Below are 144,179 nucleotides of genomic sequence, written 5' to 3'. Positions count from 1 at the left end.
TGATGAAAGATTACGATGAACCTCCTATCCCCAGCTCCAAAATAAAGAACTTGGTCTGGTCGAATACCATCTGGAACAAACGTTCTGTTGTTGTATAAGTGATGTCATCGATGACGTAATCTTTGTCGAATGCCGGGTGCAGACGACGTATGCGATCTTTCATCCAGTCAAAGAATTCTCCGGTAGTAAATTTTGTAAGAGAAGTTTGGCTTGCGTAACCTGAAACGAAATGAAATATTTCGTTCGGTTAAGTCTGTGACTTTGATGGTCACTAAGCCGGATTTAATAGAAGAATATAGTTTCTTCACATACGTTGTAAAATAAAGGTAAAACAATACTTAAATACTTTTCTAAAATGTGTTAAGAGAAAGGTTTGGGGTGGGAAACGCCCCACCCTAATCCCCACACCTTTCTACGCAGTAGGCAATGTTTTTTTTCTAAGAATCTTCTGAACTAAGGAGTGTGGTGAGCGGTACGCAGAACATCAAAAAATGGCATCATCTTGCAATATGCTCCCTATACCGTGTACTATATGATTTTCAAGATTCGGGTAAAATACAGTCTTACTTAGTATGATGGTATCGACGATGGTTGAGGGGCAGTTAAACCGCTGTGGAAAGTAGACCTCGAGCAAGCGTCTGGTGCCCCAGAACGCCGGGACGCTTGGGTCACGTGCGATTTCCATCATGTCATGCAGACGCTTGGGAAATTTATCCAGGTCAAGGTCACAATCCTCGAACTTGTACGAAACTGCAAAGGAGGTTTTACCATTTTTGTAAGTTCGAAGAACTAAAATCAAAGCATGAATACCAGAAACCGGAATGAAAGATATGAGAATAGCTTGCCGAAACGTTCAAAAAATTATTGCTTCCACAAGGTTTTTATCATGGCTTTATAACGACTCGAATTCGGATTTATACGAAATCGGCTAGGTTTATTAAATGTTTTTTTATTAATATCCTCGATATGACCGACATACCTGTGGGGTCCATACCACTCCACTCCCCCATTTCGGCCCGACCCATCAGGTTGTACATGAAGTCGTAGCCGGGAAATAGAAAAGACTCCTGTAGGCTCTCAAATGTATAGTCCATCCACCTGAAAAAGGTAGAAGCGGGCTTTCATAAGATAGATGTATAACATGGGTCTGTGACTTTATTATGGAATCTATTTTGTTACTGGTTGAAGTGGCAAGAAATATACTTAAATCATTAGGTAACGAAAATCGAGATCATTTTAGTTTTTCGAGGTCTACGTTATTTGTATCCATAAAATACCGAGTGAATACGAAATTTCAAAACGGTTTTATAAAACTAATATATACGACGTTCTAGAAAGACAGCGAATAGAAGTTTCATGTTCATACCTTCATGAGCTAAAATTGAGTTAAGTTTGCTCCAGTACAAGGCATTAACAGGAGCGCAGCGGAGTAAATGTTTACGCTAGTCGCTAAGTACTTGGCATTAATCAAGCCGGAATTATGGGACTTGGACATGCACGTAGTGGAATAAATTGAAACGGTTATTGACTTATGGTTTAGGATAAAGATTTTGTACATCTTTGACAATGACAATATGACAATACCTAGAAATCGTTTAGAAAATACTAACTAAACGGGACCAAGTACAATACCGGTTGGATTTCCAGAATTCGCTAGGACCCGTCTCCTGGCCACTTCCGGTTTTCGGCCAGTAGTTTCCTGGGTATCCCGTGGCAGAGGGATAGCTTTCGGTGGACAGCGGTTGAGTGTAGGGTTCCACAGGCGTGTTTGGCATCGGAAACGGGGTATTTGCTGGTCGTGTACCGGGTATGTCCTGCCCACTTCCTTGTCGTTTAACCGCTTTTTTCCTCTCAGTGAGCACATTTAAAAGTTTCCGTAGGTCATTTTCAGCTACGGATTTCGAAAACACTGTTACAAAAGACAACAATCTTGTTAATATATAGCAGATTGCCAAACAAAATCCAGATAAACAGGTTCAACGCACGTCATGCGTGTGCTGAAGACCGTCCATTTCCCAGTTAATGAGCACATTAATAGGCATATTTCATTCGAGTGATGGAATGTGCTGGACATAGCACGTGGTCAGTTTTTATATAATTGTAGTAAATGTCTTTAATTTAAGTATGGTTTAAAAGTAATACTACATTGTATGCTCAACGACATGGAAAAAAATGATAAGAAATATCAAGGCTATGACCATATGGAGACTTATAAAATAAAATGGAGAACGAATATTTTAAACTTCTATTTAGTGATATCCCCTGACAATAGATCAAATCAAATGATCTTTTCTTCTCATTGTTTTGATATTTGTATCAAATTCTAATTACTTTAACCATTATATATTTTACAACGATTGTGGAGGAAGCTATGATAGCTTATACTATGTCACTCTCATTGGAACGATGTTGCGCGAGAGTGTGTTCTTGTGTTGTGGGGTAAACCGGAGTGCCCGGAGAAAACCCACTTGTCCGGCTTGGTGAACACCAGCCAAACTCACATGCGCCCAGGCCGGGGATCGAACCCGGGTGGCTTTGGTGGGAAGCGAGTGCGGTAATCACTGCGCTAACCGGACAACCGATTCTAATTATACAATTATGCAATGTGTATTTAGGTTGAAGTACAATAGTAAGTTTAAAAATAAAGATAATTTACGTAGTATCTATGCACTTGATTTGCATGGTGGCCATTATTAGTGTACTGAAAGGGAAGTATAAACACTGCGTTGTGTTTGGAGATGCACATATCGACTGTAGGTACTGTAGTTGGGGATAAAGCTGGGGGATTCTTTTATTTCGAGGCATCAAACTTATAAATGCTTTAACAAAAACTAGTAGAACTATTTCTTGACCATTTGATTCCAATTAATCAGCCTTGTAACATATATATTTACTGCTGTTGGCGAATGAGTTTAGTATTGTGAAGATTTGATGCATTTAACTAGTAGCAGTGGTTAGCCCATCCTTATTTATGATAGTCTGCGTATCACGTGACTAAATGGCTAATTTTGAACTGCCGAATCATTTACTAAAAAAAGTCGTAGATATTTGGGCGTACAGTATTGACAACACAGAACGGGCACAATTACAATGGTCAGCGCGGCGCGGTGCCATTCAACGCGAACTCAAACCAGGTTGTAAAATGTAGTTCTACTAGTTTATTTCAAAAGTATTACCGTCTTTCAAGAATGTCGATGCAGTTCAAGTATGTCAAATTTCAAGAGTGTCCGTGTATTTCAAGAGAGTCTGTGCTTTTCTAATGTTGTCTTCAAACTCGAAACTCAAGAGTGTCCGTGTATTGAATAATAAGTCGAACTGTGAAAAATATAAGGTGGAAGAATAATAATAAAGTTTCACATACCTGCAACGACAACTCCACAAAACAACGCCGCTAGTAACACTCTCATGATGTGCCTCCCGTCTGTGAACTGAACAAATTGTGACAAAAGGCGGAGGATTTTATACTGCCGAGGTTGTTATGCATCTATAGGGAGAATGGATTTTAGGCCCGGCAGATCAAAAAAAAGTGATGGTATGATTTTATACGGAAAAATGCATTATCAGAAAAAATAGTGGCATTTAAAATTATTTAAGACCTTATAATGAGTATTGCAAAATTGATTTCGACTTTCGGACGTCAGGATTCTTTAAACACCATTTACTAGTTTAAAAGCCGAATGTTCCCAGGGTAAATCATCAATATGTGATACTTTATTTATAAAACACCAGCATGGCCTCACATTGTCATGTTCTCGAGTAGCACGTAAATCTCGGGTTAATGGTGACCGTCTGGTAGAATACTTTTTATGTAAGATATTTCTTAACCGTCGGGGTTTAGCTCACTTGGTGTCGTCAAGTATACTCATAAATGCAATTTAAATACAGTGAATCGTGTTTGTTTTCTCAAACGAGAAACATATTCTTTACACTAAATATAGGTTTTAAAGCTGCACTCTCACTGATATACCGTTTTTACATCTTTTTTATTTTAGTCCTTGAAAGAGCAAAATTTTGCGTAAATATCTGCAAACCAATGATAAAAGATTGCTGACAAAAGATCAGAGCGCATTCATATTTCATTTCGAAAATTAATATTTTCTGGCTTAAACCGTTAAAGAAAAAATCATGAAACATTTATTTTTGAACTTAAATATAAAAATCTGCAATCCAATTTTTTTGTCAGCAGTCTTATATGACTGGTTTCCTGCATTTTCGCAAAATTTGGCTCGTTCCAAGATAACAAATAAAAAAGTTGTTAAAACGTTCAATCTGTGAGAGAGCAGCTTTAATTCCAAATGTGTTTTATATATGGCTCAGTATACACCGTTCGATGTTATTTATTGTCGAAAGAAAACCCCGCCTCGACATGCCGTTGTTTAAGGTGTATAAATGTAATGTAAATTTGCACGTGTGTAGAATTAAAATCGAATGGTTTTGTCGTATGTTAGGTAATGTATATACGCTGTAAATTTGAAAAATATTTATTATATTTTATTTATTTTCATCGTCATCATCATCATCATCATCATCAACATCATCATCATCATCATCATCATCATCGCGACCGTTTCAAGGCGGTCCCACTTTTCAAGAAGACAGACAAGCTCCTTTGAGACCTGTACCGCTACTATAAATATTCTTCGGTACGAACGGCCAGTCTCAGGGATGTCCACAAGTCTTTTCATGAGGCGCCATTGAACTTCAAAGAGGCCAAACACCACCGATGGCTTAGCCATTCCAAGTCAGTCACGTCAATTGTTCGGACATGTCGTAGTCTGGATGTCGGACTTGGAGGCCCAAGCAATTGCTGCCAAAGCCTGGCTGGGGCACTGATCATCATCATCATCATCATCATCATCGTCATCGTCGTCGTCGTTATCAAAATCATCATAATCATCATAATCATCATCATCATCATCATCATCATCATCATCATCATCATCATCATCATCATCATCATCGTCATCATTATCGTCAGTCATCATAATCATCATCATCATCATCATCATCATCGTCATCGTCATCGTCGTCGTCGTTATCAAAATCATCATAATCATCATAATCATCATCATCATCATCATCATCAGCATCATCATCATCATCATCATCATCATCATCATCATCATCGTCATCATTATCGTCAGTCATCATCATCATCATCATCATCATCATCATCATCATCATCATCATCATCGTCATCGTCGTCGTCGTCGTCGTCATCATTATCATCATCATCATCATCATCATCATCATAAATAAATATGAAACTTTTAGATATAACTTATTGAAGAAATATCAGCCATAATGGTCAATTAAATGGTTGAATGATACCCTCCGCCAGTTTAAATCTATTCTTTTTCTTTCGGAGCTCCTCGGCCATCTTTATCGAAACAACCTCGAATGTATGCCGGTACGTCAGAAGAAGTAGTTCGGAAATTTCGAATTATATCACTAATTAATTGTCATGTTTAAGCTTTGTGATTTCAGTTTAAATTAATTGCCAGTGAAGTGTATTCTTGCAAACATAATTAAGATTCTCAAGAGTTAAGTCATTAAGTTTAACTGCTAAATTACATTACTACGCGATCTACTTGCAGCGGACTTAAACACAGACTATTTCTGAGTATCTAAACAGTCCATATACATCCCAGGTTGTTTTTGATAAAAATGGCCGAACAGTTCCGAATGTGGATTTGACTTTTGTCAAAAGACCTATCCTTCTTTTTCTATTGAAACCTTATTACCCAAATCATTAAAACTATAACGGACAACTCATCAAATGAACCTTTATCGGATAAATAAATATGACTAACACGTGGATTGTTTAATATACTAAATTATCGCAGTGCTAAAAGAATTACTGCGATCTACTATCGTCTCATAAGGTAGAAAAATATCGTATTTTCTGCACCATTCTTTCAAATTAAACTCGATATTCTTCATAAAAATCATTGATTTCGACATTTATTCATCCTTTCGGGTGTATTAAAACAATGGTATTAATTGCGGTAATTCTTATCTGGGAGTAAGGGTGCATCTTTAATGAGACAAATGGTCTTCCAGTAGTACTCTCAGTACTTTGATCAATTTTGTTAACGTTAAAATCTTTATTAATGTTTATATATGCTACACATTTGTCGGTTTCTGTGATTTTCTATGTAACAATGAGCAAACATTAATTTGAAATGATTAAAACACATTGTTAATTGAAGTTTGTTTTTACAATAGGCAAATTAAGATAGATAGTGTCCGAGGTGCATTCACAGATTGCAAGTTTTGACTTTTATTTTATTTTTAGTCTTAGAATCAGCTGATTTTGGCATCAATGTCTTCATATAAGACAACTCACTAAAGAACAGATCTCAATTGTTTTGAAAACTGCCGAAAAACTTATTTTTCGTAAAGCATTAGTAACGCTTTTAGCCATAAAACGTCAATTTTCGAACGAACATATGAAACTCTGCCATCTGATCTTTTGTCAGAAGTCTTGTATCACAGGGTTCGAGACATTTACGCCAAAATTGGCTCATTCCCAGAAAAAAGAAAAAAGAATGTCAAAACAGTCTCTGTAAATGTTCAACTTTTTTATTTGTGTGAATAATAACTCAATCATTCACTTTTGTCGTCCTCTTTCTCCTAAATGCACTCTTTAGACTTAGTCGAAGACCCCGCTGGCGATTTGGGCTCTTAGACCCGCGTACCAATTTTTAATTGTAAGTGTGCGGTAGAAGATGGTCAGACCAATCGCACAGTCTTGTGTTCCGTGAGAGATGATTCCGACCTGGACTCTGGTCCCATCTTGTCGTTCGCACACGACTGGCCCGCCCCGATCCATCTAAAACAAATATGTTTTATAAATAATAACAACAAGAATATATATAAAGAGCCGCAGCATGATACACGTGCACCGGAATTTCAAACTCATTTATTTTTAAAAAAATAAAATTAAAAAAAAACCTCTTATAGTTCCAAGCTAAAAATTATAAATACCAAAAATATTGTTTTCTATAAACATGCATTTTGTACTGTATGTATACAAAATGCATATAAATAAAAAAAATTTTTTTTTTATAGTTTTGGTATTGTAATTTTAAGCTTGGAATATATATATATTATGAGATATTTTTTTAAATGATTGAGTTTGAAAATCCGGTGCACGTGGTATGAAATGGTCTAAAAAATCATTGGTCAATTTACTGTCTGCAATATGACCGGTCTACAGTAGCTAGTCAATGAGTCCAGAACTTTGTTGTTGGTTATTACGGACAATAGATCGCAACTTTATTTTGGTTAAATTCCGCTCAAGAGCCAGGAACACTATTGCGGGTTGAAGCTTCTCATAATTTTGTTTATTTTTTTATGAAATACGCCCGATTCCGTTAACTGGATACTTGATGCTTTGAAAACTATTAAATTTCTGATAGAATCACACTCTTTGGAGTGTTCTACACGCTTTAATTCTAATAAAATCATGATCGATTCCGTTTTTCTCAGTCTTGAGGCATTCTAAATCACGATCGAATCCAACAAATACTGATGCCTATTTCTAGAGTCCTGTGTAGTGAGAATTTATTCCGAAACCTTTTCGGAAAGATATGGAAACGCTTACCACAGTTGCAATACAATTTTCAACAAATGAAATACTAGGAAAAAACAACAATATAATCAGCATGATAAATTGTACCACCTAGGCAAGCCCATTAAACAAACATCCGCAAGTTTCATGTCATACTTTGTTTGCGTACAGTCGAACCCCGTTCGCTCGAAGTCCCAGAGACCGGCGAAAATACCTCGAGCCTCAAAAATTCGAGTCAAGCGAGAATGTTCCCCTTCATCTAGTTCGAGTCAACGAGGAATTCGAGCCAAGCGAGTTCGAGTCAACTAGTTTCGACTTAATATGGCTGTATGTGATAAGGCATATGGGGTTGAAGTGCTGTTGCCATCGAATTTATAAGCATAAGTGTAAATACAACGGCATCTACCTTACAGATTCCGGATCCAGGTCTGAAAGAACAATAAAACTCATTTGACCAATCCGGAGTAAACATGTAGCGTGAACATGCTGCTGTGCCCTTCAGTTTGACAGGCAACTGTTGTAGCCGCATTGCTTTTTTGTCTGGATCTAAGAAATAAATCATTTCGTTAAGTCAAACAGTGAAAACAAATTGTATGCCATTGAAATATGAAATGGTTAAAGATTGTTGGTATGGACTAACAAAAAATAAAAGTTTGATGAACTACACACTATCTGGACCAGCAACTGTTTATATCTACAGCATCACCTGATTAAAGTTATAACAATGGCTGACTGATGATTTACTGTAATAAATGTATTGAAAAAACAAAAAATTCCTTTTCATTGGACAAAATATAATGTTGACCATTAAACAATGTAACGTACAGGGATAATCTCAGTGCAAGCAATTAACGATGGCCCTGTGTTAAGGCTAAGGCCTAATGCATCAGTCAATTGAAATCAAGCCCCCTCCCCCAAGGTCCTGGGGTATACTAGGGTAAGCAGGGGAAATGGGCCGAGTTTTCACTTTCAAGGTGGCCCCGAATTGTCGGGTGAATGCGGTGGTTTTGTTTCCGCGCCGAAAATGGCGAAAAATAGGCCTTACCTTAAATATGCGGGGGCATGTGGCGGCGATTTTACCCGCAGTTTGTCTCCGCAGGACGGGAATTTCACCCGGGATTGGCTTTGGGATTGACAGAAAGTCAAAGACCCCGATATTCCCCGGACTATACTATACTAGCAACACAGACATATCACACAGGCATCGACACATGTTTGTTAACACATGCTGGTGTAACCTCCTTGGAACAAAAAGCTCAAATTAGCTATTCTGAAATGGTCCCATTACCCTACTGCTAGGAAACGGTGCCAAAAATGGATATCTTATCTTTAAACTATTTTCAAATGCTCCATAACAGAAACACGTTTTAACAATGACTATTGACGAATTATACCGCTTTTATTAAATTATATAAATACTAAAGCTAGATTTTTGTTAAATATAGTCCACCAAACACTGACTATCGTGGCGCAAAGTATCCCAGTAAGAATACTGCTGCCAACATTTCATTTTCTAATTTTCTGTGCTTTTTTTCATATTTTTATCATTGATCTCATAATTAAATATTTTAACAAAAAACGCGCGCGATGTAGTTAACCGACGTCCTCACGCGTGAGCATTATATACTACTGTGGACGACAAAAAGCTCCTCGTGAAATTGCGTTTTATCATAATTGTTTGTTTTCAGTTTTGATTAAAACTCTTTGCATAATGGTATACATCGGTATAAGTATATGGTCGATACGATAACAAAAACAAAATGGCAGTGGACGTGGAGTGACACACTTTGACAGTCATGGGTATTTTCTCAGATAATTAAAGTTGTTTGTAGCTCTAAAACGTATTTCACATGATGCGCAAAGTCCCCCATTTCAAAATCATAGTATAATTCCTATCTATTCTAAATACATAAACAATCCATACAGGAGGGCCATAGTTTACGCGACTCGCACTTACTTTGAGAAACAAGACCAAATCCAACAGCGTAACATTTGCCATCGTCCTTCAGCTTCCTCTCATCCTCAAAATCTGCAAACAAAGTATTTATGCTAACTTAAAAGCAAATGTTTCTTTTTATATCCGCATTTAAGAAAATGGACTCAGTATAGTGATTACCACAATATTAATTAAAGTGACACTCTTATTCAAAATCAATGCCAACACATATATAACAATCAACAAACATACATTTAGAGTTATAAACCTTTGACTTCTTTCTAAATAATGCATTTATGGAACGTATCAATACTGATAACAAGATTGTTACCGTGTATTTAAAAACTGAAACGCACAAATATTATTGGTGAGTGCTAAAAGATTAATGCGATCTTCTATCGTCTCATAAGGTAGAAATACCGTGTTTTCTGCATCTGTCTTTCAAATTAAACTCGTATCCTTCATAAGAACCATTATATTCGATATTTATTCATCCATTTTAGTATATTAGAACAATTGTATTAATTGTTGTAAATCTTAAGTGGGAGTAAGAATGCATCTTTAAGGATTAACCCGTATCTATTTGTCTATATGTTATGTAATATAATATTAACAAAGAAAACTCCCGCTTATCCATGCACAGGATAGTTTATAGAATAGTTTATGTATCAAGTTGTTATTGCCAGGGACCGCTATACTTAATCACACTCTTAACGGGACTAGACACCACATGATATATAGCGTCGGTTTATTTATCGCCACTTATCAAGTGGCTCCCTTATGCTGAATATACACACGTTATGGCTTTCCAAAAGGACGAACAGTGAAAGGAAGCAGACAACTGTTGCAAAACAACGTAGACACTGAGCCAAATACATTAACATCAGTAATGAAATTGATCGACAAATACTTTTGAAAGAGATTAACACTGCTGAAAATGACAGCGGGTTTTAAGAAACTTTTTTAATCTGAAAACGCTTGTTGATGGGTTTTTGTCGGACACGAACACGTGACTAGCAAGTTGTTCTGGTAAACCATTCCGCGCTATTTTTAAACGGGGAAATCATTCCGCGCTATTTTTAAACGGGGAAATCATTCCGCGCTTTTTTAAACGGGGAAACTCAGCTGATACAGCATTTATGGCAACACGATTGCTACGTTTATTTTCTAATCATTTAAATTGATATACTTTAGCCCAAATAATAGCTCATTGTGACAATTCTAGGCTTGCTTTGTAATACTGTATTTGTCGATTTTGGGACCATTTGGTGTCTAGTCCCTTTAAAATCATGTATATCTTTCACAAACTTGATAATAGCCGTATTCATTATTTCTAGGGTGCATGGACATACTTTTCGATAATTATTTTAGAAAAACAAAACTATATACCTATAGGTAATTCCACTGGTTGAACATTCCTACCAAACTTGAAGTCAGAGGCTACAACCCAGGCTAAGCCGTCTGGAGACATAGGGTAAAATGGAATGGACAAATCGCTCTGAAACAAGTTAATACTTTATATCAGAAAGCTTGCGAACGGGAACGAATACGTGTGCTCTACCTTTTCTGCACTTCTTGTAGGGATACGTGTACGTGTGGGCTACATTTTGCGCTCTACGTAATTCAGATATGTGTATTTTGTACAACATATGAATGACATACACACTTAGACAAGAGAGGTAAATTATACGAATATCAGAGAGCCTACAAGTACATGCTTAACTGTTACATGGGGCGTAGTTACACGTACATGTACACGCTAAAGTGTAACATGCACGCGAAGTGTCACGTACAAGAAAACGCTAAACTGTTACATGCGCGCTTAGTTACACGTACAAGTACACGCTAAAGTGTATCTTGTGCGTATAGTTACACGTACAAGTGAACGCTAAAGAGTTACTTGTGCGCGTAGTTACACGTACAAGTGAACGCTAAACTCTTACATGCGCGCTTAGTTACACGTACAAGTACACGCTAAAGTGTATCATGTGAGCATAGTTACACGTACAAGTGAACGCTAAAGAGTATCATGTGAGCATAGTTACACGTACAAGTACACGCTAAAGTGTATCATGTGAGCATAGTTACACGTACAAGTGAACTCTAAAGTGTATCATGTGAGCATAGTTACACGTACAAGTACACGCTAAAGTGTTTCATCTGAGCATGGTTACACGTATAAGTACACGCTAAAATGTATCTTGTGCGTATAGTTACACGTACAAGTGAACGCTAAAGAGTTACTTGTGCGCGTAGTAACACGTACAAGTGAACGCTAAACTCTTACATGCGCGCGTAGGTACACGTAGAAGTACACGCTAAAGTGTATCATGTGAGCATAGTTACACGTACAAGTACACGCTAAAGTGTATCATGTGAGCATAGTTACACGTACAAGTGAACGCTAAAGTGTATCATGTGAGCATAGTTACACGTACAAGTGAACGCTAAAGTGTATCATGTGAGCATAGTTACACGTACAAGAACACGCTAAAGTGTATCATGTGAGCATAGTTACACGTACAAGTACACGCTAAAGTGTATCATGTGAGCATAATTACACGTACAAGTATACGCTAAAGTGTATCATGTGAGCATAGTTACACGTACAAGTATACGCTAAAGTGTATCATGTGAGCATAGTTACACGTACAAGTGAACGCTAAAGTGTATCATGTGAGCATAGTTACACGTACAAGTACACGCTAAAGTGTATCATGTGAGCATAGTTACACGTACAAGTGAACTCTAAAGTGTATCATGTGAGCATAGTTACACGTACAAGTACACGCTAAAGTGTTTCATCTGAGCATGGTTACACGTATAAGTACACGCTAAAGTGTATCTTGTGCGTATAGTTACACGTACAAGTGAACGCTAAAGAGTTACTTGTGCGCGTAGTAACACGTACAAGTGAACGCTAAACTCTTACATGCGCGCGTAGGTACACGTAGAAGTACACGCTAAAGTGTATCATGTGAGCATAGTTACACGTACAAGTACACGCTAAAGTGTATCATGTGAGCATAGTTACACGTACAAGTACACGCTAAAGTGTATCATGTGAGCATAGTTACACGTACAAGTACACATTAAAGTGTATCATGTGAGCATAGTTACACGTACAAGTGAACGCTAAAGTGTATCATGTGAGCATAGTTACACGTACAAGTGAACGCTGAAGTGTATCATGTGAGCATAGTTATACGTACAAGTACACGCTAAAGTGTATCATGTGAGCATAGTTACACGTACAAGAACACGCTAAAGTGTATCATGTGAGCATAGTTACACGTATAAGTACACGCTAAAGTGTATCATATGAGCATAGTTACACGTACAAGTACACGCTAAAGTGTATCATGTGAGCATAGTTACACGTACAAGTGAACGCTAAAGAGTTACTTGTGCGCGTAGTTACACGTACAAACACACTCTAAACTCTTACATGCGCGCGTAGTTACACGTACAAGTGAACGCTTAACAGTTACATGCGCGCGTAGTTACACGTACAAGTTAACTCTAAACTGTTACATGCGCGCGTAGTTACACGTACAAGTTAACGCTAAACCGTTAAAGAGTGGTCATTATCAAAATATAACTTCGAAAACAGGTTTGGCGAAGTGTTTGATGAAACTAATCAACTTATCAAACTCCGGTACAAAACGAAGGCGGTGCTCTTTAAGCGGCATAATCTGCCCTTTGTTTCATTCAAAATGGTGTAGTAAAAATAAAAGTTATTTTTGTTTAAAGTCTTCGTTTTAAGCAATATATTTCCTTCCGAAGTAACTTATATGACGTAATTTATCACGTGGTATACACACACATAGATAAGGCTGCATAGGGTTACCTTTAAACAAGGGGGGAGGGGACGTAATTTCGTTTCATGAAAACATTAAGACATGCAAGCACAGTTTCAACATGCATAGGTTTGCCATATTTGCCGAGAAAATACGAAATATTGTGGATAAAATCAACACGTTTATTTGTAAACATTGCCGCCTAAGCCAAGATCTGTTCAATAACTTTTATCTTTAAAGTTATGATACCACATTAACATGTCGATCGAAGAATATGTCTTTCGCCACATACTGTACGCATACATTTTTCAAAATTTAAAGAAAAAGTCCACTAACCAGGCAAAAGTTGGTACCTAAATCGTTACTTTTCATTCTAAATCCGCCATTTTGTTTGCCATAAAACACTTTTCTCACTTAATGCTTTCATGAAACGACGAAATTACGTCCTCCCCCTTGAATAAATAAATCTTGGTTATACAAGACTTACTGCATAGGTAGCGATAACGGAAATTCTCTGCTCTTGTTGCTCGACGACATCTGGATTGAAATCACCAACAACGACCTCCCACACACCAGCCTCTCCTTTCCTGTGCATAGAAGAACCCTTTCAGTATATGCAGAAATCACGTACACTCGTTAACTTACCACTAGTGTTGGGAATCGGACAGAAACATTACTATCGATAATTGGTTTAAGAAACCGATCAATGATCGATTATTAATCGATTTAGTCATTACTTAATTATCTTCAGTCATCATATTAAGGCATACAGAAACAGTACATGCACCAGTTTAATGCACCAACGTTCCCTTACAATATTGTTTGTACATTTGTTTCTATAAATTACATTATTTATTCAGAATGCGACTATATTTAAGTGTTTACAGGTTACTATTTCAGAACATGAATCCATAGGCTCTATTTTTTGTCTTGCATTTAGTATTGTATACATGTGTCAAATAAACACAAAGAAAGATATCAATTTCTTTTTTAATAATCAGTCATTAACAAGTACAACAAGCAGTTGAATTTCTACATGTTATACAAGAACATTTTCTTTCAGAAAAATGAGAAAACTAAATTCTTACATGGTAATAAGTAAACGGTAACATGTATTAAAAACCACTTTTAACCACAATCATGAACAGTTGAGAACGAATTCTTTAGCAATTAAAACACAAAGAAAAATTGTAATAAGGTACTGTAGTGATCACTTACTGACATGATAAGAATATGACTAGATAACTTAACATAGTATCACCTTAACATTTCAACATTTACTAGCATTTACAAGAAAAAGAAAATAAGTCTGTAGCGGTTACGTCCCTTTTTTCTTGTATTTTTTATGGCCAAAGGCAAGATGCCGATTTGCCAATAAAAACTTGTAACTCTATAATCGATTGTTCAAATATCACTATCGATTGTCGCCGACGTAGGCCTTTTCGATCAATTGTCGATTATAATCCATCATCGGCACAACACTACTTACCACCCGTGAACTCCCAACTCGGAACTCTTCGGCCATTTCCGTCGAAAACAATCTCGGGTGTATATAGACGGTTTACAATGTCAGAATTATTTAAGTTTAACTACGCTGCAAGTAAATCGTGTAGTAAATTCAATTTAGCAGTTAAACTTAATGACTTAACTCCTGGGTATTTTGATTATATATACAATAATAAACTTCATTTGCAATTAATTTAAACGTAGATATACACAATGCACGTTAAAACACTAACAACTTATACTTTTATTTAAAATTTAACGAACTACTTCTACTGATGTATGGGCATACACCCAAGGTTTTTTGGCGATGGCAAATGGCCCAGGTGTTCTGAATGGTGAACTCTCGGGGTGAATACACACTCCGTGTAGCGCAGCGTAGCCTTTATTGTCAATTAAAATAGCGATATCAGGTTTAAAATAACTAAATCGTTAATCAAGGTTGTAATCACTAAAGAAAATCACTGAAATGTAGTGTTTCAAGTTCCAAGCCAACTTTGCAACGTACTCCTGTTTTCGCTTAACTTTCCGAAGCGATAAACCCAACGGTATGCTAAGTTTCTGCTCCCTGAGTCTTAAAGTCAAGGCTTTACCGAATATGGGTGCAGAGCTACAGACAATACAAGAGTAATTTTCTTCGAGCACCAGTCAATTGTATCTAACCCCCCCCCCCGCCCGGTCCGGAGAAAACTTTTTATCTTTCGGTCCAGCCAATCCCGGGTAAAATTCCTGGGGGGGGGGGGGGCAAACTGCTGGTAAAATCCCCGCCAAATGCTCCCGCACCCCGGGATACCATTACCCACTATTTTCGGAGGAAAAACAAAACCACCGCATTCACTCGGTACCGCGGGGCCACATGAAAGGTAAAAACACGTCCCATTTCCCCACGACTCCCAGTATTACCCGGGACCTGGGGGGGGGGGGGGGGGGGAGGGCGTGGTTACAATTAAATGGTGCATAAATCGCATTTCTGATGATATAAATGTAACGAAGAGTATGATCTTTTATGATCGTTGGTAAAAAACGTCAACAGCAATAAACATCGTTGAAATAATAGATATCTTCTGTTATCGTTAAGTAGATGCAAAACAGCTCAATAACAATTGATACAATAGGGTTACATATCCCCATAAAAATATGTATCATTCGGAACTCCTCGGCCACTTTTCGCGTTAAACTTAATGTCTTAACCTATGCCATCTTAATTACGTTTGCAATAATACACTTCATTGGCAATCAATTTAAACTTAGATCGATAAATACAAGCTAAATCACTCCATTTAATTAATGATATTATTAAAAATTTACGAACTACTTCTTTTGATGTACCGGCATGAATACATTTTTTTCGATAAAGATGACCGAGGAACTCCGAATTTCACAATTTATACAATTGGGTTACATATGTATGGCAGCCAAACTTACGCGTACGGTCCATTGGCGAGTGCATACATTGCGCATGAGTAGGACGACAGGAAAACTTCGGGAGCAATGATAGTTCCCCCGCAGACAAATGTACCGTTGAGTAGCAACTTTCCATAGTATGGGTGTGTTCCACGTGGTGCACCTTCCCCGCCCACGATGTTCTCCGAGATATCTCGTTTGATGTGTCGGATTTTGACATCGTCGTCGGCTTTTGAATCAGCACGTTTCGTTCGCATGGATTCAAGACCCCATCCATGAATTGCAGAATACTTTACGAAATTGTCGACACTGTACGGGTGGTTCCAGTCAATTCTAAGCAGACCATCTTCTTGTAGTTCACTTGAGTGCACGACAGCTAAGGAAACTGAAATAATTTACGAAATTTTGCACATCATTATCTATGAATGGTATTAAATGTTGTTAGTATATATGGAGAACAGGGGGAGGGACATATCATGGGGGCCTCCAAGTGGCGTTAATGCACCTAGGAGAGGTGTTCGGTAGTGTAAAATTACAGGAGTGCGCTTCATCAAGGATTCTATGAGCGATTATTCACCTAGGAACAGTGTTCGGTAGTGTAGTAGGACAGGAGGGCGCTTCATCAAGGATTCTATGAGCGATTATGTACCTAGGATAGGTGTTCTGTAGTGTATTATTAAAGTGGGGTGTTTCATCGAGGATTCTATGAGACATTTTCACTCCAAGGGTAGATGTCAACAGTAGTACTGGACTGGTTATATACGCCTAGGTACTTATTCGATCAAATGATTCTTTATTAATGATCTCTGATGTTTGAAATAAATGTGTTACAGACATTTGAATTTAATGATCTAGACTTTAATAACTTTCTTTATCTCGTCGCCATAACTTTCAAATTTAATTACTCCATAATTATTCTATTGTTTTGTGGTCAGAGCATTATGCTATCATCCCTCTGGGCAAATACATTTATAGGAATCTAATAAAGTAATTATTGTTATGGCAAATTTAAATTGTTTTAGGAATGCAAATATTGAATTTTCGTTTCATTGTACCACGGACCTAAAAACCATTCGTGATTGTACTCTACAAATACACATATATATATATAGAGAGAGAGATTGGTGATTTTTTTTACAAAATAATGAAATATAATTTTTCTACGTTTTATCACCCTGATGAATCAAAAGTAATGTTCACATCTTACAAGTACAACTTCAATTAATATAATTTGTATTTAATTTGCCTAAGGGCCGCAGTCGATCCTCTACTAACGTCTTTTCGAGAGGAATGTAGCCTTCAGTCGGCGTATGAATGGTCTTTTCGAGTGGAATGTAGCCTTCAGTAGTCATATGAACGGTCTTTTCCAGTGGAATGTAGCCTTCAGTCGTCATATGAATGGTCTTTCGGGTGGAATGTAGCCTTCAGTCGTCATATAAATAGTCTTTTCGAGTGGAATGTAGCCTTCAGTTGGCGAATGAATGGTCTTTTTGAGTGGAAATTAGCCACCAGTCGAACCCTTCTCACGTCTTTTCGAGTGGAATTTAGCCTTCAGTCGGCGTATGAATGGTCTTTTCGAGTGGAATGTAGCCTTCAGTCGGCGTATGAATGGTCTTTTCGAGTGGAATGTAGCCTTCAGTCGGCGTATGAATGGTCCTTTCGAGAGGAATGTAGCATTCAGTCGGCGAATGAATGGTCTTTTCGAGAGGAATGTAGCCTTCAGGCGGCGTATGAATGGACTTTTCAAGTGGAATTTAGCCTTCAGTCGTCGTATGAATGGTCTTTCCGAGTGGAATGTAGCCTGTCCTTTCGATTGGAATGTAGCCTTCAGTCGGCGTATGAATGATCTTTTCGAATGGAATGTAGCCTTCAGTCGTGGTATAAATGTTTTTTTTGAGTGGTATTTAGCCTTCAGTCGGCGTATGAATGGACTTTTCGAGTGGAATTTAGCCTTCAGTCGTCGTATAAATGGTCTTTTCGAGTGGAATGTAGCCGTCAGTCGTCATATGAATGGTCTTTTCGAGTGGAATGTAGCCTTCAGTCGTTGTATGAATGGTCTTTTCGAGTGGAATTTAGCCTTCAGTCGTCGTATGAACGGTCTTTTCGAGTGGAATGTAGCCTGTCCTTTCGAGTGGAATGTAGCCTTCAGTCGTCGTATGAATGGTCTTTTCGAGTGGAATGTAGCCTGTCCTTTCGAGTGGAATGTAGCCTTCAGTCGTCGTATGAATGGTCTTTTCGAGTGGAATGTAGCCTGTCCTTTCGAGTGGAATGTAGCCTTCAGTCGTCGTATGAACGGTCTTTTCGAGTGGAATGTAGCCTGTCCTTTCGAGTGGAATGTAGTCTTCAGTCGTCGTATGAATGGTCTTTTCGAGAGGAATGTGGCATTCAGTCGGCGTATGGACGGTCTTTTCGAGTGGATTGTAGCATTCAGTCGGCGTATGAATGGTCTTTTCTAGAGGAAAGGAATGTAGCATTCGGTCGGCGTATGAATGGTCTTTTCGAGAGGAATATAGCATTCAGTTGGCGTATGAATGGTCTTTTCGAGTGAAATATAGCATTCAGTTGGCGTATGAATGGTATTTTCGAGAGGAATGTAGCATTCAGTTGGTGTATGAATGGTCTTTTCGAGTGGAATGTAGCCTTCAGTCGGCGTATGAATGGTCTTTTCGAGTGGAATGTAGCTTTCAGTCGGCGTATGAATGGTCTTTTCGAGAGGAATGTAGCCTTCAGTCGGCGTATGAATGGTCTTTTGGAGTGGAATGTAGCCTTCAGTCGGCGTATGAATGGTCCTTTCGAGTGGAATGTAGCCTTCAGTCGGCGTATGCATGGTCTTTTCGAGTTTAGCCTTTATTCGTTTTATGAATGTTTTTTTCGAGTGGAATGTAGCCATCAGTCGTCGTATGAATGGTCTTTTCGCGAGGAATGTATACTTCAGTCGTCATATGAATGGTCTTTTCGCGAGGAATGTATACTTCAGTCGTTTTATGAATGTTTTTTTCGAGTGGAATGTAGCCTTCAGTCGGCGTATGAATGGTCTTTTCTAGAGGAATGTAGCCTTCAGTCGGCGTATGAATGCTCTTTTCGAGAGGAATGTAGCCTTCAGTCGTCGTATGAATGATCTTTTCGAGAGGAATGTAGCCTTCAGTCGCGTATGAATGGTCTTTTCGAGTGGAATGTAGCCTTCAGTCGGCGTATGAATGCCGTTAAATTAAATATATCAACGCATCAATGACACGATATGTTTGTTAATTCTTATCATACACACAACTTATTACATCGTTGTACCAGTTGTTTAAATCCCTTTTAATGTAGAGAATGTGTTTTACTTCATGGAATATCATTTCTAAAGACATTGAATTTTATTGACAGTTTTTTCTACAATCGGCTGCTCTTCAGATGACACCATGGCATCACGGTCATACCATGACTTTAGTCGTAGAATTGTATATACAGAATGTTACCCTGGTTAAAGCAACTCTGGTTCTTGAACGTGCGCCAGCGTATAGCACTGAAATACGGGACTCCCTTTTAACGACCGTCCGGAAGACAGTTAGTATTTTAGTAGCGGGGATCGAGGCTGCGACCCATAGGATGAAAGTCACGTGTTTTACCTATAGACAACGGATCGGCCAAATGTCACTTCATGACTATAAATGAGTGGTTGCCATTTATAGTCATGACGTTATCACCCATCAAACATAAAAACCTTCACACGTGACAGTCAAAATGGCTGCCAGAACGAAGTGGACTGTGTTGAAACTGGTGTTTAATTTGCATCAGCAAAATAATTGCACTGCATGCCTTGATGATCACTTTATCTTGACAAGTAAACTTTTGTTCTATTTTTTTTATTTTATGAACAGAGTTATACTTAATAACCAGAGAGTTCCGAACTGGGCTACGGATGTGTTGAGTTTTAAAGAGCACCAGTCTTCAACTCGACCGGAGCCAATATCAGAGGCGGCTCCGGGAATTGACGTTAGAGGGGGCGCAACTTAGGGGCGCAACCTTTTGACATGCGCCCCTCTCTCATAATCGAAAGAAAATGGCATAAACTATTTGAACATGGGGATTTGGGGTTACTCCCTCATGAAAAATTTAACACTTTGTAGTCGGAAATTATGCATTTTGAGTGTTTTTATTATGTTTTTATCTCCAATATTGACATAAAAAGTAAACTTGGACGATCTTAGAGGGGGCGGGCGCCGTCTGCCCCAACCCCTCTAAAACGCGAGTGAATATGAGCGAATAATAAGCAAATTTTATGCTGTTTTTGTTGGCTTGCCGAAATTTATAAGTTCGTACCTTTTTTCTCAAAGAATGGGGTTTCCATTAAGTACATATTTTTCAAAAACGGATAAATTGAAAACAATGAAGAAATGATGCATTTTCGGCTTGGATTTGATACATTTTGTATATTGTTTTATAATTTTGAAATATTGTTAGTAAAATTATTTTATATATTTTCTTTACTCTGGTACAAATCATTGATCTAGTCATATCCTGCAAACTTTAATTTGTCATATTCTGCGCCCAGTTGGTTTTGATTGGGCAAAATCTGCCATCTCATGAAGAGTATGGAATTATATAATTATGATAATAAAACATACAAAATTAAAGGAGCATTATATAGGTTTACACTTGATATTTGTAATTTTAATGCACTTTTATGTTGAACTCATGTGACTTAAATGATCGAAACAAATCAAGCATATAGTTGAAGCCTATGTACAGATTAAACAATATACTTATATAAAGCGATATTTTCAGTGATTTCGTAACAGGTTAATTCATGGCCACGTAGCTATAAAACACCATTAATAAAGGTTAATACGTATGCAGCTTAAATACCAATGCACAATAATGTGATAACAAATTTGCAAGACTTGCGAAACAGAGTTAATTTATTTGAGTTTATGATGCGGTGCAGGTTTAAGTGTTGGAAGGTTTGTAGTTGTCCTACGCTTCAGTATCATTCGTGCGCTTCATATTCGGTTTTAATACCGTAAATAAATAGTGGTTTTGACTACAATATAATTTTTAAAGTAGGTCAATAAACCGGGAAAAGTTACTGCTGTGCATCTCTAAATGTAAACGATTCCGAAATGTTATACCCGTTTTACTATTAACACATTCAAATCATCCTCGGCACCAAAGCGTATTCATTATACTATTATATTATATAATGTTCTTACATGATACCCTGGGAAAATCGCTGTAAAAATATCGTTCTCGTTTTATACGCATACAATAATCTGCAAGCAAAACAGATAGCAAAATACTCATGCTCATATTGCAATTTGGCTGCAATAGACTTAGAAAACAAAATAGTGTGTCTATGAAATGGAACTCATTATGTTATACGCGTCTAAATATCAATTAAACTATAATATATCTAGAAATATATAGTATAATAATCGGAATCTGCAAAAATCCAATCGAGTCGAATACTAATTATGCATTTCGTTAATGTATTGCGAGACTTTTGACCTAACATTGAAAAACAGTGATTGGCCAGAACTATCATGAACTTAGATACATTATGCCATGATATATATAACGCATTCTTAAACAGAACGAAGCACGCAGATATATTTTATGACATAAATCCATTGCAGCTTTTACACTTTTAAAGATACAAATAAAAGTTGTTTGGATAATGAATGAAAAACATGGAGAAAAACAGGAAATGCATTAATTTGGCAGAGTATGTTTTTTTCTCGTTTAATGCCCATATACCGGAACTTCGAACGACCTCACATGGAGGACTTCTCAACCGGAAATGACGAATACCTAGAAGAGTACATTAAGAACATTTTCAAGGTGGAATTTTATTGTCCTGACCTAACCATGGTCAAGATGGTTCACGCCCGTGCAATGGAGAGGTTCAGATACCGGTAGGTGCTTCATTTTGCCATTTCTCAATATTCTGAATTTTAACCATTGTCCCGCGAAATTAAGGGCGACGGATATTGTCCATTCTAAACTATTTTATATCCTTAAATTATTTTCATTCTGCCAGACATCTCATACTTCATAAATGTGTATGCTAGCATAAGATGTTTTTAACCTATTGTTGCGGTTTTTTACCTCTTGTAGATCGATATTGTTTTACATTGCTAACATTTGTATACACTGAAGAGAACTGATCACATTGTGTTCACTTGACAGTCCTGTTTGTCTTGCATTCACAATAAAAATAATTTTCTATGCGGAATTTATTTGGTACATCACGCTTACATTTATATCCATCTGGCAACAAGACAACAGTGTTTTCAATATTACCATTAATATAGTACAACATTTCACCCTTTATTCATTAAGGTTGCAAGCATAATTTTCCTGAAAATTGCCACTTCAGCACTACCAGTGCTTAAATTATACCTAAGAATTTAATTGTATTATTTTTCAATGAAACAGTTTAAAAGAATTAGAAAGTGTTACTATCCTCAATTTATTTCATAAGCAGACCGCATAACTGGTCATGTGACCAACTGACCAGTGATAAAAATCACATAACCTAGCTGAAGCAAAAACCACGTGACTAACTGACTTGACATAAAACTCAAATAAACTACTTACCTGACGTAAAAAATCACGTGACTAACTGACTTGACATAAACAAACACATAAACTACTGACCTGACGTAAAAATCACGTGACTAACTGACTTGACATAAAAAACAACACAAAAACTGCTGACCTGACGTAAAATTCACGTGACAAACTGACTTGACATAAAAAAACCCCACAAAAACTACGGACCTGACGTGAAAATCACGTGACTTACTGACTTGACATCAAAAACACAAAAGCTACTGACCTGACGTAAAAAATCACGCGTTTAACTTGACATAAAACCACGAACTACTGACCTGTCGTAAACATTACATGACCATAAGACCTGAGATAATCAAAGCACTGTAAGTGCTGAATGGCTTGAGCGATGATTCCTTCAATGTGATATTCAAAATAAGATCATATGAATGATAGCATGACACTCGCTCACTCGCTCTCAAGCCTTCCCATCCGCTCATTCAACCTTCCGACACACCGACACACGTGCCCGCCACACACTCACTCGCCTCACTTAGTATACAAAATACTCCTCAAATTCCGATCATTGCTTAAACAGAGAGAGAATAACAAATTATTTACAAATGTCCATACGAAGACCAATTATCCGTTACAATAGTTTATTGAAATTAGGATCAAAATAATGTTCATGAGCATATGACTTACATACGCAGTGATGGGTTATTTTTTTACCATGTGCGAAATACATAGCAATATGCAGGAACATAACCCAGCTTACCAAGAAGTTGGTGTATGAACGCCAAAAAAAGTTTGCAAAATCTGAGGTATATATTAATTGATAATGTTAAAGGATGTATGTCGTGCTATCTGACATACAATGCTTCTGTGTTTATTTCGACTATTTAATTAATTTCACTGCTAGAGCAGTGCAAGCATAAGGGAGAAAACCGCACCGTATTTTTTATGTATTGTATTTCTAAATTCACTCCCATGTAGTGTATTACTTAAAGAAGTATTATGCCATATTGCGATAATGAGTGCAAAGCCCGAACTGTAAGGAATTTTCCAGCTTATAGGAGTTCTCCCTTTCATATCCGTGTTTTACTGCTAGTATACGCAAAATATTACATACTCTTACATGAACTTATTAGGTATTATATATTTTTGTTTTGATCTATTACAAAAGTCTTGAGCTACAGCTCAAGCCTAAAAATCACATGACTTACTGGCATTATAAAGCAGGGTGTATGAGGCACCCATTCATCAGGTCGATTTTTATGCAAGAAATTTGTTTTTACAAATAACAAAAACTACTAGTTGTGTGTCTTATTTTAATACTAATACACATATATTTACATATTGGCAACCCATTTAATGATTACTACATCCAACGTTCATGATTGAAAGTAATCGCGTTCTTCTTGCTCGTTGTACTGTAATTCGGCAATAATGATTTTTTATTGTTCATAAATGTGACACAGGTCACATCCAAACAGTACACACTATGAGCAATTATTTTAAAGTATTTTAAAGTACTGAGTAAATAAACACAAATGAAACATATCTGTATTTTTAGTTTTAATAGCACTACATGTAATACCTAACATGATGTCATCTTTGACATAAAAAGATGCACTTAGTCAAACTTTTGAGGGATGAACTGGTACAGTACACTTTTTTAACTATCTCGGCCTATATAAAAGCAGGTTAAATACATATAACAGTATAATGCAAGTCCGGATTCTCTGTCACAGAGTAAAGAGAGCATAGGATATATACCAAACAGCTCGTAGATAAAATTCCGACCACTTTCTCCATTGAACAAAATGTCACAAGTTGGTACAACTTTTCGAAGCTCATAATTGAACATTATATTTAGTATTATGCATTTTAAGTACACACAATATTCAAATGCAATTCAAAAACATTTTAAAACGAAAAAAGCTATATAAACGAATAAATTTATAAAATGAAGAAAATAATACAAAATCAACAAGCATGTATGGTTTCCCAATCCTAATACAAGCACCTGGTAAAATAGTCTACCACAGTGTGATGGTCACCCTATGTTTTGGCATAATTAATGCCCAAACAGATGAACTTTGTGAGAGCTTTTTAAAGTAAACATTTTATTGTTAACTTTCCCGACCTCAGAAATGGCTGATTGAATACAACTTGACATGACCGCTGGTATTTTTAACCCGATGGCTCCCTCTCCCTCTATTAAAAAAATGTCACAAAGTTTATAAAAATTTGGAATGCGCGTAATCGCGTAAAAAGTACATATTATGCATTTTAAGTACACTCAAAATTCAAATACAACACAGAACACATTTTAAATCAAACAAAGATATATAAACAAACAAACTCATATAAAAAAAAAAAAAAAAAGTTATAAAACGAACAATGTAATATAAAACCAGCTTGTTCAAATTAAAACACTCTTCTGTTCCCTGGTTAAAACTTAGCAACACTATTTAAGATTGCCTAAAATTTAAGAAAAAAAGGTTTTAAAGAGGTTTCGAATTTGCATATTCAAATTGTAGCGTCATTAACTGTCCATATAATAAAGGATTTTCTACATAAAACTGAAATGATTGTGAAACAATCCTTAAACAGAAGTTGACACAGTAACCAAAGATGTTTCATATGGAGGTTTAGCTATCTACGTCACTATCTCACACAATATCATTGTAAACAGAGCATTCAAGAGGATTTGAATTGGAGCACTTAATTAGTATATCAAGCAAACTAGTGTTTTTATCCGGTCTCAAACTAGACAAACGGGTGATTCCGAGGGTGCCGAAGGCGTCACTTGATCTCGAGGAATGTCAGCAACTATTGCGTTTGAAAGTTGCATCAATTTGTCTTTCGGTTTGGTCTCTACCTCACCAGTCTCCTGAATTGGCCTGCTACAGACATCAGCTGGTCTATATGACGAACTGTCTTCTAGTTCCTTTGACAAAGTATCGTCGGGTTCGTTTGACGAAGTATCGTTGGGTTCGTTTGATGAAGTATCGTCCGCTTCCGTTTTGTCTTCCGTTTTGTCTTCCTTTTCTCCTTTTCCCTCGATGTTGAAGGTGAAGTGAGTAACAACGTTAACTGACCCTGAAAACAAGTTTTTAAATTATCATTAACATCAGTAGTAGCAGTAGAAGTAGCAGTAGTAGAAGCAGTAGCAGTAGCAGAATAGTAGTAGTAGTAGTAGTAGTAGTAGTTGTAGTAGTAGTAGTAGTAGTAGTAGTAATAGTGGTAGTGGTAGTGGTGTTGGTGGTGGTGGTGGTGGTTGTGATAGTAGTAGTAGTAGTAGTAGTAGTAGTAGTAGTAGTAGTAGTAATTGTAGAAGTAGTAGTAGTACTAGTAGTGGTAGTGGTAGTGGTAGTGGTGGTGGTGTTGGTAGTAGTCGTCGTAGTAGTAGTAGTAGTATGAGCAGCAGCAGCAGTATCAGTAGTAGTAGCAGTAGCAGTAGCAGTAGCAGTAGTAGTACTGCTACTACTACTACTACTGCTACTACTAGTAGTTGTAGTAGTACCAGTAGTAGTAGTAGTAGTAGTAGTAGTAGTAGTAGTAGTAGTAGTAGTAGTAGTAGTAGTAGTAGTAAGAGGAGTAGTAGTAGTAGTAGTAGTAGTAGTAGTAGTAGTAGTAGTAGTAGAAGTAGAAGTAGTAGTAGTAGTACCAGTAGTAGAAAAACAAAGAAAACAACAAATGAAATTTCAAAAGCCTCTAATCTATTATATTAAAGTAGTTTTTGCTATCAATCAATCGTTTTCATTTTAGTACACAAAGCTAGACGTACTTTGGGAAGCCGGGCTGTCATTTCTTTTCGGTATATGTTCTGTGTTCTCAACGTTTTCGTCGTTGTTTTCATTCCGAGAAGTACTATCTGGAAAGCATAAACATAGTTATGGTTACCATCACTATCCAGTAGGTACAACAAAACTTGCTTTCAATTAAAATGTAATTTAAACGAAATGTGCATGGGCGAGTGACACTATAGTAGCTTAATTCCCACCAATACCTTAAAGAACACTGTGGTATTATTTCGTTCCGTAGGCTCTATTATACCTAGAAAATGTTCATTGTTAAATATTGCTTTGACGGGTAATTAATGAAATAAGAATAATTCAGGTATAAGACCAGTTTCTCATATTCAGATAATATCATATTTAAAGGAACACGAATCATGGCAAAAGAAACCCTAAACGAGAAACATATTACGTTACATAAGAATAAAAATATATTTGGTAAACTTTTATCACACGACGTTAACAAATACATTAAAATCATTACCAAGTTTAAGAACAATCCTCCGATTTGATTTGCTCTTTAAACTACGGTAAAAAAAACCCATATTTTATAAATAAAACTATATCATATGTAATCCAGGTGTTACAACATTTTTTACAGCTATTTTCAACTAACGGTACAACCATCCGCACGTCCTTCTAACCCTCTGGCTTTGCTGATCCTCTCTTCCCAATTTGTTTGTGGGATATAACTAACTTGTACCTTTTGGTTGATCGGCTGCATCCTGTGAAACAGAGTGTCTTGTTTCACTCTCCTCTACTTCTTGTATTTCATGAACTTGTTCTTTTTCCCTTTCAAGAAGTGGTTCTTTGATCTGGGATTCAACATCTGGACATTCTTTTGAAGTTTGTTTTGCGCGCACATAGTCCACAATTTGTTTAATAATTAAACACACGCAAATGACAGACAAAATAACCACTGCATCTAAAACATAAACATAGAGGTTATTACAATAGAACGCTTTTATGACGTCTTTAAACACATTTATATAGGTGCAGCGGTCGAGGCGGATTAATGTTTAAATACAACAAATAGTATGTTCGTATTAAACCAGCCTGTTTTATTAAACAAAACATATCGACCATTTTTGTATACGTACACACACTACTTCAAGTAATTGATTAAGTAAAACGTCCATTGGTAGTGAAATACATATTTAAATACAATTGAAATATTATTTTCAAATTACTAATACATTATTGTGTGTGAAGTTTGCATATGCGTCATCAGTATACATTTATTGCTTTACTCAAAGAGCTGAACAGATCCGACCAAATGCTTATCTTATAACGAGGAAAACGACTTACATGTGAGCGGAAAAGAAGACGCTGTTTCTAAACAGAAAGGAAACGTGTGGTCACTACCGGTTTTATCCGAAATCCAAGTTCCATTAAAAGAACATCTCCATGATGAACCCCCAACCGTCTGAAATCCAGCGTTGCAGACAAACTCCGCATGCGTGGTTGCATAAACACCTTCCATAAGGCATCCATTTTCTTGTTCGATTTGCCATTGTCCATTCATTAAATTGGGAGGACATGGGCATGACGCCGCTGAAAGAAGCGTTACCAGTATCACCGCCATGCATATGTATTAAGATGTAAGAAGTATATCTGTGTTATTTTGTATATTGTATGTCTGGTTATCTCTTATATGGTATGTTTGTTTTATCTCGTATATGGTATGTCTGTTTTATCTTGTATAAGGTATGTCTGTTTTATCTTGTAGATGGTATGTCTGTGTTGTCTTGTAGATGGTATGTCTGTGTTGTCTTGTAGATGGTATGTCTGTTTTATCTTGTAGATGGTATGTCTGTGTTATCTTGTATATGGTATGTCTGTGGTGTCTTGTATATGGTATGTCTGTGCTGTCTTGAAAGCGTTGTATATGTGCTGTCTTGTATATGGTATGTCTGTGTTGTTTTGTGTGCTGTCTTGTATAAGGTATGTCTGTGTTGTCTTGTAGATGGTATGTCTGTGTTATCTTGTATATGGTATGTCTGTGGTGTCTTGTATAAGGTATGTTTGTGTTGTCTTGTATATGGTATGTTTGTGTTGTCTTGTATATGGTATGTTTGTGTTTTCTTGTATATGGTATGTCTGTGCTGTCTTGTATATGGTATGTCTGTGTTGTCTTTTATATGGTATGTTTGTGTTGTCTTGTATATGGTATGTCTGTGGTGTCTTGTATATGGTATGTTTGTGTTGTCTTGTATATGGTATGTTTGTGTTGTCTTGTATATGGTATGTCTGTGGTGTCTTGTATATGGTATGTTTGTGTTGTCTTGTATATGGTATGTCTGTGCTGTCTTGTATATGGTATGTCTGTGTTGTCTTTTATATGGTATGTTTGTGTTGTCTTGTATATGGTATGTTTGTGTTGTCTTGTATATGGTATGTTTGTGTTGTCTTTAATATGGTATGTCTGTGTTATCTTGTATATGGTATGTCTGTGGTGTCTTGTATAAGGTATGTTTGTGTTGTCTTGTATATGGTATGTCTGTGTTGTCTTGTATATGGTATGTTTGTGTTGTCTTGTATATGGTATGTCTGTGCTGTCTTGTATATGGTATGTCTGTGTTGTCTTTTATATGGTATGTTTGTGTTGTCTTGTATATGGTTTGTCTGTGTTGTCTTGTATATGGTATGTCTGTGCTGTCTTGTATAAGGTATGTTTGTGTTGTCTTGTATATGGTATGTTTGTGTTGTCTTGTATATGGTATGTTTGTTTTGTCTTGTATATGGTATGTCTGTTTTATCTTGTATAAATTATGTCTGTGTTATCTTGTATATGGTATGTCTGTGTTGTCTTGTATATGGTATGTCTGTGGTGTCTTGTAGATGGTATGTCTGTGTTGTCTTGTAGATGGTATGTCTGTTTTATCTTGTAGATGGTATGTCTGTGTTATCTTGTATATGGTATGTCTGTGGTGTCTTGTATATGGTATATCTGTGCTGTCTTGTATAAGGTATGTCTGTGTTGTCTTGTAGATGGTATGTCTGTGTTATCTTGTATATAGTATGTCTGTGCTGTCTTGTATAAGGTATGTTTGTGTTGTCTTGTATATGGTATGTTTGTGTTGTCTTGTATATGGTATGTTTGTGTTGTCTTGTATATGGTATGTCTGTGCTGTCTTGTATATGGTATGTCTGTGTTGTCTTTTATATGGTATGTTTGTGTTGTCTTGTATATGGTATGTCTGTGTTGTCTTGTATATTGTATGTCTGTGCTGTCTTGTATAAGGTATGTTTGTGTTGTCTTGTATATGGTATGTTTGTGTTGTCTTGTATATGGTATGTCTGTGTTGTCTTGTATATGGTATGTCTGTGCTGTCTTGTATATGGTATGTCTGTGTTGTCTTTTATATGGTATGTTTGTGTTGTCTTGTAGATGGTATGTCTGTGTTGTCTTTTATATGGTATGTTTGTGTTGTCTTGTATATGGTATGTCTGTGCTGTCTTGTATATGGTATGTCTGTGTTGTCTTTTATATGGTATGTTTGTGTTGTCTTGTAGATGGTATGTCTGTGTTGTCTTTTATATGGTATGTTTGTGTTGTCTTGTATATGGTATGTCTGTGTTGTCTTATATAAGGTATGTCTGTGTTGTCTTGTATATGGTATGTCTGTGGTGTCTTGTATATGGTATGTCTGTGGTGTCTTGTATATGGTATGTTTGTGTTGTCTTGTATATGGTATGTCTGTGCTGTCTTGTATAAGGTATGTCTGTGTTGTCTTGTATATGGTATGTCTGTGTTGTCTTGTATATTGTATGTCTGTGCTGTCTTGTATAAGGTATGTTTGTGTTGTCTTGTATATGGTATGTTTGTGTTGTCTTGTATATGGTATGTCTGTGTAGTCTTGTATATGGTATGTCTGTGCTGTCTTGTATATGGTATGTCTGTGTTGTCTTTTATATGGTATGTTTGTGTTGTCTTGTAGATGGTATGTCTGTGTTGTCTTTTATATGGTATGTCTGTGGTGTCTTGTATATGGTATGTCTGTGCTGTCTTGTATAAGGTATGTCTGTGTTGTCTTGTAGATGGTATGTCTGTGTTATCTTGTATATGGTATGTCTGTGCTGTCTTGTATAAGGTATGTTTGTGTTGTCTTGTTTATGGTATGTTTGTGTTGTCTTGTATATGGTATGTCTGTGCTGTCTTGTATATGGTATGTTTGTGTTGTCTTGTATATGGTATGTTTGTGTTGTCTTGTATATGGTATGTTTGTGTTATCTTGTATATGGTATGTCTGTGGCGTCTTGTTTATTTTCTTGTCTGTGTTTTTCTGTTTTGGGGTGTATATTTTGTCTTGTATAAGGTGTGTTTGTGTTATTATAAAAACAACAGTGAAAAAAAACAGGATTTTTTACCGAAAACCATAAAAAGATATAATTTATTGATCCATTTATGTAAAGAGCTGAACAATGAATCAAACATAGTAGTATATGCAAAGTATTAACAATTTAATAAATCAAATATACGAGTCATTTAGCAATACACCACATAATGCAAAGATGGAAACAGAAGCTAAAAATAAATTAAATGTACTAAAACTTTTATTTTTTACTTACTTATAAGGTTAAAGTTATGATCTTGAAATGAACATGTTATAGCATTGGACATTAGAAGGCACACTAACTCAAATCATGAACACTAAATACATATATATATATATATATATATATCAAACCTTTGCAAGTAGGAGGAGTATTGTCCCATTGACCGTGTTTTCCACAAGTCAAAGTGTTGTGCCCGAGGAGAGTAAAGCCAGGGTCACATGTCGCAACAACCACATCTCCATGTTTATGTGGTCCGCGAGTGTCGAATGTTCCATTCTGAAGCACGGGTATCTCAAGGCAGTCTTTCTCTGGTAAATGTAAGTGTTTTATCATAATTGTTTTGGTGTGTTCCTGATATAATTTTATTTTTAATCCATATAGGATAGCAAACGACACACAGCGGTTATTTCCCTTTGCTGCACAGTAATCACTGCCTTCACGCATGTCATGTGATTACGATATAAATCACGCGACGTCATTCGAAATGATTAAAAGTCCTTTTATATGAAATAATGTCTTAATTTAAACATTGAAAATAAGATTAAGTAATGAAACTAAAAATTAAGTATTGCAAACATACGTCATAGTGTAGTACCGTTATTTAATATAATGCAAGATTTACAATGCACTATACGTGCTGCATGTGGGCAATTAAGACTTGACAAATGAATGAAAGAAATAAGGACACGTGGGCTTAGGCTAAAAATAGTATAGTGCGAGAGATTTCTGCCCTTCATGTTACTGTATAGTGCGAGAGATATCTGCCTTTCATGTTACTGTTAATTGACCATTAGGTATCAACATTGCACGTTAAAAGAAATTAAAGATGTATTTGAAGAAATATCAAAATATTAAATTGGTGGCGAAAAGGTTGGGCAATGATATATGGACAAGTTATATTATTGAAAGGAAGATTGACCAACACATTACTACGCTATATAACATGAAAATAAGCATTATTATGATAGTGTAAGTTTTGAAACTCTAAGATGTTCATGTATGGTTAGGATTCCATAATGTACAGCTGGTATTCATTAATAATTCGTCTTTGTACTTACTTGAATCTTTCTCCAAAGCCTGCTTAACGAGGTAGTCTGTGAATTAAAAGAGAATTGATTGTCTTGTTTCATTGCAATACCCTGCTCTTTATGGTAGTATAAACCATTTGATTAATAAAAAATTGTCCTTTACATACGATATTGCGCAAATCAGTTAGTACACTAAATCTCGTTATTGAAATTATAGACAACTCGCGCTTTTGCTATTTCTACTATGTTATAAATGCAATATTCTTGCAATTGGAATGTTTTAACGATTAAATAAGGCTTAAGCAATATTTTGATTTGTGGCGGGGAGAAGCACTAACCATCACAAAATCTGCTGCAATTCCGGTGAGACCGCGTCGTTTGGCAGTCGTCAAGCACATCTGCGCATGCCCGGCAATATGGGAAATAACTCTGGCAGAATTCTAACTCCTCTCCTCTATAAAAGATATTTATTATATATATAAATAATACATTCTTTACAATCGAAGCACGTTTTAGGCACAAACTTTTTGTGTTATTTTCCTCAAAATCGAGTCTAGAATGTTTTGTTTTTCCTTAACTAAATAATTAAGAATCATTGCAATTTTTTAATGTTTAAAAATGGTGATTTATTATTTTTTAGCCCTAAAACTGAAAAGTGAAATTCCTTAAACTTTATAAAATCTCACCTATTACAAACAGTTCCATAACACTGATATGGTTCTAATGATATGACCCCATCCGATACCGATATACACTCCATCAAAGCGAGGTAGGTAAATACACCAACACCTAAAAGTGACCACATAGCGTTTTCTATATATTTAAGCAAACATTATTTTAAGTTAAGGCCATCGCGACCTTGACCATGGCATCTGACCTGAAAAGAAATAAGAGGTCCTGACTAATATATAGTGGGTATAATGACATTCTGTTCTGGTGACCAGTATCACGTGGAGTTCGGCAAGACGGATACATGTTTACTCACCGAACGAGACGTGATGCAAGACACAAGAAAATCGGTTTATCGTAATATTCCATTTATTATATAACTGCCCATCTAATTATTCCTTTTTATTTTTCGGTTTCATTCTGATTTAAATTTATCGCCATCTGTCAAATGTCACAATATGGAATGGCTCGCGCGTATGAATGTGTTACCTATTTTTGTGTATTGAAGTCGAGGGAGGCTACTACAGCGAAACGAAGTCAGAAGTTTCATAATTCAATTTGTTGAGCAAATTAATAAGAAAATAATTTATATCAGATAGCAAAATTAACAAATTGCCTATCAGAAACAATTATCAAATGTCACAGCACAAAAAACAACAACAACAAAAAACGGTACTTATTTCACGAGCATACACTAAATTGAATCGTCATTTCCTGTAGACATTACGCGGCCATTTTTAACAAAGTGAATATTCGTGGGAATTTTTGATATCATATTATTGTATGCAGAAATGGAAGAAGTTCTTGAGTAAATCGCTTTGGCGAGCTTCTCATGTTTATGATAATGCTACAATTTATGAATTTCGGAATGGCAAACAGCGAGTTGTTAAGATGGATTGGAAGTGTTATCTGCTTCATGCTTATCCTCATGTTTCTTTCAAGAACCATGAAACTGAATTTTTGCATGCTTCTGAGGCGTGAGTAAAGGTAAATAATTTCATGTATCTAAAAGTTGACAGGTTTTACCAGTTGTTCTTTTTGTCTCTCTATTTTAGCAACGCGAAAGTAGTTCCGAGACTACACACGGTACTCGCATGATACGGATTCAGAAAACGACAGTATGGTGATACGGATTTTTAAATATGGCGTGCTGTATTTTTACTGTTTGATATGGAAAGGGAAATTGATAGGTATACAATAAGTCTTTATACTCCGATTGCACAAACACTCCGACGAAACCAACAGATACAGGCAGTACATTACCTATTGGGGATATGAAGGTCTTTTCCTTAAGGCGAAAATGCTTTGTATGCGTCTAAAAATGTGTGTTAGGGTATATTCTATGCGATTTATTTTCACCATTATTGTCAGATATCCAAGTTATATTGAAAGTATAATTTTGCTAATAATTGAGCTTTCAATTCAATGATATTTTCACAAAGACTTGATGCACTAACTGAAACGACGACGGGGTGAGGGGCTTGCACACCCGGCGACCTCGCCCCAAAAAGAAAACAAAGGAAATAGACAAACAGGATTATTATTGAATTCAGTGAAAAATCGGTGTTGTTTTTTATTTTTTATTTGTTTTTATTTCACTCGTGTCAGATCTTAGAAGACCCTTATGAAATAAATACCAATATCGTTGAATTTTCTGCCCAAACATTTGCAAATATTACAGTTAAAAATATAGATTTGCAATCGGGAGAACGTAATTTAGTTTCATGCAAACATTAAGTGAGAAAAATGTTTCATGGCAAAAAAATGGCGGATTTAGAATGAAAAGTACCGATTCTGTTACCAACTTTTGCCTGGTAAGTGGACTTTTTCTTTAAATTTTGAAAAATGTATGTGTCCAGTATGTGGCGAAAAATATATTCTTCGATCGACATCTTAGTTTGGTATCATAACTTTATACCTAAAATAAAACAGTTATTGAACAGATTGTGGCTTAGGAGGCAATGCTTACAAATACACGTGTTGATTCTATCCACAATTGTTCGTATTTTCTTGACAAATATGGCATATCAGTGCAGGTTGTAACTGGCTTGCATGTATAAATTCCTATTTTCCAAACTACATGGTTATTATGCACCAGTCAATTGTAACCACGCCCCCCCCCCCAGGTCCGGGGGTATACCGGGATAGCCGGGAAAATGGAACGTGTGTTTACATTATAATAATGTTAAAAATTCAATGAATTTTATATCTTTTTTTTTCGAGAGGGGGTGCGCGGGCGGGTGTGGCCCCACCCACCCCGGATCCGCTAGTACATACATATCTAAATATACATATGTTTGCCCAACCTTCGCATTACAATTTGCAAAACGTCTCATAAATATATCAAACTCTTTTTCGACAGTTTAATTTTTCACTATTTAATCTGTACTTAAACCTGTTAAAATACAATGTGTACAGTAATTAATACAAAACACTTGAGCTATTGACTTTATAATCAACTTTTGGGATCCCACATGGGGAAATACCTAAGTATGAGGTGACATTGTAATTAGTCAGCATAATGGATTTTCTAATGGAACCCCAATATATTTATTTTAAGTTACACCTCATTATTATGAAAAGATAATGACCACCGATAAAGTTTATGTTACAAAGTAAACGTGATGCTTAACCTGAAAGATATGATTGCGGTTCGTTTAATTTTGAATTAATATCCCGGCCCCAATTTCTCGAAACTTCCTAAGTTCCCTGGAACAGGATTTTACTAATCTCACTATTTTTGCTCCCCTTTAATTCATGTTATATATATTATTTTTTTTAGAGATTTAAGACTTTAGATAGGAATGTATATGATAATCACAATAAAGAATGTTTTATATATTGATATCAAACTTAAGTGTGTATTTTGGCTAGGTGAAATAAGATACTTAACATGTAAAGCTTAAGCTGTTTCGAGAAATTGAGGCTGATCGTGAACTATTTGAAATTTTATTTTTTCATTTAACATTTTGAAAAAAAACATATAGATTTTCTAATAGGTATAAAACTATAAGTTGAAAAAGCAAATTGTTGAATGATCAAATGAGTAATAGATAGTTAAAGGTTGTAAGTAGGTACTTACAGAAATAAATGGTTTAATACGATAACCATTTTAGTTTGTGTAAGTAAATACTAACAGTCTTAATATTTTAGTAGCCTACAGGCAAGTATGTAATCTACCTGATAACATTGTTTATATCTGCCGCTTCATTTGATAACAGTCTAAAAACGGCTGGCTGCTTATTTAATGAAAAAAAATGTACTGGCAAATTTGAAGTAAACTGCCTTCTCATTGGACAAAATGTGATGTTGACCACTAAACCATGTTAAAAGATAAATGATAAAATTACATACGCCTATTGACTACTTATCTGTATCAGCTTTAACTTATCGTTCTTCAAAGATATCAACATCGACTAAAATAAAGGATTTATATATAGTATACTATTGCATTGATATTAAAAAAATTAAACGTATCTAAAATTGTATGATTAACATGAACTTACTTGAGAGAACCATGGTAAAATTGCAATGTCTAAGAAATATAGCAGAGCATATAAGTTAACACTAACATAGACACATACACTCCGGTTAGTATCTTAATGGTTATCAGAGATATAACACTTTTTGTAACATTTTAATTACTTTCTTTTTTACTGACACTCATTGTACTAAGATCACTATTGTTTTTATCAATTCACTCGGAAATATCATCAATATTTTAGTCAATGCGTAGACTAGGACAGCGGTTTCCCACTATTGAGCCGTTTCTATTAATAATTGTGACAATCTCTTTGTCTACAATACTGTAACAATGTGCACGTTCATTAAAATGCAATCAATGTTTAGTTGTAGTTATAGGATTGCGTCATGTTACTTTAAGAAATCTGACGGATCTAAGATTTGAAACTAAAGGGCACAACTTTAGACCCGCGACCCGGTAACACAATGTTTAATGTGTTCATATGTTTAAGGTATTTGACGGTCGTCCCCAAAGAACATTGTGCATATTCTGGAGTATTTTAGTACTATTATCTTTTTAGTTTAACATTGAAAGTTGTTATTATTTATTATCATACGTTTTAGGACTTTTTAGCTGGAATCCGCATTACCGCTTAATTCTAAACTGCAGTCTGAGTTATCATGTGCAAATATTAAAACTGCCTGCTCTCTATTCATTGTGTTAAATTAAAATCTTGGCTGCTCTTGGAGATGTTTACAACAGTTGGTTAAAAGACACCATAGTGAATGTTCCCTATTCCACGGTATAATAATATTTCAGAACAAGGCCTTAAACCCGCTTTTTGTTTTATTACTTATCTTAATAATTTATGAAAGGATCAAATATTATTCTTACAAATGACAAAAACTAGTTGTGTGTCTTATCTCAGGACTAACATACATAAATGTTTATATTGGCAATACATTACAAAACAATTACTACATTAAACCCTAATGATTAAAAGTACTGAAATACGGCAGTGATGACTTTATCATACATGTAGCACGGGTCATAGCCAAACATTACACACCGTGAGCAATTAGTTAAAACTACTGAGTTTATAAACACATATAAAATATAACTGTATTAAAAATGTCGTGAATAACACTACATGTAATACACAACACGATGTCACTGTCAACATGTTAAAGTAAGATCCTCTTTAATAAATGTTAGAACTTAATATGGTAAATATTGTTCATCTTCTGATTTAGATAGATTATAACATTACAATATTTAACCAATTCATGTAACTCTTTGTTATTTTTTTTTGTATATATACTCGTGTGTACTATATTGTTTGTTACTATGCGTACACGTTGACATTGATTATAATAAACATATGTGTTGTTGACGATGTACATTGTACAAGTCGAAATAAACTGTCTGTCTGTCTGTCTGTCTGTCTGTCATGTTTTCGGCATTAAAAGATGTCCACTTAGTCGAACTTTTGGTGAAAGGACTTGTACAGTATGCTTTTTAACTATCTCGGCCTCACAAAAAATAGGTTTAATACAACAGAATTATGAAAGTCAAGATTCTTTGATTCCAGAGACATACATTTCTGCATCAATACCGTTTCAATACAAAAGGATATTAGCCAATTTTAGATGCTCAAGTCATGCTCTAAATATTGAAATAGGGAGACATCAAACTATTGAAAGAGATTTCCGATTCTGTTCATATTGTCTCAATCGAAATGTGTATGTTGTAGAAAATGAAATACATTTCCTTATTGATTGCCCTTTGTATGATGAATTAAGAGCAACATATTTATTGAATATAGAAAATATTGTTAGCAGTGAACGCCGTTTTGTTAAATTGATGGCTAACGACAGTATCACTTCTATTTTTGCATTATCTAAGTTCTTAAAATCATCATTTGAATTACGAGAGGTCTACATAAATAGTATTAATTAGATATATGTGTTATAAAATATTTTGTTTAAAACTCACATATTATATATATATATATATATATATATATATATATATATATATCATTTCCATTGATTTGTTTAATTTATACAACTGTAAATTGTGCATACCATTTATATTATATGAAATCATATACATCACTTTTTGAACACTGTATATTTGTATTTTGGGCCGGTGGCCTTATGCATTACAAATAAATCACTATTGTATTGTATTGTATTGTTTCCTAGTAAAGTTTATAAAATAATATCCGATTGGTTTTCTTATGGTACAAAATGTCACAATACGAACACACTGTTTGTTCAACCTTGTGAAGATCAGGATTGAGCAGGATTGAGCATTATTCTTCATATATTATGCATTCCAAGTAAACACAAAAATCAAAATATTCAAATACAATTTACAAATGCATTTGGAAACAATCAAAGTTATATAAACGAATAAAGTTATAAATCAAAGAAATTCATATAAATCAACAAGCACAAAATATTCAAATACAATTTACAAATGCATTTGGAAACAATCAAAGTTATATAAACGAATAAAGTTATAAATCAAAGAAATTCATATAAATCAACAAGCACAAATGGTTCCTAATTAAATTACAAAACAAACAAAAAACATGCAAAATCGATTGGCACATATGGTATCCCAATCACCGTACAAAACACTGATAACATATAATACCACCAACACTGTCCTGACGTTAGTATAACTAAAGTTATTATTGGAGAAATGCTGTTTTTCTTGATAACCGAAGTATTTGGAACATTTGTATTTAATCTGAGCAAATCGCTGACTTATCTTATATGTAAAAGATACCGTGATCGATTATGCGCCTATCTAGATATATTGTTCGAAACCGCCTACCAGTCAACATGTATCACGTTAGGGGATGACGTTACAGGGCGCATGCAAATCTTAATCACGCTTTGCATTTGCGAATCGTTTGTTTTGAAAAACAGCGTTTAACTTTAGAAAAACAAAATGCAACTCGTCGGCTTAGTGATAAATTAAGAGAGGTTTCATGTCCATACATGTGTATTTCCAAGGGGTAGATTTTTGGAAGGTCATTACCAATTTTTTGACGTTAGCTGTTTCATTTTAGTTCAAAATAATAATCTGTTTCTACATCCGTTGTCAAAATTTTGCCCTAGATTATTTTAAACGGCGTATTGTTCTAAAATAAAAAGTGTTCGGGATTTGTGTATTCCATAGTGATTATTAAAGGGTGGTTAACTGTCCATTAATTGAATCGTCTTAAACACTTTGCCAGAGTGAGACAAATTACCAAAATATGTTTCATACGAACATTAAACTATCTACGACACAAACTCCTTTAAATTGTAGGTGTTCGTATTTGAGCCCTCTACCGGTAATAAGTAATACACTTGTATTTTATCCGGGCTTTAACCAAATACTTCGGATTTCGAGGGTGCAGAAGGTATCACCTGAAGTGTAGGAGCTTCAGGAATTATTTCGTCTGAAAGTTGCATTAATTTTCCTTTAGATGACGTATCAACAGTCTCCTGAATGGGCTCGCTACAGACATCAGCTACTTTCTTTGATGAAGTATCGTCCGGGACCATTTTGTCCTTCTTTTCTTCTCTTGTTTCGATTTTCACCGTGAGATAATTAACGACGCTTACCGCTCCTGAAAATTGGTATTGAACATCATCGTCATCATCATCATCATCATCATCATCATCATCATCATCATCATCATCATCATCATCATCATCATTACAACCATCTTCACAACCATCACCAACATCATCATAAGCATTATTATCGTCATCACAACCATCACTATCACCATAAACATCACCATCACCATCACCGCAATCATCATCATCATCATCATCATCATCATCATCATCATCATCATCATCATCATCACCAACATCATCATAAGCATTATTATCGGCATCACAACCATCACTATCACCATAAACATCACCATCACCATCACCATCACCGCAATCATCATCATCATCATCATCATCATCATCATCATCATCATCATCATCATCATCTTCTTCTTATTATTATTATTATTATTATTTTTCTTGTACTGCATCAATTTCATAATCATCATCATTATCACCTTCATAATACAGAGTTGAACTTTTTTGGAAATTTGAAATGTTAATACACAGATCCAGATAACTTTTGTATATATCCTAATAGTTTCCCATACTGTTAACTACTTATTTCATTAAGCTAGACATACCTTGAGATGCCGAACTGTCCGTTAAGTCATTTGTGTTCGGTTCTGAAGTGCCTTGACCGTCTTGGTTGTTGTTTTCAGTCCATGTACCTGGACAGTGTAAACATAAAAATGGTAACCATCACCATCACGTCTGTACAAGATCTACCATTAATTAACATATACATCTTTACGTTTAAAGGCAAATGACACTTGATATGTTTAAGAACAATCCCTTTGAGAAGTACACATTCGAATTAGCTTTTTAACTCCCTTATTGCTGGAACATAATTATTGTAAAACATTTGATTTACGGGCAGTTAATAACGCAATGAAAACTGCAGTGGTAAGCTCAGTAGTCTAAGCGTTAACCAAGAACGTTTTAAAGACACAAAGATCAAGGCCAAACACGTGCAAAACGATGAATACATAATACCACTTAACTCTAGAAAACAAACACATGCGTGGACATTATAATTATGGTGGTTATGTGCACCAAGTATCAGACGAGTTTCTCAACATGCTTTGTCCAACAAAATCCCTATGAATATGTAACACAATCAAATCGGTTGCAAGAATTACCTTCGACAAACATGATTATAAGCAAGTGCTTTTGGTATAAGAACAATCAGTTTTAAACAGTGGTGTAGCCCAGTAAAGTTTTCAGTCATTAGTAATAGTTGTTTCCTACCATGGATCATTCAATTTCCCTTTGTAATCAATTGTTATAGAATATGGGACGTTGAATAAGTGCCATTGATACAAACATTGATTGTCCATTAAAAGTAAGTGAACATTCGACACCTTGCGACTGTCCCCCTTATAGCCAGCATTAACTATAAGTGCAGTTTGCAATGAAAGGTTATAGTAGATGTAGCTTAATTGATATACAATGTACTAATTAACAAAAAAAAATCTTTCTTTTTTTATTAAACTTGTGATGTTGTAAACTAATTTTCAGACCAATACGCCCTCAAGGTAAGTTACGACCGGTATAACCAATCGAACGCCTTATCAACCGTTTGATGTCTTTAAAATTTGTTATCGGGATATAACTAATATGTACCTTCGGTTTGCACGGCTGTATCCTGCTGTGAAACGGGGTGTTTTGTTACCATTTCCTTTAGTTCCATCTCGACAGGAGCTTGTTCAGTTTTGATTCCCAGCAGTGGTATTTCAATCTGAGATTCAACATCAGGAGACGCGATTGTTGTCTTTTGCTTAAGACACTTTTGGCGAGCAAACTCCACAATATGTTTTATGATGATACCCCCGAGGATGAGAGACAAAACAATCACTGCCACTTAAACAAATATAGAGTCGATATAAGTATTATGATATAACGTTTTTGTGTCATCCTGTTTAACGTTAAAAACTGTGTGTAAACACCTATCCGTCGAGACCTCGAAGCGGTTAAAACGGATGCGTATTTTCACACAGAACGAGATATGTTTCGACTAGAATAATAAGACAACAGTGTTTTACGTACCTCTTTTATTCAGAACTAGATAAAGTCTCGTTTATGCAAATGAAACAAAGGCGAAATGCGATTGAAACAGTATATTTACACCTACACTAATTAGAATTGATATATGTAAAACAACAGTCAGTATTAAAAATGATCAATATAATGGAAATAGTGTGCAATTTCTCTAAATTGAATTTATAGTAATCTGTGAGGTTTGTATATTTATCATCAGTATACCTTTGATGCTTGACTGAAATTGTTGAATAAATGTGACCAAATGTTTGTGTTATAACGAGATAAACGACTTACATATGAACAAAAGAGTAGACGACGTTTCTGTACAAGAAGGAAACGGGTGGTTTATACCAGTTTTAACTTCGCGCCACGTTCCATTTGAAGAACATATCCATGATGAATTTCCAGCCATGTGATACCCAGTGGGGCATACAAACTCGGCATGAGTGTTTACATGGAAATATTCCATACGGCTTCCATCTACTTGATCAAATTCCCATTGTCCGTTCATTAGCTGGGGAGGGCTTGGGCACGACAAGGCTGAAAAAAACGTTTCCATTATCACCTTCTTGTATTTTCATCAATTTATAAGTGGTGTGTCTGTGTTGTCTTGTATATGGTATGTCTCTGCTGTCTCATTTATGGTGTGTCTGTGTTGTCTTGTTTGTTGTATGTCTGTGCTGTCTTGAATATGATGTGTCTGTATTGTCTTGTATTCGGTGTATCTGTATTGTCTTGTATAGTGTGTATCTGTGCTGTCCTGTATATGATGCGTCTGTGTTGTCTTGTATATGGTATGAATGTGCTGTCTAGTATATGGTGTGTTTGTGCTGTCTTGTATATGTTGTGTCTGTGTTGTCTTGTATGTGGTATGTCTGTGTTGGTTTGTATATGGTGTGTCTGTGTTGTCTTGTATACGGTGTATCTGTGTTGCCTTGTATATGGTATGTATGTGTTGTCTAGTATATGGTATGTCTGTGTTGTATTGTATAAGGTATGTCTGTGTTGTCTTGTATATGGTATGACTGAGCTGTCTAGTATATGGTGTGTTTCTGCTGTCTTGTATATGTTGTGTCTGTGTTGTCTTGTATGTGGTATGTCTGTGTTGGTTTGTATATGGTGTGTCTGTGTTGTCTTGTATATGGTATGCTTGTGTTGTCTTGTATATGGTATGTCTGTGTTGTCTTGTATAAGGTATGTCTGTGTTGTCTTGTATATGGTATGTCTGTGTTGTCTTGCATACGGTGTACCTGTGTTGCCTTGTATATGGTATGTATGTGTTGTCTTGTATATGGTATGTTTGTGTTGTCTTGTATATGGTATGACTGTGCTGTCTAGTATATGGTGTGTTTGTGTTGTCTTGTATATGGTATGTCTGTGTTGTCTTGTATATGGTATGACTGTGCTGTCTAGTATATGGTGTGTTTGTGCTGTCTTGTATATGTTGTGTCTGTGTTGTCTTGTATGTGGTATGTCTGTGTTGGTTTGTATATGGTGTGTCTGTGTTGTCTTGTATACGGTGTATCTGTGTTGCCTTGTATATGGTATGTATGTGTTGTCTTGTATATGGTATGTCTGTGTTGTCTTGTATAAGGTATGACTGTGCTGTCTAGTATATCGTGTGTTTGTGTTGTCTTGTATATGGTATGTCTGTGTTGTCTTGTATAAGGTATGACTGTGATGTCTTGTATATGGTATGTCTGTGTTGTCTTGTATATGGTATGTATGTGTTGTCTTGTATATGGTATGCTTGTGTTGTCTTGTATATGGTATGACTGTGCTGTCTAGTATATGGTGTGTTTGTGTTGTCTTGTAAATGGTATGTCTGTTTTGTTTTGTATAAGGCATGTCTGTGTTGTCTTGTATATGGTATGTCTGTGTTGTCTTGTATACGGCGTATCTGTGTTGCCTTGTATATGGTACGTATGTGTTGTCTTGTATATGGTATGTCTGTGTTGTTTTGTATATGGTATGACTGTGCTGTCTAGTATATGGTGTGTTTGTTTTGTCTTGTATATGGTATGTCTGTGTTGTCTTGTATATGGTATGTCTGTGTTGTCTTGTATATGGTATGTCTGTGTTGTCTTGTATATGGTATGTCTGTGTTGTCTTGTATATGGTATGTCTGTGTTGTCTTGCATACGGTATTTCTGTGTTGCCTTGTATATGGTATGTATGTGTTGTCTTGTATATGGTATGACTGTGCTGTCTAGTATATAGTGTGTTTGTGTTGTCTTGTATATGGTATGTCTGTGTTGTCTTGTATAAGGTATGTCTGTGTTGTCTTGTATATGGTATGTCTGTGTTGTCTTGTATATGGTATGTTTGTGTTGTCTTGTATATGGTATGTTTGTGTTGTCTTGTATATGGTATGTATGTGTTGTCTTGTATATGGTATGTATGTGTTGTCTTGTATATGGTATGTCTGTGTTGTCTTGTATATGGTATGTCTGTGTTGTCTTGTATATGGTGTGTTTGTGTTGTCTTGTTAATGGTATGTCTGTGTTGTCTTGTATAAGGTATGTCTGTGTTGTCTTGTATATGGTATGTCTGTGTTGTCTTGCATACGGTGTATCTGTGTTGCCTTGTATATGGTATGTATGTGTTGTCTTGTATATGGTATGTTTGTGTTGTCTTTTATATGGTAGAACTGTGCTGTCTAGTATATGGTGTGTTTGTGTTGTCTAGTATATGGTGTGTTTGTGTTGTCTTGTATATGGTATGTCTGTGTTGTCTTGTATATGGTATGTCTGTGTTGTCTTGTATATGGTATGTCTGTGCTGTCTTGTATATGGTATGTCTGTGTTGTCTTGTATATGGTATGTCTGCGTTGTCTTGTATATGGTATGTCTGTGTTGTCTTGTATATGGTATGTATGTGTTGTCTTGTATATGGTATGTCTGTGTTGTCTTGTATATGGTATGACTGTGTTGTCTTGTATAAGGTATGTCTGTGTTGTCTTGTATATGGTATGTCTGTGTTGTCTTGTATATGGTATGTCTGTGTTGTCTTGTATATGGTATGTCTGTGCTGTCTTGTATATGGTATGTCTGTGTTGTCTTGTATATGGTATGTCTGTGTTGTCTTGTATATGGTATTTATGTGTTGTCTTGTATATGGTATGTTTGTGTTGCCTTGTATATGGTATGACTGTGCTGTCTAGTATATGGTGTGTTTGTGTTTTCTTGTAAATGGTATGTCTGTGTTGTCTTGTATAAGGTATGTCTGTGTTGTCTTGTATAAGGTATGTCTGTGTTGTCTTGTATATGGTATGTCTGTGTTGTCTTGTATATGGTGTGTTTGTGTTGTCTTGTATATGGTATGTATGTGTTGTCTTGTATATGGTATGTATGTGTTGTCTTGTATATGGTATGTCTGTGTTGTCTTGTATATGGTATGTTTATGTTGTCTTGTATATGGTATGTATGTGTTGTCTTGTATATGGTATGTCTGTGTTGTCTTGTATATGGTATGTATGTGTTGTCTTGTATATGGTATGTTTGTGTTGTCTTGTATATGGTATGTATGTGTTGTCTTGTATATGGTATGTCTTTGTTGTCTGCTCTAAGTTGTTTCTGTGTAATCTTGTATATAAAGTATATGTGATGTTTTCTGCATTGTGTGTCTCTCGATGTTAGGCTGTTTGACATTGACATGATACCTTAAAATATTATCAATCAATTAAACGTGTGATGTAGCAATACACAATATCAAGCGGTGATAGGGGGAAAGTAGCTTAAAACATCCATATATTGTTTTCCTTCTTATTAATCTGTCATAAACGGATATGGTTCAAGTAAAGATCTTTGAAACGAAAATTTTATAGCCACGAAGACTTGAAGACTTATACAGGAAGGCACACATACTAAAATCATAAACAGTACATGTATATCTAACCTTTGCAAGTCGGAGGAGTATTGTCCCATTGACCGTATTTTCCACAAGTCAAAGTGCTGTGCCCGATGAGGGTAAAGCCAGGGTCACATGTCGCAACAACCATATCTCCATGTTTATGTGGTCCGCGAGTGTCGAATGTTCCATTCTCAACTGCTGGTATTTCGGGGCAGTCTTTTTCTAGTAAATTTAGGTAGTTTTATCATAAGTGCTTTGTGTTGTCCATTATTTGATGTTTTAGGCATTGTCTGGGCCTCGATGATTGGAAGTTAGACATTGACATTGTGTCTTTAAACAAATTCGTAGTATTTGTGTTTGGCTTTTTATCTGTTCCTGTCGTTGCTGTTGCATACTTATGCAGCACAGGGTCATGTTAAGTTTTTTAGGCCTTTAATGCACTCAACATTCACATGGTAATAATTGATATATTGTATTCTTCCGTCTATATAAAGAGCTGAACGTTGTTTCAAAAAGTGTAATAAGTCCATTAAACAATTCACAATATAAAGCCAAGGTGGAGGAAAGCAGCTTAAAAGCAAATGTAACAGCCAATTTTTGTTTCCTTACTTATTAATCAATCAATAACGTTTAAGGTTAAAATTCAGATCTTTGAAGAACATTTAATAGCATTTAAAACTTGAAGACTTACAAAGGAAAGCACACATACCAAACATCATGAACTACTAAAATGCATGTAGATCTTACCTTTGCAAGTTGGAGGAATATTGTCCCATCGACCGTATTTTCCACAGATCAATTTGCTGTGCCCAAGGAGTTTATAACCAGGGTGACATGTCGCAACAACCACATCTCCATGTGTATGTGGTCCGCGAATATCGTATGTTCCATTTTCAAGCGACGGTATTTCAGGGCAGTCTTTCTCTAGAATTTTAAGGTAGATTCTTCATAATTGTTTTGATTGTTAGTTATAGTATTGCATTTCAAGCCATATTGTCTAGCAAACACCACGCTGCGGTTACTTCCCTTGCCATGTACTAATCACTGCCACCACGCATGTCATTTGATATTGAGCAAAATCATGTGACGCCATTCAAAAAGTGAAAATGTCCTTTCATTCAAAATATTATTTTACAATAACTTTGAAAATAAAATTAGTTAAAGTCTGTTTAAAGCACATAAAACAGTCAAACTTTGTTGTCATACTTATTATTCGATCAATTAACGGTTAAGATTAAAGTTAAGATCTTTGAAACAAAAATTGTATAGACTTGAATACTTCTACTACTAACACACATGTATATCTAACCTTTGCAAGTTGGTGGAGTATTGTCCCATTGACCATGTTTTGCGCAAGTCAATGTGCTGTGCCCGATGAGGGTAAAGCCAGGGTCACATGTCGCAATAACCACATCTCCAGGTTTATGTGGTCCGCGAGTGTCGTATGATCCATTCTCAAGCGCCTGGATTTCAGGGCAGGTTTTTTCTAGTAAATGTAGGAAGTTTTATCATTAGTGTTTCGATTTGTTCCTTATGTGATGTTTTGGGAATTGTGTGTCTCTCGGTGTTTTGATGTTGGACATTGACATTTTGCCTTTAAATAGATTTACCTGATTTTTTTTTGGCTTTTTATCTGTTCCTGTCGTTGTAATTATATTATTCAGAAGCACGGGGTCATGCAATTAAGGTTTGTAGGCCTATGATTAATTATCATTCACATCATAATAAATGATATATTTTTATCCTCCGTTTATATGAAGAGCTTGACATTGTTTCAAACACAGTATTATTTACAAGTTTTGAACAATTCTATACATGTATATCAATTAAACGTGTGATGTAGCAATACACAACATCAAGCAGGGATGGAGGAAAGCAGCTTAAGAGCACATTAATCAGTCAAATATTGTTTTCTCACCTTTAAATCATTCATTAACGTTAAGTTTAAAGTTACGATCTTTGAAAATATCATTTTATAGCCTTGAACACTAAAATACTTACATAGGAAGGCACACATACTAAAATCATATACACTATTTAAGAAATATAACACACCACTGAGGGTCATATGACATTATAAGGACCGGCCAGTCAGCCACCGAAAGTGTATATGGACCGAGGCGTCAGCAGAGGTCCATTCACCTTCGGGGGTTGACTGACCGGTCCTTATAATGTCATATGGCCCGAAGTGGTGTGTTATATTTTTTATAATATACCGAACATTCTTGATTACCATTCAATATTTTTAAAGCGATCAAAATGTGTTTTATTGAACAAAGCTAATAATGTTCACTTGCGACAAGTTTTCGCCGTTGTTAAAATAGCAAAGCGCACTTACCAATTGTATGACGTCAGCGGTCTGTATTACATTTTGGCGAGGTCCGGACCGGCTAAAAATATAATATGGACCGCTGACGCCATTAAACTGGATTTTCATTAAAATACAGTGATATACGGACCGATCGAGTTTATATATACAAAGAAGGGACACATTTATGTGAGGTAAAATATATACATATATATCTAACCTTTGCAAATTGGAAGAGTATTGTCCCATTGACCGTGTTTTACACAAGTCAAAGTGTTGTGCCCGATGAGGGTAAAGCCAGGGTCACATGTCGCAACAACCACATCTCCATGTTTATGCGCTCCGCGAGTGTCGTATGTTCCATTCTGAAGCGCCGGTATTTCAGGGCAGTTTTTTCCTAGTAAATGTAGGTAGTTTTATCATAGTTTTATCATATTTGTTTCTGTTTGTTCCTTACATAATTGTATACCAAGACATATAGTCTACTTCTCTTGCCATACAGTAATCACTGCCATCACACATGTCATTTGATGTTGATCAAAACCACGTGACGTCAATTAATATGGTAAAACTTTATTTAATTTAAAATAATATTTTACTTTTAACTTTGACAAAAACATAATTTAATAGAACTGAATAAAATGTTGCATGCATACGCCAAGGGAGATCACTCCGTAGGCGATTGATAGGACAGTAACGTTATCTGATATAACGCCAAATTTAAAGTACACTAGAAGCGTTTGATGTGGGGCAATTTTGACATTCTTTACGCTTGGAAAAAGGATGAAAGAGTTGGAAAGTAAGAACAAGTGGGCTTAGGCAAAACATGTAAAATTGCAAGAGGTTTCTGCCTTAGAGTCACTATTACTCGATTGAATAAAGGTAACAGCAAGAATAGAAGGTAGATTGCAACTAATGCAATATACCGGAAATGCGATTATGTTAGGTGAGTTGTGCAATGATGTGAGGACAAGTTATATTATGATGGGGAACCTTGGCCAACACAGTACTACACCATTAAACGGGATAACTCGTTTCATTATGATTGTGTACTTTTGAAACTTTAAGATGTTCATGTATAATAAGGAGTTCTTGTAGTCGGTATTTATTAATTTAATTTGTCTTTGTACTTACCTGCATCCTTATCCAAAGCCTGCTTAACGAGGTGGTCTGTAAATTGAAAGGCGTTTAAGAACTTTTGAATAATCCTCACGTCAAAGAAGTATTGATTTTTTTTTATTGATTTTTTTACACAGTAACATATCATACTACTATTAAAGGTGGTTACTGTGGTTGGCTTGACAGACAAGAAAAAAAGCAATATTATATATTAAAAGCATATATATATATATTAATTGTTCAGAATGTTAAAACGTTGGATTATGTCATTATTGTTACCATTCAAATCATTGCTTCTCAGGAATTTGATTGAATACATTTGACATATGCGGTATTTCTAACACAGTATAAGAAAACAGTTTCAACTGTTCTTGCCTATATTCAGTATGTGAGCACATCATCAAATATTTCACGTTTAAAAGTCAACAACGTTTTCATTTATCACGTCGTTGTTAACTTACACAAAATAATAAATAATCGGCCCAATATGGTATTAATTAGTTACTACATGTACACTCAACCTTCTTAATTGAGATTATACACAACTCGCGCTTCGCGTAGTTGGTGTAGTAACTTTTTATGCTTTGACGTATAAACTGTTATTTTAGTATGATATAAATGCAAGTTTCAAGCAATTAGAATCTTTTTAAAAGAATGACTAAAATTCGAGTCATATTTTCAATTGTTTCATTTCAAGAGCACTGACCAACACAATATCTGGTGCAATTTTGAGGGAAATGCGACGTCTCGCAGTCATCTTTTATACCAGCGCATGGGCGGCAAAGGGGGAAATCACTTTGGCAGAACTCTTCCGTCTTATTCCTGTAAAAGGAATTGGTTTGATGGAAATAAATCCTTCACAAACGTAGTCTAGAGTTTAGGTAGTCATGTAAATATATTGCTTGTCATTCTTTCGTGAAAATCCAGACAAAAGTAAATAAAACTTTCATTTACTTAAGCTTTGAGGTGGCATTTCTGTCATTTTTACATACTGTACAATTGGTGTTTAAAGTCAAAGTTTCATTCTTAAGTAGCCAACAATAATGAAAAGTGAAATTTTTCAAACTTCATAAAGTCTTACCTATTACAAACAGTGCCATAACACTGATATGGTTCTATTGCTATGACCAACTCGTTCAATACGGAAAGAGACGTCAAATAAACGAGGACGGACAATACAACAACACCTGGAAATGAGACCATAGGATGCAGTTAAGTGTTGTTTATATATTAAATTGATAACGTTATTGTTAGTAAGATATGCATGCACTAGCGGATCCGGTTGAGGAGGGGCGGTGGAACGTCTTGGCATGCACAGCCTGTGCCCCCCTCGAAAAAATGGTATATGAATAAACAATAATAATAAACTGTACCAGTTCGAGCAGAGTAATTGGTCTTGTGTCCAGGTAAGTCGAAATTTTCTGCTATGTTTCTTTTTCATCTTACCCCTTAAAGTGTTTTCCCCAAGTTGTTGTTTCTTAAACCATAGTTATTCATTGCTTTTTTCTGTTGTGTTTGACCTCCAAATAGAAGGGAGATTCAGGATTGTACAAATATTTTGGGCTCCTTATATGCCACAATCTGACAGAGTTCTGGATTTGCGTGGGCATACTAGTTTGGCAAGAATGCGCGTTGGTCAGAATTGCTATTCTCTCCTGTTCTGCTTTTCGAATTTCGCTCCAAGTACTTTTGGTACTCTTTCCCCTTCGAATCAGCCTTCAGCTCAACATCTACCAAGTGGTTTTCTGAGCCCCCTTATAGACCAATCATCTTTATATTGTTAAACGAAATTCTGTTAAAATTAGTTGTTGAGGGCTTTCATTCCCAAGACATTTTTTGTCTGGAAGAGTATTCTCCCCAACAAGAGAGATGGTATGGGAAGCATTCGGCCGATTTCCCTTGTCATTCATGTACAGCTTCTTTCGATTTTAGGCAAGAATCGTTCTTGATGTGCTGAATTCCTTGTTATATTCCCTTAGAAAACAGTCATCCCCCCACCCCGCGCCAATTTGTCAGGGTGTCTGGTAAATATTCGGAACTAACTGCTTTCCGAATAGTTGGAAAGAGTGAATCGATATGATTATTGAATTCAGGCACCGGTACTTTTTTTGATTTAAGTCTTCATTTTATAGCTGCACTCTCACAGATTGAACGTTTTGACAACTTTTTAATTTTTTGTCTTGGTACGAGCCATTTTTGGCGAAAATCCATGAACACCAGTTTTATAAGACTGCTGACAAAAAATTAGATCGCAGATTTTTATATTTAAGTTCAAAAAATAATGTTTTATGCATTTTTCTTAGACCGTTAGTAACGGTTTAAGCCATAAAACATTAATTTTCGAACGGAAATATGAAAATCCACGATTTGATTTTTTGTCAGCAATCTTATATCATTGGTTTGCAGATATTTAGGCAAAAAAAATGCTCTTTCCAAGACAAAAAATTAGTTGTAAAAATGGTTTATCTGTGAGAGTGCAGCAGCTTTAAGCAAAATGTTGCCTTCCGACGTAGCATATATGACGCAAATTATCAAGTGGTATATACACACACTGAGTCAGTCGTTTGCACTGTATATCTCAAAACATGTCAAGGTTCAAGAATACAACTTACATATAAATCAGTTGAAATGTTTCTATTAAAAAAAATACATAAATATTCTTTTGTAATCATCAGACTAATAATAAGAAAACGATCACCACATGTATTATAACGCAAGAAAAAACATTCACCTATCATCACACTTGCACATATGGAAGGGTATTTAAGTAAAAAATCAATTCATGTACATGCATTATTCTTGTATGTAAATTACATTAATATTATGGTAAATTTATGTTCTATCATGACTGCTAACATGTGTATTCATACTAGTGACATGTGTATTCATACTAGTGACAACTGCATAGTCTCAAATGGTAAATCGACATTCTATTATTATTACTAAGATGTTTATGCATTCTATTGCGTGTAAATAATAACCGTCTTATTCGTGCATGTAATTGAGCGAGTTCATTGTGTTGCTTCATTACTTCTGCATGCAGCATACTCAAACTTTCCTTCAACATGTAGATTCTAATGTTAAAATTGCACTTCTACCTTATATCAATTAGAAATACACAAATTCAATGTTCTGATTTTTGCAATATAAGCACTCATAACGCACAAAGCATTGTGCATTGTGTTATTCGAGATATGGAAGGGAACCAGTAATAAAAAAACAAAATTCTAGCGCAAATTGCTATAAACGGGAGGTCACTCTGTCAAGCATCTTCATAACTTCGGGATTTTCCGTGACGAGACGGTGCATGGATAAACATTACCCGATTCCTACAGCCCCAGATAATACGATGAACAACGACGATAACAAAACAACACATATTACATACACGTCGTATGAGGTAAATATCAATAAACATACATTGTACATTGAAAAATTACATTAAACAAGCCGCAACATTCCTACGTCTTAATCAGGAGTATATATTTGTCCAAATAGAAGTTTATATTTGTCGACCGCAAGCATGCATTTCGGATACGTCAATCCGGATACATTGGACTTGCAACTTGTGAGAAAGTTTTAATGTTTTACTTGCAACTTGTGCGAAAGTTTTAATGTTTTACAAATTGGGTTGTACACGTTAAATGACTCATCGCAAACTGGAACAATGACTATTTATCTCACAGTTTCTATATAAATTTAAAAATCTGAAGAAGCAAAATCGTTCTACAGTGTTCAAGGGAAATCGACATTGTCTGGTCAGTGCAAATCTTATAATCAATTTTAGTTTTGCACTAACCGATCGGTATAAAGTTCTGTTTAGACGTAAATTGTACTTTTATGGAGATATACCTAGTGTAGGACAATGATTTGAACCCACGTCTAACTTGCAAGACTGGCCCCCCTTACCTAATCTGAGCCTACTCTGCCCCTAAACCAGCTCTTTTTACGATTTTTGATATTTTATGTGGCTGGTGTAGGGTCAGAGGAATTTCTATAGTGAAAATGTGGGACTTTGCTCCCCCTCGCAGGAGAGGAACTTAAATCAATATATCTCTGTAACCATGCATTGGATTAATATTTCAATGTTACAAATATATTATCAATATATTTATTAACCTATCTGAACTTTAACTTTTGTTTTTTAAACCATTAGGTCTTAGTTAGAGGCAATCCAATTCAGAGTTATCTGACAAATCAAATGCCTCATGTATAAATCTACTTATGCCATACATATTTGCTGTAACCTTTACCACAACATATCTGAGGTGTACAAAACATTTTTTTCTGTTCAGATAGGTTCAATAATATCTAGATAACAGATGCATAGTGTTAAAATGTTTATTAAATGATGTTTTACAAAGATATAGTGGTTTAAAGTTCCTCTGCTGCGAGGGGGAGGAGAGTCCCACATTTTCACTATAGAAATTCCTCTGACCCTACACCAGCAACATGAAATATCAAAAATCGTAAAAAGGGCTGGTTTAGGGGCAGAGAAGTCTTTGAAATTATGTAAATTCATGCCGTTACTAACTGAGCCACTGTTTACTCTGAGGTCCCCAGCTAGCTCAGTTAGCGGTAGAGAGCAGGATTTCTAGTGTCACGGGTTCAATCATCACCAGGTATATATGCATTACTGGAAAAATAATTAAATATCTAACCAAGAAATCACAAATGGAGGGGGCAAAATTTAGCTCAACTATTATTGGTAAATACCGCCAAGACACACAAGCTAGGACACAAAGACACTAACAGTAGTGGGTAATCTATTTCAAAGCTTTAAAATATGTACTGAAAGACATCAATTATAATGTTTTAGTCCGTCAAAATCTAAATAACGTGTTTTAATAGTGTTAAATAGTCCATGCATATTATGAGTGCCATGAGAGGTACTGTTTCATAAGAAACACTAACAGTTAATTGGTTGACGACAAACCTAAATAACCACTAGGATTTAGGGCCAGGGTAGGGTTAATAAGGGTTAATAAGATCAATTTCTACTTGATCCGGCAAGGTTAATAACATAGAAATAGACATTCTAAACCAGTAAAGACAAAGGGGAACATTTGGTTGAGACTTTGAGCCCTTTCTACATTTTTGTAATTATTACAAACAAAAACGATTTTAACCGGTAAAAATGATTTTATGTGATATTTTTTTTTAGTTCTTAACTGCTTAATACCTAGTACAGTGCTTTAAAGTAGCTTTCCCTTAAAGTTGAGGTGTCTTTGCATGTCCTTGTGTGTCTTAGCGGTCCTGAGGTGGCTATTTCACAAAGATTATTTGCAATGGTTCTTTTGTAACCCTTTAATAAGTTGAGCGATGTAGGACCACTATGTCTCATGTCTAAATTAAAGATGGGAAGAGCCTAACTTGAGCTAAAATGAGTTGGAATATTGAAAATCAGTAAAACATTAAGCATTTTACTGTTTTAATCTTTTGAAGTTTTATCTTATTGACTTGAGCATGAACAAATTTTCATATTTACAGGCCTTATCTGTTTATCCAGATTTTTTCTTATTATCTATCGTAAAATATGTTGTTGTTTTTTAAATTTATGATAGACAATAAGAATTATTTATATTTTTCTTATTTGTCCTATAATTACATGAAAACACAAGTAGTAAGTTTCTTACAGTCAATCATGGTTTTTGCTTTACTGTAATTATGTATAATTTGTTTTCGTATTGTCTATCATAAAATATATTTATTAAAATTTATGATAGACAGTAAGAAAAATATTTCATGATAGATAATAATGAAAATAATTCCTGATAGACAGTAAGAAAAAAATTCATGATAGACTATAAGAAATATTTAATTTAAACATATGTATTAAAATTTATGATAGACAGAAAAATATTTCATGATAGACAATAATAAAAATAATTCATGATAGACCATAAGAAATATTTTTTATGATAGACAATAACAAATATTAAAAAAAAAATTCTTATTGTCTATCATAAAATATGATAATATTTATGATAGACAGTTAGAAAGATATTTCATGATAGGCAATAATAAAAACAATTCTTGATAGACAGTAAGAAATATTTTTCATGATAGACAATAAGAAATATATATTTCATGATAGACAATAAGAATATTTTTTCTTATTTATCATTTACATAAAAAAATATTGTCTATCATAAAACATGGTTTTCTTAATTGTCTTTCCTAAACATATATATTTTATTTATTTTCTAATATAAAATGAATCTTTCATACTGGGATTAATCTTATCAATAAAAAAAATAGAAATGAACATTACTGTTCATTTAACTTTGACCATTGTTTATCTGCCATCATATGGCTTCAAGATAAGTTTAATGAATTTTATTATAATAATAAGGTAATAAGTGATACTGGTTATGAAAGTTTATCTTAAAAGCAGGGGAGAGTTCAGGAATAGACGTTAGAGAGGGCATACCTAAGGGGCGTACTCCGCTCCCCAAGAAAGGGCATACCTAAGGAGCGTACTCCGCTCCCCAAGAAAGGGCATAACTAAGGGGCGTACTCCGCTCCCCAAGAGAGGACATACCTAAGGGGCGTACCCCTCCCCCCAAGGGTCCGCTAGACGTAAGCAATTTGTGAAGACATCAGAAAGACATACAAGTGAACATAACACATCGGTGGCCTTCAAGTAGTGGTGATATTGACTTCATGGCATATCTTGCACATGTTCAAGGATTGCGTTCTGCTACAAGACTGGAGAAAATAACTTTTTTCTCAGTTTTATGGCATGTATGCTTTTCTTGTTTTCAACAAATATCACACAGATGATGGATACATTTTCACCAGTATTGGAAATTGTTGGAAGACGTGGAAACTGTTGTTTATATACGGATGAAGAAACATCAAGAGGACATAATTAAAGGAGGTTGCGCTGTTTGAATTTGTTTTTATGAGTTCACATCGCCTGCACATGATGGCATTTGAAAGGTGTAGTTTATTAATTTCCACTCCTTTGAGATAGAATGCAAACTTTGAAGACTTTAGTGATGGGGCATGTGCCGGGTGTGCCATCCCCCCTCCCACGGAAGCGTTTGTGTTAACTGTTGGTCATTGCAATTGCTCATTGATCTGTGATAGACTGCAGACTGTGAGCAGAAATTATTGATTGGCAATTGAAGCCAATTCTATTTCTTTCTCACTTACACTTGTTTGATCAATGTACTTTTCTTTATATTATCAAAGAACATATTTGATGCAAAAAATAAAATATATCAATTGATTTTGTTAATATGTACCTTCAAATGTCCATAAAAGAAATGGTATATGATAGGGTTATTTTTGTATGACATACATAAATATCAATTAAAATATTTCTTTGATAGACACTAACAACTTCGTATTAAAAGGTACATATTATTGAGATGCGGACAACAGTTTCATAAACGTGATACTTTTAAGCCTAAAATCTGTTTGCTCAATAGCCTATTTCGTCAAGCTAAATAATCTGTGATAGACAACAGTTTCAACGTATTTATAAACGTTGCATTAAAATAGTTCATGATAGACTCCTAAAAAAGTATGGAATATACTATAATATAGTAATATTGCCTTTCCTTTTATAACATAAAAGTAAAAAAAAAAATATCACGACAAAGATGAACGACATTAATAATTCTGATGGCCTCAGGCAGGTCCGATCATAATTTAGGATAGACAACTGGGCCGACCAGAGGGAACACGCTCCTCGCGGTAGGAATTTGCCGTGGTATTTTTTTCAGGTAACACCGGTGCGCACCTTGCGAATCACGGAAACAACCGAAGATAATGGTCCCCAGCTTTATATGAATTTAGCTTCGTCACGGATTTATACAAATGCTTGTTGTCTACTGCTTGCTGGCTGTGTTATAGTACTGGATGTTTTCGCTTAGCATAACCTTAACTTATTAATTTGAATTATAAATAAACTATTCGTTCAGATTCACGCAAGCAGTTATTAGGCAGTAGTCAGCAGACATTTGTCAGTCTGTAGATAAAATCTAAAATTAACAAGTTTCTAATATATGGCAGCAATTTGGAATTAAGAAGTAGTAAAATCTCTAAATGTGCGTAACATTTGTATGAATGCACATGTAAGCAGTAATGATAGAACAAAGATTTACCATAATATCAATGTAATTTACATACAAGAATAATACATTTATATGAATATCATATATGGCAGCTATTTGTAACTAAGATGTAGTAACATCTCTAAATGTGCGTAACAATAGTATGAATGCGCATGTTAGCAGTAATGATAGAATATAAATTTACCATAATATTAATGTAATTTACATACAAGAATAATTCATTTATATGAATTGATTTTTTACTTAAATACCCTTCCATATGCACAACTACATTGAGTTCTAAATTAATATAAGAAATGGTAATTTGGTTACTTTTGTAGTGTCGATTATTTCACGCTGTTTTTTTATTAAAATGTTATCATCAGATGTAACGCGATCAGGATCCAAGAATATTTATGTTTTACATTTATTTGACCTGTAAAATTACATTCTACTCGTGTCTTCTTGTCTTTTGTTTTCTAAACACACACGCACGCAGTAACGCACGCACGCACGTACAAATAAATGGCATAAAAGGTGACAATCGAAATCAAACAAAGAACTGCATATATACTTTTAACACCAATATAGTATAATGTAAGTAGTAATCAGTTGGAAAAAAAAAACAACAACAACAAACAAACACGTTTGCCCTTTAAAATTGTTAAAATGTTTCCTTGTTTAAACATAGTTTTCGCGATCATAGCATTTTGAATTTAGTCGAATATAGGAGAGGGTTATTAAGTGTAGTATACAGCAGTTATCGATCAAGTGGTTATATGTCTATATATATACAGGTGTCGGGAGTTTATGAATGGAATGCCATAGTATAAATTTAGCTAATGGACTTCGGTGCAAACTATCAATGATAAACTTGGTTCACATGTTAACAGTGAAAATGGGAATGTTAAATCACTCCAAACTGGCTAGGATATGTTTATCCCCTTGAATAACTGCAAAGAAGGAAAAGCTTTGAACAGATTCATCTAGTTGAACTACTGAATCGAAATTATTTCCGGTACTGAAACAAATATTGGAATAGTACAAATTTAAAATATTCTATATATACACACCTTTGCCAATTAGCTGTTTGATTTTTCTTCACTGTGTTTGGATTCCTCATTTCTTATCATTTAAAGCAACACTGATAAAAATTGATTTGCTTATAACCAAAGTTAGCCAGCATAGTCAGATATATTGTGTTGGGCCTTTGCGCACAATTTTGTTCGTTAATCTTTCCACTTTAGAATCCGTCGGTAGCCCCTCAAAGAAAAAATCCGCAAACTGTAATTCCAGGCGCGTAGCTGAGTGTACGCAAATGCGCAGTTGCGTAATGAAATTTGACCTGTCAAGTCGAATTTTTTGTCATACCAAAAAACCCAATTTGAAAAAAAAAAAAACCAAAGGAGGTAGGGTGTGAAGTGGTTAATATGCTGTTCGTTAATCGATCTGCGTTATCCCAAATTGGCCCTAGCTACGCGCCTTATTTCATTTTTGTTATTCAATAAATCAAAGTATCCATCCATATTAAATACAGAATGAATGAAATCCTTCACTAAATGCTGCTTATCAAAATGTAAACAAAGTGGCAACTGCACTGATAAATATAAACCGTATATGTATTTACCGTCCTCTATACATTGGTTTTCCATATTTTTTAAATAGATCATGAATATTAATGAAAGTAAGTCACGCACTTGTCTATGACTCACTGTAGTTGAATACGGCCGTACTGCACTTGAATTGAATATTGATTACAGTATTTTGATATATGTATTGCGTGTTGATTTACGACTATTACTACTACTACTACTACTACTACTACTACTACTACTACTACTACCACCACCACCACCACCACCACCACCACTACTACTAATGTGTACAAAAAAAATAAAATAAACTGGGGGGGGGGGGGGTGCCCCCAACTGTCCATCGGAACCGCTTGTCCATGCTTATCACTGAATTGTCTGCGCAAACAATTGAGCTTTATTTGCAGTTTAACTCAGATATAAACCAAACAAATGAGCTGTATTTGCAATATAACGCAGATATCTATCAACTCCTTGTTAGACAGGTTCGTGTTTCACTATTTCATCTGCATTAACGCACTCATGGTCTATTTATATTCTAGTTTGGGATACCACACTATTGGGAAAAACAATTAATCATGAGGTGACGTGTAATTAACAATCAGGGAATTTCATGTGGAACCCCAAAATAATTATATTTAAGTTACACCTCATTCATAAATTATTTTCTCACCAATACAGTTATATTAACAACAAAATACATTTTAAAAAGTAAACGTAATGCCTAACATGATACAAATATTGGCGGTACTTTGAACGTTAACTTTGAACTAATATCTAAGGATCGTAAAAAATTAAAAAGTCTAGTTTTTAAATATATTTTTTCAAACAAAGAATACTTTATTATTTTAACAAATTTGATAATATATCATGATTATTCAACCTATACTAATGGTACAGCAAAGTGGTCAATAGTGTTAACTTAAACTACTTGATAGATAAAATAGAACAGTTCTAATGGTGTTACATATTATGTTTTTAAATGTTAGAATAAGATACACTTACCTGAGAGATCCATGGTAAAATGACAATGTCTTAAAATTACAGAAGAGAATATTAGTTAACACTTATATACACACATACACTCCAGTCAGTATCAGGGTGGTTTTCTGAGGTATAACACTTTTTGTGACATTGTTTGAATTGTTTTATATATTTTACCGACACTAATTTATAATAACTAAGAACGTTTTTTTTAGCCATTCGCTCGACACTATCATCAATATTAAGTGCGTACGGATCCACAAAATGTGTCGTTCCTATTAATAAGTATGACAATCTGCTTATCTACCCATAATGTGACAAGGTGCGCGCTCATTAATATCATATCAATATTTGGTTGTAGTTGTTAAACTGTGTCACGTTACTTTTAGAAACCTGACGAATTTAAGATTTAAAGTTAAAGGGCGCACCTTCAGACCCGCGCCCCGGCACCAAATTGTATACTAAAAAAATGTGTCTAGGGGGTTTGGAGGTCGTCCCTCAAAAACATTGTGCCTAGATTCTGTTTTTTTTAGCTGAAATCCGCCAAACCGCTTAATTTTAAACTGCAGTCTGAATTATCTATCATGTACCAATAATGAAACTGCCTGCTTGCTATTGATTGTACTGGTATTAAAAACTTTAATAGCGTTTACATAAAACAGTTAAAACACAGCATGATTGAGTGGTCCCCCCATTTACGGAATATTTATTTTACGGATCAAGACTTGAAACCCGCATTTTGTTTCATTATTAATCTTAAACATTCTGGAATCCGTGTATTGGCGTTTTTCTAAGGATAGTTAAACCTATTTTTGTAAAAAAACTATCGAGCTATAAAAGGTACGATAGTAATGCTTTACAAGCTGTGTCACTTTAAAATGTTATGTCTACCTTATTATCTTCCATTTCCCTCAATAATGGCGATGTGTGGTAAGGCGAGGGTAGCTAGAAACCGTAAGGCTAGCAATAAGCGCACTCGTGAAAACGAGCAAGGAGACAATAGGGATCTTTGCCATATTATAGCATATATTTTGTCCCAATTAATAACTCAAGTAAATGGCCCTATCTATCAGGCTTGCTTCACAGGATATGGGCATCAAATCGGTGACATTAGGCCATTTTGACCAATTGTAAAGCGCAGATTCATACATGTAAGGGTCGTGTTTGTGAAAATGACTAAGGGTACCGAAAGAAAGTATTCAAAGTTGTAGACTATGCCTAACCTTTTGTGATATCCACCATGTCCTTTAGGCTGGCTTCGCCGGATAATGACATGAACTCGGGGATATCTGGCCTGTTTCACCAATCGTATAGCGGTGTTCCGTGTACGAATCATGCTCGGTGGAACTAGCAAATTAACCACAGGAGCCTATTCCACGTTGTACCATACGCCTGGTCGTAAGTGGCACAGATGAATAGCCTTTCATTTCGGCTGGCTACTGCAGGATTAGGAGATTCGAATTTCCGACCCAAGGACTATTTGATCTACTCTATAGAAGTGTTCAAAACATGTTCCTTATGGTAAGAATATGCATATTTGTTGTTGGCTTGTTAAATGCTTAACAAGTAATAACTTGAATAGTTGTCGAAATAATGTCGATTTGTTCATTTTCTAACAAAAATCATATGGACAGGTTTATTGTATATTCTGATGATGTCAGCATGTAGAGGTGCGACTTGGCTGATGTTGCTATTTATACGGATGAAATCACAAAATGTGCAATATCTACAATTCTTATAAAAAGGAATATCAAGCCTTTATGGTAAAACGGTAATATGTATACAGAATGATATGCACTCTGAAAACAGAGATATTATGCTGTCTTGCATGTCCTGAAACTCGAACAGATTTGATATGTACACTCTGTAGCTATCAAGTATGAATGACAATATTTATCAATTGTATACAGTTCACGCAGCGTTAACAGCGATAAGGAACTAACTACTACTAGCTAAATCAATATTGGGCAAAACACAGGCAGCAAATACTTTGACTGGAGCTAACGTTTGGCAAACGCCATGCCACACCCCTACCCGCATTAAATTACTACAAAAAAGGATATCACGACAAAAACCAAATGAATCTTATCAGAAAAATCATAATACAAACCAAACCATCATCGAACATTTTTTTTTCAAAATATATATTATCATTACAACAGTTTGGGTTGATATCAAGATTTCTATAATAATTGTTTATGCTTCAATTATTTTTGTCCTACTTTTACAAATAAGATATTGCTTGGGGGCGTGGTACTGCTGCCTGTGGACCGAACAGGGAAGTAACCAGGGCTCATATATAAAGGTGTTGTCTGCTTCGTTTTTAATACGGGGTCATATTGCTGTAAACATTAATCTAAATGTAATATATCTAAATATTTTCATTATTTTAAGGTAAGGGTTTGCTAGTTATAGTTTCAACTATACCGATATGTTGAAGTTCTGATGATTTCGTTTACGAAAACTGATACCAGGTTATGTCGAAAGTAGGATTCATTTATAGAAAATGACAAAAAAAATAGAAATCGAAAGTAGAGGTATTTACGGATATTAAACACAAACTCGGATCCTTCATCCGTTCATTTCACGATCATTCGGATTTTAACTTTGCTTAAGGACAAAAGCCAGGCCTGAAACAATAAATGCTGGATTGACAGCGACAATATTACCAGGTCTGTATGTTAAGTGTCATGTTTAGTTAGTATGTCTATATATCGATTCTTTACAAATCGTCATAGCAAAAATACTGATTATTTAAGTTCAGACTCACGCTGTTAATATGTGTACACACTGAACACATGTCAAGTCTTACGATGAATCAATTTCCATCAATTTTGTAGATCTAACGATAGGTGAAGAGTGAGGCTTGGACAATTTATAATGTTGTAAAATGACATTGAAGTTTATGTTACGGTGATTGTTGAAATTGAACTTGGTTCTATCATGAAAGGACAAAAGCAGTCGCGCTATACATATAGCCTGTGGCAGAAACAAGGACAGAAGTCGAAATGGTTTAAGGCGAACATGTTAATACAATCACACAATTTGTCTGTACTGTAATGAGTGTTTGATATATGTATGCTATTGTGTTTGTGTATGGGCCGGAGGCCTTTTGAACAATAAACTTTGACTTTGAACTTTGACGTTGTAAACATGTTTTCGCTGTGTGTATGCTGATCGTATTGTCAGTACAGGATGAATTCATTGACGATGATTGTTAAAATTGATTGAGAACAAAAGTACATTTGGACTTCTATATGCACATTCTAAGCATTTTCACCAAAATACATTGTTGATAGATTTTCATTCTGAATATATCGAAATTCTCGAAAACCTGCAAATGCATTTTGATAAAAAAGATTTAATAAAATCTTCTTTCGTAAAAGTTGCTTAACTCATGAATTCACAGGCACATGTTGCAACTGATGTTTACATTATGTTTGCTAAAAAATGATCCTCAAAACTGAAGAAAATGATTTCTTAAACTTCTATGATTTAGTCCTTCAAACGACTTTTCAGTGTGGAAGGTACTTAATGTTCTTAAGTTTCAAATAACATGTTGGTTCCAGCATACATAATACATGCTAATGAAGCTTCTGTTTACAAGTGCCCTCCAAATAGGAGGAATTTGTTGTAATAATTTTGTTTCACTATTCCCATGTTTATGCCCCACAGAAATATTGGGGGAGGGGGCATATACATTTGCCCTTGTCCGCCTTTTATGTGTTTTATTCAAAACATAACATAACCAAATAGCTCCAAGCCTTAATTGTCACATCCCCTAAAACTTCTAAGTGGCCCGGACGTCAGTCTGCGAGTCCGTGATTATGCCAAGTATATTACAAAGTATATTACGTAGAGTCATGAAACCTTAGGAGAATTTTAATGGGGCGATGAAGTTGTGCACCTTGGATTTCCTTTCCCGAGATACTATGTAAAAGCAGACCTATGACACTTGAATAAGCAAAAATCGATTTCTGGACTTGTGTCGCTCAAAACAATATTTCCTAGAGTCATGAAACCTTAGGGGAATGTTATTAGGGTTATGAGGTTGTGCACCTGGGATCATAAAACTTTAGTGCAATGTTGATGGTGTAATGTAGTTGTACATCTGGGGTTCTGTTTCCCGCTGCACTTAGTAATGGTTATAGCATTTGAATTAGCAAACAAATGGCATTTCTTGGCTTGTGTTGCTCAAATGTCAAATCAATATTACATAGAGTCATAAAACCTTAGGGCAAGGTTAATAGGGTGATGAAGTTTGTGTACCTTGTGTATTGTTTCCCGCTGCACTCAGCAAAGCAAGAGTAGTTGCCCCTTAATTGGCAAAACATGACATTTCTAGACTGGTGTCACCCAAACCCGAAAACTATATGACATAGAGTCAAACAACCGTCATGACAAACGCTCCATGTTCGGACATTCATGTCCTATGGATACATTTCTAATTCAATATAATAATATTTGACCTCGATTTTAGCTCGTTTGCTTTTGGTAAAAGTCCATAATCTAACTACAATGTAGTTTAATTATCTTACTGTTGTTTTTGTTGTCAGGCATGTTAGCATGGATTTTATTGCTTTAGACTTTGTTTAATAATTCAACACAGTAGAATACAATCAGAGGGCAGCATTTAAACCAAAGGCATTAATGAGAGATTCACCGTGACGGTAAAATAACCCTTCCGAAGGCTTCGTTAACAATCAAATGACCAATAAGCTTTGACATCCGCATGCGATTCTCTTGTTTTTTTTCAGGTGATGACATCAATGGTCACAGGCGAACATTACGCGACACCTAGGTCAAGAATAAAAGAGGGATGACCGGCAAAAAAAAGTCTGGGTGCGGAGCCTCGGCAAAAATGTGGTAGTACTCATTGAACTATTGGTTTGCCTCATACATAATCGAGGTCTGGTAATAAAAAATATTGTAAAACTTAATGCATGCTCATCATTGTTAACATATATTATTGATCATTATTGCACACGACCGAAGCATGCAATTTCCACTTTTGTCCAATTTCAGCTGAGCCCAGATTACTGTACAGCTTGTCAAGTTTGTTTGCCGAATGAAGTTCCCAGAGAGGCTTTGGTAGGTTTCAAGACAGCTTTAGTGATATCCATGATAAATACAAAATATGTCTCATGGCGAAGGGAGTGTGAAGGATTAATGGGATTCTCAGTATAAGTATTGTTAAATAGTTTGTTTGTTAAAATCATAAACAAATTACAACTGCAGTACAACATTTTCCTCTACAAGGCAGAAATTGAATATGATAAGATTATGTTTTGACATATGAAAGAATGTGGAATTTATAGTCTTAACAAATGTTACATTTTAAGGAATTTTATGCCACCAGTATGTGTTTCAATGTCAGGAAACTAAAAAAAAGTAATATTTCATGAATATGGCTCCCACAAACAGATTGGAGGCATTTTCCAAGATGTGTAAGTATGTGCCTGCTTCTCAACGCGCTGCTTCCGACTGTTAGCCAGCATAGCCAGCATAAAGACGCAACACGGGTAAAAATCTTAGTATTCATTTACCGTATATTTAAGGCAGAAGGAAACAAAGGAAAACCATATCCATTATAAAATCGATGCTTTAAAGAAACGTATAACCGCATTTTGTATATCCTTTACAGTTGAGCCTAAATAGAGGGACAACAAATCTAATTTTACAGTTAAATTTGCATTTGGTTGAAAATGTTGTTTGCACCAACTCACTTGCAATACTCATATTCCTCTGCATAGAAACAACGAATATTGTCATTTCAGAGAGCTGTACATCTCTTGCAAACAAAGTATGGTGAAGGAAGTTCAAGGGATGAAAGATGCGCAGTACGTGTACACAAAATTGACACAAGTTAATGATGGGCTTTACAGCATGAAACAGAGGATCATTGACATGGCTGACTAAAGTTAATTATATTTGTCATTTACATGCACCACTTGTATATATATATATATATATATATATGTATATAAATATAATATATATATATGAAGAGTGTTGCCAACTTTACAGAAATAAATGAATAGAAGGAATCATTTTACTAGCCAGATTCAACATGTGTATTTACTGATAGTAAGAAACACATTTATACAAGTAACTTTAAATAAGCCTGATGGTTTAGAGGTACAAAGAAATCAGATGTAGGTTTTAATGAAATGCAGAAATTGGATAAGTGCTGTCATGTTTTTGAATTATAAAACATGAAGCAATATATAAAATATTGCTTAATCTGATATCTAATATCTTTTTTTGTGAAATTAAACGAAAACTTGTTTTACAGAAAGCAACTAGTGAACTGAAGATGCCGGACTATCCATATGGCCAAACTACAAACAGAAATTATTTAGCTTAAAACAAAAGTGGTCAGTTGCAAACCTTTTTAGTTTAATTCACAATACGCATACGTTGGTGATGAAAAAACATACCAACAAATATATGTTGGTATATATATATATATATGTGGTATATGCAACATTTCGAAGGGACAATGATATATACCGCTTAAAGGGTTTGCTGTGTCATGGTTCTGATTCTACACGATTGATAAATGATTAAACAATAATAAATGAAAACGAATTGCTTTTGTTATGATTTAGAATAGATTCACATAATTATTTCATTTCCCTGCAGTCATCTGAATCTGACGTGGAATTGACAAGTGAGTCGCCACTGTTTTGGACCACTTGATACAGCTATAGCAGATATAGCACCCCATCACCACCAGCTTCACATCGACGTTCTTGACCTATCACAAAAACAACAGCGCAACTGTATCCCCACCAGCTTTAGCGAGACATTCAAAACACCAGCCCTGATATAAGGCCAGCCCGAGGCAACCATAGAGCACAGAAACCAGTGGTAAGGAAATCAATCTTTATGTAGTTCATACATTCAAAGAGAACTATAAATATGTCATGCACATGTGATACCAGTTTCTCTTGCACATGTATGGAGGGCAAAAATTACTGTTTCTGGCAACCATGCCATATTGTAATAATAGCTGAAATTTTAAAATAGAATATTTAAAACGTTTGCAATGAAAGAGGAAGCAGATTCATCTTCCTTTGATTTAATCAAACCATGATGTATTTGCAGGAAACATTAACCGTATGCGAAATGATCATAGCAAAGTTAACACAACACTCACGGACTTCTACCAATGGATGAAAAGTGAAGTGCAGGAAAAATACTAGACATAATTCTGCCTGGTAATTTTGTTGTTAAACCTTTTTATACACAGTATGTAAAGAAAGAAAAACTGTAGTGAACACTGCATATGTACCCTGTCAGATTTTAAACTTAATTATGCTTTTTAAATAAGGGCACATTGCAAGTAATCATTATATACTTGGCAAAATGAAAATTTAAAGCTATGATACGGTAATACTAACACATGTAGTATGCTTTTTTTTAATAATTACAGGGAAAATGCTTCGGATTCAACATGAAGATGTGTGTACTAAGACACTTTACTTCCGGAAATAGTCTCAGAGTGAAATGAAATTCTTTATTCATATTAATAAAGAATATAATATATTTATTTATAACATGCTAGTTCATTTGTGAGAACTTGTACTGCTTTTTGGAAAATAAAATTGCCCATGACATGGGTATTGCTTTTTTACATTTAACAAAACTGTTCTAATCACAAATGTATCATGTCATGCCAGCAGGAATTATTTGTTGCTTTTTAGTACCCCAATGGGCAAAATGCAACATACTTTAAAAATAGATTTGTAATAGAATAGAAATGTCTATAATTCAACTACAACACCAATACTAAAATCTAATTAGGTGCATACATTTTTGCTTGATGCCAATGATTCATATGTTAATGTTACACCCTTATATTATAATGAATAAAACTGCTTGCAAAAAGTTCCTGCCATTTTTTGTCCAAATATCTTATATCCTCAGTCTTGTTTTTAGTTCTCTGTTTGTTTGTTTTTTATAATGATCATGTTTCTTTCTCTTTTTTTGATACTGTACATGAACTGTCCTTGTTTGTATTCTACGTACAAAATATGTTGTTTTTGTATATGTATCTCATAAAATAAACATTACAGTAAAGAAAATATTTGTCATTATATGTGACATGTAAGGCCTGAGTCCCAACTTAGTGCATAAAACAAAGTCTCGGAATTTGCTCGCGTGCCCAACTGCATTCATACAGCAAAAACGTATGAGAAATGCGATTAACCCTTAAGTGAATGAAGCTGTTATATACTTGTATAGCATGGACAATGTCAATCCGGTCAATCTTTCCCTGTGCACACCATCTTGCTGAAATTCACTCCCTTCTGTACACTGATATGGATGGGTGTCTTTTGATTCATCTATCACAGTTATCTATGGAGATCATTTAGTAAGCTGCTGAGGCTTTTAACACTATTAACAATATTATCAAATGTAACATTTTCATATGTTAATATTCTTTGTTATATTATATGATATTATCTGTTTAATTGAGATAATTATTTCAAACATTTGGTTTTGGAGGGTTAAATTATTCTACCTAATGGTTAATAAAATATCAAACAAATACCAATAATTACAAAAAAGCAACATGTCAATTTTTGGCTTTTCTTAGTTGTCACAACTCTCTCAAAGTAATGAGGAGCTTTGGTTCTATTTTCATGCCGTTGTTTGACTTATTTCATCAGTATATGCCGTTAAGGCGGAGCTATAGTTATTGAGTTTTGTTTTGTTAAAATGATGCAGTAATGGATTTAAAATAAAGTTTTCTGCCCCTTGTTGACAAAGATTCAGATGTTAATACAGAAAAAAAGAGTGCATGTGCTCAAGAATCGTTATTTTATCAAAGTTGACTGAAACAGAAGAAACGGGTTCTCTTTTTGCATAATTATAACTTAACATAATTTGCCACTTTATTTGTGAAAAAAATGATAGTTTCCAGTATTAGTATTGGGAAAATTATAGACTGTTGCTTGTTGCCGAATAACGAGATGACCTTAGGGTTATGTATTTTTCTAAATTTCGACAGTCGGTTGCTGATGCTCTGGTGCGACTTTCAACGACACGAATCTGTGCTAATCCAGTCCAAAATTCCAAAACGCCTGTCGGCAGGTTTTCGAAGAAATGAATACCGTATCCTAGAGAGAAGAACCTCTGAGTATGTGTTGTTTTGACTCCTCCAAAATGCTTCTGTGTAGTCAGGTAGTGGAGTTTAACCTTGGAACTGTTAAAAACTTGTCCAAAAGATCATATATTTTATTGCTTTTGTTTTATAATCTTTGAATTCATTAACTTTTCTGCACAACTTATTAAATGCATTACAACATATATAGTTCTGTATGCCACAAATGATTGTAACAGGTATTTTTAATACTTAAACAGTAGAAGATGCTAGTTTTATTTTGTGTAAAGGATTGCTTTTTTCTTCTTTGCAGGTTCTGATGTGCCAAGAAGCTGCGGAAAGGCACTGACAAGAGGTCACACAATCTGAAACCAGGAGATGCAACTCTAAATCTCATATCGCAGGAGAATGAAGATGTTAGTCACCCCTGTAGGACTTACTTATGTGTAAATGATTCTTAAGAGTGACATTTACAGCAAATAATTTAAAAGTAAGCCACACATAGACAAAAGGAAAGTGCTCTTTTTAAAATGTAGGCCAAATAATGCATTAAAACAGGTATTTAAAGTAAACAAATATTCAAATCTGGGCATAAAGATGTTTTTCCATCATGTAATCAGCTCATGTATGAAAAAATAAGCAATGAACGAGAGTTTTCTATTCCTCTTGTTGCGCCATATATCCGGGAGGCCATAAGTTTGATTTATATTGGTGATTTGACTGTTTTGACATCACCTTTTTTTGAATATTGTTAAACAGATCAGTTCTGTTAAATGGAGCAGAAAAGAGCAATTCTGACAAATGGCTTCAATCTATGTCACTTTTTATGTTGATAAGCTGATATATCGGCATACATCCGAGGTTGTTTTTGTAGAAAATGACCGAGAAGTTTAGAATTGAATTGTCCACTATTATGTTCATTTGAATGTTATACGCCACCTTTAAGTTGATTCCCTCATAAAGAGTGGAGTGACAATCAGTGGATTTTGGGGAGTAGTGGCAAGTAGAGTAGAAGAAGCTATGTTATATACCAAAATATTCGGCAAATTGTATCACGGTTCAAGTTCATCAAGTGCTTTACCAACATATATCCAGCGCATTACTAGTTATATGTATAACAGTTGTGAGTTTGATATAAATCCATGCCGCCGGAGGTATCACTTTTTAAGTCAATCCAGTTGTTTACCAACCTGTTGTGTACATACACAAGTAGGAAGTCATAGTTTGTTTCTGCCTGATCCTACCGAGTGTCTTCTTAGTGCCAATCCTTTTTTGAATTGACTCTTTAAGAAGGTTCTACCAAACGCCCGTTCAGGGCCATTCAAATAAATAGGCTATTAATTGCCAATACGACCACATAGTGGCTATCTCAAAACTCTTTTAGAGCAAAACAAGCACATGTTTTACTTTAATTTGACTACTAACTAAGCCACATTTAAGCAACATAAAATCCATTCAAAGCCAAACAACCAATGTATAGCTACAAATAAGCTTACACAACCCACATTTGTTTGCAACCTTCGAACCAACGCAGATACAAACAAACATATGTGCAGCTCTCAGTCTGCGTAGTGCCAGGCTACCTTTTGGCAACTATAATCCCATTCAAAGTCAATGAATCTCATGTGCAGCTTTTATAAAGCCTACTGAGTACCTATCAGCGAGAAAAAAGTTTATTGATCAATATCAACATTATGAAAACAACTTTCTAAACAATCAAAAAAGTAATATAATCTTTAACAATAGGAGGACATTGCTACTAAGGTCAGTTTGATGGGATAGACAGGGAGGTCATCCTCTATGGTGAAGACCAGATTGGACAACCTGCAGAGAGAATTTAATAAAGAAAGAAGTTAAAACATTTTATAGGAAGAGGTTACTGACAATACCTGTTCTGTCTCAAGCCTAATACATTGTGATGTACACCAGAATGTGATTGAATCTTTGTAAAACAAAATCTAGGACATTATAATTCAAAAAACAACACACCTTGGTGTATCAATGGGATAAAAAAGACTAACAAATGATAAAAAATGTGCAGATATTTAGGAATAACTCGTTGCAGCCATGTCTTTAATAACTCCGTTGTTCTAAAATAGTACTAAAATATCAACAAGCTTAATTGAATTTCATGATTCTTAATCTTAACAATTAAATGTTCCAGCCTACATCTTCATAAGTAAAACCTAACCTTCAACCACATAGGCATTGTTTCATTGTATCCATGTTATCCACGCACATTTAAAATGTCCGATGTATCAAAATAAGTAATGACATAATTTAAAAATCTAAAATAGAGAATGATGTCGAACAGGTTCACATAACATATTTACTGATCCTGGTAGTTTAATGTCCACAGATTTAAATCTGTATATATACATATATATCTAAGTACCTAACTCGCATTAAATAAAGTTTACAAAATTGAATTGTGTTGTGATTATGGCGCGACATAACGTAACGCGATGTACTGAATAACGCGCAAAATGTATATATACTAACGTAACGTAGCTTCCTGTGTGTTGTTGTATGTATCACTTCAAAAAAGGAAACGAATCTATACGACGTTTTTTACCGTGATCTCTCAAACATTTTGGTGCCGTGACCAAACAATCATGAATATACTGAAGCTCATAGAGCTGAGAGACGGCCACAGAGAATCCATAGAAGATCATTTTGTACAGATTGAAACCGCAAAGGAGGGTAACGAATTAGACGACATTGAATTTATTGTCTTTTCGATTGATGTAATGATCTTTGCAATGAAAATTCTTGACGATAAAATTGTCAAAAGCGGATGTTGACAACACTACACATGAGATGAAAGAGGCGAACGCGTATAATTGACGTTTGAGAATTCGACTGTAGAGAGAAAAAAGGCATTTCGCTACGGTAACTTCGGTTATCCCTGCCACTCTTCCACCGCTGTTACCCCTTATGTTTCAGGAGCACCATCAGACGAAGCTACCTCTGCCAATACAACTAAACCTAACGCCGAAGCAACTGCCGCCGTCAACGCTCAAGAAAAATACGTATACAGGAACGTAAACCAGTCATCTCGACCAGAAGAGCCTATCGTAGAGTCATTGCGACAAGACATCACATCTTCGTACTACCATAAATTGCCAAAACTGTCCCTTCCGTCTTTCAACGGCGAACTTGTAACGTGGCAAACATTTTGGGATTCATTCGAGTCAACCATTCAGGGAAATCCTACGTTATACGACGTGCAGATAGACGAGTATTAATTGTCTTTGCTAGAAGGGGATGCAGCGAAAACAATCGAGGTTTCACGTTAACCAACGTTAACTACAGGCAAGCTCTGAATTTCTTGACCGAATGTTTTGAACAAAAGTACACAATTTCATTGCATTCATACAGACACTTTTACAGTTGCCGTCCCCATGCAACAACATGAGAGAGCTCCGTGATTTCAACTACCGACTAGATACTACGATCAGATGTCTCGAGTCGTAAGGTGAAGAAGTTATGGAAACTTGCGTATTCCCATAATCCTTGAGAGGTTTCCACCGAGAACGAGGCTTCACTTAGCCAGAGAACATGGAACCTGAAGTTGGTAATTGTGTGAACAAAGAACTAGATATTATGGAAGCTGGTCAAACACAGGAACAACTTACCTTTCCACCATCTGCCTCATTCCCTACAAGCGCCTGTAAGTCGTCTGACCGTGACGTGTTTGGCCATCCAAATCCATCAAAAAAGATGCGTAAAGAATAAAATGTGTCTACTGCAAAATGGCGCATACCGAGGACTGTCAGAACGTGATTTAGATCATCGTGTTTCTATTGTGAAATTGTTTTTATTGGCTGAGTTATCGCCACCAGGTGACCAACTGTCCGACATAGTGCACAGACAGAATGTAACCCTGGGTAGAGCTAGCCTGTCTCTTTAACGTGCACCAGTGTATAGCACTGTCACACGGGACCCCTATTTAACGTCCCTCCCGGAAGACGATTAGTATTTTTTAGTGATGCGACGGGGAATCTAGCCTGCGACCCCTGGATTGATAGTCAGGTGTGTTACCTCTAGGCCAGGGATCCGCCACATAACACAGAAATTAACCGACCGATTACATATGCAAATAGACGGAAGTGACGTCATACATCTGTCAGCGTTTGGTAACCCTGCACACACAGAACAAAAACTCGATACTGCAACAGTCAACATAGAAGTGGATGACGGGTTATTCAAGTATTCATTGTCCCGGTATTTGCGAAAATCCATTGCGAACATTCCCTTTCTCAGGAACCTTAAGTTAGCACATCCGGTCACCATGCTCGAATCATTCTTTTTTAATGGTGCCGATTTTCACTTTGATATCGTAGATGACAACACAATCAAAGGCGTCTTACCCACTGCCGTGAGTTCCCGCATTGGCTTCTTCCTGTCTGATCAGACAGCGATGCAAGTTGGAACTTTTTGTTCAACAGCAGGGGACGTCATTGCAACGCGTGTTTTAGAGACCACGGATCTGGTACATAGAGTCATTTGGTATTGCACCGGAAGAAGATAGCGAAGCGGAGAACATCTTCTATCTAAAAGGCTACCAGAGAAACTGTCTAACCTTTTCGGGTGACAGATATACGGCGAGGCTGCCATAGAAAACAGATCATAAATCATTGCCAACGAATTTTGAAATAACGACGAAGAGAACAGAAAGTACAATCCGACGCCTGAGCAATAGCCCGTTTTTGTTTCAGTAATATAGATTCCATTCAGGAACATGAAAACAGAGGTTACATTGAAAAACTGCCAGACGAATCACCAGCAACACGCGTTAATTACATCTCGTACCATGGAGTGAAGAAAGAATCTGCAACAACACAAATACGAATAGTGTATGACTGTAACTGCTGGGGGTCAACCGGAAGTCCGAGTCTGAATGATTGCCTTGTGTCAACAACGCCAGAATAAATGACCTAACATCACTGCTGATCAGATTTCGACATGAGCAGCCCAGACTGTAATTGCGAGGGTCAGTGAGCCCCCAATTCTCCTTTACTCGTGTAGATTTTACCGGGGTGTAACACGTAAACGAAAAGGACGGAACACATCACAAAGCCTACATATGTTTGTTTACGTGTGCCAGCATTCGGCTGTCTACTTGGAAATTGTTCCTGACCGAAAAATCCTTTGTTCTAGCATTTAGACGATACGTGAGGAGAAGATTCTGACCAAGAATGATGATATCAGATAATGCCACAAGCAATCAAGCTACTACCAATCAGATACGGCGACTTTGCTCATCTAAAAGTCTACAAACAGCAATTGCACAGCAAGGGACACACTGGCAGTTCATTCCAAAACGAGAAGCTGGATGGATCGTGGGATAGACTCATTGATGTTGCCAAGACAATGATAAAAAATCTTTCGTAGAGCCTCCACAGAAGTGGAGACTTTGATGAACGACTGGCCGCTTACGTACGTGTCTTCATGTAGAGATGACCCGGAACCGCTCACTCCTTCACATTTAATGCACGGACGAAGATTGACCAGTTTACCGTTTGCCAACACAGAGGTTAACAACTTAGACCTATGGTGCAATTTTACCCGCTGGAAGTAGTGGACGCTAAATAGACTTTATGGGAATATACCTTAAAACCATTTGTGTCCGGGAGGATGTTCGGATTTTTTGGGCGACATAACGTAACACAATGTATCAAGGTAACGCGCGAGCGAAATGTATTTATACTAATGTAACGTAACTTCCAGCGTTATTATATGTATTACTTTAATAAAGGAAACGAACCTACACGTGTTTAACTGTGGTCATCTCAAACATATTGTCTACCAAATTCTTTAATAATAACAAGTCCTGACATATTCAAAAGAAGAACTTTTATTTGAGTACAACTGTAGTATTGACAGGGTAAAGTTTTATAGCAGGTAAGAAGTTCCATTTGCATTAACACGAATATCAAATAAGCCGTTAAAATACAAAATACATTTCAAAAACACAATTCCAAATAAACAAACTACAATGAAGAAACACTTTTATATATATTAGAAAACATGATAAGGTTAAATTATAAATAAAACGAAATTAGTTTCAGTGATGTATTTGCCGTATCTATATCATCACAAAATCAAGCTATATTTTAAACATCAACAACCCAACCAATATCTAAATCTGCAACCATTTAAGACATAACTTAATCATAAACAACTCAACTCATATGCAAATCACCAACAATTCAACTCAACTTTAAGTATTCAACAACTCAAACGTCATTTAAATCATCAACAATTTAATCTATATCTAAATCATCAATATCTCAAACGTCATTTAAATCATCAACAATTTAACCTCTATCTAAATCATCAATTTCTCAAACCATATTGAAATCTTTACCAAATTAACGCATTTCTAGATCATCAACAAATATCAAATTTAAATCATCAACCACTCAATCCGTGTTCAAAACATCAACTACTCAGCCAATATTTAGATCATCAAACAATCAACCAATATTTAAATCATCAACAACTCAACCAAAAAATAAATCATTAACCACCCATTCAGTACTTAAATCATTAACAACATAATTAATGCAAATCCAATAAGACAAATATAAAACTATTTGACACTACAAAAGACAAAATTAAGACAAAGTCAAACAATACCTATGACTAAATACAATTGTAAACATCAAGTTATAAAAAATCATTCAATTTAGTCAAATGTTAAAAACAATTACATATAACATCGTGACAACCAGAGACACTTTGCTTATTTGTATTTAATTTTCACCATAAGCGTTCGAAATTCATAAGTTTAAACTAAATGGAATGATAACACTTATATTGCCATCAACTTATCTTAAATTTTCTTTCCTGGCTAAAATATTTATTCAAACATCTTTCATGCCAATGGATGCAATTTAGGAACAAGGGTTCACAGAGTTATAGCTCTTAAAATGAGTAATTCTTCAACATATATGTTCTTATATAAACTTTTTAATTTCCATTCGTGACTTCTTAATTTTTTGAGAGTTGAACATTTTGTCACAGCAAGGGAGGCTTTAATGTGACAACCATGAGTTTTGGTCGTTTTACGAGTGCCATAACAGTTTACAAGGTGATTTGCTGAGTCTTCAAGCTTCATTGAAGCTCGTAATTTAGTTTCGGTGAAAATAAATTCAATTCCTTACACATGTAATGCTTAGGGGGTGGGCTGGGGGTTACAGATCAATAAGGTCCACAGCTTTAGTTCTTTAATGTGACACTTGGTAGCCATGAGTCATGGTTTTTATACGAGTACCAGTACCATAACAGTTTGCAAGGTGATTTTCTCAGTCTTCAAGCTTCAGTCAAATCTCTTTCTTAAACATAAAACATGTGTACGGGCCAACGAAAGGACAGTTGGACAAGGCAATTACTATAGAAACCCGCAAATTCTTTGCGGGGCCCCTACTGCTGTAAATGAAAAAAACACCGCATACTGAAATGATTCATTCACTTTTTTCTAAACGATAACAAAAACAAAACAAGTCTAAATAATGCGATATTGTACAGTTGATAAAAAATAATTATTCTGAAATACTTTTAATATTTATAAATATTCAGTGTATGTGTAAGTCATATATCAACCGTATACAATTGTCTGTCTCCTAGTAAGAGATAAATATATTATTGTACTGCCAATCAATTTTTAAATTTAGTGTAAGTCTAAAACGTAAAACGGACGTTATACAAACTCACTGTTTGCATACATGTAAATTCATTCAAATTCACTGATTGCATACACTTTATGCAAACTTATAATATAAAACATCCTTTTTTAAAGTTAATAGTACTGCACAATTGAACGTTTCCCGAGATAAACTAGATCTTGGTAGAAACAGATACTTCATTTTTATAAATTTCTATTGCAAGTTGATTATAGGTTCTTAAAACGTTCTGTGCAACCAAACACTTATATAATATTACAATTATTGTCTTGAAAATACACCTAATGACAGTATTGTCTAATCTTTCACGTGAAATACATTAACGCTAATGATTGATGGCTATAAAATGCAAACTGTCCTTCATTACTCGGGGGTTCACATCTGGTCATCTTCATACGTTATGCCCATGGTTTCCTGATAATAAAAAAAACATCAACTAGAAAAATTATCACATGTTTATAGTTTTTATTTTATTCATTTCTTAAGATCAATACAAATGTTTATGTAAATGTTGATAAAAAATGATGACACGGTTCTGAAACTAAATGACGCTTAAATAATCTAGGACCATTTTATGTTTTGAAGAGTTTTAGTATATAATTTATTGTGTTGTTCGAATTTAATTATTACCTTTTGTTTTTGGAATTCATAACCCGGATTTTCATAGCCCGGATTTTCATAGCCCGGATTTCTGTAAAGTAATAGAAATGCTAGCTATGTTACGTATTGGTTTTATAGAGTAATTAATGACAACCCGTCAATATTTTCGGCAGATATATCCGGTTTTTCTTAAGGGCGATTATGGTACAACATTTATTCGAACCCACTATATATTGATGATAGCCCTATTTCTAAACAGTAGAAGAGGTCACAGTAATTTGATAATGATGAACTCCTGCTTTGATGTCATTTGACCTGTACAACATTTAGTGCCCTTTTAACCTAAAATGAAAAAAAATCTTCAGATTTTTCAAAATGGTATTTAGGCATTTGAGATGTTATGTTACGCTAGATAGTTGGTAGATGTGATCAATTTGATAAATCTGAAGAATATATATATATATATATATATATATATATATATATATATATATATATATATATATATATATATTTAAGGTTAAATATCACTAAAGTTTGTACAGGTCAAATGACACTAAAGCAGGTGTTCATTCCCATCAAATCACTGTGAAAGAGGTAAGCGCCACACACGCTATTTAATTAATCGTTTAACGAACAAGTTATTTGGTAGGCACTAGTACATTACACGGTTCTACATAAGTCGGGATGGCGGTGACATTTGTTTGCAATACGTCTTTATTCACTGTAGTAAACACAAAGCTAATACTTCATATTCTAACGGGGTGATCGTTTCTTGTTCTTGTATTGCAATGAAGATATCAACGCGGATACCGGAGAGTATAAATGTTATTTACGCGAGATTGGTTAAGGGGTTATATAAACATTAATTTGACAACGGCATAAAATACATAGAATAAAATACATAAAAGAAAGTTCAAGAAGACGCAGAGTATGCTCAAGAACACTGTAGATATAGAACATGGTGCTAACAATATACATCGCACATGTTCACAGTTTAATTATATCTTCAGAACGTACATTGTGGAAACAGCAATATAAATATAAAACAATAATTATTTTATGTCTACGAAAGTCATTATTCATGTCTTTCAAATGGTTAGACATACATATATTGCATACTCTTAAGAATTTTGTCCGAAAAAAGATTCACCACATATGTACTCGTATAGACAAACTGTACAAGTTATGTTTGTTTAGGTACGGATCAAGGTCAACAATGGCGATTCATGTACATAACTGGCCATTTGAGCGTGTTTTCATGTATTGCGATATGTGTATGAAAAGAAAACACTTCCGGAGACTATTCTTTGGTAAGTGCGTTCAAGAAATGTGTAAGAAATTGTAAAAACAATGTCATTAATACAGATTTAGACTATATCTTCTTGCAAATAAAATAAGTATGCAAGTATATCAGGCTTTAATCGAATCAACATATGAATTACCATGTTAAACAGGGTAAGGTGTTCAAACACAAAGCTAAATTTGAACAACGCAACTAAACTTATATAATATTTCATGAGACAACATATCTCGGTGACGCATCTTATCTTTTATTTAATTTTTTTTTTATCTTTGTGGTCGATATCGTTCCAAAATATATATGTGGTCGATATATACTAAAATATGTATGAGTTCAACAGCGTTCCAAAACATTTATATGCTTGGAATAATTTTGAATTTCGAAAAAAACACACACAAAAAAACAATTACAGAATAATGTGCGTTGGTCGTATATTTATTTATACAGAAACCCTAAATTGACATTAAATTTGGTTCATAATTAATTGGTTGTCACTATAATTGTATGACCCCTATCATACTAGTTGTGTCGCATTTAATGCGCTTGTAAGGCTGAAACACTAAAACCACAAGATACGTTTAAGATCGTTCCATATTTAAAAAAAAAACTTGTTGCATTTCTGGGTAGACTCCAGTACTGTGTTTCTTCTTTGAAAGCCTAAGACAACACGGTTTTGCACTTCAATTACTAGACTTGGGTACTCTTTACTTATACAGTGTACAATCATGGGTCGTAGCAATTAGTAATCACAACAAACGACTTTGGATATAACTCTAGGTTATAACAGTCGTTTTTATAATAAAATAGTTGTGTTTGTATCGTGTAATAACAACATCAACTGACACAAAACTGATCTATAACATTGCGTGTTCACTAGCTGATTAAGAAGGGGTTCTATTATTCACTGTATTGTATTAATTGGTTGATCTGCGAAGATGATACCGCATTTTCATGCCTACTCGTCCAGAAATATAGCGAAGAAGAACATCACGTATGTACTAGTATCATTTTATATCATATATATCAGACAGGTTTTCATAAATAAAATTAGTGACCGTGATCAAAAATAAGTTCCCATTATCTAACTTTTTGAAAACCGGTAAAAAGTATATACAATGTGTGTTCGTATCGTACACCATCAGCTGATACATAACGGATCTGTAATATTACATGTTCATTTACCGATTTGGTTGGGGTTCTATTTTGCACTGTCTTGTATTTATTCCCTTACCTATGTGAAAGGGTAAGTGGTGATCTAGTGTTCGGCATTTCATAGCTGAAATATAGAAGAAAAAAGTTCCTTTTATATTCTGTTTTCAAAAACTGTTAGTAAATGATGGACATCGGTATCAAAGAATAAAAGGCCGGTTTCGTAACTCTTTCTTAGTCTTTATCAATATGTTAATCCTTTTTAAAATTTACTTTGGTCTGGTTCATTGGATTGAGACACTTAACCAGGTTCCTAGACAAGCTCTCGTCTATGTAATTCCACCCGATGTCTTGAGACTGACAGGTTGGTTTAGTAAATTTGAGAGTGGTGTAAAATATTTCAACAACTTAAAGTGAAATTTCAAACACTATCTCAATTAACGAATCTTAAGGCATCAGTTATGTAATATATAAATATCATTTGCATTTACCATTACCAGTTCATATTGTTGCAATTATTATCTTCTTTAATTTCGTATCGTGCATACACCGAATGATATGCCTTTGTCATATCGTTTTTTGAGCGTTAAAACTCACGTAACAAACATTTTCAAAAATGTACAGCAGAAATCACAAACTGATTTAAAAATGTATATGTAATTATATCTCAAAAAAATTGAGGTTTCGAACAGTAAATATATAATGCAAATGTATGAACAATCAATGACGAAACTAAGAAAATATAAACAGTCAAGATTTATTTCTAACAAAGTTTACGGTGTTTCCAAGACGCAAACATTTGGTGCAAGAAAAGGCTGGCACAGGCATCCAGCAACTATAGCATTTGTTGTAAAAAGAAGTAGGGTAACTTACTGTACAAAAACATCGTTTTATCGTATTTATTGAGTGTAAAAAAAGTGACTTTAATCCTAAATTAGCATCAGCCCAAACGTTTCATTAAAATCCGCATCGTCGTTTTATCATTTATTCAGAAAACCATGATAGTCATGACGGCATCGATAAGATACATGTGTACTCCTGATAAATGGGGAAGAGCCTTTAGAGGTTTGAGCTCTTCAAAACGGCTGGGATGCTTTGGTCATTTGCTAGGACCTTTTGGAAATATCGTATAATTTTAGTGCTGTCTTGACCTAATCAAGCATAGTCCGAATATAATTTGCTAGGCAGTTTAGCGTTATAACAAATATATTGGAATCTTCCTGAGTTGTACACATGCCACTTGTATTTGTTTCCTGTCGTGGGATAATTACTCTTCCATTCATATTCCCATCGTATTTAAGTTACATAAATGATTCATTGATTGTAGATTTATGTTTCATTTTATACCTAAACGAATATTAATAAGCAGAACAAACAATATTGAGACTATTGGAAATAATCATTCAACAGTATGTTTAAATTAATTGAAAATAAACGGTGTCCATGGATGCAGGAAATTACACACATAGACAAGTGCATAGCACATGCATGAGTGAAGGTGACTTTAACCAAACAACAATTGGAAACAGCTCTTAATTGCTGTAAAAACGAACATTGAAAAGTATTCAGATTCTTCATGACAGTGTCAAACGTCAATGGTCGTATCAAACATATTTTTTTCCAAAAACGGAGTTTGGCAAGGTTGAATTAAATTATTCTAGTTCGATTGTGAAGACAACGACACGCTGGAATAAATCAGTCACGATTGCATTTCTTGGTAAACACCAGTTCTGTGTTTCTTCTTTGAAAGCCTAAGACAACATTGCTCTGCACTTCAATTATAAGACTTGTGTACTCTCTACTTATATTGTACAAATCAGTCATGGGGCTTTGCATTTAGTGTTCACAACAGACGACTCTGGATATAACTCTAGATTTATACAGTCGATTTTAGATTTTTTGTATTTGTATCGTGTCAAGACAACATCAGCTGAAACATAACTGATCCATAACATTGCGTGTTCACTAGCTGATAAAGAAGGGGCTCTATTTTTTACTTTATTGTATCTTATCATGACTCCATCAGCTGATACATAACGGATCCATAACATCGGATGTTCATTAACTGATTTGGTTTGGTCTCCATTTTTCACTGTATTGTATTTATCGCCTTACCCGTCAACATATGGAGTATGAGGTGTTTCTTGATTTTTACGTCTACCCCATCTGAAAAATAGAAGAAAAAAATATATTCTTTATTTCCAAAACTGTTAGTAAATGAATGACATTGGTATGATAGAATAAAAGGCCGGTTCCGTAACACTATTTTGGTATTTAACCATATATTAATCCTTTTTAAAATTTAGTTTGGTCTGGATTGTTACACTTAACCAGATTCCTTGACAAGCTCTTTTCTTTGTAATTCCGTCCGATGTCTTACGACTAACAGTCTGCTTGAGTAAATATGAGAGTGGTTTAAAGTATTTCAACAACTTAAAGTGGAATTACAAACTCTCTCAATTAACGAGTCTGAAGTTATTTAACATGCATATCATACAGTCGCTGTTGCATTGTTTTACTTTTGGAAGACACTACCTATCCTATACACATTACAACAACATGTTCAGCGTAAGTCCAGTATTCTAATTTATAGTAATGTTGTATCATTTTAAATATGGATACTCGAATTATTACTTGGTCTGACAGTAGTTGCGATTGCTTGTTGGTAACTGGTTCTATAACATCTATCTATTAACAGATATAATCCTATTAAAGAAATGGTTGATGCACGGAGATGGGGACTTCACTTACAGTGCCTTCACTTTCATTCACCGATAAACCGTATTACTAAAACATTCTATAATCAGTACTTGGGCAACAGTAACAGGAAAACCGTAAGCAAATGCTGAAGAACTATATTACACGAAACAATAATAATAGCTATTCTAACATCTTATAAAAATACCTGTCACGTAAAATGATAGCGGTTTCTACAATGACGCCTAAACTCGCAATGACCACAGCTACTATATTGAGGATCCGGTCGAAATTTGCTCCGTCATCCACAGTTCCATAGTGGTTAATTATGGTCGTTTTCTGTTCACCGCAACCTGTATCGAATTACAAAGGAAACGTATCCTCGTCATTCATGAAAGGTGTAAAGTTTTGCGAGGTACTAATCTCTATATTGTATTACCTCTCTTTAAAATTACGTCTTTAATGTTTCTTCCGAACACAGTGTGCGAAATATTTGAGGTGAAACTAGATCGAATGAGAGAATCAGTTACACACTTTTATCAAATGATGAAGTTGTCTGGATATATTCCAATGTTAGTTTTCAATAAACCAAAAAGCATGAATAGGCTGTTGTTGGCGCTACATGACATGATGATAGTTTTGAGAATTTTTTGTTAAGCTTGTTGGATCTGAGAGGCAAACTGTTGCAATAAGGAGTTGATTTTTCGCCCTGGATAATCAATTAATGTGTTCTGATTGAAATCACATGTGATGATAATATCACCAATGCATCTTTCTCTCGCCATACCTGTAGCTTTAGAAGGTAATGATATGTTAGAAGGATGATAGAACACTCAAATTAGTACACGCTTAGTTGTGCGTATCTTTATATTCAATCAGAAACACTCTAACTCATTTAACTCCAAATCTGTTCGTCTTTTAAAATGGATATCGCCTTTATAAGCGACACCTCCATTATATGAATCCCATGACGAGCACGACGAGCTAGACTAGGAAAAGCAGATAGAAATTTAGTCATCCATGATTATAGTCAGCTTACCAAATGAATCTAGTTTAGGTTAAATATTCTGAATATTATAGTGCATAAGGAGAAGGTCATTTGGCTTACAAAACAAAACATAGATTATCTGACGTATCATCATGTGAACAAAGAGATATGTCGTGTGTTTGACTGGGACCTGGCTTAGGGTAAATACCACCAGACAATGAAACAAAATTTTATGCAACCACGTTAACACTACCATGAAAACCATGAAGCACAAGTAGTGTTTTGTGAATCTTGTATTTGAACGAAATGTTAAACATGCCGTGAGACTTTATGTTTGCACCGTGATCGCATAAAGTCATTAAATCTAGCTTGATATATTTAAAGTTCAAGAATACCTAAATTAGATGTGACTTTGAGATTCAATCGTAAAGAGTTAAAATCAATATTTCGTTTACTAAACCAAGTATGAAGAAAGTATGCTGCTAAATGATTAAATAGATGTAGGGTAAAACGGCGTCACAATTGAATAGCAGAAAAAAACCCAGAGAAATCAAAATACCGCCTAAGAATACAACTGAATACAATTTCGGACGGTATGCACATCATTCTGAACGGTATATATTGATGTTTGTACCGTCGTAAATTTAATGAGCCAATCAGATCATGGCTTAGAGGTTTAAAAACGTAAACATTTTCTGTTTCTATATCCTTGTGGAAGCAAACGAGTTTCGCAATCAAATAAGAACAATGTATCTTGATATATAAAAGAGTATTTCGATTAAGACCAAAGACATTGTTCATTCGTCAATTATATTTCTTTATTTATTACTATGAACTTCACCTATTGTACAATATCAGTTTCACTTATATACCATCTCAATATAGTTTGTGTTAATTACCTTCTGTAGTTTCCCAGTCATATGTTCCGTCTTCATGAATAATACATTTCCTACAGTTAAAGATGTCTTTGTCGGTATAACACTTTCCATTCCGCACACAATAACCAAGCTGAAAATATATGTCATTTCGCATGACTTGGTGTAATGACAAAATAAGAATATAGAAAGAAGCATGCGATTCCATTAGTAATAACTCAAGGGAAACTACAGGACTATGTCTTGTTGCATACAACAACAACACGAACAAAGAGCATGTAAATGACATAAGAAACCTAACAGGCACTGATCGAGAGAGAGACACACACACACACACACACACACACACACACACACACATACACACACACACCACACACACGCACGAACACACACACGCACGCACACACGCCCGTACACAGACAGATCACACATGCATCCACATCTGTATCAATAAGTGTTTCTTTTACCTTGAATAATATTTGATAAGACGTTAATGGTAAACAGTACAAATAAAAGAACTTCAGCACGCGATGTTAAAAAACTGCAGTTAAATCTTAGCATAATACAATGACAATTACAGGGACAAGCCCGGTAGTCAAAATATCATGTTAAATCTGATAAGACATGTCAGATATGACAAACCCTAGGTAAACACTTTATTCCTCCATGTTGAATAATACAGTTCACGCAACGCGAATCATAGGTTATGAACATATTGTCCTGACTGAAGCTCTGTCCATCGTTGCTTAGTGATAGTTGACCACCATGGGCAAGAATCTCTTCTCGTACTTCGTCTGTGCCTTCAACTTCTCTTTTTTTCAGGGAACGTGTATTAACTCCACACTCGGCTTCCATAAAAGTATTCAGCTTTGCCCCAGTTAAGAATACATGTTCTGTTGAGATTATGGTACCTGTGTTCCTGAACTGTAAACAATGAAATATATTCCAATCGAATGCTGGTAATGTCAATCTAGATTTTCCAATTACAGTTAAAAATTTACTTTTATCTATGTCATTCCACTTTTCATTTCATTTAAGTTCGTTATATGGTGTCGTACTATCGTAAATAAGACGGCCGAACAAAATAATAAATTTTGATTTCGGAGGAATATGGTTTGTTTTTAATATCTTAGTTTAAAGATAAACATTTAAACAGTGTACTATCCGTTATACGTTCAAAATAAAAAAGAATGAAACAAAACAAGTTACTTAAAAAATGTTTCACATTGACAACGTTTAAACTACAAACTAGTGAAAGAGTTCATGTTACTAGTATTCTAAATAAACCTTCACGAAACCAGCGTTCGTATGTATATCTTCAATAAAGCAGTGGAATTCACTTCTATGGTCTCTCCTTTTGGCCCAATCCATGTAAAAGGTCATTAAAATTCAATTTGGGTTTCATATTTTAACAGTGGACCCTTCAGATAAACTTCGGGTTATAAACTAGATGCACTACCAACTGAACCTGTCAACATTTCGTCTTGTCGCAAACTACAATGCTTACTTACTTTGACCGTCTTAAATCTGCACGTGAAGTTAACACCATCAGCAAAGTTATTGCCAAACACGGACGTTCTTTTACACGGTCTTCTCCTTACATCACACAGGCCATCATCCGGAAGTCCATGAATTTCCGGAGGTAGGTATGTTTTTGTTGTACAGTCTACACCCGTAAATCCTGTTTCACATACACATTTACCTGAAAACAAATCAGGACTATATAATATGATTCTGTGTGATCTTTTTTCGTAAATATCATTTTGATGTCGTAAACAGGTCTGGTTCACATTCTAATTTGCAACGGAGTTTTAAATGTTGAAGAAATCAATTATTTTCTTACTTTCCTAAAATAAGATCAAACAGAAACTAACTACTAGTATTACTTACTTGAAGAGAATTATGTTAATCCAAGCCTAAATGCATTCAATGTTTGATAGCGTAACTAACGCGTTTCGGCGAAATAGAGCAGGTTTTATCACCATTCGCAATAATTTATAACCGTAAAGCTCTATTTTGATTTTTGTTTTATTAACATTTCCTACTCAATTATAATGTTCAAAGTCAGACCTTGTAAAACATGTGTAAGTCCCTTTACAAAGATTGATTACCTAGACCAGTTTATATAAAATAAACAAGCTTTTTTCGGGATTTTCTTAAAACAAAGTTATAATTCGAAGTTATTGATATTTCTCTGCAGGTTTAGAACATACTTATAACGAAGTAAACATAAACCTTTATTGCAAAGTCCTCTTTGATTACACTCCAAGGGGCAGCTTGCGTCCATAATTTCTTTGAGAAATTCCTCAGTGGATGCCTCTTGGACAGCCAATGTCTGATTATCTGTATTGTCAATGAAGGTATCATTCATTACGAGCGTTAGGTTCTCCATTGCGGACTGTGGAGGAAGTCGTTTTACCTTTACGTCAAACAAGCATTTCTGTTTTATTAACTCCAGATGGATCAAGGCCCATTCAACATTGTTAGTATTCTGAAACGAAATTAGATTATACAAATGGTAAAAAACATCACTTAAAGACAAGGCTATGTTTTCAAATATAGATACACAAAGCAGCCGAAATGGCAAAGGTTTCTTTACCACAACATCTAATACACAATCGCCAATAAATGTGTCGATGTTCATTCCAGGAACTTGTTCACACAATCTGAAAGCGGTCGTGTTGATCACTTTCAAACACTGATCTCTAGCTCTGATGTGATCGTAATTTTCAATTTGAAGGCTGCTTCTCTGAAATAGGGCAAACCAAACATTAATAAATGACACACAGAACAACATGAAATATTTTAGCAATATAGCTTAGGTATGCCAAAAGGTCAAATGTCTTTTCATGTCTAGACTTCATATAGATATATCAACGATAAGTAGTTTTGCATCGTTTCTTATTTGTTGCGTAGTTTCCTCCGCCGGTGCAATTATCCATTAATTGAGTATTCATGTCGTTTGTATTTTCATCGAGTGCACTTACATAATGTATTGTTTTACAATAAAACTAATAAAGAACTTGCGTATCTTAAAATTGTATCCTTAACCTTTTCTAAACGTTTCGCTAACGGCCCAGTCCCTGTGTTTCGTTTTAAAGAACAAACGCCAAATGGACCATGGTAATCGCCAATGCGATGTTTCAATGTCGACCTTCTTTTTCGTGATGCAACGTTGCAACTTTGTGTAAACGATGGCTCAAACTGGCAAAGCTTTGCAGAACCATGTGAGCAGGAATTCAAACCGGGCCCTTCCGTATTGCATGAACACCGTTTCAATGGCTCGTTTACATTTTCAAGAATATATTTTTCACCAAAAAGGTCTTCATGCTCAAGGAGTCTGAAGTAAAATTAAAATTGACAGTGTTGCTGCATGTTCTAATTCGTATAACAAAATCAAACTTGAAATTCATATCACTTACTTCCAGCTTAGCATCGGGTTTCTTTCAAGTGATCCTGGCCGCTTGTACCGATCATTAACGGAGTCTCCGTCAAAACGACCACATAATCCTTCTGTATTGTAAACATCAGCCAATGAAGGAAACACCGCGACATTTACAAACTTCTCTTGTAATGAGAGGTCCACTATTGTGCCCGATTGCAAAGATACCTGAACCAATAGAATGGATAGAAGTCAATATTAGAATTTTAAGTAGCATCATTACACGTGTAAAACTCAACTCAATATCTAAGTTAATGCTTCTATGTTTAAGTTCGTGCACTGGAGTGCTAGTGTTTTGACCAATCAAATAAAATTTCATAGCTTACTTGGAAATGGTATATTGATATCTTGTTAACACGGTTGTTAAGAACACCATCAACACACGACCGGAATCTAACGTCCCAAATTCCATTTCCATCGCAATTATTTACGACGAAAATGTCCCGCCCAGAACTTATCATAACGCCGCAGTTACAGAAAACGGGCACGTCACTTCCAAGGCAGTGAGTTGTTTGAATTTGAACCTGTAGACAACATCCAAATTATTGTTGTTCTTTTGTTTGTTTTTAATTGCCCTTTTTCGCTCGCCTTCTCCCTCATAAATCTCTTTTTAAGTTTATGAACCAATTCAAACTGTTTGCAATGTTTAATAAGCATTTACTTTATGATTCAAATAGTACTATTTGAATTATGTATCATGCAAACTTTGTAAAAGGTTATTTGCAACCCAAAATATTTCGTTATATTTACAAATAACTGTTGTTGTTTATTTTAAAATAGTATGCTTTACAACAGGCATCATCTTGATAAGGTCTTATGAAATGTAGTGACATTTCATTTGAATAAGACATGTAAAATGTAAAAAAAAAACAGTGGAAAACAAACATCCTTCTTCGGATTTGCTTCCTAATGAAAGCAGGTAAAGACTATAAACAAGAAGGTTGTCTGTTTTGTAATGAGACGGATATAACTACACATACTTGTTGTTGGAAAGCCGGATTCCTGTATAACAAAAAACGGTCTTCGTTCTGGTTTTCGTACGTTCTACAAATTGTCGGATAATAAGTACATGGATTCATACAACACAACAAACATAATACTGATGAGGTTAATAAACAAAGCGTACAGATTCGTCAATGTGCAGGTACTTTCTTATATTTATTTTCATGTTTGGCATCTCGATGAAATCTCAAGACGTTATCGCACAAATAGCTATACTTTACTTTATCAGTTTTGCATCATTGTTTCTACTTGATGACATTCATTTTAACGTTGAATGTGTGCAGAAACCATTTTGCATTAACTATACTTACATCCCGTCAAACGTTTTCATATGTGGGTCATTGTTTGAGTAACACTGCTTATGTTGGAGAATAGAGGAGTCTGACGATAAAATAACCTGCAAAAAACAAACCTGTGTAGACCACATTATGCAGCGTATGATAATAATAATACTTAATAATAAGAAATAGGCAAAGGGGTAATTGTGCAATAATAAGTGTCTATCTTTCACTTAATACAGTGTGTTGTCGAGCCCATAAAAAACATCTTTTCCTCTGAAGGGATATGTTTTCTGGAAGATTTCACGCTAAAATTTGTAACAGTTTTCAACAGACGTGTTTTACTGCTTACACATTTTTCAATATTTGCAATCTAGTACACTACAATGTATTGGCTCAATATCTACTTTTGTTTTATATGATGGTCAATACCATTCAGCCATAGACTGTATTTGTTTGTCATTAGAAATATCTGACTGTGTTGTTGAATGTTATTTTTTTGAAAATGTATCACGTAATATACCGATTTATATTGTGTATATGATCTTGTTAATTTTGTGTTTACGAATAGTCATTGAAATAACTGCCACTAATGAAATTTGCAAAGGTTTTGAAACCTTACTAGAGTTATAACCTAAAACCAGCGCACACACATACGAAAATACTTAAAATTGCATAGTTTGCAGGCGGGTGACAGATGCAGACATTTGCTGTGTCATTATTCAACTATGACAATGCTTCATCCAAATAAAGACAAAGAGGCCAAAGAAGATTTAAAAGGATTTTGATGTTTTGTCAAAAGATGGAGAAACACTAAAATGGATATCATTGGTGCGGGACTGAAGATTGAGTGTTCCGTTGTCCGGGACCCAAGTGTTATTATCCGCAAGTGGGCTGAATACTTTCTAGAGTTATACGGCGGAAAAGAGGAAAATTCGATGATACAGCGAAGGAGACTGTTAAAACAGAGCAAACGATACTTAATAAACGTTTTAACCGAGCCACGCACAAACAATTTCGCCCGAGTGTGTCTTTAACGCTACAGGCGACGCCCAAACTGACAAGGCTTCTAATAACGACCGAATCCAGTATGAACATCTGAAGTGCGCGAAAGTATTCAAGTCATCGTTTCCATCCACTTATTCACACATGGTAAAGCAATGCTACATATCTGCGTCCATTAAACGTGGAATTATAAACACATTGAATAAAGGTCGCGAAAAAAAGACAATCCAGACGATAACAGAGCCGTTACGCTTATATCATTCATTTGTAATTCGAGGTCGCTTTGCTGTCTCGCAGACATGAGAACATTCTGCGACATAAATTAGCAACACGTCGGACTTCAAGACGGTTTGGGGTGAAATGTTACGTTTTACATCATCATGGAAAGTATTTCTTCGCACGTGAGCCAAGTTCGAAAGTGAACGTAACATTTCAGGAAAATCAGAAAGCTTTTGACAAGGTTAAATAGTCAGGCTTATTGTAAAAACAGGAGTCAAAGTGTTTATTTGACCCGATATCGATCCTAGCATACGCAAATACTCACTTAGATTGTCCGGCTGAGTCAGGGTTTGAGGCAACACTCAATGCAAAAGATCAATGGTCGGGAGCTTGTACATGAATACTATTGATTTCAAAGAGAGCGCTTTAATAAGAGTTGACAGTAGATATAGCCTGCAAAATGAAGCGCAATGATGACGTTATGAAGGCACTACAAACAATGGATACATGAATAAACCCCGCAGCATAATACCGCTAAAGTCAGCTATAACCAAAGTGACAAGGTGACCAAACCTCAGAGGAGTGGAATTAGTTTTGCAATCTTCTGCATGACTAGGATCTCATTTGCGGCACAGCAATAACTGATGGCGAAACCTGATTTAAAAAGCATGTTACATCATTTGGTAACTTGGCGAAGTGATAACCAAGGCAACCCCTATAACAGCTGAGGAAAGACATCCGACTGAGGTGACTGAGAGATCACTAATAGTAATTGTTGCAAACTTAAATCAGTAAATCGCAGTGCTACGAATTAAAGCACAATGACGAACAAGCAAAAGTCACAAAAATATATCAATATGTGTAAGAGGTTGAACATCACTCATAGAACTGAGCGCTTAACCAATGCATCGTAAAGTGCGCTTAAGAGCGTAAGTTTTGCATGGACGGCAAACTCCACACGATATAGCAAGCGAAAAAGACAAAATAAACGGGTGATTTGTTTTTGCAGACAAGGGCCATTGCGTTTAAACAAGGGCGCAAATGGAAGTTAACGCTTGCGCATCACAATTTATGTGATTTTAAGAACACTAACGTCAAAATGTCGTTGTCGGGTTTCCTGTTAACCAGATTTGTTAGTTTAAACAGTATATATTTTACAACGATTGTGAAGGAAGTAATGATACCTTATATTAAGTCACTCTCGTTGGCACGATGTTACGCGAGAGTGTAGTCTTGTATTGCGGAGGGAACCCGGAGAAAACCTATTTGTCCGGCTTGGTGACCACTGACAAAACTCTCATGCGCTCAGGCTGGGAATCGAGCTCGGATCGCCTTTGTGAAAAGCGAGTGCGTTAACCACTGCGCTAACAAGACAACCAAAAGACAAAGTAGACAGTCTACCAAAGTGGCGACCTTTACACACAACTATTAACTATCATGGTCAGAAACTTAAATGAAGTGAAACTCGCTGAGTAGGGCTGAGGTCCATTACGGCCAATGCTAATTAGGTTGCATACGATACATACGAAGGTCACGGGTCGTCGGACGTAAACAGAAATCGATAAGGTGAGATAAGGTGACATTTAATTGATATCATTGAATATTTACGAGAGAAAATAAAATAAAATGGACAGTTTTATATACTGAAAGCTATGTGGCACGTTGGATTGAGAAAAATAATGATTAAATAAAATATCTAGCTGCGACACGACATACACATCTAAACGTCACTCAGTCTGGAGTGCTCAATTATTGGACGTGCGGAGAGTAATTCATGAACCGTGTACAACATGCAGATACTATTGTTGAGATAAAGAGGCCAGTATAAATTATATCGCAGCGATTTGTTGAAAAATATCAGATTTTATTTGTTGACTTTTTGGTCTATTGGGTCGGGTGCTGCTTTTTATTTTTCCCACCTCAGATAAGTAGATCCAAAAATGTAGCGATGCTGGAAATCCTTATCTTGCCCACGGCCAAAGTTAAACGAGTTCCAATATGGAACTCCTATTTATTGTCATCACACAATTTCTACCCTTGTTAAGGACCGTCGCATGTAGCATCTTGTTAACATTATCTTGTGGCAATATTTAAAATCCAAATTAATTATTTTTCGCTTCAAATGACACCAACAATGAAGAACGGTTTGACTGTATACATAATCTGAATCACTGAGCGCATATCAATGGCAACCATGAATAACATATATATACGCAAATTATTTTCACTTACGTAATGCAGAAAAGAGTTCCAGCGAGAAAATACATTATAACTGTATTTTGTTTAACTGAGGTGGTAGAAAAAGCACCAACCATAGCCGCTCGTGTAAGGTTCATCCGAACATTCGCACAGGGTGTTTTGCAGAAACTCGGTGATTCAGGTTAAGATGAATCTATATTGCACGAGCGGCCATGGACGATACCTATAATATTGTGATATAATATTGTATTTGTTTGAAAACGGCACATGTCACGTTACTTAACATATACTTACTTAAATTAATTAGGCGAACTATGGTTGTGTTTTCATGAACCAGGAGTATGTTATCTATCGTATAAATAAACGTACCCGAACAGGATCCAGTGTGTAGTTTCGAAAAAGCCTTTGAGATACCGAAGAGTCCACGTAAAGATTTATGGAGGCATTTTTTTGTATTGGATAAACGATATTACCAAGGCGCAATGCAAACCTTAATCGCCGTGGTTCGTTAATGTCGCTGTTTTTCAAATTTAGCTGACAGCCTAACTTGTCAGTCGACAAGTGCACAACATCTGGTATTTGGCAGGAGTCTGTATTCCCGGATATTGATATTTTAAGTGGAAGATCACAATCATGTTTCCCATTGTTGCAAGTGAACGGAATCATAAGGTGAACAGTAACATCAACATAATCCAAGTTTCTTAGTAATATTGTTTTGTCTAATACCTAAAACCAAAGGTCTGAATTAAACAATTGTTTTGTTTTTTTCAAAATATTCATATTTCACGTTACCTCGGATCGAGAGATCTTCTTAGGATTTTACCTCGGTCGACCCAAGTGAACTTACTCAGAAATCCAAGATTGCGGCCGTGGTAATGTAAACAAAAACACGACGAATGAGAGTTTGCCTATTATAGTGAAGTGTGCATAATACAAAGGTGCAAAAGACATCTTATAAAAATATAAATAAAAATACATATAGACGGCGTTTTATCTCAGTCGTTCATGAAAAAAAAATGGATAAAATATGACTGAAATTAAAAGTAAGGTAAAAACAAATGATAACCTAAACATATGATTACTCGATTTATAAACCCTAATTCTTGATAGTATGAATACGGTAAGGGTTACTAGTTTTTCACGTACAGTATGAAAAACATTTAAATGATAGCATGATTGAGTTCATTACTCATTGTCCACACTGGTCAACAATGGATAGATTGAAATACAGCGGCTGGCATACGATAAGTCTTGATTTATTTTTTATTTTGTTCTTACAGAGAATATAACTATGTTAAATTTAAATTTTGACAACATTTGGGCGTATCAATATGAAATTTGCTAATGGACACGTTCTTCAGTCATAAACATTAGCACACTACAACTTACTTCAATTCCCATCCATCGTTCAGGACTAATTGCTGGTAGGCTATCTTGCCCTGATTGTGTATATCGCGCCGTGACTGAACAAGCAATCTGCAAGGAATACTCACACTAAAATCAAACATGCAGAAACCGTTTATCATTTAAACGACTCTAATTTAAACACTTTATAAAAACGTTTTATTCAATACCGATATGATCATCATATTAATAAACTCACTGATGTTCCAAGCTTCCAATCCTTGTCCGCTAGCAGCATATATTCCGTGAGTCGAGAATGAGATCGAAAATCAGACTGAGAGGCATATTGCATTGGCTCCGACGTGTGAATTATTTTAGTTAAAACGGCTTCTTTTGTTACGACCCATTTAATAACGTAATAGTAATTCGTTCCACTAGGTGGCATAAAATCACAGAAACAGTTGAGCATTTGACTTCCTAGAATATTTTCAACTTCAAAGGCAATTCTTGGGTGAACAGATGCAATACTAGGGCGTGACGCATTTGAATCTGAAATTTTAAACCAATTGTGACTAAGAACAAATTGAAAAGAAAGTAACTTGTAGTATTATTTACTATAGTTGTTTAAACTTGAAAGTTTCAAAATATAACACAATTCTCGAAAAAAAACAATACAGGATGTCTCCATTTGTTTGAATGAGAAAAAATCACGAAATTTGCATGTTTAAAAACATAAAATCATACCAAGGAAACCGTCAAACGGCAAATATGACAAAGCACTGGGTTACATACGATAATTGGATAAGAATATAATGTATTTCACTGGGATTTAATGCACAATAGGCATATACCCCGTCTACATTTGTAAACAGTGATCGTTGTTGGTAAAACGACAATTTTGTTATCCCAACAAGCAAGAAAAATGTATTTTTAACATACTGAGGGACCCAAATATGTTACTAAATTTCTAGGCAATGTGTTAAATAGTAGAATGAATGAATGACACACACCCCTGAGGGTAGCGGAACATGTAAACATAAACTAGAACAAATGGCAAATGATGAACAATTACTTTTAAGAATTGATAAAATAGCACTGGCTTAAGCTATTTAAGATAATAAAAAGCAGCAGATTGTATCGAAACGAAATATCAAACTCAATGATTTATACTTTAAAACATGAATATAATATGCATGATTGATGGATTCTGTTACTTCTACTACTACTACTACTACTACTACTACTACTACTACTACTACTACTACTACTACTACTACTACTACTACTACTACTACTACTACTACTACTACTACTACTACTACTGCTACAACTACTACTACTACTACTACTACTACTACTACTACTACTACTACTACTACTACTACTACTACTACTGCTTCTGCTTCTGCTACTGCTACTGCTACTGCTACTGCTACTACAAGAGAAATATTTCAACCTGTATAGTATAATAAGAGAGTATATAGATTAATGATAGTAAGGGCTTGGTTGCTTTAAGCAAATCAATAAAGTATTTGTTTTATTTGATGAAAAATAAGTGCGGTAAATCCGTAGAACGAAAAATCAATCTATTAGCATTGTAGGAATTGCATCATGTTGCCCCACATTTCTTTCAGGTAGAGAAACTGTATTTCTGCTTCCGGTTGTTAAGGTTGAGCGAAATTCAGTGGGATAGAAAAAAGTTTATTCATGGATATATTGGATATAAGTGATTAAATTTTGGATAAAACTGTGGAGATAAGTGTCTTCTACCTTGTCGAAAATACATTTTTGTAAACTATAACTTAACTTGCAAGCTGTTACGAAAATAGAAAAAGGTTCTTTGTTTGAAATATGTAAACACACATTGGAGAATGAACAGTTGCCTAGTTTGTAAAGTTAATTGCTGAAAATAGGCTGACTTCCCAGCGGTCACGTCTCTTGGTTATCTGAATAGCCGCAGGGCAGGATTACCCTCTAACTGTATGTAATGATTGAAGATACAGTTAGCTTCACGTAACGGGATTAGTGCACATTCAAGATGTCGGACCCCGACGAAACCGATCCGAAAATGTTAGTGAATGCATTTTAAGGATTAAGCGCGAACGAACTGCGAGCCAGTGCTCGACCATATACGACGAGGACGCATCATTCGAGGACCCGGATGCGGAGCTTTCAGATGCCCCTCTCCCGCAACAGTTTTTCCAAGCGGTCACGTCTCTTGGTTATCTGAATAGCCGCAGGGCAGGATTACCCTCTAACTGTATGTAATGATTGAAGATACAGTTAGCTTCACGTAACGGGATTAGTGCACATTCAAGATGTCGGACCCCGACGAAACCGATCCGAAAATGTTAGTGAATGCATTTTAAGGATTAAGCGCGAACGAACTGCGAGCCAGTGCTCGACCATATACGACGAGGACGCATCATTCGAGGACCCGGATGCGGAGCTTTCAGATGCCCCTCTCCCGCAACAGTTTTTCCAAGAGACGGATGAAAAGCTTGCGGGAATGGCGCGTGAAAACTATGTACTGGAGATTCTACGGCTCTGCAGAAACGACTACTCTAGGCTTGACGAATATAGAAAAATCACGGCGGAACGGGCGTGAATACTTCCGGATTGCCCGACCACTCGTCTCGTGAACCGTAGGAACTCTTCTCATGCTACAAAGGAAAAGAAATGCGCACAAGACTGTTATGTGCTCAATGCCTTCATTTGTGGAGAACAGACTAGGGAAATAATGGACATATTTGTAAACGTAGCCAATTCAAATGACACAATACTTATAAGCAACGACTGTTTATCGTCAAAAGATATACTAACTCAGCCCGATCTATTCGCCCTCCTTTCTAACATGAACTCAGAAATATTGAAAATATCTGCACAGCAGGCGATGGATTCGGTGCTCATAGCTTCAATTCAGTCGGATATGGCGCAGCTAGCAGTCAACCACAGAGTACTGAACGGAACGGTTAGAAGTATTCTATCCAGGATGCCGGAAACTACCGCAGGCTCTGAACTGAGCAAACTACAGACCGACGTAAAACGGCTTGGGTCCTCAATAGCAACAGTTAACCAACGACTCCTAGACAACAGCTGCGTTACCGCAACCACCACAATTTCTAAACCAGATGCTAATGGGGATAAAAAGATAAACAGCCCACAGTCGAAGTCATAGGCAGAAGTTATAATGACTGAGAACATCAACCACTCGGAAGCTCGGGAAGAAAATGTCTCCGGAAACACGGCTATGACAAGGCTGGTTCCAAACAGGAACATGTTGTCAACTGAAAAACGTCGCGAGACTATGCTTTCAAAACGTGCAGCAGATGAAAGACAAGTGCAGACGAGCGTCCCAATGGCGCACGGCGGCTCGCCGACCGGAATTGCGCACGCGCGTCCGGAAAGTCTTTCCATGGAAATAAGTGTCACTCCAGAAAAAGATCCAGGAAATGACAATGCAAATACTAGTAGACAAGATGCAGCGGACACTAATTTTACTGCAGTCCGAAGACGCCGAAACGTTTCGTACTATATCTCAAATATTGATAGTCACACTGTGGAAAAAGACATTTACGACTACTTTCAATTTCACAACGTATACATTTCTCACGTCCGTATGTTTTACGGAAAAAATGGCCCATCAGCTAAAATAAACGTGCCAGAAGAACTGGAGCCTATCATCAACGACGAAATGTTTTGGCCAAATGGGATCAAGTACCGGAAGTGGGTGACGAGGGAAGAGTGGGACGAGCAGCGCAATCCGCCACGTCACCGTGACAGACGACATAACTGCCCAAACCACAAGGATAGAGGGTTCCGGGCATATGGACATGAAACGGACTATAGGGGCGATTCCGGATACGATGATCGCTACCATTGTGACATAAAGGATCATAGTTATTGGGATCGACGCAGTGAAAACAATGAACAGGAAGACGAGGGTGGACCTTTTCGTGACTATGACCCCAACTACGATTACACGAAGAATACACGGGCATCGTGGAGGGATCGGAGAAACATATACTTAGCAACATTAGTGTGTTTATAAATATTGCAACATTTAACACAATTGTGAACTAACTATGTTACCAATGATTACTGTACTCTATATTTTTAAACTACTATTTTTGATGTTTAGTTTGTTAAGCTGGAATTGTCGTGGTATCATGTCGTCAGCATATCATTTGTCTGAAATGTTGACCAAACATAACATTGATATTTGCTTGATTAATGAGCATAAAGTGTTACAACGGTCTGCGACCTTTTTCGAGTCCATACATCAAGACTATAGCTCATTTGTTACTATCGATAACAGTTCAGACCAATATGGATCGATTGTGTGTGGCAAATCGGGCGTAGCAATTATGTACAAAAAATCATTAGCTAACTGTATTGAGTTGATTGAGAATATTTCTAGTGATAGGAACATAGGTATAGAAGTTAAGTGTTTAAACTCATCGCCTCTATATATATTCTGTGCGTACCTACCAGCGTGTAACGACTTAGATTTTTACCAATCAGTATTAAGTGATTTAGAATCATTCATATGCCACTACGGCAAAATGGAGAGCGTTATAGCCGCAGGGGACTTCAACGGCCAGTTTCTTCAGGATGGTGGTAAAGGGAGTCAGAAATCACGAAAGCTCACACATTTCATCCGGAAAAACAATTTACTGTCCTGTTATCCGAAAAATTCTCATACATTTGTACCAACTAGATCTATATTGGATTATACATTCATCGAGCAAACATTCAGAGATCATATAGAATCATTCAAGATAATTGAAAGTGAAGAGATATTTACGTCAGACCATCTTCCGCTTATCATGACATTTCATGTTAAACCTAAAAGGCACAAGTGTACTAGCGAGCAGTTTGGAAATTATCAAAACTCTATACAATGTGACCTTAAATGTGTTTTAGAAACAGCAAGTGAAAAATGCGACTCGAACTTTTTGAACACTCTGATCACAGAAGCGCTTCACAGTGCTGCGCGTCGTTTGCCGGTCAGTAAGTTTAACAAGAGGGCTAAACCCTACTGGTGCAAGGAGGTTAAGGTCGCACATCGCGAGGCGCCTGCATAGAATGTGAATGGCGGCAGGGCGCCCAAGGGGAATGAACATATGTCATACCGACAGTACAAACAGGCCAAAGCAAACTTTCGAAACATACAAATGAAAAAGCAAGATGAGAGCGAAAATAATTACTTTGATGAGCTTAACAAAACCGCTGAACTTGACTACAAGTTATTTTGGAAAACACTAAAGCGTAAAAGTGGGAAGCGTCCTGATATTTGCAGTGATTTAATTGCACCAAGTACAGTGACGATAAAGTTGTAGACGGCTTCCAGGATTACTTCAAAAGTGTATTTGATCAGGAATACCCGCTTTCATCCAACGATATTGAAACACTAAACTGCGTAAATATTTTTGCCGCAAATGATAATTTAAACAACCCAAACTTGTTAGCAAACATTGAAATCAAGGAAATAGACCACGTTATACATACTCTTAAGAAACAGAAATCGCCAGGAATAGACAATGTTCTCAACGAACACATTATACATGGTGGCGTGATTATTCGAGATGCGCCTATCAAGCTTTTTAACTCTGTGTTACGTAACGAGAAAGTCCCAGATATATGGAAATCTAGCATAATTATTCCCATATACAAAGGAAAGGGTAAAACAAAAAGCGACCCTAACAGATATAGACCTGTCTCGTTACTTCCGTGTACCTGTAAAATATTTGAACGGATACTGCTGACAAGAATTAACAACCATGTGACCACTTCTAATTTACCATTCCCGTCGGCACAGCAACAAGGCTTCCAGAAAGGACTGCATTACAACTGCATTCAACCTCCAGGAAACAGTTTATACACAGATTGAGAGTGGCAGTAATGCATACACCGCTTGTCTCGACCAGAAAGCTGCGTTCGATTCGGTGTGGCACGGTGGTCTATTTTACAAACTTGGACAGATGGGAATATGTGGAAAACTCTTGCGCTTAATAATACAATCATACAGCAGTTTTAAATGCGTAGTTTGCACAAACGGGAACACATCATAGGCCATTAACGCTAAACGCTCAGTTCGGCAGGGAGGAGTTTTGTCAACTTTTTTCTATTTAGTATACATCAATGAACTACTCGTCACACCCGAGAACAGTAACTACGGAAGCGGTGTCATGTCAGTCAAGGCAGGTAACCCATCATTCGTGGACGATATAGCACTGATTGCAGTTACACCCCTTTACCTCCAGAAGTTAATAGACATTGTGTACTTTTACTTCAAAGACTGGAAAATGGATATAAGCGTAGCCAAATCAAACGTTGTGTCCTTTACAAGTAAAAGGACGATACCAGTTGTAGGAATCGTTTATGGAGATATATGTATAGATCAATCAGACAATGTAAACCACTTAGGAATTAGACAGGATTCCAATTTAAAGTTTTCGTTAAGAATTCAGGAAAGACTGCAAAAGGCTAAAAATGCATTTTTTTCTATAACTGCATAGGGTGTCCACCCTTTCGGAGTGAACCCTTTGGTAAGCGCTGATCTTAACAAGAAAATAATCAAGCCTATAGCTCTTTATGGTTGTGAATTATGGTGTAACCTTACTGCGCATAACATGTATACTATTGACAAATTTTAACATTTCATTGTTAAAAAAATACAGGGTTTTCATATTTCGACAAGATCAAATATGTGTGAAGCAATGGTTGGACTGCAAAAGCTTACCTGCGATGTGCTTATTAGGAAACTTTGTTTTTATACAAGATATTAAGCCTTGATTGTAAAAGTACATGTCGAAATATTTTTATACGCAGATATCTGTCATTCATATCTTGTAGCACTGCCATAAAGTACGTTTTTTCCAGATATTTGTAACACACTCTGTAAATACGATCTTCATTCTGTTATTAACAATGTTATAGTAGATCCGACAAAATTGCCGAGTAAGTATGTATGGAAAAGAACTGTCAAGCAATTAGTATATAGATACGAGACTGAAATGTGGAGATACAGAATTATGTCAGACTCTGACTTTGCTCGCTTCCGAATTTTACAACCAACTATCTCTCCGTCAATTGTGTACAGGACGTGTTGTCGTGCTGCTCAGAGAAACATTATGCACGAGGTTGTAAAACAATGGTGTCGCAGCTAACACTTTGTCAAATCTGTAATATCCAAACCACGGACAAAATTGTTCACCTAGTCAGTGAATGTGCAGCAACAACTGAATTGCGAACTAAATATGTGTGCGCTATTTCATGTTTCGGCATTGAGTTTGTATCAGAAATACTTCAATTGGACGAATCCATGTTTACTATGAAACTTATGGGTGCACCTTTAGCGCCACTGCTTGACAATGATGACAATAAGGACTTTCTCCTGATATCGTTCCAATTTATTAGTGACTGTCTGTCATGTGTGTAAATTGTTACGAACATATTGTATGGCTGGCTGTAGGGATTATGTATGGTCACACGTTATTTGTAATAGTTATTATTATTATTTATTTGTAATTACACATTGCTGATATGTTTCTTTGAAATGCTTTAGAAATTATATATATATTTGTACATATGTATGCATATCTCCTTTTAGGAGGAAATAAAGATTTTGATTTGATTTGATTTGATTTGATTTGACAAACTAATCGTTTAAGTAGAGCAACATGTTCAGTTGTATAGACAATAGAAATAGATAAAGTATGTCGGGAACGCGTTTTCAATAATTGCAATTTTCTAAAGTGGGCAAATATTTTCAGCGGAGTTTACTGTGTTTGTTTGGCAAATTTCTTTTTCAAAATATGTATACTTTATCAATTGTATCATGATATTATAAGGGGCCTAACGTTCTCACTGTAAGTAGTCATTTGACAATGTTAAGTATTTATCGAGTTATCCAAGAAAAACCGCCATGCAAAAAGGGGTCCCTGACCTAAAACGTATCTTTTGATTTCTTACTATGGAATAACGGCGATAAAAAAGTCAAAACTAATAGATCTACGTACAATTTAAAATACACTGAGAGGCATTTTTTGGTATCCATTGTCCCTCTATATTACAAATTCGTGTAGCAACCCCCACTGGAAGGAACCCTGTGTCACAGTTGAAAGTCGCAATGCTTCCATAATATTCCTGGTTTGAACATGAGATTGTTCCGTTGTGCAAAACTGGCAATTTAGCGCATTCTGGAATAAAATCAAATGGATAGAGAATTGTATTTAAGATAATAATGACGTCAATGTGCTGTTATATAATACAAATAAACCTTGGGCACTATCTGTATGAATTTGCATATCGTTAAAATCAACGTTATTAATGAAATAATTTTATGACATTTGTAAAAGGATAAAGTTATCCAATATTTTGATTTCATAAAAATAACTGAGTTTGAATTCTGCATTACATTTTCTAACATATGATTTTAATGAAATCATTTCTTTTAAATTCAACATTGTTTTCCCCTCTCATGCACCAAGAAAAGAGTTTGTATACAGGTGTACTTTATCATCACAACACATAATTTGTGAACTTATTTTTTGATAAAATGGGGTTGGTTACTTTAATCTAAAAGAAACCTTTTATTTACGCGTATGTAACTCAAAACTCAATTGTTAAAACCTGCTGACTGGATAAAATTGTGACACTGGTTGAACATTTTTTTCCAATGCTAATGAAAATTACATGTGTTTAGCATAAGTGGGCTATACAGATAGAAAATACTAGCTTAGTGTCGTAGATGGAAATGTTTTATCTGGCAAGGCGGATGAATTCCGTAGATGAGCCAGATTGACTTTGTCATTAACCAAGTAAAAAAGGGGACCACTGTTTTTTCCATGTTGACATCGGCACACTAGGTACATATGTTTAAATGTGCCCAAAATAGTTCTCAAAATTTTTCAATTGAATTCAATACGATTATAGTCGAAGTATGTGCATTTCAATACATCGATATCAATTCAAAACGTAAAAGCTTTTAAAAGTGCATAAACGTTGGTCAGTCACCAAACAGTATATAATTGTGTAACAATTATTCAGCAAGTCACAAACTACATGGATCATGGTTCAAGATATTGAGTGTTTACAAACAATCGCCACATGTTCAATGGATTTGATTCATGGTGACTTAAAATAATTAAGTATTAGATGTTCAGAATGCACCGGCAAAGAGAGAATTCCTTTCTGTTGTAAGTAAGAATTTGTTATTCACCACAGAAATAAAATTAACTATCGTTAAATGTTGCACATTTTCAGCATGTGCGGGGTGGGTAAGTGCAAAAGCAGATTTCAGGCCGATTTGCGTTGCCGGTGTCATTATCATGCAGATTAATTGATCTTTCTAGGGTGGGATTTTTAAGGTCGGTTTTTGGCGGAATATTGACAAGATTCTGAAGCATTATTAGTGTTTTTCCTCTGATATTGCAGAAAAGAAAGAAATTCCATTTTCGCATCCACATGACAAACTGACTGTAGATAAACATCGCGTGGTCAACTAACCTAATAAACTCAAATTCACACGGCAACTTTAAATTCACCAATTTGTATGCAAGTGACACGATAATACATGTAAGGTACGTGTAAAATTGATATATTAGGTGATATTGTTTGCTTTGGATGTCTGTTTTAAGTAATTGTAAGAAAGGTTGTTTTTGGATGAAGAAACAACACACTCAGATGAATGCGTAGGATAGGTTTGAATCAAGGTAACCTCAAAAATCTTGAATACATATTGCTTGAGAAAGAATAATAGAAAAGAAAACTTGCCCCTTGAAAAATGTTCTTTTAAAAGCCGAAATAAAAGAAGAATAAAAGAAGCAACATTACGTGTACGACTGCAAGAGACTTTTTCCAATGGTTTCCATAAACCGCTTAAATCGCACTGTTTTGCTGAAGGGCCTATTAAATCATAACCAGTGTCACAGGTAAATGACACGGTGTCTCCAACCAAAGTGCCTGAATTATAGTGTACAGCGCCACCGGCAAGAAAGGTTAAATTTCCACAGTCTGAAGTATTTGAAAATATAACATGAATGTGTTCTACCGTTTAATTTGAAAATAATATTTGTTTTATATCAAAATGGCAAAATATTAAAAATTGATAATTGTAACACTTATTTTGAATTGTGACACAATACATATATATTTATATGAATCAGAAATACCTATAGGAAAACATTCTGGAGCAGGTACTGGTTGCCATGTTTCATTTGAAGTGCATGTCCTATATTCGGCACTTGAAAGTTTAAAGCCCTTTTCACAAATTGATTTGGCAACGCTTCCGAAGAATCGTCCGTTCGAAAGTTCCATAAACCCGTTGTGAAGTGATTTAAGTTCTTCACATTCTTACAAAGATAAAACAGAAAAAAAAACTTTTTTTTTTTTCTTTTAATCAAAATTTACAAAAGTTTAACTTTGATTACATTGAAATAAGGGGAAAAATGGTTCGATTAAAAATCTAACACAAAACTTAGCTGACCTATCGGGAAACAAAATGCTTGTTTTCTTTGCTCCCAAATACCAAACTCCGAACATGTTCTGTAAGGGGTGCCTACGAGTTCATATCCTGGGTTACATCTGAAAAATGCGTAGCTTCCAAACAGATTCCCCTTGGTATAAACTATCTTCCCGTCTCTCAGATCATTTAGATTGTCACAATCTGAAAAATCATCGTAATAGACAAATACAGTATTACTACGCATGACACATTACTGTAAATTAACAGAAAAACATTCGTGTACTATATTTTAAAGAATAAAACGGTAACAGAAAAGATATGTTTTGATGATAATCATGAGTTAAATGATGAAAACACTGAAGTATTTACTTTTTCCAGTAGTTGATCGTTTTTCTGCAACAGAAACAAATAACTGGTTTCAACTGTGCGCATCATGGAGGAATGTACAATACAACGAAGTCGTAATGTATATTAAAGGCATTTAATGTGTGAATGGCATATTACAACTAAGATATACCTATACAATAGGCTTCTGGACATCCGTTTGTGTCTTGTAGCTCGAACAAGTAGTTTCCGTTACTGCATCGAGTCGTTCGGGCTGTCATTGTGGTATCGCATGTATCACTCACTATACTTCTGCACATAATTAAAACCTCAATTGTGCCAATCTCTACTGGAAGTTCACCTGAAAGCGGAAGACATACAGTAACATATCTCATCACATTATAGCATCAAAATTCAGGAGCTATCAACAATCAAAACGCATAAAGTGTTACGTCTAACGACTTAGTTATTGTAAGCATGACTAAAATCAACATTGCAAGACATGTTTTTTTTATCTTCATAACCCTGTAAGCATCTTACACTCAATCAAAATGTAACCGTAATGATCATATTAAGGTACCATAGTTACGTACACAATTAAATAAAAATGATTTTAAAGACAAACATCTCCAATTATTATAAGGTTTATGTTGTTACATGTTTCTGGTTTGTGATTGGTTTTTTTGTTTTGTTTTTTGTTCTATGATTTTGGCGTTTACCCTGTGCCATTGATCGGGGTTTATGTTTAAACGTTCTGCTACTGAGCTTGTTTCTGTAGTTTTGCATATAAGTATTACGATTACTAACCTAATCTCCACCATGGGTGTACCGTTCCACATTTCATATCTGAGTCCGTAACAACATAATCTTGCATAGAATACCAGCCGACTGGTAAATAGTAGTCACACAGCGGTTTTTCGTCCGACGTTAAGTTATACCCAATCAACCTTAATGGGAGATTATCAATCTCTGTAGCGTCAATATCGGAGCAGAGGTCATTTCTCTCTATAAAAAGAAACGCAGAAGAAACTATATATTTTTGCAAGTTTTGTAAATATCCACGAATGTCTACGCATAAATTTGTATGCTAATACGCATAAAGAATAGTTTATACCCCATTTATATATTGTTCTCCAGTGAAAGCGTGTTTAACTAAACGTTAAAGGCGGTAACCCCATCGGTGTTGTTTGGGCCCTTACCTTGAGTGTGTTTCTTACTTATCGGATTGTCCTTGTAGTTATTGCATTAATGAACGAATGGTTTATAAACAATAAAATCATTAAATAACTTAATTACGGTCGTTAATAACAATTGTTATACCGTAGACGATGCACTGTGTTTCCTCTTCCGGTTCCCATATCCCTTCGCTGGAGCATTTTTTCTCATGTGTCCCAACTAACGTGTAACCGTTTTGACATCGAAACGTCACACTGCTCCCGAAAACAGTTCCACTGCTAAATTGCATGTATCCATTGATTATTTCTTGAGGACGTCCACATTCTATTTTAATTAAGAATTAAAATTTGTTTACAAATGTTATACAATATCAAAAAGTTAGTTTAAATCTCTATTTTTAACATAACATAAGGAAAAATATGTACAATGCACAATCTTAAAAAAAATCAGAACGAAGATATACATATCTTAAAAAGCAAAAGTATATAGTTAATGACGGACATTTTACTACAACGCAGATGAAACAAACAGATTAATATGTTGAGTTTATTAAAATAGCGGTATTTACATTAACTGTCAAATACGATTTTGTTTCATTTAATTTTTTAAAATATTTTAATGGACATTATTTACTTACGCTGTACACTGACAAGACAGTAGATAAAAATAAAACGATTTTGTACTTTTAACAATGTTAACGTAATATTAGTATACTTTCATCAATCGAATATAAAACAAAACGTTGATTCTATTTGAGAACAGAATGAGAAAGTTAAGGAGAAAGAAAGAGGAAGAGATAGGGTGGTCGGTTTAAATGAAATACTTTCACTGAGCCCTAAGAATCGATTGTTAGTGCTGAATATCAATTGTTTACAGAAAGAAGACTATTCTAGGTCGGCGAAGTTACTAGCAGTTGGATTTGGCTGATCACTGGCTATCAAATCTTTTGGGGAGGCGAACAAAATTCCCTCCTGCTCATTATTGTATAGGTGGACATACCCCACGAACCCATCACTTTTTACAAGGCTGACATTATCCCCCTCACCAATGTTTTTCTAGGCAGACAAAACATCCCCTAAGTTTTATTATCTACTACATGGCTTTTAGAGAATATTTGAGATTACTTAGCAATATTTGTAAACATGTAAAATTGCGATATACAGTAATGTGCTATATTCATATTTTTAAATTTACAAAATGTGTTGCATTATTTGTCTAAAATATCTGATTATCAATATTTTCTTTTTTATCCAATATTTTCATTATTGACTTTTGTATTGAAAAAAACTATAAAAAGGATGTTTGTTTATTTCAGTGTAAGATCGTATTTTATTTTACGAGTGTCATAGAGAAACTATATTTTACGAGTGGCGAATAAAGCCACTCGTGAAAATATAGTTTTTCTATGATCATTCAGAAAAAAACTTCAAGTAGAATACGGTTATCAATGCCGACAGGCAAAGATACTTTACCAGCCGCTAGACTACTTATATCATCTTTCATTTCGGAGGGTATGATAACAATCGAATCAAGTTTTGCATCATCAGTAATTAAATCAAATTGAGTTAAACAAAGTGTACAGCGGCTGTCTGAGTTGAATAAGGGCGCTAGTATGTATATATTTATAGACACGTGTCTATTTTTAAATATTGGGTCAATGAAACTGATTCTTAACAAATTTTACCAAACTCTTTTAAATAAATAAATGTTTTTGTTTATTTTGAAATGCAGAAAACACTGCAAACGAATTTCTAATAAGATGTACTTTTTTTTTCGACCTAAGGTAAAACTGTATTTTTATGTAAGAACAATGCAATATTTGCTAATATAAAGAACTTGTCAGTGGTGTATACTTTGTACGTACAATTTATATAAAAAAACGTCATAGAGTAATCAGTAAGTTTGATGTTATAGCCATTATATATCGACCTATAATGCTTTTTCATTCGATATTTCCTCTTAACTTAAAGTATTCTCTTATTATCTGTTGTTTACTATAGAACCTGTCTAGTGTGTTTCTTTTTTTGTCCTATTAAACATAGTCATAGTTTTTGTTTGGTATATTGTCACTGTTATTTCAATTGTATTATAATTTATCACTTATTATCTTTTTATATGATAATACGGTTCTCACTTTCCATACACTTGCGCATTTGTAAAACAATAAAGATGATTGCAACATCATATAACGATACCTTAACGACCTCCTTGTTAATAATTTATAATATATATTCAATCTACATCGAATATATGGTGTCAAATTGTTTTTATCACCAAGTTTAAAAAATAAAAGACTATCGTCAATTACTTTGTTCAAATTTCTAAAGACAATTGTAATTGTTCCAATTTGTTAGCACTTTCATAATTAAAAACCAAAATTAATATGATGAACAAGCGATTTAAAAGATCGTACATGTTTAAAGTTAAATTTTGTTTCAGGTTTAAATATCTCATTAATTACCTTATTGAGTTTGGAATTCGGTACAAGATCGCAGGATATCTTTGGCATTCGATTTGTGCAACTGTTGTTGGTTGCATTCAATACATTCAAAATAAATAGTTTTTTGGGGAGAATCACAACCTGATGAATGCAGTTGAATTATGGCCGCTGAATTTTACTAAGTAGGTATCTTTACATTCAGTACATTATATATAAATAGTGTCTCCGGGTAACAAAACTTATGTCTGTTCCTGTACATACCTTGTATTTCACATTTGTTCGGCTGAACTGGTTCCCATTTCGTTTTATCTGTACACGTTTTGACACCTGGACCTTGTAATGTATAACCAACGTTGCACTGGTAGCTCACACTATCTCCAAAAAAAGTACCAAGGAAAGCAATTTGTCCATTATTTAAGTGTTTAGGCAGCCCGCATTCTTAAAATAGAACCATTCGCAAATAAAGTGAATGTATTTTTATTATTGACATTCAGGAAACAGTAATGCTGTTTATAAGTCAAATAAGTCAGGCTTTTTACATTGAATCATAATTAGCTTAGATTTAAGGTTATCGTCAGTTAAGTTTGAAACGAAGATTTACCTCGACGTTTACAGGCTACTACAATTTGAGGCACCCACTGTCCGCTTTCTAAACAGTTTTTGAGATTTGGCCCAACTAGTTCGTACCCCAATGCACAGGCAAACACTGCTGTACTTCCAATGTTTGTTCCATTGCTGTATGTAACGTCACCGTTAAAGGGGCGATCAAGTCCTGAACAATCTTGAATAAATTAACAAATACGTGTATTCTTCGGGAATCATAACAAAAAATATAGAATTAACAACATAAACATTTTTCTTTATTTAAATCTGATCGCTTACTTCAATAATTATCTTCACTTAACCTAGATATTCACTCTTCGTTAATAGTATAAGGGGAAAAATGTCGTCGTATGGTCATTAGTGACGGTATCGGTATAAGTATACGTGTGATGATGCTCCAAAACCATTTGAACCATTGTCAAAAAACCTGAACATGTTTAAGTGTATTTTCTATGTTTTGTATTATCCACATTGAATCTCATTATCTACGTCGAAACACAATTATAAAACGAAAAAATAGACACAAATAGGGCATCCCTTAAATAATTTGTAATATAGATCATGCAGCATATCTCTTCAATGTAATTGCAGGTATATGCTCATTAAAGTCGTTTAATTACATGAAAGGCTCAGGTTTATTCTGCAAAGGGTGAGTTTGTTTGGACAAATAACTTACTTTGTGCTGCCGATGTGTCTGAAACAGGGAACAATGATTTGCATACTAGTTTATAGATATCAAAGAAAACAAACATATTTGCTGTTGTTAACTACTTTTAATACTACTTTCAAATTTTGATAGATCTATATAAATTGTCACATTGTTTTATAAACATTCATAAAAAAAATTATGCTTATATGAAATAAATATAAACTAAAATTGTTGTCTAAAGGATAGATCAATTTAACATTTTTTTAAACTAAAAGAGCTATCAATGATTAGTTTTTACATACACTTAGTGACTATAATACAAATCTATGAATTAAATTGACAAATATTTGCAGAGCGGGTTTGGAGTACTCCCCCAGAATATTTTTAACAATTTCTAGTCCGTAATGGTGCATTTTTAGTGTATTTGTTTTACTTTTCTTCCTCCGATATTGAGATGAAAAGCAATTTTGGACGAGTTAAGGGGAAGGGAATGCGACTTCTTCCCAACTTGAATCCGCTAGTGTTATATATATATAATACTAGCGGATATATATACAACATGCAATCATCAACTACAAACTACAAACTTACCGCCATTTGAAGAATGCCTTGCGTTTCGGATCCCGAACAGTATTGCACATGCAAGAGCAACGACAGTGATAAATAATACAACCCCAATAATTATCGTCTTCTTCTGGAAATTCTTCTGGAAATTGAGTTTTAATAAGTTAGAAATCTAGATTTCCTTGCTGTTTTGAAAGTTACGTGACCTTGAAAAAACTCAAATATCTGTTTTTGTAGTTCAAGGTTTATTTTTCTTCTTCTGTCAACTAAATTAATATTTTATTAAGATGAAAATTACAATTTAATACTTGTATAAATTGATATTTAGCATATGTCTTTAAAATAAGCATATACTTTGCTACTTGGAAATGCATTGCCTTTTCAATGATGAATTTTAGTAGCTATTTATTGGTCAATACCAATTTGGTGTATACTAATTACTTTTAGCCCAAGTGCAAATACAGCTGAATGATATAAATCACTGTGGGTGCCGTTTCCTGGGAAGAGACAGTCTAAGAGAACGTTCCCACGATTGGGGTCGAACCCACGACCGCTATGGTGAGATTTATTTGTATATACCAAAATACCACTCCCACCAAACTGTTTGACATTGAGAACATTCCAGGTCAAGAATATGTTTTTCTTCAAAATCCTACCCAAATATACTGGACCGATTCCAGTACTGTGTCCTTTTTTAGAGGCCAAAAAGATACAACTGCTCCAAAAATATGGTAACCTTTAAAATTTTCTGTTTTAAAGCATTGCGCTTTAGATAATGCTGTCTTAACATGGCATCATTTAAGGAATCAAACGCTTGTTTAGTTAATTAAAAAGTAGCTGATTCTGCGAAACAAGCAACGTTGTATCTAAATATGTTCTCAATAACCATTTATTGCTGAAAATGATGGTCAGTATCATGCTTTCTTCAAAGAAAATAGTTTCTCAAAATATGATTTTCATTTGAGTAGCGAAATGCATCATCAAATAAAACTTTACAACTTGTTTAACAAGGCTACGAACATCTGATTATTGTTAATGCTGTGAAAAGCCGGGGATATGTTTAATAATGAGGTATTTGTGTACCGAGGCCGGGTTTATGGGTTTAAACCTCTTTAAAATTGTTTCCTAAGTCATTTTCTCTCAGTTTAATGTACTTCCAGATGGTTTGATGCAAACTGTCGGAACAGAAAAAAATCTTTACTTAAGAACCCCATCGTCAAAGCAAACCTTTTAAACAAGGTTAAAATATTATGAATTAAGGCATTGCAATCGACGGGTGCTATCAGTAATGCACCTGGAGGTGTACATATTTTCAACGAGTGTTACTTGTACATAACTCATTCATTCTTGTCGAATCTAATACTCACATGGGTATATTAACTAACATAATTAATGATTCATTCAAATACCTGGAAAGGAGTTTTGTACTGGTGATGTATTGTGAAAATAACAGCTTAATCAAACAATCAAAGGGCGTACGCTTCAACAATTAAAATTTTAAAAAATGAGCCATACTACACATCTGAATAACTGTCATCGGTAACATGTGTATATCTGAATTGAACCAATTTCGAGTAAGAGCCAATGTTTACGTTTTGCAAAACCAGACCAAGGCTACGGCAATAGAATTTCACCATGTGATTTATTTGGAAAAAGAAAACAACAACAAAATATGATTCGGAGCAGAGCAGCACAACTATGAAGCGTTTTCAATTTTATTACAATGAGTTTACAAACACATTTATAACAATGTTTAAGTCCATACCATAAGTGCATTAGAAGATTATACACTGAATATTTTAATCTTAATATGTTTAAATTATATATATTTACTTTTATGGGACCCTCTTCATAATTTAAGAAATGTAGCATGGTGCAGTTTTATTAAGAAAGATAACTCTAGTGAGAAGAATTATTTGGTTTAACAGGCAAAATCTCCCTTTGATAATGATTGTTACAGACCAATGATTTTGCGGGTAAATAGTCATATGATAAGTGGTTTTTATTGTGTGCAGAAATTGAATCATCGAGTCAGTCAAGTTTACTTGTTTTATGGTTTTTAAAGTGATAATTCATACACAAGGTATTTGTTTGCATTTGTTGTCTGTTGTATTTGTAATGGTTTTGCAATGTTTTGGAATGATCAAATAGTTCATTCATTTGCATGTGTTTAGTTTTGATACATAATTTCGTGACAGGTTTACATTTTGTATTGAAATCGAAATGTTTTTTAAGTTTTTTTGTCCATAATTGACACATGTTGGTATGGTTTACAGTTGCTTATCAACATGGAAATAGGACGGACGCCGCGAAAAACCGGGGTTTTAAGAGCATTCAATTCCTTTAAATGGTAAGATGTTATGTCTGTATGTGATTTATATTGTTTTTGTCATATCTGTATGTTTTACCCATTTAATTTAACCTGCCATTTCATACGATTAAATAATATATTAAAATAGACTGTTTACGATGTTAAGAAAGTTTAGCTTAATTAATGAAATAGATAATTACTCATATGCTTATGATTGTTAATATCGATGATTTGATGAACATTACTGTGTTGTTAACTTTATTCAAGGATTATCCATAACTGCTTATTGTATCTAAGGGCAATATTGAAACCCACCCTCAACTAAAAAGATATTTCTATGTTTTGATGAATAATAACCTAGAATGTCACAAGAAACATAACTCAATTTGAACAAAGTTTGAAAACAAGTAAACAAAATCTGTGAGTGAGTCACTTTAATGCACAAATTGGGAAATTCACAGAAACATTTCCATAATGTAACTCCATCCGAGGGAGAACGGTTCTAATCTCTATAGGAGGGGGAACAGGTCTTGTTGCATCCAGGATATTTTGTACATGTTACATGAAAAAGATGTATTGGAGATGAATATTTATAACAAAAAACACGATTTACATTTATTCAATGCCTCTGATAAAAAGCTTTCAAATGATGCTAAGGATACCCATTTCGTAACTATTCAAAGTTACATAAAGAGTACCCATTTCTCAAATATTCTAAATGACATGAAGAATACCCATTTCTCAAATATTCTAAATGACATGAAGAATACCCATTTCTCAAATATTCCAAATGACATGAAGAATACCGTTTTCTCAAATATTCCAAATGGCATGACGAATACCCATTTCTCAAATATTCCAAATGACATGAAGAATACTCATTTCTGAAAATGGTGTTTCGATACAATGGACAGAGGTATAATGCTGAAATCAGCAGCTACCCTATCATAGTATCATAAGCCCAACAAATTTTAAAACAAAACAAAAAAATGAGTTTGAGCTGCATAATTTTAATTCTATTAAAGAATCCGTTCAAAGAACCAAGGACAAATTATAGCATTAGTTGAATACCTTGACAATTGATATGCGACCAAACAATTCCGATATAAATGGCAAAATTCATCATGTTAAACAAATGGAGGGATTTGCTTAAGTTACAAGATAACTCTAGAAAAATAAATATGCTTACTTTTATTTGGTTTAAAAGTATACTTTTATTAAAAAGAAAATATTATCACAGACCTTCACTATTACACATTATGAGACTCCGACGAAATGCAATGGTTATACACTGTATACAATGACTTAAGATACCCGATGCCCATGTTTTACACACTTTATCATTACTTCAAATACACAATTTTTAATGCATAACTTTGAAAGCTTAAAGGCACACACTTTGTTTTGACAAGAGTATATTTTCATGTTCACACGAGAGGTTTACAAATTGTTTTAGCAGAAGTCTTAACAGAATGGTCGTAAAAATGGACTTGTTTCAAACGGCGGAGATTCTTTAAATAAATAGAAACTAGTTTGGATGATCGTTCATCATAGCTTATACAGCTACGTTTAATAGATATAGTATTAAATTGAGACGCATCATGTGCCTGTAGTTATTCAACTGTACATTTGGAAACTTTTCATTTTACAACCCATAATTATTTTCGGAAATAATTTATTTTGAGTACATATGTTCCCGGACACCAAATGGACATTCATATTTTAAGTGAATTCCAGTATTCTGTACATGATAACACATCCTTACCATCAATCTTTAATCGGCAGCCGACAAAACAGTTGCCAGTGCAGGTGATTATTTTTTGGATAATATTGATATACTTTCACTTTGGAAAAAGAATAATCGGCGATCAGTTAAAATAAAACAAAAACGTTTGTTTTTACACTGAAACGTACGGACGACAATTTTATTCTTGACAACTATTTTTCATGAAATTTTCGGCAAGCTAGAAAAACTATTATAAAGTGTCCGAACTTCTTGGGGATTTACTATCAATTGACCTGAAGAATAAGAAGTAGTCACAGTGCATTCATTATTTGTTTTGAAACAGAACAACCGAGTAAGATGAAACTTCATAAACATAGACCTTTAAACAATAGACCCATATTTTTAATGCTTAACAAGCTCAGTAATGAACATTTAGACACATACATGAGTTTGTACCAAGTTTCGTTTGGATATCAAGACTGTTTCTGAATTTTGGCCAATGATTATGTTTTGCACAACAACGCCCACATTGATAACATCTATGCTTATTTACTATAACAATGCTTAAGTAACATAGGAGGAAAACGTGCGATGTGAGGCTCGAACCCAGGACTAAAGGAACACTGGTTTTATTTTTATTTTTATATCCGCTACGCCGTGTATTAACATATTTAAAACATATAAAAATAAAAAAAAATGTAAATTTAAAGGCTTCTGTTAAAAGTTTACCTGCAATCCAGATGTGCATTCTTATTTCATTCTGGCTTTACTACGAATAATTAACTCACTCTCAAATTAAATTTAGTTTTTGAGAGTCAGCCAAAAGACAAACAATATTTTTTGTCATTTCATATTCCCATCAATTTCAATTGTTCATCTTGAAAGATCCAAAACGTCTATCCGAATTTTCTTTGTACGAATCACTGAAAACTGTAATTGTATGTCTTAAATGTAAAAATTCAATTAAATAAACATGAACACGTAGCAAGTAGAACGATTGTTGATTAGAACAACCACCTCGTATTATTAATTCCAACATGTATGTACAGTTGTTGTTTTCAAGAATTATATTCAATTTTACAGCTTCGTTTAAAAATATAAAAATAGTCCACGCTGGTTATCAAACACAAACATCTTGTCCTAAACTGCGTTCGCGTGTATCTCCCTTTAGGATTTACTAATGAGTATGTTCAGGCAGATCAATAAATTGTGATTATTTAGTTGAGACATTATTTTACAGTCCCATAATTGATTTAAAGACGAAAATTGCTTTCACGTGCGTACGTTCTACGGGCCGCAAAATGATAATCGATAATCGGCCCGGGCCGCAATACTAATAATCGCTGAGTCATGCATATAAACGCGGAATCCCTGCACAAATGCGTTACTTTCATAGTAATATATGTATTAAGCAACGTATAACGTTGATTTTGGTTAAATGAAATTTAGCGCGGCATATGAAACGTTAACCAAATAACCGATTTAACAAATTCGCTTCTCCTTAATCTACGATATTGATCATTTGCATGCTTTAAATCACGCTTTAAGTGTTTGCATTCATACGTATACCACGGGCTTACATGTTTCGCTTTGGGGATTAATATCTGTGTAAACAATGCGCTTTGTGACATCAAATACACTTAATGCACTTGTATACAGTACCGCTGCAAATGAATTTAATCCATTATAATTTATATCAATACATGATGACCTTATAGTCAATCTGTATTGGAACTTGGGAAGAGCATGAAAAAATGTTACGTACTATACAAGTTTCAATCAAGGGAAATCATTCACATGATGCAATAGGATAGTCAATTACACTTTTCCTAGTATTTGCTATAAATGATAAAATGTGAAACGACGTTTGAGCCCGGATAAGTTACATATTTTATCTTCAAACTTGATCTGATACGTACATAAAAGTAATTGTCGCCTATGTGGTTATCAAAAGTATGAATATATCGTTTAAAATGATCCGACGCATACGTATATCGTCACGGGAAGGTGTCCTGACGTTGAGATCACCATTGTGAAAATCTTACCAATATTACTGTATTTTCATATTCCAATTTCTAATTGCTCAAAACAACCTACTTCATTTAATTTAAAATAAACGAATTCGTTTTGAGTAAAATGTGCAAAAGAGATACAAATATCAGTAATATTTACACCTTAACTTCCATTCCTTAAATGGACTGTCTTTCGGCAATTGTGGTTATCATCCGATGAACGCAACATCTTCGGATAAGTTTGGAAAGCGACTCATCGCAAAACAATATACATGGAAATTGTTGATCTTGTTCTTGTTTTTTGCGTCAGCAAGTCTCGTAAAATATAACTCAACATTTTAGAAAGTGTAAGTTTATGAAATTTAAATGTGTTGTGGCCAATGGTTGATCTTTTCCCGCGTAATGCTGACGTCATTTGATAAATATGTTTCCGGTTACAGTCGGGTCGGTCTTTTTACATAATGGGTACGAAAGGTTTTCTTAAATGAAATGAAGTGTTCTTATAACAATTCTTGAATGAAATGATAAACTATTGGTGTAAATATAAGTAATGAATTTCGGGATGATATCATTATCGGGATATAAACGAAATAGGGCTGGTCAAAGTACGCGCGGAGTCCTTAGGACTCCACACATTTTGATCAGCCCGATTACGTTCATACCCCGATAATGACATCAAATCCACAATTTATTCCTTAAATAAATTATAAATTAACTTTATTCATAAATAACCATTGCTATCTTTTTCTAAAATAGTTTTATCTTCTGCGACATTTTCAATCATGAAAAACATACCACCATTACGTCCTTGACTCTTAAGATTTACAGACATACTTTCAGTTCTAGGAACACACACACATGCATAACCTTGTAATGTAAAATCTTCTTGTTTGCCCTGCCAAGTTTCACAAGAAAATATAATGTCAAAATTATTTACAAATTTCACAAACTCATAACCGTTTAGAATGTATGTTATACCTTAAAGATTCAGACAAACAATATACAGCTCCGACTCTACTCGGTCCGCCTATGAGTGTAATTGCCTTATTTGGAAACCCACCTCTGGGAACTAGGTCATACAGGTAGAGTGTATTCAAAAGGTACATGTAGTATTGAACTTAAACTAAATAGTTAAGTTTATTTAGAGAAGGTTATAATGTAATAAGGAATAAAATTCTAGTATATTAAGATAGTTAGAATATACAAAAAAAAACATCTTAACATGTTTTAAATTATTTGCAATAAAGTAGCCGGCGTAAATACAATTGATAATTAATTTTCAATTAATTTCAGACTTTTACAGACTGATTTATTCACATTAAATAATATCTGACATTCATTAAGATTTAAACTTTTTGTTTATAGAAGTTCAAATAGAATATATTTCTAAACAGCATTTAAGCTATCCGAGTAGGATTGAGTTAAAAAATAGTGAAGATCAAAAGACGCTTTTATGTATAGAAATGTGGTGATAATTAAGATCTTTTGACACTTCGATATTTGACCTTGTAAAATTTGTGTGACACTTTGTGCTAAACTGGAATTAAGCAGTGTTTTGTGACTGATATTAATGTGATACAGTGATTACCTGTTTAAGGAGAAACAACGCTTATTAGATATTGAACATTTGTGTTGACATATATGGAGGTGTATGATTTTGTGAGTTATTCATTTGATGCACATGTGAAGTAGACCTTTGGACTTCTCAAAGTGACTATTGTGATGAGGTGATAAAATATGGATTAAAAAATGCATTTAAGGGTAGAGCATTGGACGCAATCAGGTTATAAGGAATTGAAGCTTCAGTTGCCCAGAAAGTAGCCAAACTAGGCAGTGAATGTGGAAGTGTAGACAGCTAAAAAAACTGTATTAAGGAAACTTTACACACGAGAGCAAGAAATTGATAAGGTTAAAGTTAGTTTTGTATCAAGTTTGTCAAGATCTGTTAACCTTCGTGGAGTTAGGCGAGCAGAAACATAATTATTAAGGGCATTATTTTATGAAGAGTTGGTAAATAAAGTGAAAATGAGAGGCAGACACAGGTATGACACATCTATGGACTATAACAAGTTTAAACATTTTTAGAAGAACTGCGTTTGAGGTGAGTTAGGAAGAGAAATATGTCGTAGAGAAGAATATTGACGGTTATGCTGCTCAAGCTGAAGAAAAAGAGAGGGTAAGTGAAATTAAGGGTCTTATTTTGAAGTTGCTTGCTTTGATAAACTGGTGAATGACAAGGAAGCTAATGCAAAGTATAGGGCAAGAGTTATTTCATGGAAAACAAATACAACAGCTATATAGACAGGTATAGGAGATAAGACAAGCCAGCAATACCTTATGGAAATAGTACATTTTTAAACACCAGTTATGCTTGCAACCAGACACATATCCAAGTCATGCCATAGAACTACATTTTGTTAATGCTCAGAGAGTGAATAGCAACAAGAAGGAAGACCAAAGCCTGAATTAGTTGGAGAGACCAAGGAAGCAACAGTTATGATAAATCGACTTTAAACCAAAGCATTATTAGATACAAGCAGTTGTGTCAGGCATTGGCCAAAGGTTATCTGAGATAATTTTACTTATTGGAACTAACATATTAACATAATTGATGAGTGAACGTAAAGGCAACATGGATGACCAGTTTATGCAGACAGCAAACTTACATGTGTCATGGTACTTGCCATTTAAATGCATAACGTTCGAGAATTGAACAAAAAGGATAGAATTGGAGTTATAAAAAGTGCAGTACCAGAGATGATCATCTTGTAGCACGATGAAAGCATTTATGTTAAAGGTTATATTGACAGGGAACTATACCATGCTACTCCTTCAATTATACATGAATTTTGTCCAATTTACCATCTTACAATGGATATTTCACACTAAGTGATCAATTATGAGTACAAGAAGAATAAGGAAGTTACAGTAATTTTATCCAACTTGACTACAAAAGCAATAGCCATATCACCAAAAGCCATAATATGTGAGATACAGCCAGTGATAGCTCCGCTTCCTTAGGTTACTTATCCACGAAGAAATTACTTAATACACATTAACCTTTACTTAGAATACAACCTATATTTAAGCCGATAAATTTGCAGATAGGCAACCACTAAGCACTAGACATAATCTAGAATTTTACCTTACGCGGGTGTAAATGAAGTAAATTCTTCATGAAAAATAAGGGCTCGTTCGCTACGCTCACTCCGCCCATTATGATTTATTGAGAAGTTACTTTATGTCATATAACTTTCACGTAATAAAGCCTGAAAAATAAACCGATCTCTCTGGTGGCTTACGAGTAATGGATTAATTAACTGACTATCTGATGGAGTGCTGTTATCTGTTTGGTTAATGGAAATACATTTTTATAATGATCTAAACTATTTCTATACTTACTTACTACTCGTACTTGACTAATTAAACGCTGTCGGATGTTATATGTGAATCGAAACGATGTGTTGCTGTCGAATTGGTTCAAGTTTAAAAAATAAGAGTTAAATATTGATAAAAGATTGCACACTGAATATTAATATTTAAACTTGTTTTACCCGGTATTGGACGCTGCATTAACGAATCTGTGAAATTTGGTGTCCGGAATTCACGCGCTCAATATGACGTATGAACCGAAAAGTAATGTTTCTATCACCACTGTGAGAGAAAGGACACCGGATATAGCTCAAAAAGTGATCAATCAATAACCGTTTGATTTTGACACATGGTAAGTTTTTTATGTTTTATGGTGATATATATCAAAATCGAAGAGATACGAATTGCTAGACCCTGTGCAATATACGAATATAACGGAAATGTGTCTCCTTTTTTGTATAATAGCACAATTCGCCGAAGGTTGCATGATCGCTCCCAAATGTTCTGATTTGCTGTACGATTTCAAACATAAGTCAACAAATAGAAAATAAGAACAAAAACTTAATCGAGCGATTTCATTGTAAATACAGCATCTAGTAGTATGTAAGATATCAATACGATATGTTTTGTTGTTATGGAGATATTCATACTGTTTGATAACCTGAATGTGTAATGAGGATAGATGAAGCAAATAAATAACTGCACAGGGGATATCTATTTAGTGGACTGAGGATAGTAACGATGTATTTAGAGTAACAAAACTGTGATAATGAGTACGGCTTTTAACCTCTACGCAAGCTCGGGAGGATTGTTCGATGTTGTCCATATCGAGGGATGAGAGCAAAAAAATGTTGTTGTTTTTTGTATCTGTATGTACTTAAAACTGTTTCATTTATATAGATTAGTTAACCATGACGTGTTTTTCACAAGCATCAATGTTCGAGTCACAATTATTTAAATATTTGAAAAACGCTGGAAATCTGATTTTCTGAGGAACACAAAACATATGGCCGTAGAATTTATGTGGTGTATCCTATACATATTTATATGGTATTGCTTTGTAAATCAAGTAGGTACGTTTATGCGTACAGAAAGTCAGCAGTAAGATACGAGATATTGTGACCAAATATTTAGAGACAGTAGTAAACGAAAAAGTTCGAAACAGACATACATGGAAATTATATACAAACAGTGTTACTATCAATTTAGTCTCATTTTACATGCTATCCCCAGTACACATTTCTCAACTTTGAAACTATCATCAGTACATAATACAGCCATCCCCAGTACAGTACTGTGAACGTTTCTAAGGGCATATCTTTAACAGTTTAAAAGTTACATTGCCAGTCCTTATAATAAAACTAGTTTAACTTATGCATGTAAAATCCTCCGATTCAGAATTTTTATTTATGCTATATATATCCTAAAAATAACAATACTTGTCGAAATTCTGTGAGTTTTGAGGTGGTCATCTTAGATTTTAAGTAACATTTCTCCTGGTTCCGCTAAATCGTAAAAAACATAAAGTACACCACAGGCCAAATTTAGCATTCAGCTTGTTTCATTTGTAGATACGGTAGATAAGCGTTAACACAGCAAGATCTTACCATTCGTAAAGAAAAACAACTGCATATTTGTATGTTTACTAATCACATTTTGAGCTATATCCGGTGTCCGATCCCCCATAGTGATCACATTCAAGTCATTTTTCAGACACTTTTGACACTTTTGAAGGAAAGTAGTGCTTATTGTATATGCGCATACATGTAGCCTTAATAGGGCTCTTCCGAGTTTCGCTCGGTGTAGAGCCCGTATTATTATTTAAACACTTAAATCATGTTTACCTTACAAGCCATTTTTCCTCATCCGTTTTTGTCACCCGTTTGTATTGGCAACTGCAAAGAATTCAATTGGATGACTGCAACCACGTGCATATCTACGTCAGCCTTACGTGTGTATTTACCTTGCGCTTCTGTCATAGGAATATAATTATGTGGTCAACTCTTTGTGTTTGCTTTTTTGTGTTCAATCATCAAAGTAAGTATTTTTTCTTTATTCTAAAATAAGTTATTATATCATTTTTCCTTAAGATGTCCAACGAAAGTTATCAACCTTTTAAACCTGGTTGTCAAGGGACTGTATTAAAATAAGTTTGAGTGTACCTAATATTTACTGTCGTTGTTAAAGGCCGCCAAGTGTATTAAAGCGAAAGTATTTATGTCAAATGTTTATTGTCATGTGTATTTAATAATGAATAATAAAAAATATCAATTTATTGTACGCGAAGTTAGCAGCCTAGAGGCGTAGCGGCTTAGCTGCATGAATTTAGCGGCATAGGGACCTAGCGGCATGAATTTGGCGGCCTAGCAGCTTAGCGGTCTTTTTTCCATCTATTTCAAAGCAATTGTACATGCTTTTTTCTTGGAGAACAATGCTGAGGTATTTATTCATACATTAATATATCTGAAAATTTTTGACAATCGCTTCAGGATGTTAATTTCTGAATCAAAAACATTTATTTATCGTTGTTTTCCAAGAAAACGCATACCCGATTGCTTTGAAATTGATTGATTAAGGCAGCTTGGTTGAGTTTGGGGGGAAATGTTGATATTCGCTAAATATTCGCTTAATTTGTGAATAGAAACCATAAATTTATCTTTGTTTAAGAAGAAAACGCATGTATAAATGCTTTGAAATAGAAACCAAGTTTAAGCCGCTAGGCCGCCAGGCCGCTAACTTCACGCCGCTAGGACGCTAAAGTGCTTAATGGACTTTTTTGAAAACATGTTGATACTCGCTTTAGCTTGATTATTTCTGCATTAAAACTGTTAATTTATCATTGTTTTAGATGAAAACGCATTTAAAAATGGAAATAGAAATAGAAAACAATTTAAGGCCGCTGTGTTAATGTATGCATAAAAACATGAACCGCATGAACGAATGTTTTGAAATAGAGAAAACAAATGGGCCGCTAGGCCGCTAACTTTAGGCCGCTAAGCCGCCAGGCCGCTAGGTCGCTAACTTCACGAACATGTTTTACAGACAGAATTGAAAAAAGCGTAAAGCTTTGAAAATGTGTCGCTTCTGTCATTCGTTTAGGTGGTTGTTAATACCGCAGTTTGGCTGGTTAAAGTGTGTGAGCACGAAGATATCACGCAATGAAATAAATACAAATTTGTTTTCAATTCTCTAAAGTCTATAGAAATTGCAGAATGGATAAAAGATATGAACAAATTATTATTTACTTACTCAATAAATGACATCTTTTCGCGTTTCTATTAGTTTAAGAAAGGAATTTTAAGTAGTTTGAGATCATCATTTTGATAATAATATTTTAATATTTGAATAGGGGCTCATATTTCGAACATTTCTTTGTAGACCATTATTGAGCAAGACTAAAATATCCAATATTAAAGATCAATTTCAATTCAATGTGATTTTTGTAGTAATTTTTCTTTTGCCTTTTATAAGAAAAGAAATGTTACCTGATATTAAATTTTGTGAATAAATGCAATCCAAAAATGTTGCAGGGAATAAAAATATAGACATTTGTGTTATTTATGCATTCAGTATAAGAATCATGTATTACTATGATAGCCTATACAAACGTTATTTCATACTGATCTCTCGCTGTCATATATTGTCATGATTCTACTCTACATTTATACAATAGTTATTAGTTTTGTATTATATGCGATGTCATATATGTTCTGTATATTATAAATATTGCATTGAACTCTTGACTTACATATACATATATTATTTTTCACAAATTTATACACATTGACAGTATGCCTTTAATAATGTTTTTTCTGGAAAAAAACCGAAAATATATTAAATCAGTACTAGCCAAGTTGACAAGACTTTGTGAAAACCATCCGATTGAAACATTGGCGATGTTCGTCCGGGATGACAAGGTTAAGCACGTCAGCAGAATGTTTGGTTCTATAGGAATAAAAATGAAATGCCTGTGTGAACGTTAACAAGAAAGCGATATTAAAGTCGCCAACTACGGCTGACATAGATTGGTGGACAAAAGAACGGAAGGCCAAATACCGTCAATAAACCTGCGACGTCTCTGTAAAATCGAGACTTCAACACTGGAATACTTTACTGTATCAGAAAGTAAAACGTTTTGCGTCTTCACGTACAAGCTAACATGCATAAGTTATATACTCAGACGAGTCTAGATTAAATCATGTTTCGAGTTTTTAGAATGAGAGCTGAGCGATTTGCGAATAGCTGCCTTCTTGAAAGGGTCATATTTACGGATGCGATTGCGATGGTTTGATGTGTGATTATGGGGTAATGGAAAGCCAGCCATGTCGTTGTCCAGTGTAACCCTAGTCCTAGGGCTACGTTGACCAGTTTCTGCGGTCAGGATAAATTCCATTCTTGCAATGACACTGACCTGCTTTTATGATGCTCGACAATTCTCTTATTTCTTAATAAAAACCCTTGCCGTTGCCCGCCAGATACAATTGCATAAGGGCCTATCTGGGACTAACTTGATCGTCGAGAGGCGACATTAACAACCTATGGGACATTGTAAACGCTCTCATCCATGAATTGAATCACATTTGTCATGACATCATTCGATGAGTAGCTCAGGAAGACATGTTTATTTCATACGAATTGCTCTTAGAATCATAATGTATCATTTTGGTTACCGGACTTCGAGACTAACATTTTGAACGCATGCATTCTTAGTAGAAGCGATGATGAATACTAGTGCAAAACTGTGAATTAATTTGTTTTAAACGTTAATAATCTGTTTTTGCAATTATATAACTACCAAACTAGCTAAGTCTTTGACTGTCATGGAATATATCTGCATGACTTTGTTGATATTTACAGTGTATCATCGCGTACGTTTGTTTGATCTCTCTCCCACCGCTGCTGGGAATTTCCTGACGTTGTTTTCGGCTTAGATCGAAATTTGTCAATGACTGCTATCTAGCTGTGTTGGACTGTGTACGAGGATTATTTTTTTTCGCTTCTATCCACTGAGGTTATATATACCGCGCCGGTTACGCGACGCTTTTTTGAGTTACCATTCCATCTTAAAATGGTACTAAAAACTCTACCTTTATTAGGAAACTTAAGTGCTGTTTGTGTAGTTTTGTGCTATTCTTCCATGTTTCTTGTTTGTGATTTTATTTGTGTTCTATGTCTTTGGCGTTTACCCAGTGTCATTAAACCGGGCTACCTTTTGCTACTGAGCATGTTTCTGTAGCTTTTCGCATTACTATTAAGTCTAAACGGTGTATCGCCTATAGTGTCGAAATGTTCCTAAAAACGATATGTTTTCAAAAGGTTGAACTGCTTTGCTCTAGTTAGCATATGTATTGCAAATCACCAACTCTTTATATAGTTTTAAACACAGTCAACTTTTTTTGAAAAGGTTTAAACAATGTACATTTATACATATTGTTACCACTGCTTTCGAAATGTAAGTATATTTACTAGACACTGATTTGTATTATGTAACAGTCCAAACTGCTTTCGAAAGGTTGGCTTACGTGGGTAGTCCTGATTTCTGTGAGAATAATATGGATATACATATTAAAACAGCTTATTACATAACTAATTTAGTATTAATTCATTTTATGTTTTTCATTTTTTTAGGTCTGATTGCTAGATGTGAAGCCAAACGACCTCCGTAAGAACTTTTACTATCTTAGATTGTTAAAATAATTTGAATACGGTGGAGATGCGCAATATGCCACTATATAATATACATAGGATTGCATAAAGCAACTTCTATTTAAACAACATTTATCTAATATATATATATATTTAATTTGGTAACTTTCATAATGTGTTTGGTAAACATTATTTCGAGTTAAAAGATAAGGTTAAAAACAAGTCGCTTGGGTAATGCTAGCAGCTGTTAAAAATATATTATACTGGTGTAACAGTAAGCTGTAGGCGGCGGATGTGCGTTCATAGTATAACATTCCGTTATAGACGGAAGTACGTTCGAAGTACGTATACATGTTTACTTGGTTTGTAATATGCAAAATAGCAAAGCCCGGGTTCTATGTGGATTGAGAAATTACTGTTTATAAAGACCAGCGGACCCCATCAGGGTCGAGCATGCTTTTTTTTGTTAAAGGGATCTGTTGGTGTTTGTTTTGGCTCGCACGTTACACTGGTATGAACTATATAAATACGCAGTCTGAATGAGAGCTGATCGATCTGCGGAAAGCTCTGTAACAGTTTTGAATAGACCTGTATTGTCACTTTGCTTGTCTTTATATTTGTCAAAGTAAAGCAAACACCTTTCTTTGTCAAATGCTACTCTCGTTTACTTCACTCCCGGAAGATAATTAGTATAAGTTGCGAGACGGGGACTTAACAGGCGCCCCTTAGTTTACAGTCAAGTGTCTTTGTAATAAACAACGGAGCCGCAACTGATTTTTTTGCTTGCATACGTGTTGTTTGTTCAATTCACAATAAGTAAAGTAGGGATCTGGTCCATAACTATGTTTCAAATGAATTTAAGAGACAAAGCTTTGGAGAATATGTACTATAGAAAGTGAAAGTTTCTGTTCGCTACAAAGTGCTTGTTTAAACTGCTTGAAAATGTTTGTAGATGAAACCTGGGTAACGCAAATTAAAACACAATTTAAGTTAATGCGACATAACAAATTTAAATACTATCACTTATTAGTTTGAATATGAACTGAATTGAATAAAAAATCAGACCACAAAGACAAGAACACGTTAACGAATTGTTGATCGAATAATGAGTTTAACAAATAATGCAGCAAGGTGGACAAGCAAGCAAGCAAAATATAATAGTGGCTTCAATAACCTTCCATCAATGATGAAATGACCTCCTCAACGAATTAAAAATTCTTTTTCAGTTCTCAAGCAGCAGATGCAGCCGTGGAGGGCATTGGACTTGGTGGATCTTTCGTTGACGTTGGGGCTAACTCGGCTTCGCCTAATGGTATACCAGCATGGGGAATCGCTGCGATTTGTCTTGGAATAGCCCTTGTCATTGGTGTCGTAATAATTCTCGTCTGCTGGATGAGAAGTGGCACAGATGATGGTAAATAAGTAAATGTGTAATAACAAGTATCTTAAGTAACTTTCGAATATGAAACAAAGTCATATGTATCGAACCTGTTGAAAATAAAAAGTTGCAAGTCGTCGAAATTATTTGTTTACACTGATGTTTCTTGTTTGATTTTGATTTTTAGTGTTTTGCATCTATTGTTTTTACTTGTGCTTTAGCCGGCTGGTACTAAAACGTTTTATGGATTAAAAAATATTGCATCTAGACAATTATAACAGGCGTCCACTCCGTTCAACTTAATCGGTATATTTGCTATCAGTGCGTTAGAAGAACTATACAACTAGTGTATCTGGTACAATATCCATTTATATACTGTCAGTTCATGCACATCATAAAACATCTAAAGCATTTGTTTAAAATTCACTATTCATAATGTATTAAACTGTGTTCGTGCGTTGCAGATAACTCGCCAAGGACAGAGAATAACGATTCGTATCAGCCTCCCCCAAAAACCAATTCAGACAACATCCCGAGTGGCTAGACAAAAGTAGACGCATTGCAGCCGTTCATTTTAAAATCGATGGAACTGTACCAACCCTTGTTTTCAAAACTATTAAACTCAACCATTGTATTTTCCAAGTTACTGAAATAACTTTCCTTTGCATGTTTTATCAAATTAGTTACTTCGTTCCTTATGTTCTTATATTCGGACTAATCGTGTGGATTGTTCGATAAAGTGGCTTTATTCTTTAGATTATCATGCTTTGTGTGTTTAGGAATTTGATACGAGATTACTTTTGATGAATGCGTATGTCAAAAAATGATCACTTATGTATGAAATAGTTTCAGAAACTCCTGAATTTAGCACACTAATATGATCTGATACCGCGATAGGGTCTTATAAAGTACTAGAAGTATTCATTACTCTAGTCGGCGTGTTTATGACATTATGTAGATTATTAAGAAGCATAGTATATTTAAATTTGTGGTTTGAGGGGTTCAGCTGGTCTTTGTTAATATCGCCCAGAAGAATAATATTGTTCTCATTGTGCTGTTCCATTGTATACAGTTTTATTACATTCTATCCGGTATTTTTCAAGTTATGAGCAGGACAAGAAAAAAGTAACAAAGGACAATAACTATGTAATCGGTTGAAATAGAATTGCGATTCCTGTACACTGCACTTACTCTCATTATGATATATCACTGTATGAAGTTTTATTAAATTCCATCCAATAGTTTTCAAGTTATGCTCCGGGCAAGAAAAAGTAACAAAGGGCAGTAACTCTGTAATAAGCTGAAATAGAATTGCGGTTCCTGTACACTACACTCCCTCTCATTATGATCTATCATTGTATGAAGCTTTATTAAATTCCATCCAATAGTTTTCAAGTTATGCTCCGGACAAGAAAAAGTAACAAAAGGCAGTAACTCTGTAATTGGCTGAAATAGAATTACAGTTCCTATACACTACACTCACTCTCATTATGATCTATCACTGTATGAAATTTTATTAAATTCCACACAATAGTTTTCAAGTTATGCTCCGGACAAGAAAAAGTAGCAAAGGGCAGTAACTCTGTTATTAGCTGAAATAGAATTGCGGTTCCTATACACTGCACTCCCTCTCATTATGATCTATCACTGTATGATGTTTTATTAAATTCCATCCAATAGTTTTCAAGTTATGCTCCGGACAAGAAAAAGTAGCAAAGGGCAGTAACTCTGTAATGAGCTAAAGTAGAGTTATGGTTCTTAAACACTGCACTTTCTCTCATTGTGCTTTACCATTGTATTAAGTTTTAATAAATTCCATCAAGTAGTTTACAAGTTAATGTCTGGAAAAATAGTTGACAGCAAAAAACAAATAAAGGGCAAAAACTCAGTAATAAGCTAAAGTAGAGTTATGGTTCTTAAACACTGCACTTCCACTCACTGTGCTTTACCATTGTATGAAGTTCAAATGAATTCCATCCAGTACTTTCCAAGTTATACTCCGGACAATCAAAAGTAACAAAGGGCAATAACTCAGTTATAAGCAAGAATAGATTTGTGGTTTTGTACACTGCACTTCCTCTCATTATGCTCCATCATTGTATGAAGTTTAATCTAATTCCATCCAGTAGTTTCTAAGTTATGCTCCGGACAAGGTAATTTGCAACGGACCGACCAACGGACTGACCGACCGACCACAGGGTGACTCGTTTGTCGGGGGTGTAATGAAATAGGACAGCTATTGAGTAACAAAGGGATTGTATGAACAGGAGGGAAATAACTCATTGTTTAAAGGTTATTAATAGGAAATACCAAGTAATGCAATGGAATTTATTTTTTTTTGCAATTAAATTGTACATTGTACAAAAGCAATAAAGCACTGCAGAAAGCAAGTAAAACAAACCAATATTTCAGGAAAATTATTTTACAAGCATGGAAAAACAAGTTGTATTCTTACAGGCTATTTACAGCGGTGGGAATATGTAACATATGTACATGCATCGTTGTTGAAACAGTTAAGCTTGTAAATATTTCAAAATATTTGTTTACAGAGTCCCATTTAAGCAGTTGCACACCAGTTACCATATGTAAAAATTATTCATTGCATACATAAGTGTTCTTCTTCTGAAAAAGCAATTGTTGCCACTTACACAAAGAAGGTAATTATGTGTATAATAAATAAATAAATACGGTACATGTTTTGGGTGATAGTGAGTTAAATGGAACCATGAAATGAAATAAAGTAATGATTAATGTTGTTTAAACGATTGAGCACAAGCATGTGATATTTATTCCACCAATTAAGAAATGAACATGAAAAACATGAATGGCATCATAAAAAAATTTGAAAAAAATGAAATAATATGAAAAAATGACAACTATGGATCTAGTGACATTCATAAAAACAAAACACTGATATAGGAAGGAAATTTTGTTTATATAAGCATGGATAAGCAATTAGTATTCTTACAGACTTTTTACAGTGGTGGGAACATGAAACATATATCCTGCATCATTGCTGAAACAGACAGTAAATATTTCAAAATATTTCTCTACAGAGTCCCATTTAAGCACATGCACGTCAGTGTGCGATCTGTAAAAGTTTACTTTATTACACACATGATAAGGCCTAAAAAAGATTGTTTGTTTAGGGTTACATCTTAAAACAGACAGTAAATATTTCAAAATATTTGTCTACAGAGTCCCATTTAAGCACTTGCACATCAGTTTACGATCTGTAAAAGTTAACTTTATTGCAAATATGATAAGGCCTAAAAACAAATTGTTTGGTTAGGGTTACATCCTTTTCAGAAATAGGTAGGGTAGGTAGACTCTTTTTTTATAACGTGTATATAAGAATGTAATTTTCATCATAGCGGAATGGTGTTAAAGTTAACTTCTGTGTAAGCATTTAAGGTTTTAAACTACATATTGAAAAGCATTTTTTTTTCAAATTGACTATAAAATCGGTAGGGTTGGCGCATATTCCGTAGGTAGGGTCGGGTAACCGGAACCAAATGTATTTTTTTAGGCCTAAGGGATGTTTCTTTCACAAGGAAGGTTATACATAATAATTAAAAAGACACCAGTGCTATTGATTAAATGGAATTATGCCAGGAAGTAATGTAATGATTAATGTTGTTTGAATGATTGAGCATGTGTATATGATATATATTCCACCATTGAAGAAATGAACATGAAAACATTCATAAAAAATATCGAAAGATAGGTATAATATGAAAATGCTATGGAACTAATAACAAATATAGAAATGTCAGAGTAACAAAAAAAAAGCAATGGCATTGCATTACATAAGTAACGAAGTGTACAAGCCCTTAAGATTCTTATCTGAAAATTGTCGGGATTTGAAGGAATGCAACAGAAATATATGACAAAGTCTTTAATAATATTTTCACAATACAGAAGTCGTTTGAAGGATCAAGACAATAAATGTTAAAATATTTCAGTTTTAATATGAAATGTTTTAAAACTTTATAATTTCAGTTTTTATTCAGACTTGAGGTTGAATATTTAGCAAGCACGAGACATATATCTGTGCAACATGTGTAGCTGTAATAAGGAGTCAAGGAAATTTTATGAAGGATTATTTCTAATCAAAAAGCATTTGCAGATCACCTGAAATGTCTTTATTCAAAATAATTATGTTTCTGTGTCAAATAGTAAGATATTCAACACTGTCTAGATGCTGTGGTGAATGGAGCTATTTAAGAAAGGCATATGCATTTTAGTTACCAGGAAATGAATTTTTTTTTCATTCTTGTATTTGAATATCTTTCTTAGTTGAAAATATATCATCAAGAACTCTCAAGACATTGTTTAATGGGAACACTCCACACATATGGACAAAAAAGCATTGTTACATTGTCGTCAGAATTCTCTGAAAAAAAATGCAAATGCTTTTTGTTCCAAAATATGATATAATCTTCCTTTAAAATTTGACTCCTTATTTCCTGAAACATGTCACAAAAGATGTTGTTTTACTCTCTAAAAAGGTTGTCCTCAAAACTTAATAAAACATGTCAATATGGACATTTGAGGTTTAAATTTTTTACCTTTAACATCTATTTTTGCACTGTGGAAGGCCCTTAACAAATGAGTGTTATCAAGAAATGTCTACAAGTAATAAGATGGTTAGGGTGCTATTGACTGTAAAGGAAACAGTGCACAGAAATATGTAAAATTCAATGTTGTTTGATGCATGCAAGTTTGTGCTAATGACATATAATTCATCATGGTTGAATGACCATGTAAAACGGATATTGAGTAATAATTATGGAAGTGATGAAGAAATGAATACCATACACTAAGCAACAAACATAGAACTGCCACTGCACTTGACTTACAAACAAGGAGAAAGAATGGTACTGATGAAAGATACATGAAAAGTATGTGAAGTAATAGGACTAAACACACTTAATTTCTTGTAGCATGTCAAGTCCGAAAATGTGGAAGAAGGAAATAATATGGAACAAAATCAGCCAACTATGCTTAATTTTGTTAAAAAAACCGACTTCAATAAATTGGGGTCTGTATTTTTAAATCTTAAGTTTGGACTCAGACAGTTTGTATTACAGCTCAGTAAAACCAACATTAAAAATCTGTTAACATGCTGAAATGGATAAAAAAAATAAGCTAGACAAAGAGGGTAACATTAGTTGGTAACATTGCCAAAGTCAGATTGTAATCGTTAACTACTGCCATAAAATGAAAGAAATGTGATAAATGATGTTTAGATGACCAAGAACATTAAACAGAAAATTGGCACAAGAAGACAAAATTGGCACAAAAAGAAACAATTTGAGATCATTTATGTTTAAATAATACCGAATGTGTTGAGGTAAAAGCATTCTGAAATGGAATTGGTAGAGTTCAAGCGTTTAACTCGATTTGTAGTGTTTCCGCTCCCTTCACAGTGACCGATGGTTAGTGGTGCATGTGCCACAACAAAAGCCTCAATGGTGGTCCCAGCTGGCAGGGCATTCTGCAGCAGTTCGGATGGAAGGATCCTACTATCTCCATCATCAAGAAGGACCTCTGTTTCTCCATCTTCAACAGAAGCCTCCACAATGGTGAGAGAACTAGTCTCCAGCGGTGCATCAGCAACCTGAAAATTTGAAAGAGCCAATTAACAACTGGTATCAAAGTCAAGTAAGTGAATGATTTATAAGGAAGAAGTAAGAAGCAATGAAGAGGGTTTGACGTTAAGTCTGTATTGAATAACATTTACTGGTTGATCTGTGGTCTAGTATAGCTATGTCTGAGGCCATTAGATCAAGTCGTAGTTTGCTGAATCAGTGAAAGCGCACCAAATATTCAGAATGATTATTTTATACAGCACTTGCCAATTTGAGAATATTGTAATACTTTGAAAGGCACAATAAGCGTATGGCAATGAAATGAAGAACGATTTACTAATCTGATTATGTGTTTAAGTTGCTTTTTTAATAGAATTGGTAATGATAGACTGTTTTATGGCACTAGGATGTCAAAACAGTAATATCCAGCAATGGATAAGTATAGTGCCCTGCATTTAAACGTGTATTTGCATTTATTTTATGAACATTGTCTTCATTTGGAGCACTGCTGAGTATAATGTTTTTGGTTTGACATCCAAATGTGAATGTTTGGATTATGTAGGACATTCTTTGTAATTTATGCAGATACCATACCTTGACAGAGGTGGAGGCAGTAGAAGATAGGGACACTTCATTTTTGTAGGTGTTGACGACGACATCTGTGATACAAACATAGTCGCCAGGCTTGACTCCAACATCACTAGGCCTCCACAAGGTGACCTTCACCTTATCTTTTGTGTTGTCTTTAATGTAAATATCTTTCAGGGACACCGGAGACTTGCACCCCACGGATGCTGTCCTCCTGGAAAAATGAAATTGTTTTAACAGTTGTGCAAACGTTGTTAACTATATAATTGAGGTTTAAACGTTTTTATCATGTGTAAGGTTTGAGTAGTGAACAGATATGTATAAATCAGTAATAAAACAAAAATATCACTGGAAGGGACGGATGCTCCCAATACGCATTTTTTCAATGAAAAGGCAGAACTCGTAAATTTACAATGTACTGGTAGAAGGAAAGTTGTTGAAGCAATAGTGTGCATAGTTGGAAAGATTAATAGCATGGAAAGGCATGTTTAGGGTTCAGAAATAAATCTAAAGGTAATTTCACAAAACATGAAAGAAAGAAAAGCAGCAATTAAAATCCACAAATATTGAAAATATGGTGCAGACCAACTCCTGCCAAAAAATGTAAGATTAAAAAAGAAAATGGTTATGGTTCTGGATGGATTTGAACTGCAACCTTGAAACCCTCAAATTATGCATTACAATTGGAGTGTCAAGTGTAGATTTTTAAGTGCACGTTTTTATGAGGAGTGTGCTATCTTAAAAAAACATGGTAGGATTATGGTGCTTGCCACTGCAGTAGTTTTGAAGTCATGTCTTGGACAAACACCTATTATGAAGAAATGGTTTAGGGGAGATAACTTTATAGATATGCATGATAGGATTATGGTTCTTGTGCACTGCACATGTTCTCAATGCTATCTATCTATATACCAAGTTTTAGTTCAATCGCAACAATATTTTCGATATTACTCTCTGGACAAGAGTGTGACAGATGGAAGCAAGGAGGGACAGACAAAGCATCACCTATATGCTCTTCCTATGGTGAGCATAAAAATATGTAAAAATCAGTACCTGAAACATTTTTCCCTTCACGGTGACTTTCTGTTTAGCGGGAGACTTCAGGGCCAGCTCTAATGGCATTTCGGGTGCTGGTGGAGGGTTTACAAGTAATACTCCCTCTGCCTCTCTCTCAGCCGGTTCGTGTTACCACGACGATTTGAATGGCATTTCTCAGTGACACTGAGTTGCCAACTTCGAACCTGGAGAACTTCGTTACATCATATATGATGCACTTAGCGCAACTGGCCTGATCTGCCACAGCCACTGTGAGAGACTGTTTTTCCTGGCCATTGCTCTGATAGTGGATTATGTTGCCTCTAGCTACGACCTTCAACTTCAGTTGGGCATCATATGGGATGGAGCGTCCGCTGCAAAATGCATCTTTGAGAGATGACATCTGCAATAAAAGCAATTGAGGTGTCATGGCATGAATAAAAGACAGGTCTTTGCAGTTTTTTTGCAAGAAGACTGTAAATGGCAGACTTGTAGTGCTAGTGATTTTCAGGTGTACACAACAATGACAAATGGTATTTAAGTATGTAATTAGTAACATGACATCAAGGATATTCATCTGCATGACTGTAAGAGTAAGTAATTGAGATACGTTCTCTGCTGGTGCAACACATAGAATCTGATTAAATTCCCTGAAATCTGCAGCTTGCAAAAATGTATCAGTATTGCCTGTTGGTCTTTCATTGAAATTATCATCCTCTGTCCAGCCATCTGACATGTGTCCACAGTTATCAGCCAAGAGGCTCTCTTCCAAATCATCAACAGCATGTGATTAAGTGCTAGAAGTGTAAGTCTCCTTCCATGTCTCATTTATAACAATATCTTCATTTCTGAAAAGGACAATATTGCTTACTAGCCATTTAGCGGCCTCAAACACCCTGTTAGGTCTTATATTTTCAAAAGCAACATGGTGCTTGTATGTCAACTTACGCTTTAGTTTCAACATTATAGTTTCATTGCCATCCAGCATTCGTGGTAAGGACTTAATGGTATTGTTTACATCAGCAGGGACATTAACACTATTGCCTTTGACACCTATTTGACAACCCCGGGGCATTTCTCGCAATTGCATAAAAGCAAGTCTAGGTGACACTTATCTCTCTTCCAAGTTGGAAAGCTCCCATTCCTTTGGCCTCGAAGTAAAAGCCAAACAATTGTTAACCCATATTTTCGGCACATTCCCCTTTCTTACAGATTTCAAGTATGTCACACATATCCATTCTATGCCATTGTCATCCCGATAGGAACCAAGGAACTTGCTAATGGAGGTCTGATCTTTCACACGACTGGAATCAATTACAGAATGTCGGAAGAAGGTTTGAGTGCAGCAGGAACAAACAAAGTCGGGACCAAATGAAACAACTCGTTTGAAAGCACTACAAATTTATGTTGCAAAATCATTACTCAAAGAGTCCTCTTCGCACGAGTAACACCCAGCAAACCTATCATCTGTAAATAATGCAAGGTTGCCTTTCTCTTGAAGCAGTGTTTGCATTTTTTCTGGCGCTTACTTCCAGCCCCATTTGCTCTGCTTTTTGTGTTTCGCTTCTCAGCTAGAACTTTTCTGCTTTGTAGGTCATTCACCCTGTATCCTACATTTCCATTCAATATTTCAAATGCATCTGATTTTGGAAGATTGCTTTGCCTGAATGAAAATGAATGAAGGTCCAACTGTATAGAAGTTGGGCATGCAGAACAACAGTTCCAACAAGTCTACGTATAAATGAGACCAAGTTTACAAATGTCTCGATAGAACCTAACACACATGTTCCAACATTACTGCTCAGTCCATCATTACCTCTTGAGTGGCTATCAAATATATAACATATTTCTCACTAACACCATGAATTCTTATAGCGGCATTACTTAACACCATAACTTTGTGGCAGTGAGGAAATGAAAGAACATATTCTAATGAGAAGTTATTAACATTATCGATACTTCCTTCTCCGTCTTCTATCAGACCAGACCTTACACCACGGTGCAAGATGCCAAATGACTTGCCTTTGAACTTCAGACGCTTAGGAAGATTTGATGGATCTATGAAGGGGCAAACATTCCCTGACATTTGTCTAACTGCACAGTACAAGTGACTACCAGATATGAGAAGCTCTTCTAAATCGTGATTAGTAATGGTAAGAGCCATACGAAATTACTCACAAAATACAAAGAAAATTAAACATGTTGCTCTCTCTAGCATATTCAGGCAAGCATCCACTAGCTTGGTAATAAACAAGTTCTTTACAAAGTACATAAACATACTGCTTAACGCAAAAATGAAGTACTGCTCTTTAACTTAACTCAAAAGAAAAGATGTCCATATCATAATCAGTAATAATGAATTACCTCCTTACTCAAACCAGGAAAAACTTCAATGTGACATTTCAAATAGCTCCTAACTAAATTCTTAAGAATCATATGTCCAAATGAAACTATACTATGAGATTATATAATAAGCTCCAAGTTCAACTCCAAGTTCAACTCCAAGCAATCATCTGTCCAAGGTCTACAAGAATATAGCTCCAAGCTCAACTCCAAGCAATCATATGTCCAAGTTCAACTCTACAAGAATATAGCTCCAAGCTCAACTCCAAGCAATCATATGTCCAAGTTCAACTCTACAAGAATATAGCTCCAAGCTCAACTCCAAGCAATCATATGTCCAAGTTCAACTCTACAAGAATATAGCTCCAAGCTCAACTCCAAGCAAATGCATATCCAAGTCCAAATCTACAAGAATATAGCTCCAAGCTCAACTCCAAGCAAATGCATATCCAAGTTCAACTCCGAGAGAAAATAATACGTTCAACTCCAAGAGAATATTATAAGCTCAACTCCAAAGAATTATTATATGACAACGCAAATATCACTGTCCAAATTGAACTATACTATGAGAATATTAAGCTCCAAGTTCAACTCCAAGCAATCATATGTCCAAGCTCAACTCTACAAGAATATACGAACGTGTAGATCCAAGCTCAACTCCAGCAAATGCATGTCCAAGTTCAACTCCGAGATAATATAATAATGTCAACTCCAAGAGAATATAATAAGCACAACTCCGAGAAAATATAATAAGTTCAACTCTGAGAGAATATAACAAGTTCAACTTTAAGAAAATATAATAAGTTCAACTCCAATAGAATCTCCAAGCTCAACTCCAAGCAAATGCATATCAAAGTTCAACTCCGAGAGAATATAATATGTTCAACTCCAAGACAATATAAGAAGTTCAACTCCAAGAGAATATAATAAGCTCAATTCCAAAGAATTAATTATGATACGCAAATATAACTGTGACTTGGACATTCATGCTATTCATGCAAATTATCTTCTTTACAGTATGTTTGTCTTCTGAATGTGAAACTGTTTAAACCCAACCATTCAAGTAGTCAAGATTTTCCTACTACACAAGCGCTTACTTCCAACAATAACAATTACAAATATGATAATGAAACTACAATAACATAAAATAATACACTTGGACCCATAAAATATTTTAAATACAACAGATCATTACTTTCACGGGAAAAATGAGTTGTCATTAGTTATTTCAATAATAAACAAAACACGTGACTATGTCCAAGAAACACGGTTCTACACTAACAGTTTACAGCCAACTGTTCAAGTAATCAAGATTTGTCTACTATACTATTGTGAACTTCTGACAACAACAATTACAAATATTGTAATCAAGATTTGCCTACTATACTATTGTAACTTCTGACAAAAACAATTACAGACATGCGCGCAGGTAGTCTTAAGACCACAAACTCCAAAGAACTACTTCTATTCATGTCGTTTTAACCCATTTGTTTGTCTCAATGCGCTCTATGTTTAGCAGAATGACGTCGAAACCATACAAATGGATTGGTCGTGTTGCAGTCCGAGTATGAGTTTTTGCTTGTTCGGCTATTTCCGCGCTGTAATTATGTATCCCGGCGTTTTATTTTTAGCAGAATATAACTATTTTTAGATTGTTATATTTATCAGATTAATGATGGTCAAGATAATGGAGGCTCTAGTTGGAAGATAACATACAGAATTGATATTCACTATAGTTAAGCCCATGATGTTTAAGAAATTATTACCGAGTGTCCCATCGCCTGCAGGATTTGTTAATTAAACCTGGCGTCACCCTGAAGCACGCCTATTTGTAATGGTAATTTTTTATTTGACTTTTATGAGATAAGAAACAAATATAATTATTGTCTTAGTGTTAAAATAGTTGTATCTCAGGTTTCGCATTGCTAATGCTTCAAATACTATACATTGTAATTTACCTGCAACACAATAACAAGATACTATTCATTCTATGATTTTAGGCGTATATATTTCTAATGAGATGTTTTCATTTTTGCATAAAAGCTTCGTTCCGGTGTATTCTTGGCATAGTTTTAGACATTGTATATAGGCTTTCAATTCATATAAGCAAACATGCCCTGATACGACAGTGAGTCATGCATACGTTTGGTGAAGCAAAGTAGTTCGGATTAAACCTGTAAAACATCCAAAGAGTACAAAGCATTAATAACAGCACTAGTACTATTTCTACACAGATACCTACACAAAACATAAATAACATTAAATTTATCAATAAACTTTAAAAAGCACAATCCTATTCTCATTCATAAAAACAGACTAGTTCCAATAATCCAAAAATAGTTTAAACTTCATTAACTGACCTATATTCTAAACATAGTTTCTACATACATTAACTGACCACATGTTTGTCCTCACCGCGGGAAAACGACTGATAAGCTCTTCATTTTAAAAGGTATTATTGCTAAAGTTGCTCGTAAAATTAAAATCATTTTTATTAAAGAATTAAAACGTGTAAGATCATAAAATTTATATATGATGTGTTGTATTTTCCTATCGTATGATATCTACTCAAAGCAACAAAAAAAACTTTAGAAACGATTGAAATGGGGCATGCATTGTAACACTAAATACATGGGGATGGAGGATTACGACGATTGAAGTGACATTTACAAAAACAAAATGACACAAGACGCCATAAAAATATAGATATGTTTGTTTCTTCGCCCAGTGTGGGCACAAGCGCTGTCGGCACATTTTTCACTTTTATTTATGTGCTCTTCACCCATTCCCATAGTTCAACTAAAATTTGCAACTCTCACATATTTGTCCGCAGATAGTCTATCAGCGCCTCGCGCTTTGATTAATCAAATAATTGATTTGTAAATGTCGTCACTCAAATGTCAAACATGATATGCATCCTATATAAAAGCGATGATATTACTGGCTACTTGGTCAGCTAAAAAAAAAGCAATAAATATCATAATAAATACTTACAGTTCTTGGTAAACAAACACAGCACAAAAATCAAAGATGGCGATCTGCATGTCAGCATGTCCGGAGGCTGAGTGCGCGTTTGCGCGTCGTTGGTCACGTGACCGTTTTATGATTTATAGTACATAACTAACAAAATTAATTTGTTTTTCACCCTGATTGATTTAAATTTCAGATTTTCACAATTAACATTTTCTTTAATAAGTTTTGGAAATACTTTTTGCTTATTTCGTATAAACTAGTTTTTTTACATCGTACTATTTAACCTCACAACATAGTATGCTTGTTCGTTACGGCGCTACTTTAACCACGTGACTAATCCAGAACTGTAGCTCCACTAGGGCAGACTGGTAGTAAAAATTTCGACCACCGCAATTTTAACAGCGATTGGGTTGATACGCCCGTGCGCGCATTAATTCGCTAAAAGTTAAAAATGTTATGTCAATCTGCAGATGCGATTTCCGAGATACGGTTATTAAAGTCTGCAGGCCTTGCGGCCTTCAGCCTAAAAATGAAAGCAGATGACATTTCTACCTGCAAGTATAATTGTCCAAGTTCTCTGCGAGCACATGGACTAGTGGTCGGTTTAAAAAAAAATACGTTTCACAAATATGCTGACGTCGGATGCGGATAGAAATCCATGCATGGGATAACGGCTTGACCTTCAAACGAGTGATCGTTCGTAATGTAGTGAATATCCAGGAGCTTTCAGGGCTTTAATTTTTAAAGCTGCCCTCTCACAGATTGAATGTTTTGACAACTTTTTGTCTTGGAACGAGCCAATTTAGGAAAAAATGCATGGAAACCAGTCAAGTACTGCTGAAGAAAAATGAGACCGTGATCATTGCAATGTGGCTGTCGGCTGATTCGATCCATGACTCGACCGTGTAAAGATAGATGTTGACATTAGAGATGTATATATATATATATATATATATATTCCCAGCCTCTTCTTTTAAGAAATCATAAAATTCGTCCACAACAATATCTTAATTATTATAAAACAATAAGTACACAATCTTTCATCCCTGGGTATACCCATATGGCGTCCTGTTTCGATTGCCAATTTATGGCTTGAGCATCTGAATTTTGCTAGACTTAAATAAAATGGCAAGTCCATTTTAAGATAATGCTCGATATTCAAAAGTGATTTAGAATGTTTATAGTATTAATCAAATCTAGTTGAGCTTTTTATATGATTGTGTCAGTTCTGCCTTAAGTAGTCTGATACTCTAGTCTTAAACGAATGTTTAAACTGGTCAATATCTGCAATGTCCTGTGAAATCCTTACAAAACCCAAACCATATTGAAATAGTTTCTTTAACTTCCGATGCCTATGTACGCCTTCCAGAGCTGTCTTTGTTTTTCAACAAATGTAACATGCTACTGAGATTGATTCTGTAGTTTTTCATATGAATATTTCTTCACAATAGTTAACCAGTGGTAACTTCGACCTGAGTCCATGTCATTATGTTGAAAAGTTCCTTTATTTGAGAAGTGTTTGTTCATCACATGTTTGTTTTCAACCGGATGCGGCTTTATGGGAGATGGTAATTAATACATTGAACGATATCATACAGAATTAATCAATTATGTCTACTTGACAATTCAGTTTTGTGAAAGATAATCCTGTTCACTCTCACTTACTCAGAGTGCTGTCTTAGCCGTTCATGACAGTGGCTTGCAAACAAAACCTTAACCCAATTTATACTTTCAATAATGGTAACAATTTGTATTGAATTCAATCAAGAGTTACGCAACATGAATGCACCATGCCCCTGAAGTGAAGTCACTAGTGGACATTTCAACTCAGTCACAATCATAATTCAGATAAATGCGTGATAGCAGCTTGCACGCAAAATATATCCAAACTGCAATAGTAATGACGAAACAATAAGACTGTAATAGCCCTCTTTCAAGTAATGTAAACAAGTATTTGAAAACATATTTTAACAGTTGTTATTCAAAGGGAAATAAATGCAATTACAAATAACTGAATTATTGAAAGCCGTTTTCAAGTTAACAATTGTGTTCAGACCATGACCGACTGTTCAGAACTTCGATAAAGTAAAAATAAACGTTATTAACGGCACCATTGTAAAGTTTAAAATGTAATATATAATGTGCTCCTATATTTAGATAAAACACGTACAGCTAAACAGTTGTCTCAAATCTTGTTACGAAACTTTCAGAGCAATACAAATTTGGTTAACAATGATGATCTTTAAAAGCATGAAAAGATTTGTGACTCTGGCAAATATGTTTTTGGATATTAGCTCTACACAAGAATTGAACATGCTGCTTAACATAACTTTAAATTTTAATCACTCTGGCTCATATAACTTTGGAGATATGCGCGTGACGATTAGGCAGCCATACAGCGCGAATGCGATGAAATACTATCTGCGGGCAACTATATGAGAGTTGCAAATTTTATTTAAACAAGGGGAATGGGTGAAGGGCACATAGATAAAAGTGAAATCTGTGCAGAGGCCAAGAGCGCTTTTGCCCATATTTGGCCAGGAAACAAACATATGTATATCTATCGTATGGCGACTGGTGTGGGTTTTTTTAAGGAATATCATTTTTACAAACAACTTCAGCAATAATTCCTTTCAAAATGCACAGTTTATCACTTCAATCGACGTATCCCCATCCCCATGTATTTAAGGTTATAATGCATGCCATTTTCAATCGCTTCTAAAGGTGTTTCGGTGCTTTGATTAGTTATCATATTTATTTTACGAATGACTTTAGCAATTAATCCTTTCAAAATGCAGATTAGATGGTCGTTTGCCCGCGGTTAGGACAAAAATGTGGTCAGTTAATGTATGTAGAAACTATTTTTAGAATATCGGTCAGTTAAGTATGTAAAAAACTATTTTTAGATTATCGATTATCGAAAATTGTCTGTTCTATGCATGAGAACATGATAGTGCTTTTTCAAGTTTAATTATTAAATTAATGTTATTAATGTTTTATGTAAGTATCTTTGTAGAAAAAGTTCTAGCACTGTTATGAACTCTTTGGATTTTATATAGGTTTAATCCGAACTACTTTGCTTGACCAAACGTATGCATAACTCACTGTCGTATCAGGTGTGCTATTAAAAGCCTAATGTCTTAATATATACACTGGAACGAAGCTTTTATGCCAAAAATGAAAACATCTTATTAGGAAAGTATACATCTAAGTCCATAAACTAGATAGTATTTTGTTATTGTATTGCAGGCAAATCATAGTATTTAAAGCATTAGCAACGCGAAACCTAAGAAACAACTATATTGACATTCAGACAAAAAAAAAGTTTCTTATCTTATAAAATTATAATCGAAAAAACACGATTACAAGTAAGCGTGCTTTAGGGTCACGCCAGGTTATAGTAACAAACCGTGCAAGCGACGGGACACTTGCGTTCAATCGGTAATAATTTCTGGATCATCTTGGGCTGAATTCAGATTATGTTATCTTCCTGCCAGAGCCTCCATTATTTAGACCCACATTGATCTGATAAATATAGCGATCGAAAAATAATTATATTCCGCTAAAAACGTCGGGATACAGAAATACAACGCAGAAATAGCGGAAAAAGCAAAAACTCATACTTGGACCGCGATATAACTAATCTATTTTTATGGTTTCGAAGTCATTCTGCTTAATATAGATCACATTGACACAAACAGTGGGTTAAAACGACATGAAAAGAAGTAGTTCTTTGAATTTTCGGCATGCGCCAATAAGAGCTAATAAGAGCTGTCGTAAGCGCGCTCGACTACGCCGTTTTGAATTAGAAGTGAATACAATAACGATGTACGATATAATATGTGCCTGTCAAAAGCAATTAAACTATCAAATTAAAAATTGAACAAGAATCGTGATGTGACAATAATTGGCATATGAGGTTCAGTTTCAACTGCTTTTTTCTACCTTTTGTAACAGTGACCTTGATCCTAAAGGCCCAAAACACAATCCCATGAAAATTCCTCCATAAACTCTTCCTACATATCAAGTCAGATCACAGTATGTAAACCATAACTGAAACAGTAATCTATTTTAAGTAACAGTGCCCTTGACCCTAGGGGGCCAAAAGGCAATCAATGAAAGCTCTGCATAAACTTGACCTATATATCAAGTTTGTTCACACTATGTCAACCATTATTTGAGTTATTTAGTACTAACCATATTCATTTTTTTTTAGCAAAAGTGACCTTGACCTAGACCATAGCTCTCGGGGCCCGAAACACAATCTCAGAAAAGATCTCTATAATCCCTTCCTATATACCAAGTTTAGCCACAATTTGTTGACCCTTATTTAAGTTTTTCAATACCAACCCTTTTTCAATTAATAGTAACCTTGACATTGATTGTAGGGGCCTGAAACGCATTCCCATAAAAGGTCTCTATAATCTTTTCGTACATACCAAGTTTGGTCTCTTTATGTCAAACCTGGATAAAATGATTCTATACATAAGGTGACATTGATGCTGCCCTCCCACCAGCCCGCCCGAACAATGACGCAAGTCATTCAAATAACTTGTTTTCCCTTTATGAAAAAGTGGTTAAGAATATATTATAATTTGTCAAAAGACATTAAATTAACAAAAAATATAATGAAATATTCAAGGGCCATTATTTGTATTAAGGGTTGAAATGGAGTTATTTTCTTGTTGTAAGATGGTCGTCAATATTTTTTCATTTTATTAAGTGCATTGAATAAAAGGTATATAAGTTTTTTAATCAAATTCTCAACTTTCCCTCAACTTAAATTTGCCCTTAAACTTTAATCTAAGTCAATCAGGGGCCATAACTTGTATTAAGGATAATATGGAGTTAGGTAACCTCATTGTGTGATGCTCCTAAACAATTGTGTGAAGTATTAAGTCCATTGAATGAAGGGTAAAGAAGTAAATAAAAATATCCCAACCTGCCCTTAAAATTTAACCTAAGTTCAATAGTCAATCAGGGGCCATACTTTATATAAAAGATGATATGGAGTTATCTAACCTCATTATGTGATGGCTCTGAACAACTGTGTGAAGTATAAAGTCAATTGAATGAATGGTATTGGACTTAAAAGTGAAAATCCCAACTTGCCCTCAAACTTTAACCTGCCCTAAAATTTTAACCTAAGTCAATCAGGGGCCATAACATGTATTAAGGATAATATGGAGTTTTGT

General features: G+C 35.0%; 4 protein-coding genes and 1 long non-coding RNA gene across 11 annotated transcripts; 2 read left to right on the top strand and 3 right to left on the bottom strand.

The window, feature by feature from the left end:
- Nucleotides 1–24,085: 24,085 nt before the first annotated feature.
- Nucleotides 24,086–38,117, bottom strand: LOC128219950 (sushi domain-containing protein 4-like). 2 transcript variants are annotated; one of them, XM_052928149.1, is made up of 9 exons: nt 36,326–38,117; nt 32,837–33,027; nt 32,489–32,604; nt 32,181–32,216; nt 31,254–31,430; nt 27,871–28,116; nt 27,266–27,487; nt 26,553–26,639; nt 24,086–25,864 (listed from the first exon to the last, which is right to left on the bottom strand). In XM_052928149.1, exons 2-9 carry the CDS (start codon nt 32,953–32,955, stop codon nt 25,527–25,529), a joined length of 1,341 nt encoding a protein of 446 aa, XP_052784109.1. In that variant the 5' UTR covers nt 32,956–33,027; nt 36,326–38,117; the 3' UTR covers nt 24,086–25,526. The 2 variants fall into 2 exon arrangements, with proteins under 2 accessions (XP_052784109.1, XP_052784110.1); XM_052928150.1 differs by having other exon boundaries at nt 32,837–32,939.
- Nucleotides 38,113–60,212, bottom strand: LOC128219949 (P-selectin-like). Its single transcript, XM_052928148.1, has 12 exons — nt 59,894–60,212; nt 50,312–50,417; nt 49,937–50,052; nt 49,246–49,281; nt 48,332–48,508; nt 47,113–47,289; nt 46,551–46,727; nt 45,849–46,025; nt 42,246–42,491; nt 41,535–41,771; nt 40,493–40,579; nt 38,113–39,913 (listed from the first exon to the last, which is right to left on the bottom strand). The coding sequence occupies exons 1-12, from the start codon at nt 59,904–59,906 to the stop codon at nt 39,669–39,671; spliced, it is 1,794 nt and encodes a 597-aa protein (XP_052784108.1). The 5' UTR covers nt 59,907–60,212; the 3' UTR covers nt 38,113–39,668.
- Nucleotides 60,213–62,188: 1,976 nt separating this feature from the next.
- LOC128220369 (uncharacterized) lies at nt 62,189–68,225 on the top strand. 6 transcript variants are annotated; one of them, XR_008258762.1, is made up of 9 exons: nt 62,189–62,266; nt 64,630–64,735; nt 64,898–64,963; nt 65,297–65,394; nt 65,650–65,792; nt 66,168–66,249; nt 66,518–66,745; nt 66,983–67,095; nt 67,311–68,223. It is a non-coding gene; the product is annotated as an uncharacterized LOC128220369 (long non-coding RNA). The 6 variants fall into 6 exon arrangements; XR_008258759.1 differs by having other exon boundaries at nt 65,650–65,712; nt 67,311–68,221; XR_008258758.1 differs by having other exon boundaries at nt 65,650–66,249; nt 67,311–68,225.
- Nucleotides 68,226–74,826: 6,601 nt separating this feature from the next.
- Nucleotides 74,827–121,302, bottom strand: LOC128220772 (uncharacterized). Its single transcript, XM_052929297.1, has 31 exons — nt 121,272–121,302; nt 110,034–110,148; nt 109,470–109,487; nt 108,792–108,971; nt 108,452–108,628; nt 105,895–106,074; nt 105,382–105,579; nt 104,768–104,935; nt 104,620–104,643; nt 104,272–104,451; nt 103,958–104,137; nt 103,620–103,799; nt 101,804–101,983; nt 94,039–94,328; nt 93,825–93,911; nt 92,805–93,161; nt 89,046–89,131; nt 88,713–88,776; nt 88,059–88,256; nt 87,713–87,900; nt 87,342–87,630; nt 86,890–87,039; nt 86,526–86,781; nt 85,802–85,992; nt 84,933–85,214; nt 84,312–84,420; nt 82,633–82,777; nt 81,843–81,893; nt 79,810–79,854; nt 77,306–77,366; nt 74,827–77,089 (listed from the first exon to the last, which is right to left on the bottom strand). Exons 1-31 carry the CDS (start codon nt 121,281–121,283, stop codon nt 77,051–77,053), a joined length of 4,680 nt encoding a protein of 1,559 aa, XP_052785257.1. The 5' UTR covers nt 121,284–121,302; the 3' UTR covers nt 74,827–77,050.
- A 71-nt stretch (nt 121,303–121,373) lies between these two features.
- Nucleotides 121,374–128,811, top strand: LOC128220774 (uncharacterized). The gene is made up of 4 exons (XM_052929298.1): nt 121,374–121,464; nt 125,056–125,089; nt 126,300–126,487; nt 126,916–128,811. The coding sequence occupies exons 1-4, from the start codon at nt 121,419–121,421 to the stop codon at nt 126,993–126,995; spliced, it is 348 nt and encodes a 115-aa protein (XP_052785258.1). The 5' UTR covers nt 121,374–121,418; the 3' UTR covers nt 126,996–128,811.
- Nucleotides 128,812–144,179: the final 15,368 nt, after the last annotated feature.

The sequence above is a fragment of the Mya arenaria genome, chromosome 15 (assembly GCF_026914265.1).
Source record: "Mya arenaria isolate MELC-2E11 chromosome 15, ASM2691426v1".
In the NCBI taxonomy this organism is placed as follows: domain Eukaryota; kingdom Metazoa; phylum Mollusca; class Bivalvia; order Myida; family Myidae; genus Mya; species Mya arenaria.
Note: the sequence above shows the minus strand (reverse complement) of the source record. Positions and strands in the feature narration are given on the sequence as shown.

What these genes read in the sequence shown, in the direction of transcription:
- LOC128219950 (XM_052928149.1), bottom strand. Translation starts at nt 32,955, where the DNA reads ATGTGGTCACTTTTAGGTGTTGGTGTATTTACCTACCTCGCTTTGATG. An exon ending in TACTCCTCCTACTTGCAAAG is followed by an intron (nt 28,117 to 31,253) that starts GTTTGATATATA and finishes CGCTTCTTTCAG; the next exon opens with CGGCGTCATGCCCATGTCCT. An exon ending in TGCAGCCGATCAACCAAAAG is followed by an intron (nt 26,640 to 27,265) that starts GTACAAGTTAGT and finishes TATGCTTTCCAG; the next exon opens with ATAGTACTTCTCGGAATGAA.
- LOC128219949 (XM_052928148.1), bottom strand. An exon ending in TACTCCTCCGACTTGCAAAG is followed by an intron (nt 42,492 to 45,848) that starts GTTAGATATACA and finishes CGTTTTTTTCAG; the next exon opens with CCTTGTCGTGCCCAAGCCCT. An exon ending in TACAGCCGTGCAAACCGAAG is followed by an intron (nt 40,580 to 41,534) that starts GTACATATTAGT and finishes TACACTGTCCAG; the next exon opens with GTACATGGACTGAAAACAAC.
- LOC128220772 (XM_052929297.1), bottom strand. An exon ending in AGCATTTTGTTTCCCGATAG is followed by an intron (nt 104,138 to 104,271) that starts GTCAGCTAAGTT and finishes TATCTTTGTAAG; the next exon opens with AATGTGAAGAACTTAAATCA. An exon ending in ATTGTGTATTAGATGTTGTG is followed by an intron (nt 86,782 to 86,889) that starts GTAAAGAAACCT and finishes ATTTCGTTTCAG; the next exon opens with AATACTAACAATGTTGAATG.
- LOC128220774 (XM_052929298.1), top strand. Translation starts at nt 121,419, where the DNA reads ATGTGGTCAACTCTTTGTGTTTGCTTTTTTGTGTTCAATCATCAAA. An exon ending in TGTGAAGCCAAACGACCTCC is followed by an intron (nt 125,090 to 126,299) that starts GTAAGAACTTTT and finishes ATTCTTTTTCAG; the next exon opens with TTCTCAAGCAGCAGATGCAG. An exon ending in GAGAAGTGGCACAGATGATG is followed by an intron (nt 126,488 to 126,915) that starts GTAAATAAGTAA and finishes CGTGCGTTGCAG; the next exon opens with ATAACTCGCCAAGGACAGAG.